Below are 133,626 nucleotides of genomic sequence, written 5' to 3'. Positions count from 1 at the left end.
TCACAGAAATGCACAAATACTTGCAGGGGGAAAAAAAAAGTGCGTTTTAAGAGGGTTTTTTGAGAAATGACCTGACCTTGATAGCACCGTCATGACAAAATAAGCTGCACTAGATTCTTCCCAGAAGTAAAAGCAGCACTGAAACAGACCTGATAATGAAAGGGAAGGTTTAAGGGTAGTATTCCCTCCTGGCAGTCATAAAATATATGTGCCTCAAAACTTAATCTCCAAGCTGCTGGTCTGACTTACAAGAAAAAAATCAGTATCCAAAGTAAATTACTCACAAGAACTAAACCAGAGTTGTTTACAAAGCATTCTAAATTTTTCACCATCTCTTACATCTAGAACCTTTGTTAACAGTACTTAGAAAAACACTGCAAAAAATATTTTATGCATTCTAAAGTCGTTGGTCTTTCAAGTAAAATACCCTTACCCAGTACAATTATGAGACACTTTTGCTTTGCAATTTACCTTAGTTCTGGAGAGAAGAATGAAAATTTGTCTTATCCAAAGTGTCAACTGACAATTTAAAATAACAAAGTTTTAAAGGAATTGTCCTTGATAAAAACATTTGCATAAAAACAAGGAGTAACTATTCCAAACAGATTCTCCCAATGACAAGCTCTGCAGGCAAACATGAAGATTCTTCTCAGTGTGTGATGCCATGTGTGAAGGGCTAAAGCAAGTGCACACCATTTGAAACCCTCTGCTCGTACACCAGGTAACACCACCACTGTTAGACAGTGGGAACCTCCTGCTGTCAGTTGTACTCACTGAACTGGCTGCCACTGATCTCAGGAAAATAAATCAATAAACAAACCAAGCTGAGCAAGTCAAACTTTGACTCCACTCACACAATCAAATTTTCAGACTAATAAGGCACTCTGCTTCCAAACGTAAGAATATGGAAGAGTGCCGGAGAGGAGAGATTCCAAGCATTAAATTAATTAGCAAAAGTGCAATTACCAAAAACAAAGCATAGAGGATTTCAATTTTCACAGGCTACATGTTTCAGAAACAAATAATCTTTTATATTAAGAATATTTTACTGTATTTTTGGCAGTCTAAATGAGTGTTCTACTGAGAAACCATTCCCACTACAAGAATCAGCCACTCAGCAAGGACATGTCACAAGTCCCTGACATGGAGGGAGGCTGGGGGAGGGGAGGTCCATTTAGAAATTATTTTTGTAAGTCATTAAGGATGAGCCATTCTAAAAGTTTCAGTTAAGAACACATGCAACTACTTTAAAAATCCCATAGCAGCTTTTGTAATTTCAGGTTCATGGTACAAGCACAAATTACTTTTGACATTATCTGTTCAGATTATTGCACACATTTTATTGTTGCCATTTGAAGGATTCTAATAGCATAACACCATCTTTATTAAACTGTTGATACAAGATGACTCTTTTAGCATAAAGTCAGATGAAGACATTACAAAAATTACATCGCTAGTAATAGATCGCAATAAACTATTAAAAGAACAACTTCCTTACAATATTGATATTTTGTTTACAATTAGAGACCAAAAAAATGAGGGGTTTCTGTCATAATATTTTACTAAATTAGTATTTAAATAATACTTGAGGCATTTTTCAGAAATTATTGAAAGCTATGAACAATTAGCACACTGAGTTAAATCTGAAGAATATGTCTACAATATTAACTGGTACATATGACAGCACTAGTTGCTTTTAAAATCCAGTTTTCTAGAAGGTTAAAAAGTTTGTAAGTCAGTTCCAAGCTTTCTGGCTGTCTATAGTAGCAAATATGCTGCTCTCATAATTTTAACATACAAATGATTGTTTATGTATGAATTAAGCCTCACAACATTAACTGTAAGGTAGGAAGTGCCAGTACCCTTTATACAGAATAGACAGATTGTGACTTGCTGAAACGAAGAGGAAGCATGAAGCAGACAACTCCATGGGCTCATCCCACTTCACAATACAGACCTCTGATACTTCTCCAGAAGACTCTATATGCTGATAGTTCTACCATTGAGAACAATGTGTGTTCCCAAGCACAAGACTAAACACTGAGCAGATGATTTTTAGAAAGGAGATCTGTTCTACTTCAGTTGTTGTTGATCACTCAGAACAAAACTTTCTGTGACTTTGCAGAAAAATCACATCATATTTCTGTCCCTGGACTTGCCAAAACACACTAAAATCACAGAAGTCAAACTGTGTTCTATGCATATCCACAGCCATGGGACAGAAATTCTTGCCCCCGATTTCAAAATCTTCCACAGAACAGGAAAGCTTTGAGGTTTCCCCATCTCACCCTACACCTAGCTTCTCTGCTAGTGTCTTTGTGCACAAAATAAAAATAAATAAAAGTATGCTGCTGTGACTGAGAAACAAACATTCATGGTCCCAAGCCAAGGGCACCGGGCATATCTGATTTGAAATACTAAGTTCCTTTAATTTAAGACAATCAGACAAGTTATTGGGGTGGATGGAAGAAAGCTGTTTCCAGTGGGAAGAATTTTCTTGATCCTTCCGGCAAATGGACCATCAAAAAAAAGAAGTTCACCCACAAATATCACAGTTGTTCAGAGTCATATCCCAAAATGGGTTCTAGCCACTTCTCCACCTCTGCCACAGACAAATTTTTTCTCAGTGCATAATCTTCAACCTGCAAAGGGACCACAAAATGTGATGAAGATTTTGAAATTCCAGCTTTAAGTGTTTACAAAATCTTTGAGACATCTGCTCATAAGATGATTTTGAATGTGCTAACACTATTAAAATGGATAGTATAAGTTACCTGATCTTTACATATCTTGCCAACAGCAAAATATTTGGAATTGGGACTGGAAAAGTAGAGGCCAGAAACTGCAGAAGCAGGAATCATTGCTAGTGATTCTGTTAGACCAATTCCTGGAAAAAAGAATGAGAATTTTCTTATTCTCTGAACTGAAAATAAGGACAAATTCAGAACCTTTTTTTTTGTTAGGCAGCTTCAAGCAAACCCAAAAAAATCTTGATGCTTTCAGATGAACTAAAAACAAACCCTTTTTTCACTTGTTAACCATTAAGAAAACCCACAGAGCTTTAAACACACTGCAGACTTTCATTACAATTACTGTAGAGTAACTGTGCAGTTTGAAGGAAAAAGCTTGGACATTTTGGCAAATGAGGTTTTGAAGCACGGGAAGGTGTTTTTGGAATTGTGGAAGTAGCAGTGAAACATCTGACATGTAAAATATCAGAGGAAAACAAATGGAATTAATCCCTTTTTAAGAATTACCATCTTAAGGTTCCTGTGGACCGGGAAATACACTGCTGAATAGTTTTTTATTCTGTTTCTATCTGGAATGTCTTCTTACAACCATGAGGATGCCAGACATTTTCTCTGTGCAGCAAAACCCTGTTGGCATGGAATCTGCTAATTAGGGACACAACTCCTCCACCATAAGCCCTGGCAGTGTTTTGCAAATTCTTCCTTGAATGAGGCAAAATAAAAATGGCAATAAAAAGGGGAAGATAGCAATTCCCAGAAGTACTTCAGTTCAGTATTTTATGTAGTTCTGCACCACCCGATTTGTTCTTTTGTTGGAGTTTTGACTTCACATAAAAACAGTTCAAGAAACTTAGTAAAGCAGAGTTACCTGTTGTCTCCTCAATGTTTGCAAGTTTCCACATGGTGAGTTTTTCTGTATGGTCAGGCTGGCTGGGATATCCAGGGGCAGGGCGAATTCCCTCATATTTAATTTTGCGTAGGCCAGAGAGATCCAGCTGCTCACTACTACTGTAAGCCCAGAATTCCCTTCGAACCCTTTCATGGAGCTCCTCAGCAAATGCCTTGGAATAGAGTGAAAAGATTTTTTTCTGTTTTACTGATGCAATAGCTCTTTGATTAAAACAAACAATGATAAACACCTTCTTGCATTCCCGTTTTCAAGAGAGCTCTTAACATAGGTGAGACACTTGAAAGAATTAAAATTCATATGCAACACTTATTTTGCTAATTCAAGTACCTTAGTTACTTCTCTTATTAGCAGAGAGTGGTTTTTTGATTGTCCTGCTTTAAAGAGGTAAAGGTGTGGACAAGTAGCCCAAAAAGACAAAGCTCATTAACCTATGGTAGTGACCCATCATTAATAGCACCGAGGTCATGAGGTCTTGACTATCTGGGTGTCTCACCCTGGTCTAGCTATGGAAGGCCACATCATTCTTGCCTCCATGCTAGGCTCAGATACTAGGAGCATGTGCTGCTGCTCCTTTTAGCAGAGGGCCTTTCCTCTAGCTCAAAGTGAGCAACAGCTTTTCTGAACTGCTCCTGCAGCTTACATGATTTTGCCAGCACTAGTTGTCCTTCAGAAAAAATTCCCACTTCAGTAAATATCTTCAGATAATAATAATCATCATCATAATATAATAATAATAATAATAATTTCTGAAACCCTGCTATAGCTTGAAATCCACAGCTAGAGCTACCCCCACTTGCATTGCCTCAAAGTGGCTCTAAGTTTGCTGAAAGTTGCCAGGAAACACATGATAAAACCTCATACCTCTGCTAACCGATCACCGAGAGCCTTCACCATTATGATGTTGTATTCATCATCCTGTTTCCTAAATTCATTGCATAAATCATCTACACCAAAGCAGGCCACAGCAAACAGGCCTAAGTAGTCATGAATGCCAGAATCCAGTGGTGCTATGAAGTCAGAGAGGCAGTAATATGGATCTGTGCAGGCAGAGTCCTTTTCAGCCTAAAGTAATGAAATCAATGCAATAAATCAGAACATTTTAAAATACATTAGTATTAAGTGCACTATTAAGCTAAAGACCAGTATTTTTAAGAGTAAAGGGCTTAGGGCACTTCTGACAAACACCTCAGTAGTCTTTGAGCCATGGTAGCTTTCCTATAGTTAAATTAGAAGAAAACCACCTCTCTTACTCTGAGGGTATTTGGACAACAAAACCCCAAAGAGGAGAGATGCAGCACTGAACATACATTTTGCTTCTATTTACAGTTACTGAGTTTTAACGACTTATATTGCAAACAAATTGCTACAAAGTAAGGAATACCCTTGTGCCAACCACTGGGTAAGAGGAGGAATATTTCATCTCTACCCCTAATAGATTCCACATTTGTAAACAAAACTGATGGCTGATGTGCAAACTGAACAATTCTTCAGCAACTCCCACGGTAGAATGGTTTGAGTTTATAAACACTCCGATGTTCTTATGCTACAAACTATGTGCTCAGTGAACCAGACAAAACAGTGCCCAGGATGCAGTTTTTACTAATCACACACCAACAAAACGTTATCTATCACAACCGAAAAGTTGAATCCTAAACAAAGTTCAAGCAGGTTTATGCAAAGGGAAGTGGCCCAAAGGAAAAGGTCCTGGAGGCGCTGGTCAATACCCAGCTGAACACGAACCAGCAGGGTGCCCAGGTGGCCAAGCAGGCCAATGGCACCTTGGCCTGTATCAGAAACAGTGTGGCCAACAGGACCAGGGAAGTGCTTCTTCCCCTGCACGCAGTACTGGTGAGGCTGCACTTCAAATACTGTGTTTAGTTTCAGGACCCCCAACTGAGGAAGAACACTGAGGTGCTGGAGCAAGTCCAGAGAAGGGCAGTGAAGCTGGTGATGGGTCTGGAGCACTCATCCTATGAGAAGTGGCTGAGGGAGCTGGGGAAAATGAGGCTGGCGCGAGACCTTATTGCTCTCTACAGCTACCTGAACAGAGGCTGCAGCCAGGTGGGGGCTGGTCATTTCTCCCAGATAAAAACTGACAGAACAAGAGGACACAGTCTTAATCTGTGCTAGGGGAGGTTTAGGTTGGATATTTGGAGGAATTTCTTCACAGAAAGTGTAATTACGTACTGGAATAGACTGCCCAAGGAGGTGCTGCAGTCACTATCCCTGGAGGTATTTGAGGAAAGACTGGACATGGCACTCAGTGCCACGGTCTAGTTGACATGGGGTTATTCAATCACAGGTTGGACTCAATAATCTTAGAGGTCTTTTCCAAACTGATTCCGTGATATAGGGAATTAAACTGCTCATTGGCTCCTTTTCCAAAATTGGAAAAAGGTAACAGAAAGAGGTGACTGAGCACCCAAAAAGAAATCTTGAATCATATCAGTATATTACTTGTGGAAGCATGATTGCTATTTAAGAGGTGGCACAGCTCTTGCAGATCAACTTACAGAGAGACGAAAGTTATTTAATGGCTATCACTTAGCTGAAGATTCATTTTTTTAATCCTATGACAATATTTTAGCAATGCTTTTCACCGATCCCCAAATGCATCTTAAAAGCAAATAAAACACTCCCACCCCTGAAAAACAAAGAAAAATTGTCTATTAACCTGCAAGGTTACAGAAAGTACCATAAAACTAAAGAAACATCCGTTATCCCCTCAGGTGAAATTTCTGTTAATTTTAAGGTTCTTTTGTAATTATTAGAGTTAAGGAAAATATTCCATGCATTTCTAACTTTTAGATTTATTTCACCTCCTTAATTAGTGTCAATGTCACGGAGAGAACTCTGTGTACTGAAAGGAGTATTTTATATAAGAAAGAGAAGACAATTATTCTCTTCTACTTTGCTCTGCTGAAGAAGACTCTGCCGAGTTACTATATACACCAGTATGCAAGAGATGCAGCTAAAATACACAGAGTCTAGAAGAGCAGTATGCACAGATTTTCATGACCTTAACCTATGAGAGAAGCCTGAATAATTGGGATTTACAAGGTAAAAAAGACTAAGGAAAATAACAGTATTCCAATAATAAAAAGCATTACAAGAACAACATCAAATGAGGTATTTTCCTTGGGAGAATCCTGGCAAAAAGCCAGGAAAAGAAAGTCGTAGAGTTGATTTACATGGGGTATCAAAATGCTTAACTAAGCCATAAGTCTCTGAAACATCCGTGCCTGTGCGCTTGTTGAGAGCATCTTACATAAACATCTGCCATGGGTTGTCAAGATACACTAGATCCACCTCAGGAACTGCAACAGATATACTTAAGAGCCACATATTTCTTAGTGCAGTTCTGCAATGCTGGCACATGACTGTTCTCACAGAGTACTGTACTCCAGAAATTTAGGTAGTTATATTTTTTTTTTCTGCCCACATTTGACGACTCTGAATATGTGAGCTATGGAGAAGCCAAATCAGGATAGGGAAAAAAGAGAGGCAGAATATATTGAAAGTTCAATCTACCAAATTAAATGCAAATCTAGGTAAGTACAATTCTCTCCATCAAAGTTAGCTGCCAACTAATTCTAAATGGCCTCTTCATATAGTGAATTTTACAAAAAAATTAAGACTATCAAAAACAATTATCTCCATTGAGCTTTATTTTCCAGGTTTTTTAAATTCTAACTGGGTTTAAGCATTAACATATTCAAGCAGAATTTTTCATCTACAGTAGAATCCAGAGATATTAAGAGAACAAAGGTTCATTGGGTTCTAATTTAGCAACACAAGATTCATGTGATTAATTTATACAGTGAATTGCTTTAGGACATCTTAAAATTGAGACAGAAAATGCACGTAATATCTCAAGTTGTCAAACCTACAAAGCATTTTGTACAATTATTATAATGCAAAATACTACAAATACTGCAATACAAAGACCTGGCTCATCACTAACAGGATCTTGTTATTACTGAAAGAAATGACAAGACAACGACTGCAGAACGATTACAACAACCATTTTCTACAGTTTTAATAGGGCACTTCTATTACATTCCTGCTATTCAGGGGGAAAAACAGTCACTTAGGAAGTGTGCTGTCACTGTACCTGTTGCCTCAATCCATAAAATTTTGCTATTGGTTCTGAAGATCCCACTGCCTCTTCTACAGCATACAAGTGGATATCATCTTGAACACTTCGAGCTGGCCAGAACCCAACCACGCCTCTGGCTTGTAATTTCTTTTCATTAATCAATGTTTTCAGTAGATCTTGAGCATCATTATAAACCCTCTTAGCTTCTTCACCTATTAAAAACAAAAGAAAAAAGAAATTGCCTTAGAAAAGGCATGTTTTCATAATTGGCTGAACAGGTTTAAGAATTGTTTGAAGATTGATTCATTTTTCACATAATTGTCCAATGACTGCAATGATCTGTTAGCTACAGCAAAGATAGCAGTGTGATCATAGGGCTGTAACAACATATACCTTAGAGAAAAAAACCCCAAACAAAGTACAAAATGTTTCAGACAGCACCATTCTAGTAGAGGCAGAGAACACAAGACAAAATAAGCAAGAGACCCGGTGTGTGCACCTACATTACCACAGTGCAGCAGACCCAGAGCACTGCTTTCAATGTCACCCTTGCATTTTCATCATGTATTTCAAAGCCTACTGAATAGCTTCAAAAGGGGACAGAACTCTCCTGCCACCTTCACCAACAACAGGAACACAGATATATTAAGCGCTCTGCTGCCATTTTCTGTCAATAAAATACCTCCCTGTGCTTTGGCAGGTGAATGCTAAATAAGATGACTGAGCATTTTTCTGCACTTATTTTTCAGCCTCACATGGCAACAGTTGGTTCACTAAGCATTGCTTTGAACAAATTATTTCAGTGACGTTCTTTGAATGTATTTGTATTAATCCTATGTATTTCAAAACATTTGAAATCTTACTGCAGCACACTGGGCCTGTTAGGGTTAGTTATATGAAGTAAATGCAATTTCAATACCCACCTACAGTTTTATCACTAAAGATCTTAGGGAAACTCCGGTTGGGATACTTTCCCCTAAGTTGCCAGACATCAAAGAAGGGCTTCCAGTCAATGTACTCTACCAGCCGCTTCAGGTCATAATCTTCAAAGACTTTTGTGCCGATGAATTTTGGTTTAACTGCAGGAATCAGAAGTACAGTCCGACATGACAAAAATAATTTAAAATCGCTTTAACATTTGCAACATAACTGACATTCAGCTGCCTCCACCCCTGCAAATGACCTCTTCCAAACTAATTTTCCTAGAATTCTCATTGTCACAGTGTTCCCAAGTCATACCATACTCCCCAGTTACAATGTAACAACAACAAAAAAGCATAAAAGGCATATAAAGTTTAAATAGAAAATTTAAGGCCTTTTGTTCTTCCTCGTAAATCGATAGTTTTTAGCTGTTGGAACTTACTTCATTGGCCAGAATATTGGCCAAGACACAAGACCAAAAGAACGTACACAACTTACCAATACCTCACACACTTCATGGGCATATTCATTTCATACTTACAAATTCCTTTCTATACACAGACATGTTATGTCCTATGACAGTGCAGAATGTTTCTGTAAATTTACATGCAATTTCCAAGAACATTTCAGCCACCCCACACGTTTAAATGCTCACACACAAGTGAGAAAGCAAGATGGATCTATCTGTGTAAAGCCACAAGCTTTGCGCTTGTTTTGGCTGGTCAATACTTTGTAACACATTAAGATAAGCTATTGAAAATTAGCATCTTATTGAGTCTTGTAAATGAAACAACAGAAAGCAGCGCTAGCATCACTGCAGGATGCAACTTCTTCTCAAATGCTGTTTATATTCTAGTCCAATTTAAAAGAAAAAAAAAACAAAACCAGTACAAAAACTGATGGCAGAAGGGTAGGAAAAAGTATAAGGAGGAATTTGCTAAAAATGCCATGTCACAGCATGTGTTCCCCAAATATGGTACAGTAAGGTGTGCAATGTAATGAGCCAGGCAGACACTATTTTGCAAAAGCCACCATTAGAGTTTTCTTTGATTATATGTTGTTATGGGTAACACATTGTTTTGGGATTTTTTTTTCAGTTGTTTTTATTAAATATTAATTTATTTTTTAAATGAGCTGTAAAAAAGCAGAAAGAGAACGTTAAAATTAATGCAAAAAAAATCTCTGTTGAGACAGATACCAATTTACTTAAGCTGTTACACTGCTATATTCTGAAGTTTAAAGCATAATTTAATTAAAAATGTATCTACAATAAATACACAAAATAAAATACAGGCACAGCAACCACAAACATATAGCTGACCTGGTATATGGCCTGATAACCAGTTATTATGGAAACCTTTTCTTCTAGCTTGCTGAAGAGACAAGTATCTTCTTTCCTACATAGACATAAAGGTTAATTTCAGAATGCCATCTTTCAGATACGTAAACTGTAACTGTTGACTTCATGGTAAAGTTTTACTCAAAATACCCTTCAGGACAAATCTGACAACAGATAATTTCAGTCTCAACAACTCCCAGTTCCCAAGTGTAAAGTAAGATTACATCACAAGCAGATCATTATTTTTGCCTGTATAATTCTAATAAAACTGGCCTACAAGATTTCTGGTTCCTCTGAACTACACTGGAACTTCCTTTATTACTTCAAAATATAGGTACAGAAAGATATTCTCCTACTGCTCTGATGCCTCACCTAAACAAGACTAAGACATTGGGAAAGCATGGTGGTTTAAAATTCTCAATAGAGCATGGCTCAGTAGCAGCAAAAGCAACCAGCACCCTTTTCATTGCCCCAGCGGAAGCAAATCCAGCTACTGCTCCAGGAGAGCACAGGTTGATTTAAGATGACATGACTGCCAGCTCCATGGAGGTCCTAGATACCACTGATTAGCCACTGCGGAGAATCAAGAATTTGCCAAGCGTGTGTTAAGATTCATGAAGAAGGTCTAACAGGCTAGAAAATTTGATTTCATAAGCACTTCTGAAAGTTTTCAATCCATTTTACTGCAAGTTTAAAATCAAAAATACACCTGAAGGTCTTCATAAGGAGCTGAACAGCAAGAGTAACAAGGCAACTGCCAACCACTTCAAACAAGAAGATAACCAATTACATTTGTACCTTGAGAGACTCATAGTGTTCTTGTCTAATTTCTTCATATTCCTCTAATATTTCTTCAAAGAAATCATCCTTTATACTATCGTCTAAGAGCTGGGAGCACTGAAAAACACAGGAAGGAGAAAGCACTAAATACATACTGTAACACACTACAGTAAGGACAAAGCGAATTTCAGACTAGGCAACCTGTCTTTTGGCCTCTCTTGGAAACACTAAACTAAGCCTTACCAATAATCTTCAACTTACATTCAAACTATTCAAACTATCAGTGTTTAGATTACAATTATTACTGATATCTCAGCCCTACTACACAGGTAAGTAACATTGGCAGAGCCAAGTCTGGCTCTGGAAAGACCTGAGCGAAGAAGACTCCAAAACTTCAGAGATTAAATAGTCACAGAAGCAACACACAGCTTGGCCTACTCTTTACCACCAGGTATTTGCCAGCTAAGACCACCCATTTCTCTGAAAGAGAATCCATCCCAAAAAACTCCAGCCACATGTTTCTGAGTACTAATGTTGCTATCCATAACTTCAAAAATATATCCAACTTAGCCAGAATAGCAGTTCACATATAACTCCATCAGTCTTCACTACAAAACTACAGTCAAGGACTCAGTGAATGTCACCCTCACTACAGTAATGGGCATTTAAATGAAAGTACCCAGCGACCATAACTGTGACAAGCCAGATGAGAACCACGTGGCAGCACAAAACAGCTGAAGCAAGTGTAATTTACATACTTGTCTCTGATGCTCCCCTTTAATTTTCTGCCACAACATTAAGCCTTAGAGGAAAGGATGAAAGGCACAACAGAAAAACAGGGCATATATCTTTGCATGGACAAGAAACTATAATTTAGAACTTACAACCACAACACTCTTCGATGCGTCCAGGACATGAACTACAGGTGCACTATATCGTGGGGCAATTTTAACAGCTGTGTGTGTTCTTCAATGAAAAAGAAAAAGAGTGAGCATTTCACAACTAAAACAAAAAACCAACAAAACCAAGAAAACCCAAACAACCCACCAACAAAAAAAAGCAGACAGTGAAATAAATCCTGACTTAATGCATAGACCAGAACTTCAAAAGAAGAAGTTCATTCATCCATCTGCTATGCATGAATCATTAAACACAGATTTTAATAACAGGTATATAAGCACTTCCCTTCAAAGAGTATCAGAACACTTCATAAATAATGTGCCAATACACATTCCCTCAATGTCTTACCAACTGAATGAAAATCAGCAACTCATTAGTTTCAAGTCTTAGAAAACTTCAGTAAGACTATTCCAAACTAAGCCTACCAAGAACTAACAATTTCTTTAATCCTTTTTCCTCATCTTACATTTTTCCCTCCCACATGCTAATTTTTAGGTCTGTGGATTAGTATTAACCTAATTCAGTGATGATTATTCCATTTCTCAAAATCAGAGGTATGAGTCCTCTCTACAGCTGAAGAAGGAATTCTGCCAGTGGTCAATAAATATTGCAAACTTGCACCTTGAAAATGCAGTAAACTTTGCATTGTAACTACAGGTGCAATCAGGACAGATCCTTCTCTTCACAGTCTGTCAAATTATGAGAAGCCACAAAATATGGACTCTAATAGGTCTGCTATAATATGTGCTACTCTGACAAAGAAAGCAACACTGCTAACCATTTCCAGTGATGCAAGAATGAGCTCTGCTCAGAGTCCCACCAAAACTCTGCAAGCAAGTGTAGGAACAAAGACCTTATAGGCCTTATAGTTTGCTTTCTTCTATGCTAAGGTCAAACAACATTTCTAAAATTGAACTTAAATCAGAGCCTAGGAAGCAATCTTCCATAACAAAGGTAAGATCACCTTTTTCTTCAGGTTCTGTCAAATATTTAAAGCACTTGGACACGGAGGTTTACTTATGACTGTAAAACACAGCTGTGTAAACAACTGTCCAGCATCTCCTGAATTTGCTTCTAGGAGTTGCATTTTTGATCTTGGCAGCTCTATTTTTTACAAAAAGGTGTATTTTCTATTTTGATAGGAACAGACAAAGGAAACAAAAGAAGGCATGGTCCTAAAATGGCACTGTATCAACCACTACATGCTAATTTTTGTATTTCTTTAAGTAAATTTTAGGACAGTGAGAATCTTACTATTATTTCTCAGCACCTGAATTTACCAAAGTAACATAGTAAGAATGCAAAAATCATCATTACTGTAAATTATGAAAAAACTCTATTATGTGGATTCTGGAGACTAAATCCAGCCTCTCTCTCTTTCAAACTAACCTCACTATACACTCTTCCAAATACTCAGGGTCTCCTTATTCCAAATAACAATGGCAATTTATTACAGTGCAAAAAATGCAGATGGTTCTTCACTAGCAACCTCTGACATATACACAACCTTTAAGAATACACACAGGAGGTTAAATTTAAGACTGGGAAAGTAATATTAAATATACATTAAGAATCCAATCTTCCATAAAGAGTACCTTGTGGACATATATTTTATAGACACTGTATTGTATCTGGGCATATGTAAAGTATATATTTATATACAGTTCACATGAATAAAATCATAATTTTTATACTCAAAATTATACATATAGTCTTCAGTAATTTCCATATTCACGGATAAAACCAGTGCTGCTTCCCTATTAGCTACATTCCTCTCTGTGAATAAATTCTGCAAAATTATTTTATGCTGGTTATTTGACATCAATTACTAGGCCACAACGCCCTGGGTGAAAACACTGAGATGTGAAGAAATGCTTTCCTAAGACTCCCACTTAGAATAAAGCCTTCCCTCCACTCCCCAATTTTTTTTTTTTAAATAAGAAAAATCCCTCTATGTTTGTTCTCTGTACCAAAGCAATAGGAAGAGGCTCATATGGAAAAGGAGAAAAGGGATACAGTGAACCCTGTATTATACTTGCAGGAATAATAATGACAGGTAGTGATCCTACTTTCCGCTGTCTGTCAAATTATGAGATGATTTGTTAAAGCCCAAATACAGAATACAATATATGTTGCTCTGATAAAGAAAGCAACACTGCTCACAGCTTCTAGTTACACAGAAAATGACCTCTGCAGTCTTCTGAGCTGTCACCTTCTCAAGTATATTGTACACAGACCAGTCAGCAAAGCTTTATCCACGACTCTTATACATGCCCAGAACACATCTGTGGTAATGCTAATACTAGCTGTCAGTGAGCTGTCAACATGGTCTTCAGGAAATCACAGCAGCTGTATTATTTCATTTGAACAGATCTGAGAGGACAAGATCTCAACAGCTCAGTCTATCAAAATCAACATGATGAGTACTTCAAGGCAAGCAGCACGGCTTTATCCGCTACCAGCCTGCTTGAGCAGCACTGGAGGCTCAACACAGTGAACCATGATCCAGGAAAATACAGTAACTTCCTTAAAGATAACAGCTCCCTGATGTCAACATGGCCATTTCTAGTCTCAAAATCCTGCATTTTTAGAATGCTTTGGTGAATGAAAATAGATCATTCAACCCCTTAGAAGAACAGAACTATATTCATACACATATGTGCACAAACTTTTAGAAAAAACCGTATTTCCACATATAATATACACTTGTACAAATTAAATGTTTAAGATGTCCATTATTTGTTATGTACTAACTACATTTTACCTCTATAATCTAGGACTTCTGAAACAAGAAATAACACTAAATCTGAGGGTGAATATATATCAGTATGTGGGTAGAGGAAAAATGAGAGAAAGGGAGAAAGAAATAGCTATAAATTTTCTTTTTCACTAGTTAACACTGTTTGCGTATAAGCTGCCCATCTTCCCAACTGAGGTATCTTACTTAGAAGTAGTTGCTCCTCCAATGAGCAAAGGAATCTTTATTGCCAATCTCTCCATTTCCTTGGCGACAAAAATCATCTCATCCAAAGATGGGGTGATGAGACCAGACAGGCCAATTATATCTATTGCAAATTTACAAACACACATGCACAAAACTTTTAGCCAATCCACTAGAAAGACACAGAAATCAGTACAGAAAAGTTTATTTCAAACATCAGATAGCTTCATGCATCAGATAGAAAAGAATGAGATAAAAAGCAGGGTAGTCACTAGTCTAGAAGGGAGGTTTGACCCAATTAGAAAGTGAAAGCTTTCCAAGAATGACAGTAATTCCAAATCCCCAGTTTAAGATATTTCTCGGTCTTCACAGTTGCTGAACACCTACTGCTCTAGTTTCAGCAATAAATAAACAGTACTTTTGATTAGCAAGCTCCAAGTCTCAGAAGTTCAGTACTGAGGAGGGAAATAAGACAAAATAATTATAAGTTGTGCTCTTAGAAACAGCAAATGCTTTCATCACCTATGTTCCACACAATTCATCTTTTCCAAGATGCAGCAGACTGCTCCAAAGCAACTGTAATTTGTTTCAGAAAGTTCATTATTTATTAGAACAATTCATTCCTGATTTCACACTCACTGATCTGGCAGGCCGAATGCCAAGTTCTTTTACTGATTTAAGATCCAACAAGAAATTACTTAGACTTTTCAAGGCTCCATTTATCCATCTGTAAAACAAATACTACAACATCTCTCTTGGAGTTCTCCTTTTAATATAGGGTTTCAGTTCCTCAGGCTAAGTTTCACAGAAGTGTCAAATGCTAAAAAATTAATATGGTTAAAGTAGAAATTCTGACTTCTCTGAAGATAATCTGATCAAATCATAGACAGCATAGGAATGCAATAAGCAGCAATTAAAAAATGTGTGATTTAAAAATCAAACAATTCAGAAGTACTAATGAAATCTCTATACCTGCTCTGTTCTCAACAGCAGCTCTTAATATCTTATCACATGGAGTCATGACTCCTAAATCAATAACTCTGTGGAAAGAAAGGAGATGACATAAGATCCTTTAAATAACAAATCAAATTTCTGCTACATGGCAAATACATTCCTCTTGCTGTAAATAACTGACCTAAAAATTGAAGTTAAGATTGAGATTTTTGTTTGTTTCTCTTAAGACTGCTTTTGGGAATTTTTATACAGGAAATACCTCTGGGTCTGGTAAAATTTTCAGTAAGAGTTCCAGATGGCATAATAATTAAGAAAATTCAAGTGTAAGAGGGGCTTCTATTTTTAAATAAATTTTTGGATTGTACTAAGTCTGGCTGAGATGAGTTAATTTTCTTCATGGCAGCCAGTATGGTGCTGTGTTTTAGATCTGTGGCCAAAACAATGCTGCTAAACTAAAGTTTAACTATTGATGAGCAATGCTTTCACAGCATCAAGGCCTTTTTTGTTTCTCACTCTAGTCCCCCAAGGAATAGATTGTGAGTAGACACAACCAGGCAGATGATCCATACTAACCAAAGAAATATTCCATGGCACATGAAGTCAAGCTCAGCAATAAAAGGGAAGAGGAAGGAGCTTAGAGGGGTTAGCCATATTTTGCTCAGGAACTGGCTAGGCACCAGTCTCATGGGAGGTGGCAAGGGGATTGCCTTTGTACCACTTGTTTTTTCTTTCTTTCTTTCTTTCTTTCTTTCCCTCTTCTTCCACTTCTCCTTCAGTTATTAAACACTTTTCTCCACCCACAATTTTTCTTGCTTTCTTTCTTCCTTTCATCTTTCCCCACCCCACTGAGGCTGGCTGGGTGAAGTGAGTGGCTGTGTGGTGCTTAGCCGCCTACCAAGCTACCAACAGCAGTAGCATTTCTGAAGTTATCTGGATAACAAAAATATTTTGTGGACATCATACCTTATATCAGGAATATAAGATGATTCACATCAAGCTTGTTTCCTTATTAAAGCATACATTTTATGAAATGGGACACTGAACTTCCCTCATTATTCCTATTAACCCTAGCCATTGCCAGAGTTTTTATTTTTTCAAGTAAACCACCCCAGCCTGCTGATTTCACTCAGCCTCACTCATGGTGACAGAGAACATTATGGCTTCCTTTCAGTAAGTCTAAATAAAGCTCAAGAAAGCCTGAATCCAATCAACATAATTTCAAGAGGAAATTAAATGAAATATATTGCATATACACAGCACTGCTACTGACTTCAACATTTTGTGCTTTAAAATAAAGGGATAATTTTGGCTCTTTTTAGAGCAAATGACAACCCAAAGTCAAAACTGAACTAAAGGAATGAACAGTAAGACAGAGCTCCAAAACCAATTCAGCTTTGCACAACATGTGACAGACCCTTGAAAAGGGCACTGATGGAAACATGACCATTCATTCTAACACTGTTGCCAACCCTTCTGCATGTCCATGAAGGACCTGGCTTTTCTTGAAGTTCTAACTTTTTCAGTTCAGAAACAGAATGTCAATATCATCTCTTATGTAACAAAGCACACCTCAGCAAGTTTTTAAAACCTCATAGTCAACAAACAACGTGAAAAACACACAGGATTCATTTGAATCTTACGAGACTTCATTTTTTCCCAACAAAACCCACACATAGTACTGCCTACTGCAATTGTCATATCTGATTTCTTCAGACATTTTATGTTTAAAACATCATACTTAACATATTTAACTGATATAAAACAAATACAAAAATTTATATTCTCATCTATGTTCCAAGTGATGTTAAACTGCAGATTCACCTCAGACGCCAATTTATCAGGAAAAACAATATTAAAGGAGGAGGTAATACTCCCTCTTGCCTCCCCATCAAGTAATAGCTGCTATGATCTGTGTTCCCAATCACAGCTTGGGGAACAGAGGATAATTCCTAAGAAATGCCCACCTCTGTTATCACCACAGCTGCAGCTAAAGAGAGGTACTAATAATTACCAACCCTTCTACAGCTGTGTTCCCAGCTACCTAATGTCAGTCTCTTCACCTGAAATTGTTGCAGCCCAGAACAACTCCCACAATGTTCTTGCCGATATCATGTACATCTCCCTTCACAGTTGCCAGTACTATTGTACCCTGGTAAGGATCCTAGAAGTTGAAGAAATAACAAGAGTTAAATTACTCATAAGCCTTGGTATGTTTGAACACATCCTTCAACAGTGCAATACCAATCCATGACCCAGACTTCTACTATAGTACAAGTAACTGCAAAGAGTAGTACAGATAATACAGTAAATATTAAAAATTATCTCAAAAGATCCAGGTAATAGAAACTTGAATTATTCTTACAAAATGCATGGATGTTATTCAAAAATCTGTGTGTGAAAAAATAAAACAGCAGTTAAAACAATTTCAGATCTGGATAGCATTTTTTGCAGTGCAATAACTGAACTCCTAAGGTATTTCTGCTCCAAATATACACCTCGCCAATGAAGAGATTAAATATTTAGAACAAAAGGGTATGAATACTTATAATTACATGTCTGTTTGTGCATCATGATCAATCTTTTGATGCAATGCTGAGAAGAACGGGAAATTAGCAAACTTAGAAGGAAAATTAGAAGAATTAGCAAAAGCAGAAGAGGCTCATTTTTATACAACACAAATAACAAGGGAGTTTTCAGCGCAGTAATCAGGCAACTTCAGACCACCCTAGCTGAACAAACAGGCTGAAGAAGGATCCCCTTGAAGAAAGGAAGCTGTTCTGTCACAAGCAGGTCCTAGGCTAGACAGCAGTCAGCTTGACAAAGGTGCTGCCAGCAGCACAACAGTGGAACTTCCCACAGCAGCTCTCCACCAGGACACAGGACTTGGCAATACCTTTGTAGTTGTATAATCACTGCCGTCATTTGGAACAGCTCCAGGCTATAACAGTAGTATGTCTGAGTTGCTGCAGCATCAGATGCCAGTAAGCAACTACATGAACTGCACAGAATTTAAATAAAGTGGAAACCTGAGCATATTCTACACAAAACTATAAAATATTTTTCCAGACGGTATCTCATCTCCTTCACACATGGCAGAACTGGATGACTGAATCCTTCCTATGAAGCATGTAATATTTCTGGACATATAGAGTAGGTCTCTACTTCATGAACCGACACTGCTTTTGCAGTTGCAATATTATGGGTTAAAAAAACCTCTATATATTACCAAGAGTGATATTAGTATTTCCTGTGGTTCTAACACATTTGTTGAATAAAATCCCTGGATCCCCACCAATGCTGCTGTTTACTAAAATCTAATATCTCCCCAGTGCTTCTGTTTTACAGAAGGCCAGAAAACAGAGGAAGCAAAATGGAGGTCTGTAAGTCAGCCATCTCAGTACACCAACAGAAGAATTTGCAGCTGGAAATATACTGCTGGAATGCAAGAGAAAAGAGATTAATCAAGGACTGGGAGAAGAACAAAACATGCTGCCCCACATTAGGTATCATACCTACTCATACCTAATAATTACCGATGATTTAATGAGTGATTTATACCAAAAAAAATTTTGGATTTGCACATAAGAAGAAGAAAAATCTGTGCAGGGTAGCAAACAATATGGGCCATAGCACATACCACTTTAAACAAACTCTATTTAAGGCACACTTGTTTCAATTGTCTTAAGCAAGGAGGTCCTCAAGTTCTGGGCATACATCCAAAGGCCTTCTTTGTTTTTCATCTTGATACAGATCCACAGCCACAGCCATTTATCCTCAAATGTAACTATCAATGCTTTGCATTTCCTGGCAGTCTGTGACTAAAACTGTCCTGGAGGGTACAATGGCCTGGGTAACATCAGACAGATCAGTTACCAGAGTTTGCAAATCATTTTCCTTCAAGTCAATGTACTTAGGGAATAGATGCCACTGTTTTCTCTCTTTCATTGATTCTCTATACAGTGACACATCTTTGTAAGAGGAAGACACTACCTCCCTTGCCCAGCAGAAGGTAGAGAAAGCAGGATGACAGAAGCCCTGCCTTTTCCCTCCTGCTCTCCTCAGCCACACAGAACATCTCACTCACTCTCTCAGAATGTTTGTTATCATTTTTAGAACCTCTCAAATCCCACTTCACTTCTTTTTAGCCAGAGAATGTGCCAGAGCATTCACAGAAGATCCTAATTCACCACTCATGGAATCGATGGGGTATTGATTTTAAATGACTTCAAACAGTATCAGAACAAAACAGAGGGTGCAAAATACCAGCACTGTCATCTGAATTAAAAGAGTACAGCACAAACTGGAGAGAGACGACAAAGGGAAAGGTGATTTGTGACAGCCAGAAAACAGATTCGCTTGAGAAACGTGAGAGAAGACACCTTCACATCCAGAAAGAGCATGGGAGAAGAGACTAGGCATTCTCCTTCCTTCGTTAAGATCAGTCAGGTTTAATTATCAGGCCATTTTTCCAAATTTTTTGCTGTATTTGTTACGTTTATGCTGGACAATCACACAACAGATGCACAACAAATACAAAGATACAATGTAAGAAGATTTCAAGGAAAGTATTAGGAACCATTAGAAAACCCACAGAAGGGAAGCCAAAGGAAATACACAATTATCACAGTTCAGAGAAATTCTGCTATTCTTTCTTTTATGTGTGTGTTAAATAACAGATTCTGATCATAGCTATTGTCTCTGAAAACTCATGAAGACAAGGTAAGATTCCATAGGACTAAAACGTAAAGACACATCAAACCTAAATTTGATAGTCAAAGACAACAGAAGATGAAAAATATTTAACAACCAAAACTGCAAGCACCTATCACATTATAAACGTAGTAGGAAACTGCAGAAAAGAACATTTAAAATGGGATTCTATCCAATTCATCTGAACCATCTTTTCTACTGAATAGAATCTTGTCAGTTTGGAGAAACAAGGGACATATATCTTCATTTTCTAATGGTGCTATCACATAGACCATTTACCAAATTTGGAAGCAATTACTTCAAGTATATTCACAGGTAGTTGATAAAACTACCCCACCAGCTGTTGGCTGTGAATCAGAAAATGTTGTAAACAAGAGGCCCACAAGGATATGAATGTCATTGATTATCTTAAAATATATATATTTTATATATTAGATAAAAAGCAGTTTTCAGAAGCTGGAGGAAAAATACACATATGAGAGGACAACTATATTCAGACCCTATTGTCTTCTCCCCTGCATTTTGGTCATGGCTACACATGCAATGAACATACTATTCTATCATAACAAGAGGTCTTAAATCACAATCTATGGAGAAAAAGGAAGGAAGAAATTGGTTTGTTTAGCTGGAAGAATGACCAGGTCTATGGAGAAGGGAAGAGTTAAATGAAGAGGAAATGGTGACAGGCTTTGAACATGAGAAAGAAAATTACAGAGTTCACCAAGGGCAGAAGAATTAGAAGCAAGTGGCAAAATCTGCCATAAAGTTAGAAATACCAGGAATAAGTAACACTAGAATTAAATGCCTGTAAAAATACAAGAGATGAGTAACATCGGTATAAAGGGCCTCCATAGGCTTATTGGCATCATTCAGGAAACTGTGACAACAGCTTGGGCACACACCAAACAGTGTTCCACAAAATCTGCACTTTATGAATTTCAAACCTACTTCAAATTATCCTGAGATTGTCAGTTTCCATATGACTGCATCAAGTCTGCAGCATAAATGTAAATAGCAACAAATAATTCCTATATTTGTCATAGCATTCTACAAAAGAATTACAGCACAAAGGACTGTATCTTGCCTCTTCTTCTGTGCTGCCTTGCTTGGCTCTCCTTTCCTCTCTTTCTTTTTCCATATAGGGAATAAGGTGGCCAACTGCCTTCTTCATAACTCGAGCAGACTTTATCACCTGCACAGATAAAGGTGGCGGCAGAATAAACAAGACAAGGTATAGGAAAACCTCAGTTTCCTTTTAGCTTTCTCATTCAGGCAATAAATGAAACTTCATTTGCAGCCCCAGGTGGCAGCTTTCAGATCATTCTATGGCAGCAGGCTGCTGGCCTTACTGGGTCAAGGCTCTACACATGACACTTTCTTCCACAGTGCAGCCTCCCAGACCACTCACAATAGAACCGAAAGCTACAGATAAACTTGGAAGGTGCTAAACACAGCAAATTTTATTTGGGCCTTTTTTCTCTCTTGTGCTTTTTCATGGGCTAAGACTTAAAACTGCATTTCAAATAAAGCAAAAACACTCAGGAAGAACAGAAACAAATGTAATCATGCACAAAGGAAGTCAAGGTCCAAAGTAAAATAAGAAAATGGCTGCTTCTCAGCAGTACCTGAATTTTTACAATTCCTGTGCCATACCTGAAAACACAGCCAAGTATAGAATGTTTTGGCTACATTTTACAATGCTAGTTTTTGTGAAGTAGGAAAATACATGACATTATTTTCTCATTACCTGAGGCAGAAACATCTTTCCAGCACCAAAAAGATCACCAACAATTTTCATGCCATTCATCAAAGGCCCTTCAATTACATTTAGAGGTCTAGGATATTTTTCCTGATTTAATCTTGCTTCTTCTGTATCTGCAGTGACATACTTCTCAATGCCCTGAGAAAAAAAAATGAGAAGCTTTTATCTTGCTAGAAATACAACTTCCATTTAGTTGACTTCTCCCCAGAAAAAAATCCCACAATGAAAGTACAAATAGCTACTGTAGGTATTGAGAGTCTTTAAAAATACCTCAAATGTGTATTGAAAATAGGCATTCTTAGGAACCAAAACACCACAATTCTTAGGCAGATAAAGTTATTCACAGCACGTCCCCAGTATTAACAGATTTGTCAATTTTTTTTTAACGATGTCATAAGAAAACCCCAACACTCAGAGGTTGCTTCCACAGTGCAAGTGCCACTCAGTGCAGTACTACTGAAGGACCAAAAAAAGCCGTAGGAAGTAAAAGGAGTATGTTCCAAAGAAAAAACAGTGTGTTTCTACCAACACTAGTGGAATAAAGTATTAAGGGTCAAAGACTTCAACGTCTGAAGTTTAAAGACACACCTCTACAGTTTTCTCTGTTATTGAAGTTAACTAGATCAGCTGCATTTATTATTCATTATTAATTAATAGCTTGTGAAAAAACGTCAGCTGAAGAACTTTTAAAGCCAAATACGTCCCTTGAAGTCCGAGCTGAGATCATGTCTCTGAGCACTGATGGGTAGGACAGTTTTCTGCACACATTCACCTTTATGAGAGCATATTCCAGCCTTTCCTCCACAGAGCCTTTACGCCACTCATCAGTCTGTACAACTTTTTTTCCTCCTTGGGCATGATTCTGAAAAGAAAAGACATCCATAGAAGCTTGCAAGCATAAGGAGTGCAATTATGGACTTCACTTTCAGGAAAACAAGGATATTTCCAAGTACTGGCTCATAAAATAATTTTAGACTATTCAAAAGGTTTATATACATGCACATCATGTTGCAAACACCTATGATGTAATACAGGCAGGGAGTCTACATCCCAATAGGTACACGCCTCAGTGAAAATGTAAACAAAATAATTTAAAAAAAAAAAGAGCAGTTTGATAATTTTTATGCTCATAAAAATGATGACATGACTAATCCTAAGGGTTTTACTTTGGGGAACATATTTTAAATTGATTCCTGGCCCACACACTACATTTAATTTTAAAATTCTAATTAATTTGGCACTAATTCAGTTTCTGCTGGAATAGGTTATGTTATTCCATATCACAGACATGTTTTCCATCAGTCAGCCTACAAAACTACTGTTTGTCACACACATAGACTGTCCCAAACTACCGCATAGCCTCTCTGTCTCACACTCGTACTCCCCTTGGCTATGAACACAGAGGCCAAAAGGGCTTCACAGTGCAAAGAAGTTCATAAGCACCCACCCCAGGAATTGCTTGTGGAAGAGCACCTTATCCATTAGTTCAGCCATCACACTTCAGGCAAGTAACTTCTTCTCCTCAGTTATTAGACATAATCTGACATCTTTCAGGCCTTATGAAGTTGCTATACTTTTGAGTGTTCATCAGCAAGTTTTTAAAGATAAAGTCATGGAAACAAGACCTCACTCATGGGAACAGAAAACAGAACAAGCTTTCATTCAAGTTTATACAAATACTAGCTAAACTTCACAGCTTCTTGTTGCCTCATCTTATTCCCCTCATATGTGCAGTTTGTAAAAAGGAATGAAAGAAGAAATAAAATGTTGCCTAGAGACAATGTAGAGTCATATTAATTATTAGCTATATTAAAAAACCTGACTGGACATGTCCCTAAGCAACCCGATCTTGGCTGACCCCTGCTCTGAGCAGAGGGCTTGTAGTAGATGATCTCCAGAGGTCCCTTTCTACCTCAGGAGTCACTTTATGTGATTCATTGAAATGATACCAAGTGTTCCTCAACCTCTGGCCAGACAGTTTAACAAGGGAAACACTCCGGCCTAAAAATAACCCATGACACTGTAGGGTGGACATGCAGGAACAACAGTGTCAAACACTATATGAGATCTTTACAATCAGCATGGCTATACTGCATGTTGAGGATGAAAAAAACTGCCTCGGGAAGGACAACTCCCATTGCCCTAAATGCCACAGTTTCAGTTTAAGAATGTCTGCAGATATGTACTTCATGGAAAATGGTTTTTAATCTCAAACTTCAGATGAAGACTGATTTCCTAAATCTGCAAGGATTAAGTTCCCCCTTTTTGCCACTACACTATTTTACTCCCACAATAAAACTACCACCACAAATAAAAGCAGAAATTCCAACAATGGCTTCCCAAACTTAGAGACCTAGGACTCATAATCCACTTTCATTTCTAGTTTTAATGCTCCATTTGAATTCCTCCCTTTATTTTTCTTCCTCTTTATGCAGTCTTGAATATCCCAATGGTGCAACTCGGCTTAAACAGACAAGATCACTCCCAGCTAAATTGCTTGGACACCAAGAGGACCATCTAAAATAGCCTAAGCACAAGGGATAAAGAGAGTCTTCCTGTACTAGTTTTCAACATGCTGCCACTGTTACTATAAAGCATGCACCACCACAGGGCAAAATATGAACCAAATGAAGCTCTGCACAGAAATATTACCTCCAGGAGCTACAAAACAGGCATGCAAATCTTCTTGTGCACTTGAATCTAAGAGCCACCTAACCCAGAGAGACTTTTGCTGTATCTTCCATTCAGAACAGGATTTCACCAGCTGTCTTATGAACAACGTGTAACCTTTGTCCTTTATCACCACCATCATTACAACATCTCAAAAGCCCTAAATAGCTGATCCTCACCCTTGACATGCTACATGAAGCGGAAGTCTATGGCACAGCCACAAGTCACAAGCAACTTCTTCACCTTTTACATATTCTCCAAGCAAAGCATTGCCACCAGAGAGAGAGGTTTACTCTTTATCTCGCACCACGCACTTGTCAATTAAGTTCCAGCACCAAGATTGGCTTGGTTGTGGGTTGGCCTTTTCTGGTTTTCGGTTGGGGTTTTTGTTTTTTTTTTTTCTTTTTTGGTTTGTGAGGGTTTTCTTTGTCTTAGAAAAGTCTGTTTGGGATTTTTGCTTCTTGTATTTTGGGGGGGGGGTTGTTGTTTTCCTTTGGAGAATGCCTATGCAGCTTGGTCTCCTGAAGCATATGAAGAACTCCGGTGCAGGCCCTTCCATGACATAAAACTGGAGAGGTTTGATCTATCACAGATTACCCATTCTATTCTGTGTTAATAACTGAACTTGTAGTATCATTAGTAAATTCTCACACCCACAGTTATACTGACACATGCAGTTTAAAGGCTGTTTTACCTACCACCTGCAGGAAGCTGGTGAGGCCCAGGTGCTAACTTAACTATGATTCAAAGCTCAAAACTGGAAGTTACCTGAGCATAATGTAAAAGTTTCTCTGTCGCATCAGGATCTTTGTTCCAGATTAGATTCTCACAGAGCTGTAGCAATTCCTTGTGGATATCATCATACACAGGCAGATTCCCAGCATTCACAATTCCCATGTCCATGCCATACTGAAAAAAACCATACAGAATCCCCCAGACAATGCTGTCAGACATAGCACTGCACATCTGCCAAGTGCAAACATATGGAAGCCAAAAGCACATCATACCTTAATCGCGTGGTAAAGGAACACTCCATGCATTGCCTCTCGAATGGCATCCATTCCTCGAAAGGAGAAAGACAGATTGGAAAGACCTCCACTTATCCTGGCTCCTGGCAGTGTTTCCTATAGGAAGCGCACACAGATTTTTAGAAAAGTGCTTTCCAGAAGGGAAATCTAAGTAAAGCATTCATTTCATAAAACAGTTGGCCCCTGAGCTCAGTGCATTGGCTATGCACCCTTTCTCTTTTCCCTGTTCCAGATCCTTCTAGTTACTCAAATTTGTAACAAGCAATTCAAATCTGCACAAAAGGATACAAGCAAAGGAGAGATCCAGCAGCTACCATGGTTTCCATCGTCACAGGTGCTATTCTGAACACATCAGTCCTCCCACTGCAGCATTCCATATTTTCTCCATGCAAACCTACTTTTGGCTCTTCCTGTCCCCGCTCCTCTGGAAACAGGAGCAGCCAGTCTGCATGCTTCCACATCTCAGGAGCAGGCTACAGCTGAGCAGTTAAACTCAAGGGTACAGCCCCACTTCCAGGAGCCCTGTGGTGACAAAGCAGCCTGTGGGCTGTCCAGCCCCAGACTGCTACTGGCAGAGCATCTATCAAGGCGTCTTGTGAAACACAACAGTGCAGTTTCCTTAGCTGTATGCATGGGATGTTCTTCACTGCTGTACTTCTTTACACACATTTTAGCTACATAAAAAGCCACATTGCTGAACAAATCCCTTCCACAGAAATGGGTCTTCTGTTAAAAAAAGGCAGTTTTTTGCACACCTTCAAAGAGGTCCTTTTAGCTTGCATGTGAATGTGATCATTACCTCACTTAATTAAGGTAGTATATTTACAGTACAGAAAATGGATTGAAATGTATTTATAGAACTATTTGAAGTTGTTCTACTGGAAATACAGCAATATTGGGGAATGTTTGGACTTCACAGGAGTAGTCCTCCTCACTAGGCTAAAATGTGTAACATTTTTCAGCAGCATTTTGTTGTTGTTGTTGTTGAAAGGGGGAGTGCTTTTCTGTTTTATGGGGATTTAGGGTTTTAAATAATTTCAGCAATAAGTTTCAAGTTAAAATAAGTTTACAACTCACTTTTATGGTTTTAGTAGCATTGATAAAATTTATGGCATAAAGGTTATGTTCTTCCATTCCAGTTCCTATGGTTAAAATATTAGGGTCAAATATTATATCATTTGGATTGAAGTGCACTTTTTCCACAAGGAGATGATAAGCTCTGGAGCAAATTGCAATCTTGGTTTCTGTTTCTGTTGCCTAGTGAAGAAAAAGAATTCTGACATGAAACTTATAGACCACACAAAAAATAAACTTTCCAGAAATCATTTACAGCTCCAGTGACTCAAGACTGAGAATCTGAACATCACAAATATTAAAAGAGGATTATATATAAGAATATTGTATTAAAAATATCACCACCCCTAATCTGGACTTTCCACTCAGCTCATAAAAAGCAATCTCACTGCCCAGTGTTTCATCATCCTATGCAAAGTTTAATATGTGGATTCCAACATAACTGAACTAATTCACAAAGATTTCGCTCTCATGAAACAGTTTCTGAAGTAAAAATATCTTTTATGAAGGAAGGACAAGTTCAGCATGTCTGAATAGTAAGAGATGCTCTTGTACTAAGAGAGCTCCACTGAGATCAGTACAAGGATTCCTCAAACATTTGAGCAGCATAAGAAATGCTTACAAATCAGGGTTAAAACTACTGCTAAGATTATATAATCCTTCTCTGAATCAACTGCGTCAATGAAACAAAACAACTTTGTCTTGAAAAAGAGTAAGAAAGCCTTGCACTTCAGAAGAAAATCACCTCTCCTTTAAAGTGACACTCACCTGTCCCACTTCATCAAAAGCCATAACAACCACAGCTGCTCCATATAATTTAATTTTCCTTGCCTTCTCCAAAAAGTCTTCCTCACCTTCCTTTAGACTGATGCTGTTTACAATGCATTTCCCTTGGCAACATTTCAAACCTGCTTCTATCACTGAAAAATTTGAGGAGTCGATGCATAATGGCACCTGTAAATAATAGAGAAGCCAGGAGAACACACAAAAGTTATAAATTACAATTCTATGTGCTGCTTGCCTGTTTGGACATAAAAATGCACACAACACTAATCAGCATTTACGAATAAAAGCTTCCACATGATAGTCATAGATTCACTTTGCTTTAAATGCAAAACTCAGAGCAAATTTAACTCAAGAGCTTCCATGGCAGCTCCATTATATATCATGTAGAGATCTCTACCTCTCCCTGTAATTTCCTGTGTGTCTGATTTAGATACTCATTTTTAGAGAATGCACATTAAGGAACTATCTTTTAAAGCCATCCTATATCCATAGCAACTTTAAGTTTTGTGGAAAGCAATACCATTATGCACTGCCAACATAAACATTATGGCTCATTAACTGCTGCAAAATGAACCTGCATTCGGCTTTGCTAGCCAGTGAAAAGGAATGGCATATATTTATGTGAAAACAGACAGAAAATGTCAAAGCTTCTGTTTCATCCAAAGGCCTTTCCTATTACAGTATCACTTCCTCTGGGGGGACAACTACGCCTGCCTAAGCACATAAACTGGTTACTAAATGAAACAGTATCAACATCTTCTGAACGCAATTTACAAGTCAGTAACATGTTCTTTATTGTGACTCAATTACAACCTTTGCAATATCAGGTTCCGAAGAAATGAAGTTGCAAAATCTGCTCATTGCAGTGGGACCATCCAACATCCCATCATCCATATTTATGTCAAGAATCTGGGCCCCCATCTCAACTTGCAATTTGGCGACACTCAGGGCTTCCTAAAGAAGAAAGTCAAAAACCAAAACAACAGAGAAAAGAAAATAATCCTAGTTATTCTCAGGATAACATCTCACTTCTCCAAAATAAGCATGCAGTCAAAAATTTTAAAATTTGCAAGACATCCTATAAGAAAATAAGGAAATGATCTGTGATGTACAACAATACGAAACAACTGCTAATACAGAACAACCTATGATTAATTTGTTCACAAAACATGACATCAGATACCTGACGTGCTGGTAGCATCACCGACTGTAGAGAGTTGGCCATATGCTTAATTGAATAATTTAAGCTTTGCGTGGTAATGAGGACTTGTGACTGCACAAGATTACAGGAAAACACAGTCCCTGCAATGGTATGAAATAAGGGCCTTACATCAGAAGCTCTGGTGTTTTGTAACCCAGGATACTTAACTTTTAAAGGCTGTTCAACATTTTTGCCAGCTGCAAAATCACAAGTGCTAAGAAGGAAAACTACAGCTTTTCCCCCAGCCTACATATAAATATCTATCATATATAAATATATATATATAAGTATCTGTAAGTATCTATAGCCTATATAAATATCTGAACACCCATGTCTGTTCACTTTCTCTTTTCTGTCATTCTGCAGAGTCCCTAACAACCTGTGTTTAAAGTTCTCTTCATTTAATATACCTAACCTGCTTCACGACTTCTACAAGCCTAAGAGTCAGAATTCCAAAAATACAAACTAAGGCTTTAATTCTCATTTGGTTTAACATCAGAGCATACTCTGGGGCAGAGTCTCAGCTGTCAAGAAAAGTCACTCTACTATTTGTTTCAATGTTACATTATCAATTTACACCAGTAAAGAATGAGTCTTCCAGCATCTTCATGCAGTAGTCTGAAGAAAGCAATTACCTTCCAAGTATCTTTTCCTGTACCAACGCTCATGTAGCATGCTGGAGTTAGCAATCAAAGTAGGTAGCAACCAGATGTAACCATAACACTGACCAGAACTGGGGAAGTGAGGGAGGGCAGAGAGAGCGAGAGCTGCACAGTGCCACAGTCTATCCCAAGTCAGATATACCTGATACCTTGAAAGAGGGGATTACACCAGCCTTCTTTCCCCTCTTCTCTGTAAATCAACCCCTAGATGCAACACAGACCAGGACATTTTCTAAACCATCACCAACTGTATAACTAAATTAAAAATGAAAAGTTTCCTGTAACACTTGTCCAAAAAAAAAAAAAAATCATTTCTCCACCTTTTCTTACTCTTATAACTGGTGCAGAATAGTGCTTTGTGCCAGCAAAACAAACAATAACAGTGTAATGGAACAATGCAAAATCAGAGCATCAGTTATAAAGATTATTGTTAATATGTATACTTCATAGTTGCCTGCCATGATGAGTTTAGCAAACTTCCGTGATCCTGCAACATTGCAGCGTTCACCAATATTAACGAAGTTGGTGTACGGCCCAATCCTGAATGGCTCCAGACCTTAAAAAGATATTTTTGAACGTATTTGTTAAAACAAAAAAGAAAAAAATGCATAAGAAAGACAAAACCTCTTTTCTAGACTGTAAAATAAAAGCCTCTCTCTCCAAGAATAGTGATTTCTCAGCACATCAGTGGTCCAATAAGTAACTAGCAGAGCAATGCAATAAAAGAACTGCCAATACAAACACCAAATCTTTCTATTCTTCCTCAGTGACCATCAATAATTTACCTGACTCACAAAAAGTAACGGCCAACTTTTCCAATACAAAAATGAAGCTACGATTCTTTGGACATCTGTGTCTGTGTTCTCTCAACTTTCAACTATGTTACTTCATGCATGACACCACGAGAGAAGCAGCAGCCCACTGAACTGACTGACCAACAAGGGTAGCTCTTAACCACATACCCTAGTTCACAGAAACAAGGTCAGCTGGACCCTTGGGTAGCAGGCAGTGCAGAGGCAAAGAAACTCTACAGCAGAATCAAATAACCTACAGCATGACATCACAGGCCAACCATGCTAAACTGATTTGACCTGAGGTTAAAATTCCAGACCAAAAAGATGGTACTGTTTTACTCAGACACATGGCTCAAAGGCTTAAAAGAAGGCCCTGAGTGTGGAACATACAGACCTAGACTTGGTTAAAACAAAACATGTTCTAGAGCTGGATGTATTGCTGTATTGCATACAGTCCCAGTATGACTGAATCAGCATCTGAGGTGAGATAGGGCAGCCCTCTCACAGCAGGTGTACAAGGATTTCATCCCAGCTCTGCCAGTAACTGTAGTCAAATTACCTGGTCTCTCTCTGCTTGGCCCTCCCTGTTGTAAAGTGAAAATAAAGATACTCACTTCACCATAACAACATGTTTGAGACTTGCAAAGTAAATACACTGGCTTGATTATATTATACAAGATGGCAACAAAAATTTTCTACTACTTTTTTAGCCAAAACAGTAAGACTTAGACCTGGTTACACATCCATAAGCCTGCTGGATTCAGGTAGAACCAGACATTCACAGCGTTGTTCTGATCAGCAGAAAACAGCCAACAAATTTATAAAGGAAACTAGCATTAGTTATGAAACTCAAACTGTTACACACTTTACCTGACAGCAGCATGTATCCTTGCGAGAGAGACTGTGGAACACGGGGCTTACAGAATTTCACAGCTTCAGCAATTTTTCTGAGTTACAGAAATGAGAAAGTAAAGTTTTCAATTAAAATTGAATACTCCAGACAAGACTCAAACAGAATGTACTAGACATATGCCTACATTTCCAGTTTAACCCTGTAGAGATGAGACTAATTAGGTAGTTTCACTTTGTGAGGCCAAAGGCAAAAACATACTCCCAGAAGATCCTAACATAGCTACTTGCAGGAAATCTACCAGGCTGAAGGTTTTTCAAATACAGAATGAGATACAGTACCAATGGGACACTTGAAGAATTTCAGAATCAGTCCTTGACCACACTGACTCTTACCATATTCATGACTTGCTGAGCAACTGCTGATGATTGCAAAACCAAAACACAACAAAAAACCCCACAAAAAACCCAAACAAAACCAAAACAAAATCCCTCAAAACAAAAAGCAAACAAACAAACAAAAACCCAATCAAACAACCCCAAATGAACAAAAAAAAACCCCAAGGGACAAACATTGTTCTTTACTGAGACACATTTCTCAGATGCCAGAATGACTCATGCTGTTCACATCCACTTTCTCTTCATTCCAGTCAGGACTGACACACACTGTCCTCTACATGTTTACATGTCACCTCCTCCCAGTTTATATCAGGGTAAAAATCAATCACAACAGCCCTTTCTTTTTTGAGTTTAAGTGAAAAACAGAGGCTTTCTCACTGACCTACTTCCAGCAGGAAAGATTTCAAATGCTCCTTCTGACTAGCCAGGACCAGCACCAGCTGTACAGCATTCACAGAACTTATGTTTAGGCATTTCCCCAACATACATACACACACACGCACACACCCACCCCTTCCTTCCATCTACCATCAAAGGAAACCTTAAGTTTCACCTTATGGCTAAGATTGCCAAAAAGAGAAAGAACATACAGCACAATAAAGCAGAGACTGGGAAGTCTATTCTACCCACCAGTAAAGAGGGAGAAGTAATTCTGAAACAATTTTAGATGACAAAACCAAAGAGGTTTAATCCTTGTTTGAACCATGCCTCTACTCATTCTTCAATGTAAGCCAGGTTGTGCCCACTTCACATATTGCTGCTATTGGCATTCAAGTGATCCATCTTTTCAGGAAACTCTAAGACAAGCCATGGAATATTGCTCCACAGAAGCAGCACTTAAGTTTAGTTCACAGTCCACCAGAGCTGTAGCACATGAAGTACCTGATATGTGCTGGTGTGGTACCACAGCAACCACCAACTATGTTGACCAAACCATCCAAAGCAAAATTCTGTAAGAAGAAGGAATATTTTGTTCAAAGTTATTAAAGCTATGTTTTTAATATATACATATTTAATTCTTTTTCTCCATGTGTTAGGCAATTCAGGGAGATCACAAGAAAAACACTAAATTAAAAAAACCAATTAGCACTATATCTTTAGGATTCTCTTTAGGATTTGAGACATGGATTCCCAAGGCTAACCAGCAATTTCAACACCTAATTTCAAGAGACTACATTTGAAACTGGCCTATTTTATACTGAAGCCCTAGATGAAAACATAAACGAGTATCAAAGACTAGTCATACTGTATTATAAAAGGGCATTAACATGCAGCAAATATTGTGTTCTTGCTGATACACTGCAGCTTCAGACACACACCTTGGACAGACCCAGTGGCACGTGGAAAGACACACTGCACTGGAACACCCCCACCATCAGCAGTTCCCGTATACACAACTCTGTAAAATTGTGCCAAGTTCATAAACACCACTCAGCTTTTTGAACAACTCCCAAATACAACAGTAAGAACATAGGAGTGCAATGAGTAACACCCACAGATCAAGTGGCAGGAAACCTTAGCTTAGTACATAAAACTAATTAAGGTTTTCAGTTTCCTAAATAGTTCCTAGTGTGATACTTCAAATCACTATCATTCAGCAAATTGCCTATAAACAATCCAAATTACATATATAGCTACCCAAAGGAAAAAAAAGAAAGAATCCTACCCCAATATTGTAACAAATATACACAGGATACGAGCAGAGTTCTTGTCTACTAGTACATCAGATGTGACATAATCAAAATAAGTATTTTATACCTTTATATGCTTGGCAGTCACTTCTGGAGTTTCATCATAACCGCCAAAAGTATTGGGAAGACCTTAAAACACAGGATTTTTTAGTATTAGAATTTGTTTAAAGTCCAAAAGAACAAATTCCATAAAAGGCACATTTAAAGCAGCTACAATTGTATGAGGACTAAAATGCCTCATCACCCTTGCAATCACTACTCAGCAGATTATTAATTATGCAAGAAAGCATTCTAGACTCATTGTCACAGAACTAACAACAGTTACTTTCAGCAGTTAAAAATACTCTTACTCTCTTTTTAATTGTAAAAGCAATCATCTTCTCAAGCTACTTCAATTCTATTACTGCTAATGAGACGGACAGGTTAGCTACATTTCATGTGCCTGTAAGCATAGGAACATGTGCACCAACACACCTGCGTTGGGGTAACAGATGATGTAGGCTGTTGTACATTTTCCAATTGTTTCAATGAATGGACGCATTTCAACTGCCCCTAAAGCACAATTTAAGCCAATACTGGAAAATAAATTTTCAAAAATTATGTTGAAGCAAAAACACCTTTTACACACAAAACAGATGAATGCTAGCGCTGGCAACTGCTAACTCCCACAATCATCTAAAATAAAACCAACCTGATCTCCAATTTCTTTAACCATCATCATCATCAATACAGCAAGACTGTGCAAAAGGAGAACCCTCAGGTGGAAGAAAAGCACGAGAGGGAAGGGGGCTGGACTGAACTGAACTGGGAACAACAAATCAAGATTTCATTTCAAAATCCAGGAGGAAAGTGGCAGCATTTTGACAGCAACTGCAGCAACACGACGGCTCTGTATTTTCTAGGTAAGAGAGAGAACAAGTGGAATGAGAATGACAGACTGGAAAGGAGTCTTGTGCTGTAGGAAAAAGTATGAAAAAAGGTTTAAAAGGCAGGATCTGCTTCAAGCTGCTAAATCCTCATTCTCTTTACAAATTATACATAAATTATGTCAACTTTGGAAGAGAGCAAGTGCCTCCCCCAAGAAGCCTCATGGCAGCACTAAGCTTGGGCAACTGAATCTGCTACATCTTAATAACCAAGACAGCACTACAGCAGAAGAATTTTTACATGAATAAGTTTCTAAACAATTTTACCAGTATATGAGATACAACCATATTTCCTTTCATTCAACAACAGATACGTAAATGAGACTTGCACTCAAAATATCTCCATTTGTATTAAATACAGAAATTTCTCTTGCAGAAATATATCTTTTACAGGTTTCCTGATCTTTCTGCACCATTCTAGAAACCACCTTGTGAGCACTGCAAAACTTAGAAGGTGTTCATAGAGGTGCTGGAAGAAGAAAATGTAAAAAAGCTTTCTCCTTTCCTGGAATAACAGTCTCAGAGAGGATGCAAGTGAACCCACTGAAACAGGAATGTGTAACAGCCACATCTCCCAACTAACTGAGCTACACAGGCAGCCAAGCTAATTAAGTGCCTGGATGCCCACTTAGTTTCACAGAGGTCAAGAGCAAAAAAGCCCTGCACAGGACTGGGAGGATAAAGTGGTTTTTGACTTTTCTTTTGTTTCCAAGGAGTAGGCAGGGCCTTGGTAACTTCACAAGTAGCAGCAATAAATGCTCGCAGTCAGATTTACTTGTTGAACAGAATGAAAAAATGTTGAAATCTGAGAGGCTTACAGCAACATCCAAACCCAGGATCCTGAATATCACAGTCACAGACCAAGATCAAATAATACACAAACCCCTTCTTCCAATAACTTAGGCATGACACAGCTGGGGTTTTGGTTGGTTTTTTGGTTTGATTTTTTTTAGCGGGGGAGGGTATATATGTATGGTTTTTTTAAACAGCAAGCTCTACCTTCAAAGTGCTTTCTCTAATACATCTCATACTAGCCAGAAAAATTTGAAAATAACCTTTTTATTCTCATTTCAAGATTTGGTGTTTACATATCTTTAAATCCATCATACAGATCTCCTGGATACAAAGAGCAAGCCCAAGGAATACACAATTCATTTCAGCAATGAGGTTCTGGAATTTATTTCAAAGTGTGGGCCCATCCCTCAAGATTTTCAGAGCAAAGCAAGGTAAGAATGGTTAGCAAGACTGCCCTTATAAAATGCAGACAAATGCAATCTATTTCCTACTCTTAAGTCATTTGATTTACAAGCTTCCAGCTCATACATCCCACACTCTGAACTGCCTGAATTATTACCCATTACAGGGGTTGCTGACAAGTATACTCATGAGCATGACACAATCCAAGCACTACCTGTCTCAAAACTGTAGCACAGACATGCACAATCATTCAGAATAAAAAAGTAACTTCTGTGGCCAGCATCATCTCCTCACAGCACTCAACATCATGCAAGAAAACATCTGAGAAAAGCAAACTGTTAATCATGCCTTAAAAGCCAGCAGCCTTGGACCAGATTGCTGATATTCTGTCACTGCTACCCTAGTGTAATAAGCATCACACACTCATCGTAAACATCATCTCCCTCCCTTGCTCATTTCTTCACAGCAGTCATACATAAATTTCTATGAAAGGTAAGACTGCAGAATGCCCTTGGGACCAGAGCAAAATCCACATTATGGCCCAAAACTCAGTGTATGTCTTCTCAATGCTACCACAGTAAAAACAATCACAGGATCTGAAACAACACATCTGAGCATCTTTCATGGCAAGCAGCTTGACACACATCTTTCAGCACTTACTAAGCACAGCTCATGAGTTTCACAGCTACCACCTCCATCACCCAGACACAAAGCACACACTTTTAAGGGTGGGCTCCAAACCAAACTGAATTAAGGATGACACATCACCCTAATCAGGGCATACACAAACCAAACAGAAACACGTGAACACGTCTAACATGATTCCTAGGATACTACTATTAATCAGCTTTTTCACAACCCTAAAGCCACTCTGCACCAATTTGGCCACAGAAACAACATTAAATGCAATCTGTTCCAACCTCTAAAACCCTTCTGCTACAGTGCTGTATAGTAGCCTTTTCACAAATGAGAAACAGGCCCCAAACATTGAGACCCATTAGACAGCTTTTATGAAATATGCTTTAATAAATTCTTGATTTCAGCTCCAGTGCCCTTCTCTCTTCTTCAGAAGCAAGAGAGTTAGAGCAAAATTATCTGAGACAGACTCATGCCAAATATGGATCACGAGGCCGTGATGCTGAGAGAAGAAGTCAACTACCACCCTGTTCCAAGAGGCTCCATATGTTACTTCTGGAACACCGTCTGGTCTGGGAAAGTGGAGCCTCAAGGGCAGTCAGGAAAACTGTGAATGCAGTCTTCTGCTTCTGCATCACTGAGATGACAGATTGCGTAGTTTAGCTGAAATTTTGTTGTAAAAACAAATAATGGCTCATCATAATGTGCATGGTGTGCACTACTAACAGTGAATTAAATGCTTTCAGTTAGAATATTCTAGGAAAAACCAATCTATTTCTGGTGTAAGCTTTTGTGTGAAGAGAACCAACCTGAGAATAAAAAAAGGCAAAGAGGGAAGAGGAGACAAGGAGGAGGTAGAACACAGAAGAAACACAGAAGAACAGATAACCAGGGGAAGGTATTCAAATGAACATACAAAACCTTGCACAATGACCAAATCCACTGACATTAGCCATTTGCACAGATCTTAACCTCATACTTATTTCAACTTTTCTGCCTAAATAGAAAAGAATTAAAGTAAATGGAGGCATCAGGAGCTCTCAAAACAACCATGCACATCCTTAAGAAAAACACTCAGAGCACATTTTTCTAAGAGTTCAGTCAAAAGAACACTGCAATAGTTATCTTACGACTTTCTCTTTCAAGACACCCTGAAATACTCTCAGCTGGCACTGTTTCCCTCTAAGAAAGAGATCTAAGTTCTGCCTGTACCAGGGATTGGCTCCTTGCACGGCCCAACACAGTAGGAGATGGCAAACTACAGTATCAGATTTTGACCTAATTGTGATTTCAGTGTAAACACAAAGCCCCAGATCATTTAAAGCAATGAATTAAAAATTCAGCTTTCTTTGGAAAAATAATTTCTGTTGAGGGAACAATAAAAAACAGGTTAGAAATGCATGTAATTACATATGATCACAGTTTGTACAGCTTCCATTTAGCTGCAAGCAAGGGTTAAAATAGAAAAGAATCTCAATCTACAAATAATTAACTAAGAGAATGAATGATATATTTCCTTACCAAAGTGGCTTACTGTGGGAAACACTAATGACAAATGCCTCTCCTGTCTGGCCAGAGAGGGTACGCCCACTCTTATCCACAATGGTTCCAGAAACCTAAATATCAGTTGAACACAGAGAAAGGAGAAAAATTAAATGCACAACAAAATGAAAAATTAAAATGGATGAACTGCTATAATTCAAAGTAGAGAGACCTGTGCTCCACTCAAAGTGATGAGGCACAACTCAAACAGAAAAATTAAACCCTTTTCACCATATAAATGTTTAAATGTTTATCTAGAAGAAAGAAGACTGGTCAAAGGTTTTTGTCTTTCCCTCTCTCCCCCCTCCTCAGGGGGGAAAAAAGAAAACAAAAGAAAAAAAAAAGAGAGAAAACTACTCTGAACCACCCAGCAGCCAGGTAGCATGAGTACCATGGTATCATTCTGATGATAGCCTCTGAAAACAGTGGTTTTTTATTTAGGCAGCTATCAGCAGTCACCTTCTCTTCACCTCCCCGTTTAAGTTATTTCAGGTCTCAGGATTGTTATTAAGCAGTTTGGTGGTGGCGGTTGGTGGAAAGGTGGGAGAGGTGGGTCTGACCTTAAAAACAAGTTACTCCTTTTGCCACAAGGGAACATCAAATGTTGCAACTCGGTAGTGGAAGTATAAGTCTTAACCTGTATAATCACACTTCTTTAGCAGTACACAGAAAGAGATGTGCAAATAATAAATAACGTGTAGACCCCAACTAACAACTGCGAAGTCAAGAATTTGGGAGGCATCTGGATGAGCCAGGAAAGCCTCCTCACATGTCCTGTTTCTGGCCAGGACAAGGTTAATTCTTGCAATAGCCAGGAGGGGGCATGGCTACAACACAAAGGTTATACCACATCACTGCCAGGTGTGGGAGAAGGGAGTCTCTACCAGGGAGAACGGATTCCTTCCAGTGGGATGGAGCGGTGGGGTAACACCAGTTCTGAGCCGGAGGGAGCGGTTTGGGAGATGCCGTCCGAGCCACAGGGATTGGTCAGGGTGGCATGACTGCAGGGCCAAGCTCCATGGCGAGCATTTTTGCATGTGAATCACTCGCTCTTTTGTACACCTTTGTTAATAATATTATTGCTGTTACTGTTCCTTTTCTTATCTTACTGCTGTTTCCAGTCAGCTGTTCTTATCTCAACCCCTGATCTTTGCCTTTTGTGCTTCCAATTCTCCTCTCCTTCCTGCCGAAGGGAAGGAGAGAAGGGGAAAAAGTGGGGGAGAAAGCAGTGCATGTGATTTGGAGAACCTCAGTGAGGGCACTGATTTGGAGAGTACCATTCCTACACCACAACACCAGGTCTAAAAGCCTTTTTTTTCCAGAAGACGGAATGAGTTTAGAAGACTCCATGCAAAGTGAATCCACTATTTACTCCAAAGTATGCTTTAATATTGATGCCATTTCCCACCTTCAAAGTACTCAGTCAAGGGAGGTTATCAGTGGAATATTAGAGAGTTGTGCTAAGGGTTGTAACTTCTCGGCATAGCTGAACTGAAAAGGGAGCAAAGAACGAGGAACCAAGCTCAAGGACCACTGTTCAGGGCAATGAAGACAAAAAGTCAACTCAAAAACTCTCTGTGCTAATTGACCAAGTACAAAGTTGTGAACACAGGAGTTCTACACAATGACACCTCCAAACCCAGCTTTACTGTTCTAAAAGCTAAACTAAGTAACAAAAGAGACTTTTATGAATGCAATTTCCAAGCTCACTAGCAGTGAAGCAAAACATCAGAAACTACAAAGAAAGAAATGGAAAAGGCAGAGAACATCACTAGGCTATCACACAATCCCTGACGTCTGCACTTTGAGTGCTGTATTCTATTGTCATTCCACTCTGACTTGAGGAAGTGGAAAACAAAAACAGGACAATAATGAATGAACCAAATGGGACAGCTAAATAGAAAAGAACTCTTCAGGCTGAAAAAAGATGACTAAAGGAGGCTCTCACAAAGGACTACAAATGCCATGACTATGCAGCAAAGGGAAGAACAGCTGCTCATTATCACTTTTAAGAGGCGAATGGCAAGACACAATAGAAGTTATCAGGTGAACTGCCCAAAAGTAAGCAAACTTTCAAACCAGCACAATCATTAGATTCGAAAGTTACAGACAGGTTATTTTGTATATGCCCAGGTGCCTAGGTTTAAACAAAGATGCAAGGAAGGAGTAAACACACTCAAAAAAAGCCTACAAACAGATACAAACTGCAAATCAGAAAGCCTGGACTGCAAACTGCAGAAAACTGGAAAAATACAACAGAACTTTCAAAAAAAGCTTATTCTTTTTCTATATTTCTTCCAATGCAATCATGATCAGCAACTATCAGAAAAAGACACATCAGAGAAAGAATATGGAGTAAGACAGATTTTTATGACTTGAAATGGCCACTCATTCTATTTGAAAATATGTCAGAATTTGCTTAATTTCATCCTTGAAGCATTGGTTCCTATTACCCTCAAGACTGCAAGCCTGAAAAAAAAAAATCATCATTAGACCTTTTCTTGTGGAAATACACAGAATGAATACACACTGGAATAAAGTCACTCCTTAGTCTATGGCTTGATCAGCTGAACAGAGCTATGCGAGGCTGATTTCACAAAGCTGTAAGAGTTTTTACTTTCACAATCATGTGGAAAAAGTACATTTCCAATAAACTCATTTCCTTCATTTCAAAGCACTTTAATCAACTGCCATCTCAGCTAGTTCACAAATGAAGCTTAAGCACATGTAAAATATTGAAATATACTTACAAATATGGGTCGGGAAGCATACTCTTCCTCAAACAACATCTGGAGTGCAAAAAGAGCTGCCTACAGAAGAATATGTTGCAAAACATTAATCATGTTTTCAGAGTTCTTCAGATTGTTCATTTTTTTTTTTCTGTTTATATGGGTTTGATGCCCTTTTATATTTATTTATTTCATGGCTGTTTATGCAACTTGCTAGCTCATATGGCCTGGCAGAACTTACTACACTCAAGTAGTTTTATCCTTATCCTCAACATCTTCCAAATGCTCCAAAACACACTTTGGTACCAAGTAGAAAGGAAGTATCACAGGGAAACCAGATAAAACTAAGACTACTCTGAAACCCAAATCACATCAGCAAGTACTTCTCCCGCCTATCTGCAGCACAACCTCCATCCCAGATATGGTTGTATGTACTCTTCCCAGTACACATTCACTGCCCTTGAGTCTGTTTAGACATGTAGTGTCCAAAGGGTTCCAACCACCACAAATTTTTACAGTAAGAACTGCAAGTGACTCCTTTGAAGGTCCTGAAAATGTCCTCCCTCTTCAGGGTAAGAAAGTTGCCCGTGGACATGCCCTTAGCACTATATTAAGCCTACAGGCTCCTAGCCAAACCTCCACGATGACTGGTCAAATCTGCAAAGGGCATGTGATGTCACTGCGCATGTTATTCAGCCTGTGGCAAAAGCCTAAAGAAATGCTCTGTGCATAACCAGCCAGACTTTTCCACAAAAAATTGCAAGACAGTTTTAAGGACCCTAACAACTCCACCACCTGCACTTATTAGGGTGTTATTAGATAAAGAAGAAGGTGTTAAAATCCCATGAATTGTGGCATATTTCATCATTTTTTTCTTTCTAATCTTCAATTCCAAATTTTTCTTTCTTAAAACTGATGGCAGAGTTCCCCCGCAAAAAACACCTTTTAATAGAACTGTCTTACAAGCCTTCCCATGCCTGCAACCAGATTCACCGGACATTCCCTCTCCAGTGTGCATCACAAGCATCCTTTGGACAGACAAGCTTACAGTGAAAAATACAATCAGAAGCATTTGGAGATGTTGAACAATACAGTAAAGCTTCTGGGAATAAGATGACAGCTGGCACAGACAGCCAGAAAGATACAAATGGCACATATTAAGAGGCAAAAGAAACATTCTGGAAAAGGCTGATTAAAAACCATCTCACATTCTACCCATTTGCTGTCAACTGAAGAGTCTTTTCATGTATTTAGTAAGCAGTAGCTGATACCTCAAAGAATATTATCCTGAATTTCCTTAGGTAGCACACCAAATACTTACATTAGAGTGGTGGGTATTTTTCCCTAGAAGTCTCACCTTAGCATTGGCGGTATCAAATATGGTTTCCACCAGCAAGATGTCAACTCCCCCATCCAAAAGTCCTTTGGCTTGTTCTGTATAGGCTTCAACCAGTTCATCAAAAGCTGTAAAACAGGAATGATGTTAATTTCATCTGGAGATACGTCTTTCAAAACTACTGCCTATGTCAAATAACTTGATGGTTATAAATACTTACTTATGTTCCTGTAGTCTGGTCTCTCCACAGATGGTGACACAGAGAGTGTCCTGTTTGTTGGACCCATGGCTCCAGCAACATATCTCCTAATTCCTAGACCAAGACAGAGGAGGGGAAAAAAACCCTATACTATTTCCCTCTGGCTTTACAGTGACAGTCAATAACCTCGTTTGAATATTCTGGCATGTGCAATAAAACCCCCACTTTTTTAAAGCATATTTCAAATCTTACGTTTTTATTGCATACTATGAATTACATCAGTAATGTGCTATCTGAACAGCAGCAGCACTGTTAGCTTGAAATACAGTTTGTTTGCAGAATACAAGCAGAAATGAGTCTTTGAAAGGCAGCATTGTCTACAGCAGTGTAAAGGAGCTCTAAACCCTCTCACATAATGCCTGGAAGGCATCTGTAGAAATGAAATTAAAATTTACAGATGACAGTCACATACTAAGACCATTCCATTAGTTTCTGAATAAAGTTACACCATTAGACAAACACCAGGATTAACTGGTAATCCATGTTTACCTATAATCAGCTATCCTAGTTCTGCAGTACAAAGACTCGTGCCATACAAACCTAAGGAACTTTTAACAGTCCCTGCTGAATTTATTTTCTCTAAAATACATCTGAAGATGTGTATCACTTGCAGTCTAAACCAGGCAGGCACAGGACAGCTATGCTGAAGACCACCTTAAGGACCAGATCCTTCAAACATGATGAAATTAGTGTGATATGAATAGAGATGTGAAATTGCCGCTACTGTGCCTAACCTGCAAACATGCACGGTACCATTTTATGTCCCCAGAATGTAAAACATCAAGTTATCCTCTAGTTAGCAACATTTCAAAGATTGCAGCATTGTCAAAACCACAAACAAGTAAAAAGTTAAAATAATACTACTTACCTGTCTGAGCAGTTACAGTGTCTGCTGCTTTTCTGGCCACCTCTGCAGAGACTCTGTTTAATCGATATGCCTGGAACAATTACAAAAAATTACTGAGCAACCTTTAACTCAGTCCAGGGTAACTCATCCTCAAAGAAACACAACACTTCCATCCAGTAGCTTGCTGTACACTCTGAAGGCTCCCCAAGTCACACAAATATGTATCAGCACTATCACAATGCTCCAAAAGGAACAGCACAATACATCTCGGCAACAGAGGTACATGGCAGGTTCATCCTGTGCATGCCCCAGTCTGCAGCTGCGAATCAAAAAATTTCATTCTTTAAGGTAGTAAATAAATCCTGCTGAAATCAACAGAAGCTGAAGAACAGCACTTTGATGACAAAACTAACCTACTCTTAAGTTAACTTTTTATTCAAGTAGCATATTTCCAACTATTTACTTTTACATATTTCCTCAAATTCTCAAAATAATACATAACAAAGAATAGGCACAATAAATGCAAACAAGAAAGGACTTCTACATACACCAGCACAAACAACACATAAGCAATATCCTGGAAAAAAGCAGTTCCATTGTGGCATTTGCTAAGTTGGATGGACTGAAGCAAAACATCTCTGTTCACAGAACTGAGAGATTCTGTGACTGCTCAAGCAAAATCTAGGACTAATTATTATTGCCTGTACCTCTGTCAAGAAGAAGCACACTATGTCTTATGTCTGTGACACAGCAAGCACAACTGTCCACAGCAGCAGAAAGGAGCTACAATCTCATCACATGGCTCAAGAGGCAGCATGCAGCCGATAAGCACAACACCAATGAATCCTGGGACCAATCTTGGTTTCTAGGACATGATTAATATTTTAATGCATAAACAGTTTAGCATTCTTACCAAATGCTCAAGGCCGTAGTCAGCCTGTGCAATTCGGGTGCTGCTGAAAGTGTTGGTCTCAATGATGTCAGCGCCTGACAGCAAGTACTCCTGCAAGACATGAAAGAAAAAAAGCCTGAGGTATGGAATGCAAGTAACCCAACTGCTTTGTCTCATCCAGTTGACAAAATGTCACAAATCGTTTCCCAATTCAAAGCTGATCAAACTCTAAAGGCCTTATTTGAAAGCACAGGGCCAAAGCAATAGAAGTGTTCACGCAACCAATTTTCAGAATTTCAGCCACACTTTCTATTAACAAGTGACATTTATAGAGTCACCTCTGCCACTGGAGATTTCTCTGTCACATTCTAGATTTCTGCACAGGGATATGGTCAGATGCAGTCTGATGGCCACCAGCAAGCAAAGACTGCTGTGGGCAGTCTCAGAAAAGGCCCAAATTAAACAACAAAAGAAAAGATTAGAAAATTTGAATGTTCTGAAGGGAACAGCACAAGAGCACACTGGGATAGAATACAAGCTTAGGAGAATTATGTAGAAAAATGCAGATGTCATTTAAAGTTTAACTAATGACTGAGATTCATAAAACATTCAAGCTTTCCGCTCTATTTTGGTTGTCCAATTCCCACTGAAGTAAACTGAAATCAATGCAAACTGAAACATTTTTACAGATTCTAGCCTGCATTTGTATAACCTCTATCAGTTGCCCTTCTCCCTAGCTCATCTTTTTGATCCCTTTGAACTCTGACACGATCCCTGCATATTCAAGGAAACTAAAACACTTGAAGTGCTAGTAAATCAAAAATACTGATGCCACCATTGAACATAAACCACTCAGATTTTCCTACAAGAAGCAGATGAACTCATTGAGTTCAACAGTACGAATAAAGTCTTGATCCAAATGACAGCTAAAAATAAATGTTTTAAAACGTGTTTTGCTGCAAACAAATATGCTTTCTCTCAAGTCCTGTTGAAAACATATTAAAATACCTACAAAAAGATATACAAAAATACACAAGCTCTTACATGTCAACCAGTAACATATTAGTTTTCTGAAAATTACCTAACATGTTAAATGTGTATAAGCCCTCCAATTTACTGTCTACTATCACAGAAGGAAATAACATACTCAAAGCAGGAAGGTAATTTTTGCCTTTGAAAATACATCACATCTCTTACCTTTGAATCTGACTTTGCCAGGCAAGGTGCAGCTAACATTTACTTTTTAAGCTACTGATATATGTGAGATCTAACTGACTGGGTCATTAACAAAAAAAAAAAAAAAACAAACAAAACCAAAACAAAAAAACCCACCATACAGATAGTGGGATTATAGTTACTTTGTAGAAATATTTTTATCTATTATTGTAAATTCCTTCTGTCCAGTTATCAGAAGAAATAACAACCAGTAGCTGTAAAATATGAAGTCACCACCCATTGCTCAGAAAGCCTCTGACCCAATAGTTGTTGCAGGGATGGGGACCACAAAAGACCGTTCTTCCTAAAGCACCTCTAACTGGCCATTAGAGAGATAACAGCAGGTTGCTTGGTTTGAGTCAATGCATACATTCTCAAGTTACATCACTACTGCTCTGCTAAACTTGCCAAATTCAACGGTTCAAGCAGCTTACCCTATTAAAACCACAAACTATTATGAATTCCAAGGTTCAGGAGCACTATCGCTCAGTTGAACTCAATTTACAGATACTTCCTTTTGAAATTTTTATGGGTCAAAGACTGATTCCTTCCAGCTCATCATTCTTAAAATCCAAAGAATGGCAGATAGAATGTAAATTAAAAATTACAGATTACCTTCCAAGTTTAACAAACATAAACCAAATATGATTCTCATCAATGAAATATACATCTTGTCAATAAATAATTGGAAAAACCCAGAACACACATGAGGCTTCAAGTGAATAACAAACAGCTGCAATGCTATTCAAGCATTCTAATTATTACCGTAAGACCTATGAATACCTGCAGCTCTATAAATACAAGACTTAGGAAAGTGTTTTTAAAGTCTAATTGAAGACAGGAAAACAATGAAATCTGTTTTCAAATTCCTAATCATCAGCAGATTAGACTGTTTTATTCTCTGGGCCACACATTAATATTCTAGGGAAAAAACAAGACGGCAGAAGCACATATACTGATAAGGAAGCTCATACACTCATTAACTACAGAGGCCTGCTTCAGGCTGCCACATTTAACAGCCCTTTAATACACAATTATAGGAACACATCTAGAATTCAGATATGTCCTACTTAGATGCATTTCAAGTGCTAGCTGAGAATAAGAAGAGGAAATAAAAAAAAAATAAAACAGAATCTACAATTAATAGAAATACATCAGGGACTAAGTCAAAAAGGGATTTAAAAATAGCACTGCCTGGGTGACATCAGGAACCAAGACAAAAATGCTGTGCTCACACAACCAGAACAGTCAAATCTGCTCATTCTTTTTCACATGGTTACCTAGCATTCTCTTCCCTATCCCCAAAAGACACTGGAGTGCCAGGAGCCTGTGGTATGGAAAAGGGGAGTGCAGAGGCCAAGTTCTCCCTCCCACTCTTGTCGAAAGACAGAAACCAGAACCACCTACCTTGTGTATGTCACAGATTATGTCAGGCTGAGTTATACTGAGAAGGTCATTATTGCCTTTCAAAGGCCTGGAATGATCTTTAAATTCATGCCCTCGGAAATCCTCTTCCGTCAGCGCATGTTGCTGGATCATGGTCCCCATGCCCCCATCCAAAACCATTATCCGCTCCTGCAGAATAGATTCGATTTCATCTTCCACACTTTTCTGGGGAACTGCTGGAAAAAGATAAACCCAATATTTAAGTAGTTCTGAAGTTCCCTATCTATACACCTGGCCAACCTGAGCCCTTCCCATTCAAGAAACAGAAGAAAGTAACTAGTCCTCTACTGAAATCAGGCAGTAACTGGTTTACTTCACCTGCAATTCCAATCACCTGATGTCACGTAATAGCTGCATCTATCTGAATACAATTAGGCTCAATTGGTCCTTTACCTAAGGACAGTAAACGACACACAGTCAACTACAGAAAAAAATCAACAAAAGCTCACAAGGGCATACATGAAAATCTCTAAATAAACTAGCTTCCAAAACTGAAAAGTGTGATAATTTCCACACCAGCAACGTTTGAACAGCAATGCAGAGCTGCCTTTTGGTACCAGACACCACACTGTAAGTGGTACCCAAGTACAAAACAGAAATTAGTAAACTTCATTTAAAAAACAAACAAACAAATACCCAAACCGACTTTAATTGCCTATATTGTAATGATAAAGAGAAATAAACTGAGCAAACAAAAACAATTTTTCAACTGAGTCCTAAATTCCCTTAGGATTACAGCAGTAAATGACAACTTGGCAAACACCGAGATATGCCAACAGGTAATAGCCAGGCTTTACTTTCTTTTGCACAAACATAACAAGATACTCTTTTCCTCTACAATAATGCCAGAAGAAAATAAATCAGGCAAATCACACGCTAATTATAAGATATTGGGCAGGGTAAATCGAACCATGACAAACAAAATACCATAGAAATTTCAGCACTATCATTAGGAATGAAGAAGCAGTACTGCTTCAAGATCCCAAACAAAGCCCATCCCAAACATTAAGCAAAAAGCCAGAACTATAATCTGAGGCATTAAAAAACAAACAAAAACCCCAAACAAACAAACAAAAAAAACCCACAAAACACCCAAGACCACAGCAAAAGAAATTCTACTTTTCCCCTTTAGAACATGGAATCATTTCAAAATGCAAACACATATACAGAATCACAGAGTGGGTCAGGTTGGAAGGGACCACAGGTCATCTGGTCCAACCTCCCTGCTCAAGCAGGGTCATCCTAGAGCACATGGCACAGGATTTTGTCTAGACAGTTCTGGAATATGTCCAGTGAGGGAGACTCCACAACCTCTCTGGACAATCTGCTCCAGTGCTCGGTCACCCTCACAGTTAATAAATTCTTCCCCATATTCAGGTGGAACTTCCTGTGCATCAGTTTCTGCCCACTGCCTCTTCTCCTGTTGGTGGCACCACTGAGAAGTGCCTGGATCCATGCTCTTCGCACCCTCCCTTTAGATACGTATAGGCACTGATAAGATTGTACATACAGCAAAATAATCGAACAGCCTCTTTACCAAAAATCCAAACTACAAGAGTAGGACTCCACTGATGTTTCACAGGCATGCAGATGAATGATGTGCTATTCTTCATCTGTTTCCTTCATTCAGCTTCATCTTACTTGTAATTAAAGACCTGTTTTGTGTTTTGGTTATGAACTATCATCAAAGCCCTTGTAAAAAATGAATTATTTCTGAGGTACAAAAATATCCTTATGTCTCATTACAGCTTAACTTACTACTACACACAAGAGTACTTAAAAATCACTGGCAACTGCTAACTGAATTGACTTTTTTTCCTTCTGCATTCATGCAATGTATCTTCTGTTTTGACATCGGTACTGTTAAAAAGCAATGTGCTGGAGAGAAGCTGAGGCCATGAGGAAAGCATTGCAAGGTTACATTTATACCAACACTCTGGAAAAACAGCTCGACATCAGAAGTAGTCTCAGCACGAACAGAAGCCAAAGCAAATTTGCTCTCTAACAAGTACGAAGGATTTGAAGGCAGATTAAAATACCAAAAAAGTAAGCCACCCTTGCTTCAAGTTGAAAGTTTTAACACCACACAGGCAGGCTCAGCAGGTTCTTACATAAGAGTTTAAATCTACTCACGTTAAACCATCAAATTATTCATGAAAATAAAATCAATCCTTGAGCTAAAGGCTTTTAGAAGCAAGACACGAAAAACTGTATCTGAAAGTAGGTCAGCAGTGCAGACTCCCATGGAGCATAACTCATGTGCTTCACAAGAGCCACAGCCCAGTGAGACACACAGGCATTGGAGCTCACTGGTGCTTTAATGAGCCTCCTAAGCCAACTCCTTGGCCCTGAGAGCTGCAGCCCAGAGAGCTGAGATGGGCTATCAGAGTCCTCACAGAACTAGTCCTGCTTTCTATAGGCTTCTATCCCTTTACCCTACATGCTTCCCAACTATCTCCTCATACACACTGGGAAGTGAAGATTTACCCTTTGGTTGTAATCCTTAACCTCACGTGGTCCATTTTGCTTTCTCTACTGCTTCCCTCACCGAACAGAAGCAATGAGCAGTGTACAGTTTTCTTCTGATAGGAGGAGATCTCCGCCTCATCACTGCAAAAGCCTTATTCAGAAGTTTTCAAAACCTGTGCTTCCTCAGCAGCATCTCAAAAAGCTGCAGGAAATAGGGTGGGAATCATGAGGGTGTCCATCAGTGCCAGAGGTACGCAGACTCTGTTTTACATAGGGATGCAACAGCTCCAAGCCCACCAAAACCCAATTTACCTGTCCTTGCTATGGATAACACCTGACTCTTCTTCCAGTAGGAGCATGTACTACTTGAAGTCGTGTCCTGGCATACTGATGGTGTAATTTCAAGCTGGAAACAAAGTCTGCAGACAGGTCCAAAACCACTCCAGAAATAAAAGAAGATTGATGCAAAAAGCCATGCTAGGAAGTGCTGAACTCTGCCCTTGGAACAAAAGCAGGGAGGAAGCTGGGAGTCAGGTCTACTAACAAGTACCATCATCTTAATTCAGCATTCAACTCAGGTAATTCCCCTCTCCAGCACAAACAGGGTGCAAGAGCTAGTCAGAGAATAAAAGAAAAAAATGTTTGGAGAAATTCCTAAGCAGGGAAAAATCAGGTCAGTCTTTTCTTTTTTGTTGTTTTTGCTTACGAAGCCTGCTCCTACCGCTGCTCAGCCAGGAGCTGATTAAAATTTTGTTTAATAAAGGTCACTGGTGAGCTCTGGGAAATGGATATCCTTGTCCATTTAGAAGTGTCCAGGAAAATAAACTGCTTCTACAGCTATAACAGAATAGTAGCAAACCAGCAGTGGTAACAGGACCCAGGACCAATTACCTTGATTTTACACTCTGCTGAAACTTAAAACATAAAGCACGTTACCACATAGTGTTGTAGGGCTGGAACTAGTTTAGAAGACCATACCAAATTAACAAAAATAACAGCACTGGCCTAAAAGTCAATGGGATGGCAAAATAAAAAAATCCTAATACCCTGGTTCACTTCCCCAAGGTAAACACTCTGTCTTGAAATCATGTGAACAAGGGAATTACTTGTCTGCAACAGAGAAATTATCTGAGTTACAAGAACTTTTACTCCTTGCAGAGTAGCTGTTCACCCCTACAGTCATTCACTAACAATTATAAACTTCACCCAACTGTAACCTTCCATTTTTCTCAATGGAAGCAACTAAACAGCCAGGGAATAAGGCAAGACAATCTTCCTTCATCTCCTTATCCCAACCCAATCACATACAGGCCACATGTGCAGAATTGAAGGGATGTATGTTTTCCACAAGAAACAGGACTTCAAAGGTTGCAATTTTCTCTAAACCAAACTCTTCTGATGCCTGCAATGATTCTCAAAAGGTACTGTTTTTTTATTACTTATGCACTTCCACTAAAAATTTATTTTTAGTATAAAATAGCCTGGTATCCAAGTACTTGGAAGGGAATAAAGGATTACAAGTTGTTTCCAAAGCTTTTATAAAGGAGCCACCCAGCTGTGACAGCATTGAAGTATTTTCATCGCATTAATGTGCCAGAACACAAGCAGAACTACGTGGAAAGAGAGGCACTTACAGTACCTGCTGTTTCCTAGGCTGACCAGCTCCTCTCTTGACTGGAAACAGGACATCTCCATATTTGCACACCCGAATTAAACACACCAGCATTCCCCTGCACCAGCTCCAAGCACAAGTCTCCCCCATCATTCAAAAAATTATTGTACAGCATGAAGAATTTACATTATTTGTAGCTAGAAAGGATGCTCTTGCTATTAGCCTGCCACAGAGAGCTCATAACCTCAGCATTATTTGCTGTTCATTTAATTAAATCGTCTTTAACTGGATGCCCTCTGGCAATAGTAAGTTTCATGAACTGTAACAGCAGATGCTACACAGGTCCTCTGCAACAGCAGGCAGCAGCACTCCATTGCTATGTTACTTGCTGCCCAGCCTATCCAAAGAGAGAAGTACTGGATCTTACCACTTCACCTTGGGCACCTATGTGCACCTTGCTAATATTTCCATGTCGGCACCTCTCTTTTGAACCATTCAGTTCTTACACAACAGACAGACAAGATACTTATGTACCCAATGCATTAAAAAAGTTAGCTTGAGAGGCAAACAACCACTACAAAAAGTCACTGAATTTTCAGAATAAGTGTCCTGTTAGCTGTGCCCACTGTCTCTATCCCAGGTTTAGAAAGCTCCCTGTGTTGTAACTACAACTGTCCATCTTCTGACATTAAACTGTTCACAACAGATATTCATTACAGGCAGGATTCTCAGGGAAACAGACCTGCATGGCCTTGCTTTATGGGATGTCCTGCCCCTCAAAGGCTAGGGAGAAACACTGCGCTCAGCTTCTGCATAACCCTCTCCCGAACCCAGGTCCTTTCCCTTACTGCCAGATGGACACACCACCACCTACTGCCTCGTGCTTGCTCACTGGGGCTCCACAAATACCTCCGGCACGCAATTTTTGTTCCCATCTATGGAGAATTTCTCTCCCACTGCCACCACCTTCTCAAGCTGCTGCTGCAACACCTTCACACTTCCCATTTCAGCCAAACCCATTTGGTTTTGCAGCAGGGCAGTCGCTAGCCCATGGCTTAACCCCAAATAGCACGGGAGAAGGGGCACGGCAGGTCAGGTCAACATCATCTTTGCCAGAGGAACCTGGAGAAACCGCAGGCCACAGCAGCTGACTATGGTGCCCAGCAGAACTGCAGGCCTGTTTGCCATGCCGAGGGATGCAAGCCCGAGCTGAAGCACAGGCTCAGCAGCAAGCACTCCTTCACAAGTACTGAAAAAGGAGGTGCTTGGGATCTCTGCTGGCTGCAGCACCACTGAAAGCAGACACTGACAGACCAGTCCATTTTAAAACACCAACGCCAAATAGGAGCTGTAATTTTACGTATCCTCCCCATCCAACAACTTCTGTTTAACCCGTGAAATGGCACTTTTGGCTGAGCCCCAAGCAGCTGGAGCACACCCAAGTCCCTACCACCGAGCTCCGGTTTTTACTTTCCCGGCATAACTGTGTCGACGGACGGGTCGGTGCGGGTACCCTGGCGGTCCCTCCCGACCCCTCCCTAGCAGGGTGCAGCTGCTCCAAGGGGCCAGCGCCAAAAAGCGCCCTCACTCACTCCCTAACTCGCTCACTCCTGACACCGACACGCCACACGCGGCTTCTGCAAAAGTTACACGCGGTGCGTAAGTGACGCCCCCGCCTGCAGCGAGCCGCGGGCACCACCAGAATCTGACGGGAGGGCGCGCCCGCCGCCCCTCAGCCCCCGCCGCCCCTCAGCCCCCGCCCGGCCACCCCGGGCCCCGTCCCCCGCGGCCCCGCGCTCGCGGCCGTTACCCGGCGGCCCCGTGGGCGCCATCGCTGCCGAGACGTCACCGCCCGCGGCCGGGGGCCCGCGCGCAGCCCGTGACGCGCGAGCTCCGCGCCGAGCGAGGGCAGGAGCGCGTGCTGCTCTTGGGCTGAGGGGAGCGGGAGTCGCCTGTCCCTGACACACGGACACACGGACACACGGACACACGGACACACGGACACACGGACACACAAAGACACAGACCCAGGCCACAGCTTGGTCTTCGAACTAACTCGCCTAACGTTGAATGCCTCGGAGAGATGACTTTGGAGCCCGGCAGAGCTCCGCAAAATTGAGTTGCCCCTCATCGCGGGGAGAAGCGGGGCGCGGATGTAGTGTAGGGGCATAATTCTTTCAAACTCAAACGATGCGTGCTGCAATTAGAGGAAAAAATGTAGTGTTGGGTGGAGGCATTTAAATATGCCTTAGAGAAGCTGGAAGTCGGACTTGCCAGTGATGTATGGATGTGTATTGCTTGTCATGTAAACCTGGAAGCAAATTATATTAAAGGAATCAAGTTACAGTTTGCTTGACAGTCGAACAAAACAAATAAAACGTGACACGAGTTTCACTTCCGGTGGTACATCCTTTCAACTGCTTATATGAGTACTCACCTTTTAAAAGAAAAATACCTGCAGAGCAGCCCTGCAGTCACCACACTGTATATAGAATGTGCTGCCAAGAGTTGGAGTACCTCAAAGGAATTAACTGCTCCTCTCATTTCGTGTTAGTAATTCAAGTGCCAATAATAAGCATGAAGAGCATTGTCATTTAAACTGGTTCAATGGTCAAAATATGAGAAGAAGGAAGTCTGTAAAATGGATTATTGACCAGGCTTTCCTGTTTTGCCTGTCTGTTGCAGTACATTAAGCAAGCAAAACAAATGCTGCAGGTGAAGATGCAGGGACTGCTGGTTCTGTATTAACAGGAATTAACCTCCTTCAGATGCCTGGACCTCAGCTCTGTGCGGCAACATAAAGCCAGATTATGGGATGCTGCTTAATAATGGCTTCTCCATTTCCCTGGAAAGTCTTTAAGGGACTCAAAATGAGTTAAAAGCCGCTACTGTAGCCTGTTCCTGGAAGCTAAATATTCACTCTTGAATTTTCTTTGGAGACACAGAAACAAAGGTCACACAGTCTTTTGAGTCCAGTGTGATCTAGGAACTTCTATAATCTACTGTCACTTTGGTCAATGGTGATTCAACTATATATATAAAGAAAATTAGCCTTATGTTTAATAACATATGTCTAATTCATTTTCAGAAGAAGTACAGGCAGCCCACAAATCAACTAGGCAGTAGTACAACTTCAGTTGTAGAGGCCATGCTCCAGTTTGGAATGACAGGAGACCTTGCTGGAGAGCAGATCTTGCCTGTCAGCAAACCATTGCAGTGGTCAGCCTGAACTCCCACTGCGAAAATGTGTCCCAAAATTCCAGTGTAAGATGTGATTGTTGGGAAACCTATACTCGTTAAAAACCTAACTGATGTGGAATACACTGAACAGAAGCAGGTTAGGTACTCCTAGAGAGTGCTTAGTTCGATCCCTATGACACACAATTTGCATCTATTACAGAGATGGGCAATACTTTGAGAACCGTTCATTAGGAGATTTTAGGGGGTGTATTTCCTTGCTGGACTTCTGGACAGCTTCCAACCTTTTTGTCATGTCACATAACACTGTGAAAATTTCCTCTGGCAGCAGTGCAGGTTAAAAAGCTCACTGTCTACACATTAGCTTTGTGGCGACAGATCTTTGTACCACAGCTCAGCACGTCTTTGCGTGTGCTGATGCAGTTGTTTGTGTAACTGCTGCAAAGTAGGTCAGTGGGGCAAAAAAAAAAAGCTTCAGATTTGAAGGTGCTTTTGAAAAGGATCATTTCACATACCCCCTTTCCTTTGCAGTTTCACAACCAGATTAAGCCAGTTCAACTGTGTGATGCTGTGAAAGGTCCGTCCCAAATTCCACCCTGTGCCATCCTCCTATTTCCATCCTTTCCTGGGTGCAGGTGCTAGCCCTCGAACACAGTTCTTCTGTAAAAGTCAGTTATCAGTGGTAACAGGTCTCTGATCCAATTCATCTGCAGCAGAATGGTCTCCAGAGCTGATGTAGGAGCTGCAGCAGGAAGAGAGGGCAGCAACCCCCCAGCCTCAGACTGTGTTTAATCCGCTTGAGAAACTGGAGTTGTACAAACAACTGAATAAGCACAACTGAAGCACAACGATACACTTCAGAGGACAAAGGGAAGAGGAATGAGTGGTAAAGGTACCATTCATCCAACAAAGATGTAACAACACAAAACTTCAGCCTTAATGTGTTTTGCAATGTTAGAGAATCTCAGGTCCCTTTTCTTGGTTTAATTTCAATGCTGACAGTACTGCACAGTGCTGGGAGTCCCGGTGCTTATCCCTATCCCACAGCTGACACACACCTGCAATTACCAAGATTTCTGAGCTGTTTCTTTGAGACTCTCTAACACATGGTGTGTTTGGAGGGAACATTCAAGGATTTGCAGTGAACATGCTCTTAAGCTTGAAAAGTGCTTTTTCTTTGTTTTACGGAGCATTGTTCTTATTTTGCTAAATTAGGTTGTCAAAATACTGTTCCCTTTAATACATTTAGAGCAATACCAGGAGCAGCTTAGAGTTGCAGAGCAGTGAGTAAAGCAGGGGAGAACACAAAGGTGGCAGCATTCCCACCTTGGTTTTATGAGAAACCTGACACTGTTGGGAATTTGTCCTATTTAAGCATCAGGTTCAGACATGGTGTCACTCAAGCAAATATCATCATGGTGAGAATCCTGGTTTCTGAAGGTGGTTATAAGTGGTGGTTTAGTGAAGCTAGCATATTCCTAATTGCAACAAGACTAAATCCAAATTAATATCCTTAGCAAAAGAAATCAAAAATCTCTAAATCAGACTGAGTTCTGGTATTCCAAGTATATTTGAAGGTATTTTCAAATCACTGTTTTCCCAGCTCCTCACACACACTCCTCATATTTTGATTATTTTTCCAGTGCTGAGGATCTGGTCTCCAGTTTGTTGCTCTACTTGCACACCCATGCGTTTAAGTAACATACCTTACACATATGTAAGATCAAACACAGGGCTTTAGCCCACTCTTAGCTTTTGGGGTTGTGTTTTAAATACCTCCATAATATTAATTACAAAGTACACCTCTCATTCCCATATTATCTGCCTTTATTTCTGGGGATGCAGTTCCCAATGGGTTATTCACATAAGTAATCCTTATTTAATCAAGAATATTAGGATTGTTCATGTTCTTATAGAACAGTTGCATTTCAGAGAATTATATCCAAGCAAAGCATTCACAACTCCATGCAGAAGTCTGAAGGAGAAAACAGGTTAATCTGATTTCAGAGCACAGCCCTTGGCACTCTATTCTGTGAAGTTACCACTTGTACTGTTTTGCTGCAGCTGGATTCTTGCCCTATTTTGGATGACTAAGTTGCAGTACTTGTTTTTTATTTTCAGAATTTCCTCTGAGCTGAAGAATTACTACTTCTTTTTAATAATTTTTTAGACCCACAGCTTAGAGGGTGCTTCTTTTTGTGATCCAAATACAAATTATCTGTTCTGTATAAGTCAAATTATGATCTTAACATTTTTCTTCCAGGATCAAAATACTACCTGAAAGCAAAAGAAAGCTGAGTGCTTCAAGATCAATTCTAAGCACACTCCAAATGTCAGAGTGGCCTGTTAAAGATGTGCAGTTCAGGGAAATACCAACAAATTTATTCTACTTATTTACCATAGATTTTGGACTTCACCAATTTAAAAAAAGCCCAAAGTCTTCATGACAGTAAAATCAAACACTCTAGAGTGAACTGAATATGACCTTTTGCATCATTTTAGAGAATCTTTGTTGATGAAGAAGTGTATAAATGCCTGGAAGGACTGAGATGCAGGCATGAGAGGACTGGGAATTCAATAGGTGGTGTAGTCTTACAGCTTATTCATACTGCTGGCAAACTGTGTTAACTGATTTCAACTAGTTACAGGTTTGTGGCTGTAAATATTTTATATTTATTTCATTATGAAATTTTGCAGCATTTTTAAAACTTTCAGTATGCACTTTTCAGGCATCCACATTAAAATCATAGAAGAGACACTGATGGTGTTCTCAGGGCCATACCAGTGGATAGATGAGCTTGGAGATACAGTCTCCACAGCTGAAGGGGACTGTCAGAGCACAAGCCCTAGGCACACTTTTGCTGCCTGCGTGCTATAAATGGGATTACACTTTTCCTGGCAAGCATATCGGTTTGTGTTCAACACAGCTTGAGACCTATGAAAATGTGTCGAATGAGGAGGATCACAGAAAGGTTAGACCAGCTTGGAATGGTGGACAGTGAGAAGACAAAGCCAAGTAGCCCAACCATCTGCATCCTGGTAGTGCAAACACGTCACAACGAGGCAGAGAAAAGGGACCTGCACAGGTCATGTGATGTGTGAGTGGCACTGGAGAGCTTCCAGCCATGCATCCGGCTGTCAGGCATGGCTCCATCCCAGGAGAGAGCAGCCTCAATTCTATCGCTTTCTTTCATTAAACAGCAAACCTTTTAAGGTTTTTTTTTGCAAGGGCAGAGGGAATTTTTCTGTGTAAAATACCTTTAAAGACCAGTGCCCTACTTGGCTTTCTATAACTTACACATAGAAACAGTCCAGTATGTTATCAACAATCTCTTAAAAAAAACGTGGTTTATAGGCAGTTCTCTTCTCTTTAAAGGACTTTGAAACTGCATGGCTAATTCAGCTTGTTTTAAAGTATAACATGCTAGGTTTCAAAACTTTGTGGAAGCTGCTTATGATCACAGACATGGCAGTGACATTTTCCCTACCCTTTCTATAGGCAGGCATCATCTCCCTTGTCTTGAGAGGGATCTGAACAATGCTATTCCCTCCCATGCATTCAATTCATTCTAGAAGAGCAGAAACAGAGAGGGGAGAAGGAAGTTGAGGAAGTCAGGAACAAGGAGACAGCAGCATGAATTTAAGTCCCAGACATGAGCTGGAAAACAAGTTTAAGGAACCTCTCCCAGAAATATAAAGCCTTCTAGAGAACTTCTTTTTCTGGAGATATTAACTATGAATAAAGAAAATTGTTTTGAAAACAACATATTAAATGAAAGAAAAATGCAAGTGGTATAATTTAACATTATCGGACAAAAAATAACCTTAATACTGAAAGTCTTGTGTATGAATGTGACTGAAGAAATGACGAAACATGAAGAAATACTCAGAGGTGGTGTTGGTTCTAAATCTTGCCTAAGCTTTGGAAAAAAATTGTGAGGAAGAAGCAGCCTCTTGCATCTGCAAGCAGTAGCAACAGCATGAGCAAGAGGCACTGACAGGGAACACTGCTCTAGGGCAGAGTCTTTCTTTAGTTATCAGTAATACACATTTTCATTAAAAAGAAAATGCCCAGAATGTACTTTGTCATCCTAAAGGCCCAATATTTCTACCCTGTTGGTTACTGATACCAGTCAGGTCTTACTCTTTGGCAAGTTTTCAACATAGTAGTGAAAAGTTTCTTTTGTTTACCTATGGTCTACAATAATTCCCTTTGAGGTTTTTTTTCTTCTTGACATCTCTTTTTTTATCTGGTTAAACTAAAGGACTTAACTGTGGGCCTTAACACTTGTTAGACCTAAAATGTATTAAGCAATCTAAGATCTGCTGACAAGTCCTCAGAAGTCTCTATTAGCATTGCTACATCCTGTTAGCATTTTCAATGTGTATTTTCTAGCTTAGATCCGGAGCAGTCTTTATACAATGTACAACCTGTCATGTAATAGCGTCGCTGTCAATGACTTGAGCTTGGAGGTAACATTAGAGAGCTGCAAGAGAAGGTAGATCCGGGTCTCACTGTATATTCTGGCACATGAAAATACTGTGTATCATCCTTCTCTTCTCTCCTATTTGCACTCAGACATGCAGATAGGGCAGGTACATTGGGAGCTGGCAAAGCCTCCAGAAGGGTATGAAGAGGGTATAAGCTGGGGTGTAGGTTAATCACACTTAATCCTGTCCCCTCTTTATTGTGTAGAGGAGAACTCACTGCAAGCATGTGGCTTTTGATACCAGCAGGTGCTGGTGGAATAATCTGTGGTTTATATCCTAAATTTTCATGTGGTACACAAACATCTTTCCATACAGAGCTGGTGACTAGAGAGCATACTATCATTCCCGCCTGTTGAAGGGTCTAATAAGTACTTCAGGAGTAGCAGGTAAAGATAAAGATATTAAATGAAAACAAAGGAAAACACTTTATTTATTGCCTTAGTAGAAATGAAGAACAACTGCATTCTGATCAAGCAGAAATAAAGTGTCTCCCTTTAAAATGCAGTTCAAGGGAGCCTTGAGATCATTAAACTAGATTTGAGTCAACATCTCCAGTCGGAAACATTTAAGCTCTAAGGGACAGTTGTTAAAAGCGGGAAAAGGGCAGTGGCAGACAGAGGCTGGTGTCTGAGTTAGAAGGGAAAGTGATCTTCCAGGAGACAGTAATGCTGGCAGGAAGGGAGGTGCTTCCCCAGAAAAGGCAAATGAATGGGCACTGTGTTCCGGTTTGGTCAAATTTAGAAATACATCCTCTGAGAGAAGGCACAACCACCCCTCCCCCCACCAGGTTTGGGAAAAATAAATTTTCCCCAAAGGAAAGTGAAAGAGATAAAAACTATTTCTTTAACAAACACACAGGAAAAGGAAAATAATGCTAAATAATAAAATTTCACTATGGAGAAAAAACCTGGGAAAGTGTTAAGAGTCCTCCCTTTGCTCTCCTCAGAGCTGGGGCTTGGCCCAGGGCCAGGCCCTCTGTGCTCAGTGGAAAGTCCTCCCGATGTGCTCTGATATTGAAGCAGTCCAGCAGAAAAGGGAGAAAATCCGAAATTCCAGGGAAGGGGAAAAAACGTTCAACTCTCAGTCTCTCTCCGGAGAAAAAGAAACTGAAAACTGGCCAAAACCAGACTGGAAAAAAAACCTGCAAGCCGGGTGCTTCCTCACTCCCCCGCCGCAGCTGGAAAAAAAAGCCGCTATCTCTGTGTGACCTTGAACAAGCTGCAAACTGCTTTGAAGAAGTTTTGCTCAGTTTTTCCTTCCTCCTCTCAGGCTCAGTTTACAGGCATAGAAAGGCACAAGAATTAATTTCTGGGCATAGGGCAGCGATATGGGATACACATCATAAAGTCACCCCAAGACACACTGCTAAAGGCAATCCTGCCTGCAGAGCAGCACTTCAGTTGAAGGCCACCACTACAAGAAGGGGTAGTGACCCTGACAAGGATGTTGCCATATGGAGCTATTCCAAAAGGCAGAATGTTCATTTCACTATAGCTATTCTGCTTGTCCCTTGCAAATAAGGCCAGCCAGGCCATCTGGGTTTAGGATCTGGCTTGAAGAAACAGTGAGTCTTACAGAAAATCTGCTCAAGCTCCCAGGAGAGGGAAGAGTGTCAGGGCAGTCAGGTGGGGTCATAATTGAATGTTTTCAGTTTTTCATGCTGAAAGAAAATGAAAAAGCTAGTTATTCATTTTTGATGGATGAAAGGTGTTTGCACAACCAAATCAAAATATTTCGTTTGGAGTTCTTTTGGGGCCAGTCTTCTTAAGTTTAGGCAGCTGATAGAAATGTATTGTTTATTAAGGAGAAGAATGAAAAATGTTTAAAAATGTATGGTCTTTTTTTTCATATAAAGTTTAAATTTGTGTTTTTACCACAAGTGTGATTTCCGCTTCTTTAAAGTGCATATGCAACTATATTAAAATGAAAAATGGGAAAAAAGTTAAATATAATTCAATGGCTAAAGAATGTAATGATACTTGTACATTTTTATTTACATATTAAAATACTGACATTTCAGCCCCTCAAGCCCACAAGTTGCTTCAGATAATGAGACAGTTATTATTTCCAAGTGGCAAAAGTGTTTGCTGGACAATAAGGGTGTTTGCCAGCGTGCTGTGGCAAATCAGGACTTGTCACCTTCCATTAGCAAATAACGAAGGTAAAAGTTAGAGCTGCCATGGAGTGTTGTCTCTAGACACTGCACAAATAACAGCAAGATGACCCAATGTTAATTTCAGCTGTTATTCAGCACACCACCCAATGTTAAAGTCTGTGCCTTTGGTTTAAGGACAGCAGCAGTAGACAGGACCTTAGGGATGTGGTGCCCGACATGTCTGCCATACATGTTCACCACCTGGGCACCCACCAAACACTACCGGGTGTCTGATTTTCATTTCAATAGGTTTGCTGAAGAGTTTGTCAAAATTGTGACTGGGTTTTTTTTTCCTGGGAGGTAGCATTTCCTTCCTCTCTCTTGGGTTACCTGCATTTTGCAAACATCCTTCAGAAAGTTGGCATCATGTCCATATTAATTCTGGTAGGTTACCAGAAGATAAAGAGATAACCAGGGCAACCAAAAAGACTCCAGGGAACAGTTTGGAAAAGACAAAGGAATGAAAAGTAAATCTTTTTTTCCAGCATGTCCAATAAGCTAATGGAGAGTTTATAGATGCAGTAGGTCCTACTGAAAGGAACACAGAAAGAGCTCTCAAAGCAGATATATTACTTTGGCAGAAAAACAGACTAAATTTTTGGCATCAGTGTGCAGTGTTCCACAAGTTCATGATCCACAAATTACTGTCAGCTTGGAGACTCTTTTGGGCACACGTGGCCATATGCTGTCTCTTTTTTAGACTTTTCCATTATTCCTCCTCTTTGTAATGGTCGCAGCCAGGATACAAGTCTGAACAAGATGTTTGAAACAGCCATTCTTTGCTTTTCAGTGGTGCTTTTTTTTCTTTTTTAATTATATTAATTTGCTGTGCCTCTATTGACAGTTCCATTCAAATCAAGGCCAGACTTGCTGGCAACTTGTGCAAACATTTCTTCTCTTTCAGTCTTATCAGCAGACCAGCTAAAACCTGAAACAGGACCTTCAGTGTCCAAGCCAAAAGAGCTGTTCTATACCTGGATTTCTGCCACAAGTATCCCTTATGAAGCTGGAAGGCTCCAGCTCAGGAGAGCACATAGGATAACTACTCCTCCCAAGGATAGTGCTCAAGGTCATTTTTCACTCAAACCATTAACAGGAATCCTGAAAGGAAGAACGTTTCCATGAGCTGGGGCCAAATAAAAGAGCCAGGTTTTGAAACAAAACAGCCAGGTGCAGGTAGACGAGGGATGGATGAGTGTTAAAATAGCCTCGGGACATTTATTGTCTCAGGATATTCATCCAATATATTTGATTTCCAACTAATTAAAGCAATATGCTGATTAACAAATTTTTGAAAAGCAGTTTTACAAATGCTAATGAAATTTCCCAAAACCTAGCAAATCAGCAGAGGAATTTTGTTTGAAGATTAGCATATGAAATCCTAGTCAAGCTCATATATGGAAAAGATTTGGCTTATTGTTTAATATAGCTGCCTTAATTAATGAGGGAAATGAGTGGCACCCCTAGTACTGGCTCAAGGTTTGTTGTCTGCACATAAATGTTCTTTTGTTAGGAATAATAAAGGACTTTCAGTGAAAGTGGGTGGCTGGGTCCCTAATTCCACAGTTACACAATCACTTTAAGGTAATGTAAATACAGGCTTCTGCTCCAGGGGATAATCTACAGTTCTAAGCACTCTAGATATGTATTCCCAGCCAGCATGGTAACCAGACCAGGGAATGGTTCTATTTATAAATAAATGGGATCATGGAAAAAGCAGAGATAGACTTGTCCTTTGTGGTGGCAGCCCACACCTTGGGTTAAAATTAGAAAGGAATTACACATTTTAAAAAGAGACTAATGTGAAATAAAATCCAGCTTAGAACAGTCATTTTTCCTATATAAAAATATTTGATCTAAAACAAGTAGAATCTCACCAGAACATGCTAACAACTGTCTATAGTCCAGGCTTAACACTGCTGAAGTGTCTCCCCAAATAAAATACCCTCTGAACACGAGCAGAAGGTAGACTGATGCACAAGCAAATAAGTGCACAGGTTGTTAACCATGAAACTTGGGGAAGAGTGGTACAGATAAGGAATAGGTATTATTTTCTCATTAAATATTACTGGAATATTGGTAGAAGCCCACCAGAAATATCGATACCATTACAGTGACGAAAGCATGCTCCAAAGACCTGTTCATTTACTAGCGATGATCAGACAATTACTTCCATACAGAGTTAGTCTCAACCACAAGCTATTTCAGTCAAGAAAGGAGACTGCTTACCATCCAAATCCAGCTGCTAATAGGAACTATTTTCCTCCTTCAGCGAGACCACTTGTGTCTGGGATAACCTTTACAGACACCATGAACAACCTGAATAAAAGAACATGATCTCCTCCAGGAATTCAGAAACTGAACAACAGGATGTTCTGATGAAAATACAAGCCTCTAGGAGTGGCTCTGGCCCAAGACTTTTGTGGTCAGTGGATAAAGAAAACAGTGCTGGCAAGTGTGTACAAAGAAGGGAGGTGTGAAGGTAGCATAGAGCTGACAGCAGATTTCTATCTGTATCAGCACCTTTTAAAAAATCACTGTCTGAAAATGATTACTATAAAATCAAAATTATCTTGGCAGGAAGTTTTTCAAAGAACTGTTGTATTCATGTAAAGTCACAGAAGACATCTGTATTGCAGTCATTAAAGCAACTTAAACCTTACTGACTTTTATGAATTGTAATTTATTCTACAACTTTCATTCACATGATCATCACAATAATGCTGTACCTCCAGCTACTGAACCTTGATTTGGCCCCTGTGATTGGCACATTCATTACCCTTGACTCAGTTACTGTACTTTTTTTATAGTAAAACTAGTTTGCTGCCAGAATTGCATGGACAGAAAATGTTGCTGCATTGATTCCCAGCGTGAAAAGTGATCCTGCAGAAATATATAAATGCCACCTACTAAAAACAGAGCCTTAGAGGAAAAGAAAATCTCTCTGTAAAACCCATAGCCCCTGAATGTGATCACAGAATATTTTAAAGGACCTTGAGGATTACCCTCTTTAGAGTAAAATAACACAGTTTACTTACATTGATGCTGGGAGAAATCATTTTATGATACCTCTTCATTTTACATGAAAGACATATTAAAGTAATAATTGTGGTATAACATTTTTAGGCAAGTGTGAATGGATAATTAATTCCTGCAGCTCTCAGCTACTGGTTCTGTTCAATCTACTTTAGAAATTAGAAACCTGATATAAGATTGGAAAAATTACTTTGCAAAAGTTTTTTTCTCTTGCTGCTGATAACATTATCTCTCACATCCTTTGATCAACAGAGCACAGCTAAAGGAGGAGTTTAGAAGTCCCTTTCATACTATCAAAAACAGGAATAATATCACAAAATAAAAATCAGTGGATAGAGAACATGAACAACACCTGACAGAGGTGTCAGATATAAACTGTCTTTGTGCCATTTTTTTTGCATAGTCCTGCCTATAGCACTGACATTTTGCTTTTGTGCCACATTCAGAAGTTCAATGTTTTATTCTTCCAGTTGCATTAAACTGTGACAATGAGAGATCTACAGATTTATTTTTTAATAGAATTCAGCCTGACCAGCAGTCATTTAGCTGGAAATGGTATTGCTTTAAGGCAGAGCTTCCTGACTTAGCTTGTACAGGCACTGTCATCACAGAAGGAGATGGCACTGCTCCATGTCATTATCAGCAGTGGCAGTAGCAGCTTCTGGCTGAGTGAAAGGCTGCACATGCACTGTAGGAGATGTGATCCTAGCCCTAGCTGGCCTTTGTACACAAGGTGGAGAAGGAAGAGGTATTTCGTCATTGCCGGTCTCCTCTGGGATTGTTTTTAAATTGCTCCCACTCCACGCACCTTTACCTGCAGGGTGCCTGCTTTAGGATTGAAATCACATACAGATTTTTAATGCTTGCCATCCATAAATTTCCAGACAAAGGCCAGCAAAAGCATCACTGCATACTTAACATCTGCTTTTTTACACATAAGGAAAAAGAAAGATACAGAAAAGTTAAGGCCAATGTCCTCAAAAGCAGTAGTGCCTAAGTCTCACTGAAATAAATCTAAGCTTGGAGTCTAACAAGCTATGGACATCTGTGCTCAGGTGACCTAAATGGAAACTCTTCAATTCATTCTGAGCTCCATCTCTCTTCATGAAACCAGACCTGTCCCTCCAGCACACAGAGACTGTTGTTCATGCAAACACAATGTATTGAAATGTGTGACGTAGTTTGAACTTTTGGCACCTGAAAACTCCTTTGATGTTCAGAAATGTTTCCAGTTCTTAGAGGGAGCCACTGGATTGCCAATGACACAGTCTCATAAGGTTTTGAAAAGCAGACTTTATTTAATAGGCACATCATTGCTTTAATAGCACTGGGCTGCACAGCTCGCTTCACCATTTGTAAATAGTTTTGTTTGATTACATTGCATTTCCTCAGTGTCGGTAGGATTCAAGTAAAAAAGGTACTGCTTGTATTCTCTTATCATTTCTCAAGATGGAAAAAAACAGTAAACGTCTAGTGCACAGGAGCAGGGTACAGACAGAACCGCCTGCGACGCAGTAGAAGTCAAGACAAACTGAATTTTGAGCACTGAACAGTTAAAGCTGCAAGACAACCATACTACATTTGCTCAGATGGGAGTTTGCTTTATGCAGGATAGAGGTGAATGTTGCCCACTAATACATACAATAATGCGTTATTATACTGAGAAACAAAGACTGGCCAACATAGACAAGAATGAGGCTTTCATAACAAAACAGTTCACATGAAATTAACTTCCTTATTATTTCTGATTATAAAAGTTGTATTCCCTCAGCTGTAAAAGTTAAAGGCCTAAAAGAAAAGAACTGCTTACAGAACTCTAAACCTGCACTTTAGTCAGCTTTCCCCCTTATATTACAACTCTTTGTGACAATAAGCATAGCATTCTGGATTATTTTTGTAATTAAGTCATTTATGTGGTTGTTAATTTCTTCCCTGAAAATCTGAGTTTTAGTATTTTATTAAATTCCACCAATAGAAGCATACAAAATCAGAAATCATGAGAGGAAATATTGCTCTATGAAAGAATAAAGCATGACTTCTAACATAGTTTTATGAACATTGTAAAAGAAGCGCATATGGCATTGAAACATTTCAAAAATGGAGAAGTATTTCATGAGTTTCAATGTTTTTAGGCTTTACATTCTATTTTCTGAATGTGTATTTTCAAAGTTAGTATCTTGCAATTTTTTTAATAGATTTTCTAGCATTGCATAGGACAGACAACCTAAAACCAACAAGGCAGGTATCTAGCGTGCCGCACACTTTAATATACACCAGTTACTTCAGTTACTAGCACTTTACACTGACGGTACCTACTGTATTTGTAAAACTTGTTTTTAAATCAGCTTGTCAAAGCTTTTGAGAAGCAATCTGGGCAATAAGGTGGGTATTTTTAGTGTCTACCATGAATACGGCCAATTACAGAATCAGAGGTCACTCTCTCCATACAGTGCTGATGAAAAAGAGGTGTAATCCAGAGCCCCGGGAACAGACCCCGGGCCGGTGTACGGAGGCATCCTCTTGATGCAGTACTGAGCCTGCTCAGGAGGCAGCTCTCGACGCAACTCATCTGCCAGGATATAAGGCTGGGAGGGGGAAAAGGATTGACAAATTCAGTATGTGTTCTTCAAAAACACAAAATATTTTCTGTAGCTGTGACTAATAAATCCAGACATCCTGCCTATTTTTCTGAGACCAAATATTTTCCTCAGTAAAATCTGTCACAAATTATGAGTTGAAGGGGACAATTCCACCAACAAACTGATTAGGTCAAAATGCAGTCTCAGGATATGTAACTGTGTATGTTATCTACCAAGCACTGTGCAGCCATAGGCAGACTGCTACAGATACAGCTTATCTCTGGATAGTCAGTATCTCTGCAGTGCACTACTGCCCCTTCTGCAGTGACAGGACAGATGCAGGTAGTTCCTGTTAGTTTCAAGGTTCTAATATATGTGTAAAGAAAGATGCATTCTTGTTCTTAATGGTTTGCATTTATGACATGAGGGATACCCTCTGTTAACAGACTTGACATTGCTTAAAATAGCAATCTAATGAAAACCATTTTTTCCTAAGACCATATTCCACATGAATTGCTACTGAGAATACATCTGGAATTTAAAATGTGGACCACATTAACTGAGATCACAAAATCAATACAAGCAGCTGGAATGAGAAAATCCATAGAGCGATCTTGGGCAAATAGACCTGTACTGCTGTGATCTCTCTCCACAGCACAGGAGTGGTTTTGTGGCAGCACAGTTAATAGTCCTGACTCCTCCAGAAGCTCTTGTGTTGCCATTATACTACCTTTTATCTTCATACACCACTCACTCACAAGTGCATCTGGCAGTGGGGGCGAAATTATGCCAAATCCAGGAGCTTCCTCTACAATCCCAGTAACTAGAGGAGGCCTCCTCCTGCTGCTCCTGCTAGGATAGGGGTACACCACATTGCATCACCCTGTTGAGTGAGCTGTCCAGTCACAACATGGCTCACGACAAGGTGTAGTCTTGTGTACCTGACCTAGGCTATGTTCCAGAGGGCCAAACTTTGCATTGAAATATCCAGACAACAGCATGAAAGGTAGAATGAGTTCCCCACTAATCAAGGCTGTGGTGTGGAAATAACCTGATGTCCAATATAGCCATTAAACAGACCAGCCATCTAAGTATTGTCTAAGATGTCTAACTTTATGTTGGCTTTCTGTGATAGGAGGATACACAGACAAAGCCTTGTATTCTGAACCCATTTCAGGTAAGAGTCTTGGTTCCAAACAAGAAGAAAAGGCAAACGCTTTCTCTGAATCTGACAAACTGCAAAGCTTCACTGTTAATAAAAGGCTTGTAATAAGAAGGGCTAAACAGGAGAGCGATTGAATCCTTACAGCCAGCAGTGCGGCAACTGACCTTATCTGAAGCAAGGATTCTGAAGGAAGCTATCACTTGCTCAGCCGTGTCTGTGTCTGCCGTTTCTCTGGTCATGAAGTCAATGAAGGACTGGAAAGTGACGGTTCCTTGCCCATTGGGGTCAACCAGAGACATGATTCGGGCAAACTCAGCTTCACCCTTTCACAGAATCCAAAACAAAGAAAATGGTCACCGTAGTACCAATCTCCAACTGCCCAAGCCTCTCATGAACCAGTCGGAACCACTGGTTACAGAGCTTTTAAAGCATTCCTGACTCAGGAACATCAACATCAGAGCCAATGAAATCTGCATCTGAAATGTCCACCCCACTTCTGTAAAAAGGACTGTGCTTTTTAAAGTGTATCCTTTGTCCTAAATACATAATATGTACCTTTCAATTAACTGTCTCCATCTTCTCTCCCTCCCACCCTCCCACAACACCTGTTTAACTTGCTTTAATTTAACACTTCTTTTTCCATCTCATCCTAAAACCATTGTAATTTAGGCATTACGCAGGGAAGTGAAACAATAGCCCAACAAGCAGTGTAATTGCAGACTCACTGAACTAAGAAGGGAAACAATTTATGCCAAATACAGGACAGCTTAACTAAGGATAATCCCTTTCTTTTCCATTAAAAAGGTGAATTTTGGAAGAAATTTTTAGAATAAATAATTGAAGCAAGGAAAATGCAACCCCCAAAGCAAGTTTATGAAAATTAAACAGTATCAAACTAATTCTTCAATCATGCAGGTAGAAAAGGATAAATTAAAAAAAACATTCATTTAATAATTGTTAATTTCAACTTTAAAGTTTCCTTAATTCAAAGAGCAATGCAGTGGACCATAGAATATGGTTTTCAAGTGTCTAGCTTTACTTTTAACTTCCCTTTTAATAATTTGAAATTATAGAAAAAGCAAAGTACTATCTCTAGTGTAAATGACATTAGTATTCTCTCTATTTAGATAAACTTTAGCATTGCTGTGGTTAATGTTTTAGCTGTGAGCAGAATCAGTTGACATTGTTTCTTAAAGCTCATACCAAATCATAACCCATTGAAATTAAGCAAGCTCTGAAATCATCATGGTCCATCAATCCATTCTTCCTCTATTGAACAAAACAACGCAAGGAATACAGAAGGGAGGGTTTGAAGAATCCAAGGTAATTTCCAGAGAGATGACGAGTTTGGACCATTGGCATATTGGATTCAGTGCATGAACAGTATTCATTTGATGTTCCCCGATCAGGTCACCAGAATCATCATCAATTTTAAAAGAGGAAGAAGTAACTAACATATTACACACAGGAGAGAGACATTTTGACCACAAAAAGTAACATCAGGAAAGGTCAGGGGAGCGATAAGGGAGAAGAGGAGATGAATGGGACAAGAATACAGAGAACACGACCAGAGAAGACAAAGAGAAGAGCAAGGAGAAAAGTTTGTTACTAAACTAGTCAAATTCAGAGGATGCTCAAGCTGCCTCCCTGATATGAAATGTCTCTAAAACGTTCTGCATGGAATCTCTAGCAGCTAAAAGTACTGTGAAAAACAGCCAAATATTTCATTCCAAGGTCAAGGGAGATACATTATGAGAGCAGTCTGCTGAAATATGGGATATAAGTACAGGGATTTTCCTTTTGACTGCAGGCTGTCAAGACCCTGACTACAGTAGAGATGTGCATACTGACTTAAAGGATGAGACCTGCAAGACTTAGATCAGTTGAAGACCTTATATGAAATGAGGTTGGTCATTTTCCAGGCAATAATATATCCGCAATATTCTGGACTCAAAGCTGAGTAAACATTAAATTGCATGAAAGTAAGAAGGTGAATAAATGTTTCCTCTGTGCTGTGATACATTGCAGTGGCTTCGAGAGAATTGTGTCATCCTGTATTAGGAGAAAGCATAAGAGAACTTGTATTGAGTCTGAGGAAAGGAAAACTGACACAAGTCTAAGTGCAAGAAGCATAGGAGCTCTCCTAGGTATCTAGTAGTGTCCAAATAAAATATCTCAAACCAAGTAAAACAAACAAACTGAAACATCTTTGAAAAATGCAAAGAAAAATACAGCTCAAAGGGATGCTGACAGTCCATCTAATCCAGTTGTCTTCCCAGAGGCAGGATCTTTTCAAAGCATTTTGACCAACAGACTGGAGTTTAAACATGCAATCTTTTTGGCTATTGTTACATCTGAAAACAGAATTATTTCTGTTTCCTCTACCTGCAGGTCATTTCCAACCTGTCCTAGACTGATGAGGCAGGCTTTAAATTCATCAGACTGTAGATTGTCAGATTCGTCCTAACATCCCATCACAGGTCATGCATTTGGGAAGGGGAAAGGAAAGAAAGAAAAGTCACAGGTCAGGTTAGTTGGTTAGTAAAGAACATTCTACTCTCAAATTAATAATCATATTCTTACAGAATTTCATGGAAATGTAATGTCAACATATGCAATGAATTACCTAAAAAGTGTGCAGATTTTGCAGTTTCATGCTTTAGGCTTTTTCTTAGTCCTCCCTTCAACTACAGAGCTAAAACTCTGCTTCCTTCCATCCTTTTTTTTTTTTTTTAACCCCTTTGCTGACAAGGCAGATTTCATTCTATGAACTGCTACTTGCTTCCTTCTTTTTCCGTTGTCATGCAGTGTATGTGATGCAATAAAAATATCACTGAACCTGGGCAAAACATGTTTTCCCCACTCAATTACTGTTAACGCCATTCTTGATCTGGTAATATTACTTAACATAATAAGCATATCTCAAAAGAGATAAGTACAAAATAAATTTGTAATAGACAACATATTTTCAGTTATCTGTCTTCTTTAACAATATATACAGTCAGGTTTTGCTTTGAAAACTGACTTTAAAAAAGTGCCATTGAATTCCAGGTTAAATGGTTCCTAGTAACACCACATCACACTGGAACATTGGGGTTTTTTTTCTATTTTGCAGGTGAAGAAGTTCACGCTAACTCTTAAAAACAGACTGGATTGTCTTCTTCTTCCTGTTCATAGAAAATGTGTCCTATCAGAGGGGTACTGTAGAGTGAGTTAACATAAATACAATTAAGGTAATATTCCAAGATGAAAAATTATTACCTGTATTGATTTTACAGACAGTTTGGAGAAGATCCAAGGTTTTCTGTCTGCTACATATTTGCCTGCTAGATGAATAATTTATTTTTGAAATTTTTTATATAGCTATGCATAGGTAAAATTATAGGAGTTTTAACAAATGCACTGGGCTTATTTAATATACTAATAGGATAAAGTAGTGCTTTAGTAAGTTAATAACACCATGCATTTTTAAAATATCATGCTGTTATTGACTCCGTGTGCATCAACATCCACCAGCCCCATACAGGAAAGATGAAAAATAACAGTGGGAAGTCAATGAACAGTAAAAAAGCAAAGTTAAAAATCTGGAGCAGCATTTAGTTAAAAGCCATAATCACAGTAAAGTTTTTATCCTTTAATATTTCCATTTTATATGATAATTCCTGTTACGAAGCATTCAAAATGGCTTATTTTATCATTCTCAAAATGTTAATCTAGGCTGGTTTGAAACTTTCAAAAACTGTCCTGGAGACAGGCTATGGCAGGTCCCACCAGGGGTGAAGTCAGTTCATTTTACCTTATTTCTAAAGGCAAAGATACTTCTGTGTGACTGCAAACGAAATGATATAAAAATGGGAGCTAAGAGCCAAATCCTGCCCCTCCATCTCCTCTAGCAGGTGTTGGTAGGGGATCATCAGCTACCACCCCACTACATGTGGGGTGAGCGGGCAGTGCGTGCAGGAGCTCCCCAGCCAGGCACACACAGCAGCAGGAGCTGAAGCAGTGAAGGGCAGACAGGAGTGAGAGGCTGGCACATCTTCCAAGAAACCACTTTCTATAGGAGAGAAGTGCAGTGGTTGTGCTGGAGCTCAGAACAGTCATATGATTAAGTGGGACTCCCTAGTGAGGGTCCAAGTAGTAGTGCCAAGTGCTATAGCAGGTTTTCACATTCTTGTAGTGAAATTTTCAAATCTTCATCATATGCTGCCTAAAAAGGCATCTTTGCCTTGCAGTATATCAGTTTCATCGAATTCAGTGGCATTTTGCAATTAAGGCATAGATCAAGCCCATGTGAAGGCTTTTGTAATTGGAAATGGTTCTTGATATTTATTTTTGTTGTTTGCAGACCAACATTAGGAGCTGAAATTAATCTTTTAACACATATAAATAACTTTGCCTTGTTCATCTTTTTCTGCCAATACAAAGCAAAACACTAAAATCCCCTTAATGTTTCATTATTAGTCCCCAGAAATCTTTTTCCTCGTCCTTGTGATTTATATGTGACCTTAAAAAACAAGTGAACTTCTGAGTCAAACTAATCCATTCTTAAATATGTCCTTAATTTTCCTGAATGCTAATCGACCTGCATAAGCCTGAACACACGATTCCTTTAATAGGGAGCTGTTGTTTTTCTGTTAGCAAAATATAGGGTGGCATGATGCTATTTTTCTGCATGCAGAGCTCCTACTTGAAATCTGTAGTTTGCAGAAAAATCAATAGTAGAATGTGTTAACAGCCATTAAGATAGTACAGGCAGAGCAGCTGCAGATATTTTATCACATACTTTGCAATCTTATTTAGAATTTACTAAAGATACTGAATCTGAAAAAGGAATCCCTGCATAAAAAGATGTCAAAACCAGTGACTGACAACCTATCTGTATGGTATCCTAATTTGGCTGTATACCATTATTCAGCTATGCACCATTTTGAACACTTCTAAACTGCTTCTGTGATTCAGACATTGTGTCCCACTTTCTCTTTTTTTCTCCATACAGTCACATTAAGGAAGGAAATATAGCAGCATTGCTAAAGATTTATATTTATCCCTACAACTAGACTGTGCCTTCAGTCTCAGTCTCCAGCTAGAAGTAGGGCAGCAGTGGTAAGCAAGGGTAAGCAGCAGCACCCTCAGGAATAACCCCCGGGGGCACCAACACATGTACATGCCTGTTGGGAACACAGGAGCCAAGAAGGTTACCTCATGACCCAAGGAAGAGAGCATGTTTGCCACTTGCCTTTTCAAGGATGATTTGTAAAGCTTTCTGTGCCAGCACATCTCTGCTGGGGGATGCACTGAAAGAAACACAACTCTTCCTGCCCTTGTAATTCTCACATGCACTGCAAGAATTTTTTAATATATTTCTCCCAGGGAGGAAGATAGGGGTTCCTTTTTCAGATTCATAAGCAAAGGAAGTTGTTTCTAGAAGCACTCTAAAAAGAGTTGTTAGATTTATGTATACCAAAATACATAGTTTAAAATCAGGAAGGGAGCTACTCTGCATATTAGTACTTTGCTGACCTCCTCAACACCCACCGTCAGACATTAAGAAATGTCTTAAATGGGAGAAATGCCACACAAATCAGAGCTATACCATGCATAAATTATTCTGTTGTGTATTTAAAGCCTCCTTGTCAGTGACAGTATTAATCTTTGGGATCCTTTCTGGCTATTCATCATTGTGAACAGCAGTCCAATCCTTCCAGTGTATTTTTAAACTACATCAGGCATTTAGAAATGCTGCTAAGTGCCACAAAATTTTTACATATACTGTTAATTCCATCTGACATGAAGAAGACAGTATTTTTCATGGTAGTGCTTATGTTCAGATAATCCAGTTTTATCTTCATTTCTATTTAAGGAAATCAAAACCATAGAAGAATCCATTACTGCCTTCTCTATCTAAAGATGAATAAATATAAAGTCTCCATTATTTTAGGTACACTGAAATAACTCTAAAGCACCCTGGGTTTCCTTTACTCACCAACACTAAATATTTGAGAGTGCAAGGATATAGGAAAGATAGAAAAATGAAAAGCAAGCCTGTCTTTCTCCAACATGTTTGTTCAAAGTCTCCTTTTAGCCTGTGTAAATTGAGTTGCATCTATCTATTAAGTAACAGTGTAATTTAATCCTTATAAACTTCTCTTTTATCAGTGTTTCTACTATCTGTTCCCTGCATAAAACTTGGCTTGATGGTTGAGTGGGTTTAGATCTTACCACCTTCTTTTCTTTAACTTGCATTATGCTACAGAAAATATTTGTTACACTCTGTCAGTGCAAAACTCCTCCTAGATCAGTTTCCCATGTCTGATTCTGAGGCAAATATACTAAAGAGGGCATTTGCAAAATGGTCCTTCCCTTATGTGATCCTTCCAAACCTCTTTTTTTAAGCCATTGGATTGTATCTGTCATGGGGAAAGGCAAGGTCTACAACTAAACTTGCAGACCAGGCCCAGGTTGTTGAGGCCATAGAAGCAGATGAGGATGTATGATAGATGAAGCACCTGTCTCCTTCTGCTTCTGACCTGGCCACTCAGGCTTCCTGCAACAGGAGCCAGGGCAGAAGGGACACAGCCTGAAGCCATGAACCATTATAGCCTGAGGAAAGGAGACAGTCAGGGACAGGTAAGAATCTAGGAGCTGGGATGCAGTTTTTGTTACACATTATTGTTGTAGCCCATCTCCAGTGTGCTGGCAGCTGTGTGACACAACCACCTTCTTCCAGGTCATACAACCTTTCCTAAGGCCTTGTTCTGTTTTATGCCTTGGTATCTCAATGTTTTACTGCATCTGCAAAGCCTAAAATCCATAACAGTAGGGCTGGTTGGTGTAGGATTTAGCTTCTCCCCTCAGGCAGTCTGAGGCACCAGCGAGCATGCCAGAGAACTCACCTATGCACTACAAAGGTACAGGGATGCCAGAAATGGCCATCCTGTATAACATATACTTGGATTCAGTCACCTTGCTTCCTCATCTTTAGAGAGCTGTCAAATCTTTGGGCGAAGTCCCTGGTTTCCCTTAGAGAGATCTCTCAAATACAGGCATGTAATTTATCCAGGCCTGGTAGTCTGTCTGCTTTTAATAGCTTTAATTGCTCAATTATCTGCTCCAGTGCATTGGGAAAGCCATTTGGTGTGCTACTTCCTTCCATCCCAGGAAATATATCTCACTTTTGTGATGTTATCCTCTGCTTCCTTAGAAAATACAAAAAAGAATTATGCTATACTAGAATCACATTAGGATTTTTCCATAAAACACGTTCCTAGTTCCTGTGTAGCTAAACTTCCCTATGCTTGTGTGTTTCTTCAGAAAACGGAGGTCTGACAATTCTGGTCTTCCTCCTAAACAGTAAGGGGTATTCTAAAGAAGATTTAGTAAACTGTGACTGTCAGCATCCAATCCACATCGAGTGCAAGTGCAACCAATTTGAGTATAGCTGGACAAACAGTGAAAAGAAAGTGGCATTTTGCTGTAGCCTGAAATGATTTGAAGGAGCTGACCCAACAGACTGGTGCTGCATTATGTTAAACTTTTTCAGTATTTGAACTGTGGACTTGGTTTTAGAGGTGGGTCCGTGTGAGCACAGAGCCATCAGAACTAACTCATGTTCACATTGATCTCCAACTGCAAATGTCAGATCCCCATCTGCATATATTTTGCTATTGTGTCTATAAATAGTTATCTTTGTAACACTCTGGCCATGAATACTGCATAACTCACAGAAGTGAGTGAAGTTTCTTCACAGTAGTGTTTTCCTTCCTACTTTTTTATTCATCCATATTTAGATAACTAAAAAATGTAACAGCCTCTTATTTCCCACATACAGCCAGCAAAACAAAGGATATTCCTGGACAGTAAATTCCCAACTATATTCCCTACAAATATATTTCTAGGGAGACAAGTTGTGATTCAAAGGGGGAAAAAGCCTCTGTAATACAGATTACAGCTGAATGTAATGACTTGGAAGCAACAGCAAGTACTTAGAACATGCTGTACTGTCTTAAAATAAAGGGCCATGTTATTTTCCAAAACACACAGATTTATGCAGTTCTACTTATTATTTGAAAAAATACTAAACCATATTAGCAGAGCTATAATTCTGCATTACATTTAAAAAGCAAAAATTCATCTTTAATTTATGTGTACAATGCTACTAGACTAGGGCCCTGAGCAATGTGATCTAGTGGATCGCAACCCTGCCCAGGGTGGGGAGAGTGGAACTGGATGACCTTTAAAGTCCCTTACAACCCAAGCCATCCTATGACTTTATGAGGCTGTAAATTCTTCCTTAACTGATCTTTTTTTCTCTTTTAAAAAGAGTCCATTGCTACTGCATTTGCAGGTTTTTTAAAAGGCTTACGTTTGGAATGAGAAGAACCTTGCTTCTGGGAAGAATAAATATTGCTAGTTGAGAAAAAGCAGGAGTACTGTACCCTGTCAAAATGATTGAACGATGCTCTGAAGTCATTCATTTGTTCCTGGGTGATACCCTTGGCATCTCTTGTGAGGATCTGAGTCTCAACCTCATTGATAGTTCGAGCAATGGTGGTAAGTAGGAGCTCCCATCCAACACGGATGTGCTATGAGAGAGAAAATACCGAGTTATTACAGAATCAAATGTATTCTTTTTAGAGTACAAAAAGTACAGTAAGAAAAAAATCAGCTCGAAATATTTATGTGATACTTTTTGCCATACCACTAACTCTGTATCATGACCAAGGATCACTAAAAATACAAATGGCCTTCAGAAAAATACGAAGCTGGTTTCTAAATGGGTACTTCTTCACTAAAAGTGAAAATAAATGAAAATTAAACAAGTCTTATGAGATTATCAGAAAGCTCGCCGAATTCCATCTTCTGTGGCAGTCTCTTTAAATCCAGGAAGGTACTGACACAGCACAAGAGGACAGAATAAACTAATAAATACAAAAGGGAGTAAATGGCTACCTCCATGGTATAGTTGGTGTGCTTATTGTCAAACACCAGGGCTTCTTGTATAAGCTGATGATCTCCTTCCAGTTTGTCAATATTGTGTTTATAATTAATGATATTTTGCTCATATTGCTTCAGCTGATTCATCTGGTCCTCCAAAGGCCCTGTCATTTCAATAGAACTGCGGGCGATTTCCTGTCAAAAGAAACAAAGACACCCCCCAGTCCCACAGAATTTAAGCTTCAGATGTGCTAATTGGACCAATGTTCACATAAATATGTTGTATTTTTATACTAAGAAGCAGTAGTAATAAAACCTTCATACAGTGGAGATGAGAAATTTTACTTTAGAAAACACATTTCAAAAGAAACGTGTCACATTTATATCTGGAATTAGTATTGAAACCCCAGTGAACCTGGTATCTTTTCTACAAAAAGCAGAAGTTAAACAGTAATTGTTTAGTGATTGATTTTTCAAAGCTGAATCTCCTAGTCACCATCAAGGTACCACTTGTACAAGGTCCCACAGTTTCAAGAACAATCTTAACAGGTGCTAAATAGTTTAGGATCAAACAGCTGGTGAACTGTCATTGATTTTGCTGTTGCCCTGTATATAAAGTAGAGATAAAAAAATTATAAATCACTTTGTTCCTCAGCTTCTGCATGAGGAACATGCACACTCACCTCCATCTTGGTCTGGATCCATGGCCCAATGACATTGGCCTGAGCAGCAAACTGGCGGCGCAGGCGCTCGTTGGCGTGCTGGCGGGCTAATTCCTCCTGCAAGGATTGATCCCTCTGAGGCACCAGCTGCTTCACCTGTTACAGTGGGAAAGCACTAAAGGTGAGTAGGCGCAGCTGAATAGTTTAAAAACAAATGGAACAAATAAGTCTACAGCTGCTAATTTTCATTATTGGTCTGAAGGCCAATATCAGAAGGACAAGCCAGAATGATCACTATTTTAGTTACAACTTCCATGCTAACATAAGAAATTTGTAACATGGCCTTGGGCAGCCTGACCAGAGAGACTGACATGCAGAGAGAAGAAATTCTCACCTCTGTCTGGATTCGAGACGATTATTTCACTTTAACTGCTCTAAGAGCAGTTGCTTTGTTTTCCTTTTGAAAAACAAAGGTGATTTTTCAATCTCTAAGTAATTGTTCTAAGAACAGTCAGTGCAAAACATTTTATTTGAGCACATCCGTACAATAGGATAACATGAGATATGTTCTGCCCATCATGCACATCTGAAGGTCTCTAATTCATTGCAAATGCTTTTGTTTGGCTTACCCTTCTGAATTGGCCAGGGAGATTCTAACCTGAGTCATTACTGCTTGGTTATTATAACCCATTGAGGGTGTGTTCTCGTCCACGTAAGTTTTTCTAATTCTACATTTTACACAATCATTTACCTGTAGCTTTTTATCTGTCTTGGTTCCTAATGAAACGAAGTTGGTGTGATTGCTTTAGGAGCCTCTCTTTAATCCCTTCCCAGTACTTTTCAGCTGCTAATGCCAATTTTAATCTAACTGGAAAGAAATATTAATGGCCCCAAAGATGCTGATTTTATACATTTTTGAAAAGCAGCATCTGGGTAGAAGAAACACAAAAAATTACTCTTTATACTAAGAGAAAGAATACAATCATTTTCTGTTCTTTTAACAGCACCTCTGGCCAGGCACCAGCTCTGCACTAGCCTCAACACATGCTTCTCTTGCCCTGGCAGAAAGCCAAAGAGGACACAGGTAATATTGCATGACGGGAGCAAAGGATATTTTGAAGCAGGCCTGGCAAACATATGGGAGATCATAAGGTACTGTAGAAATTCATTCTGCCATCTGATGATCTAGAATAATTTAGAGATTTATTGTAAAGTTCTCTGAATATTCTCAGTATTTCTAAACTGGAATACTGTGTTACAGTGTCCTTTTCGTATTTAGCAATTTAGCAATACATTACCTTTTCCCACTTGCTACGAATCTCTTCGACTGTAACAGTGCTGTAAGGATTGGTTGCACTTATTCTCATGCTGTAACTCTGGATGACTTTTTCAACTTCATTCTGGATTGATAGGATGGCCTGTCGTTCACCATCTGCCTCTGGCAAAGTAGCTTTAAATTGATCATGTGCAGAGATTAAACTCTAAAATCAGAAACAGAGAGGGAAAGCATGAAAACTTTAACATTTCATCCAGCATCTGGAAGATCTGCTGTAAATAAGCACAGCTCCTCTCTCAGGCTCTCAAACATTCTGGCTACTGGGTATAGATACAGGAAATAGTACATTTAGATACATTCATGTAACAGCCCTCATTGGTTTTATCAGGACCATCACTTTTTCCATAATCTCTGGAATATGCTTTCATACCAACAAAGAAACCTAGTTGCAACAGAATAGACATGGCCTATCACAAAGCAAACATTAAGACAGATATTGGGGGGTTTCTTATATGTATTCTACTTTCCCAGGAGGAAAATCTTCCTTTCTTGTTTTCCCTATGACTTTAATCCAAAAAACCCCCGGATAACCATTTACCTGAATTTCCTCTATGCTATGAACAATAAACATGTCCTGTAGGTCTTCCATAGCACCTTCCATCCAGTTGTTGAAAGGAGCAGCTCTTTTGGCAAACTCCAGGTGAAGCTGATCAATTGTTTCGAGCAATTTCTCTGTCCTCTGTACAGGTTGGGAAAAGTGCATTCTTTTGTTATTAGGGCAAGATCTAGCTCCATGCACATACCCACCCATATACAAAGTCATGCCTCATCTTTTCAAAATCATTTGATTGCACTGATTGATTTCACCACCTGCTTTAAGGATTCTCACTCAAGGCATTTGGTCTAATTGCAGTAAAAGTACTCTCATATCCAACACATTAAAAGGGGTGGGTGTATGCCTTTGAAGTATAACTATTGATATTTTAAGTATTTTTGTTATTGGGACCTAACTGAAAGTGAATTAAAATCTGATAATTTTGATTTAGTAATTTCTTGTAAGTACAAAAAGGAAGAATTACACATATATTTCCCACCTTGGCATTTATGTGTGTGACTTCCTCTTTTCCTAAGGAACAAGGCTTTGCAAAGTATCTCAGTGCTTTGGAATACTCACTACCAAAAATTAACCTACTGCTGGACAGACAAGTATGCAAGACTGCAAATTCAGGCTAGTATGAAAAGGCAACTAACCAACAGCTTTTTTTAGCCTTGCTGGACATCGGATTCCCACAGAGAGGTGCTACAAACCACATGCCATTTGTTGCTGCTTTAGAACTATCCCTGGGAGCTCAGTACTGTCAAGTCTACTCTGAGCAATTCAGTCTGTTTGCAAAAGTAACCACACCAAAATGAAATGGAGGTCTGAGGAAAGGGTTTATTGCTATTTGGATTCCAAAGTGGATGCTCAGTGGCAACATTTCCAGATCTGAAATAAATGGTTCATTTCCCTCTCCCTGCCTCAGCTGAGCTGCTGATCCTTGTTACATGGTTTACCTCCAGTGCCTCTCTCCTTTTCTGAGTGAGTGTTCCCAGGCTGTCCCATTGGTCACATATCTTTTGACATCTATCATTGACACTTGCAGCATCATGGTAGTCCAGTTCACTAAGAAAGAGCAAAGACAAAAATCTGTGTGACTTTTTGAAAGACAGGAGCAGTTGCACTGTCCACACTTCCACTGGCCCTCAACAATTCTTCCCCTCTTTTTTGCAATATTTCTCCTAAGGTAAGCAAGTGTTGCAGTATGGACATTGTGTTTAGGCATTCAGCAGTTTGAGAAGCACAGCACGGGAACAGCATCAATCTCCTCTGCTCTGAGAAAAATCAACTGACATCCAGGTATTAAAGACAATTAAGGTGTCCAAGTATCTTTGTCTTAGCTATTCCTGTGACACAAGCAATTCGACCCCTGATGGCCAGAATGCTTCAGTCTTGGTCTTTATCAGGTTTGCCAAGATTGGTGTTAAATTAATTGGCCTGAAATATCCATTTTGTTTTGAATAATCCAATGATCCTTTCCTTATATGCTTTGAAATTATGTAACTGAGAAAGATACACCAGGTTGGATTCAAAGCATAACCTCTCACAAGCCTGGCAATACTAATAGGGGCTGCCCAGATCTGGGGCTCAGAGAACAATTTTTGTCTTCCTCTCCAGGAGCTCCTCACAGATCTACAACCCAGAACTGGCTGGTTCAGAGAACAGGGATCTCCAGACCCACATATGCCACCAGCATGAATCAGTGCATTCACAAAGGATAGCAGTTACCATTGCTTTTTCACCTGCTTCATAGGCTGATATTATCCTGACAGGAAGCAATTTACTATTCTGCCTGAGACTGGAATAAATTTTTAAGGCTCTGTCCTGAGATTCTGCACGGAGTCTGCTTCAAACTGAACTTTCGATCTCAGTGGCAGATGATAGCCATCCATAGTACCTGTGCTTGACACTTTGGAAACTCACTTTTATTGGTGTATTACCATCCACTGAGTTTAGCTCTTGGCTTCTCCTCGAGAACACTCTGCCCAGTACTAAACGTTGCAGAGACTGTAAATACATGACACGTGGCAATATGAATCTAAGATTTACTTTGAGGCTTGAACAAGACAGTAAATGCAGATAGAATTTATTCCCCCTTTTTTGAGCATTCTTCTCTAGGCAATTGGCAAGAGGAATGTACAGATCACACTGCCAGTAACACAGAGAATCAGAGAACAAAATGAGAAGAGGCAGCTTTCCTCTGTGAAGCCAGAGGCCGGAAGCCAGAAGCTCTGTAGGCCAGGGGCAGTATTCATGTTTCCTCTTCTAAGCCCAGTCAGAGCAATCTGGTTTGGGATAAACCTGAGAAGTATGAGAAGCATTCTGTTTAAAAGAAGCTTCAGATGTGCTGCAATCAATTGAAAGTGTTGAAAGTGAAGAACGGTAAAACAGGTGAAAAAAAAAATACCATAACAGAATCACAAAATCACAGAATCACAGAGTAGGTCAGGTTGGAAGGGACCACAGGTCATCTGGTCCAACCTCCCTGCTCAAGCAGGGTCATCCTAGAGCACATGGCACAGGATTGAGGCCAGGTAGTTCTTAAATATCTCCAGTGAGCAAGACTCCACAACCTCGCCAGACAATCTGCTCCACTGCTCAGTCACCCTCACAGTAAAGAAGTTCTTCCTCATATTCAGATGGAATTTCCTGTGCATCAGTTTCTGCCCATTGCCTCTTGTCCTATTGCTCGGCCCCACTGAGAAGAGCCTGGCTCCATCCTCTTGGCACCCTCTCTTTAGATACTGATAGACATTGATAAGGTCCCTTCTCAGTCATCTCTTCTTGAGGCTGAACAGGCCCGGCTCCCTCAGCCTTTCCTCATAAGAGAGATGTTCTAGTCCCCTCATCATCTCTGTATCCCTCTGCTGGACCTGCTGCAGGAGTTCCATGTCTCTCTTGTACTGAGGAGCCCAGGACTGCACACAGCACTCCAGATGTGACCTTACCAGGGCTGAGTAGAGGGGCAGGATCAGCTCCCTTGACCTGCTGGGAATGCTCTTCCTAACGCATCCCAGTCCTTCTTGGCCACGAGAGCACTGCTGGCTCTTGGACAGCTTGTTGTCCACCAGGATCCCCAGGTCCTTCTCCACAGAGCTGCTTTCCAGCAGCTCAGCCTGCAGCCTGGGGAGTGCTGGTGCAGGGGTTATTCCTCCCCAGGTGCAGGACCCTGCACATGCCTTTGTTGAATTTCAGCCAGTTCTTCTCTGCCCATCTCTCCAACCTGTCAAGGTCATTCTGAAGGGCTGCACAGCTCCTCTGGGGTATTGGCCCCTCCTCCCTGCTTCGTGTTGTCAGTGGACCTGCTGAGGAGGCATCTACCCCTCCATCTGCGTCATTGATGAACAAGGTGAGCAACACTGGGCCCAGCACTGAACCTTGGGGGACACCACAAGTGACAGGCCTCCAACTTGACCATGTGCACTGGGTACGATCCTCTGGGATCTGCCATTCAGCCAGTTCTGAATCCACCTCTCTGTCCACTCATCCAGCCCACGCTTCCTGACTTTGCCTGTGAAGATGCTGGGAGAGACAGTGTTGAAAGCCTAGCTGAAATCGAGGTAGACAATATCCTCTGCTCTTCCCTCATCTATACTGGTAGTTGTTTCACACTAGAAGGCAATTAGGTTGGTCAAGTGTGATTTACCTGACTACTCCTGATCACCTTCTCGTCTTCCCTGTGGCTTGAGATGGCCTCCAGAATCAGACACTCCATCACTTTTCCAGGGATTGAGATGATGCTGGAACTACTGGCTGGTAGTTCCCTGAGTTCTCCTTCTTACGCTTTGTGAAGACTGGGGTGACATTTGCTTTTTTCCAGTCCTCAGGCACCTCTCCTGACTGCCTTGGCCTTTCAAAGATGATTGTGAGCAGCATCACTATGGTATCCTACAGTTCTTTTAGCACTCATGGATGCAGCCCATCAGAGCCCATGGACTTGTAGATGTCAAGTTTGCCTAGGTATTCTCTAATCCAATTCTCCTAACCATTTTTAAAAATAACAAAAACAACCCAAAATTGTGAAAGTAAACTCTTGTATGTAAGGAGAAAGCTGCCAGCAAGTCATACTGTACAAGGGTTCCTTAACTCAAAAGGAACTTCTTGGAAGCCCTTTCATTAGCCTTCAAGGGACGCAACAAAAGCCACCTATCTGCTAAGAAATTTTAAGTCAGGAGCATAGAGTCTTGGATGAAACAGGCTGAGATTTATTTTGCTCTTATGAGTTTTTGGCTGAAAATTGGGGTTTTTTTCATTATAGCATATTAAGATTATTAGATTTTGTTCCTGAGTGAGCAAATTTTATTTTTGCTTCAATGGACCACTTATCTCCTTTTGTCAATTAGAGTAAGGGCAGGTGTCCTTCCATGAAAGTGAGGGACTGATTGTACCAGCTGTGGTCAAAGTGCTGGAAGGTGATATGCCACCCTCCTCCACAAGCTCTGCCAGGGAGATTCCATCATTCCCCGTAAGATCTCTACTATCCTGTTCCTTCCAGGTATATATGCTGTGGACAAATACGTAGAAGAATAATATCAAAACAACTTTTTAAAAGGGCACCCGTGGGTCAAAAATCCTAAGTTAGTTTACCAAGTGGCATTAAACAATGTAGCTCCACTACCTTTCTGGGCCTGCTGTTGTTTACTTCAAGTAAGTGTATTGTAGGTATCAAAGAACATTTTTCTGCTCAAAGCAGGAGCAGAAGAAGTAATAACTCATCAAATATTAACTACTTGGAAATAGAGCACAGGCTTACATTCCCTGTCCTATTAATTTTTGTATCTTCCCCAACATTGAAGAGACTACATTTACATTTTGTTAAAATTTGTGCTTTGCATTGCATGAAATACAGCTTCTCCTGTGTTACAGACCTTCTAAGATAACACTCTTTCTATTTGTTTGGCCATTTGAAACCTACAGCCTTTGGAATTTAAAATTATTAAGTTATCGCTATTGATCTTACAAGTAATTCAATCTTATCTGTCCAAAATTTAAAATTTACTGACATTTTGACCTGATCCAGAGAAGCACTTAAGTATGAGCTCACTTTAGGAACAGTGATAGTGCTACAAAAATAACCTGCTGAGCAACATGTTTTAGCAGTGCTTCAGAACAAGGTTCATGTTAACCATGCATGTAAGCACAGTTTGAACCCAGGTCTCCAGAATCAAGATGACTCTCAAATCAGTGTTACAGATAATGGTCTCCTTGGCTGGAAATCAGTACATTAGAAGTGATGGATATACAAGAAATTACATTACAAAAATTTTGCCTTGATGATTGGAAACATTGAAATGAGCTCATAAGATCATAAATTAATATGGGTTTTCATAGTACAGCTCACTCAAGTTAGCATTTGTTATGTCATAAATGGCAAATCTGAATTTAGAAATGCCTGTCCCCCTTCAGCTTTGTATAAAGCCCTATCCAAGCCCTGTCATGCCTCTTTGCCAAAGAATATCTAAGTCTATACAGGCTGGGAACACAACAATCTTATAGCAGCATCCTGGCTGGAATCACCTGCTTGCATACCAACATAAATCCTCTATCTAAATAGCAACAATCAACAAGCTTGTAGCAACTTTAACCTTAAGCACAAAGTGGACTGAGCTGCTGCAGCAGAAAATACCAGATCAGACAGGAAACTGTAACTAGTAGAGTTCAAGGTCATACAGCAACAGTTCTCTTTTGAAATTTGCAACATTAGGCATCCAAGAGATTGACTAAAACAAAACATGGAGGTGGACTGACTTGGAATGTAGACACAGATGATGATGGTTTCTGTAAGGGCCTGCTCCAGTGATGAGAAAAAAACCAACCAACCCACCAACCAAACAAATAAGCAAAAATCAAGAAAGAAATACCCACATGGACTTCAACAGGTTTTGTATCAGGTGCACATTTCTAAGCATTCAGACATTGATCCTTCTTTAAAAATATGGATTAAGAAAGAAATTAGCATTTTCCTCCATAGTTTTATTGTGCGAGGAATTACATATAATTAAAATCAGTATTTAGACAGAAGGTGTCCATTTGCTTGCAGCCAGTGATAAAACCTGACCTTTATGACCTTTCATTCAGTATTCTCCATGGGCATTAAGCCTAACTGAGCTACAAAGTCACAGTGAAAATCAGGCACTGATAGCCCCATTGTATGGAGAAGCAGAGAAGTCAAATTAGAGCATCTCTAAATGCAATCAGCTTTCAGCACCTTCGCAGCCCAGGCCACAAATAACTTGTTCAACTTCACACAGCAAATTACTGAAACAACTGAGAAGAGACAATCTCAAAATAGACAGGATACCGTGTTCATTGACGTCACCAGAGGTAAAGGACAGAGGGTTCAAAACACTGGTAAGCAGATGCTGTGCTGTGTATACTACATTCCCAAACTTTCACATAATTCATAAAGCTGAATCTGAATTAGCAATGATTAGGTGTTACAGAAACTTTCTTTAGTATAAAGAGAAGCAAATCTCAGGGGCAATCCCAAGCAGAAATACAGGCTGGGTAGAGAATGGATTGAGAGCAGTCCTGGGGGGAAGGACTTGGGGATGTTGGTTGACAAGAAGCTAAATATGACGCAGCAATGTGCACTTGCAGCCCAAAAAGCCAAACGTGTCCTGGGCTGCATCCAAAGCAGCGTGGCCAGCAGGGCCAGGGAGGGGATTCTGCCCCTCTGCTCTGCTCTGGTGATACCCCACCTGGAACCCTGCAGCCAGCTCTGGGGCCTCCACAAAAGACATGGACCTGTTGGAGTGGGTCCAGAGAAGGGACACAAAGATGATCAGAGGGGTGGAGCATCTGTCCCAGGAAGACAGGCTGAGAGACTTGGGGCTGCCCAGTCTATAGAAGAGGAGGTTTTGGGGAGACCTTATAGCAGCCTTCCAGTGCCTAAAGGGGACTTAAAAGAGAGCTGGAGAGGAACTTTAAATGAGGACAAGGGGGAATGGCTTTAAACAGCAAGAGGGCAGGTTTAGACTGGATATTAGGCAGAAATTCTTTACTGTGAGGGTGCTAAGGCGCTGGAACAAGTTGCCCAGAGAAGCTGTGGATGCCCCATCCCTGGAGGTGTTCAAGGCGAGGTTGTATGGGGCTTTGAACGTTATCTAGCGGAAGATGTCCTTGTCCATGGTAGGGGTCTTGGAACTAAATGGTCATTAAGGTCCCTTTCAACTCGAGCCATTCTATGAAATAATTCCACAGAGATCAAGGCATGCTAGGAGGTGTTTCATAGGCTCACATATTCAGGGCAGTCTCCATTCTCTGTATTTTTTTCAGATTTCTTTCACATTAACCAAAACACAGTACTTACTCTGCCCACTGTGATTTACTTTTCTTTCTTTAAATTATCTTGAAGATGGGCTTTTTCTTTTCAATCCATTTGAATTACACAATTCCTGTAAGTGATGCTACTATCAGGTATGAACTGCATTTTTAGACAAGTCTCTGATTTTTAAATCATTAATGAATATGGAGCTGTTCATGAGTCATGGTCCTTCACAAAGTGACAAAAGGGCATGTTTCTAAGACTTGATTTCTGAGCAGTAACTGTTCTGCCTGTTCAAGGTGAGAAACTGAAACTTGGAGAGCTGAAGCCAAGGGCAGGAATCTGAGAATTTTGATCTTGGCTGCTGTTTCAACCACTACTACACATTTGCTCCTGTTGGCTTTACAGATTTATACAGTGAGTGCCAAACTGCCAAGACCAGGAGTGGCACCACTGATTTACAGCACAAAGCCTCTGCAATTAACTGCATAAGGTGATAAAATAAAATGTGCTTACCTTGGTGTTAACACCAAGATGGCTTTACCCAAACAGGTACGTAATGCTACAGTCCTATCAGTGCAGGCAGAGCTCACAGAACTGTGCTTCACACAGGTGAATTAACAACCTTCCCACAAACAAAAGCAAGCTCCACCAACAGGGACAGAGTTTAGCCACACTAACTTGAACAACACTCAGGACTTTGCTGCCATAAGGGGTCAGTCCAGAGCCTTGACTCTTCACATTGCTGACCTATGCAGCTGATGTCAACAACACAGATGTAGCCTAAATGTGTTGCAGAGCAGTTCTCAGCTTTGGCTGTGTTTTCTCTGGGCATAGTACGCTGGCTGAGCAAGCATCAGTGGCTAAATTGATGGAACTGTGGATGAAAACTCTACCTCTCCTATAGGAGAGCCTTGTGTGTGCTTGATTCCTTGTGCAACCCTGAGCAAGTTACTTAGTTTCCATATGCCCCACTGTCCCTTCTGTAAAATGAAGACAAGGGCACTTCCAAATATAATATCAAGAAGTTGTGAAAATAAGCATATTAGAGACAATTAAATCTGCAGGAAAGTCAGTGCATTACCCACTATTATGGAGATAATATAGGGATGTGAAGCCTTTCGAAAGGACCAATATACTTGTGAAGATACTTGATCTGTAATTTGTGTAAATGAAAATATTTTCTAAGTTAAACAACTCATAGCCAGTACCTCTCAGCAGACCATGAACTGAGAAATAAACACCTCCAGGATTCCCATCAACCCACAATGGGTAGAGTTAATGCTAAAAGATTACTGTGAAGTCAAGTTGAAAATGTTTGTTTTCAAATAATTTTGGTCAGTTGAATATCTATATTTGGTTGGGGGTAAGGGGGGGAAGAGGGAAAGGTCTCAGTGACCAGCTCAGATAATATACTTATGAAGCTATGTCTGGAATTCCTACGTTGGTACCTATGACACTATCAAATTCATTGGAAAGAGTTTATCGCAAAGTTAAATGTCAGCAGCTGCAAGCCTTTAAATGGAACATACTTCAGCTCCTGGGCAATGGCAGCGATCTGTTCCACCCTGTCCTGGTGAGCAGCCAAATCGCTCTCAAAAGCTTCATGTTTCCTTAACATGGCACGGACTTCTGTCAGAGAGGCAGACTCATAATCCTTCTGAAGCAAGGTCTGCTCTTTGCCTGAAAGAGGAAATTAAAATATTACTCATTTTTTGCTAATTTATTTGTTAGGAAAATTGCAAATTTAATCAAATTTTTGGTTGAGGCATGGTGAAAATCATATGTCTGGAATTAAATCCCACCCCCACTGAAATCAGCAGCAAATTGTCAGCACATGTTAATTAGAAACATATATTTTTAAAGCTCTCACAGTGATGTCTTGATTTTTGCATAGTCTGCTGATACAGGTCTAAAACAGCGAGTATTACTTTGCTGGAGAAACTGGCATAAAAATGGTATATTAGCAAAAACTGTATTTCTAAACCACTGTGCTAAGTTTTTGTAGAATAGACTTACAAAACCAGAAATCACACTGCTATGCTCAGCTTCACTCTTACTAATGATCTGTTATTCTTTTTTGTTCTGCCTTCAATTCATTATTCATTTCAGCACTTAACAAAAAACAAACCCTGAGATGTGTGACTGCCTTTTGTATCAAACACTGAATTTTAAGTGGAAAATGCCAACTTATCTACAAAAGGCTAGGGAAGCAAAGATTAAGTAGAAACTGAAATACTACTGCTGAGTAACTCCTATGTTGGACAACTGAGTCCACACAGACAGGCCCTGCAGCTACACTCACCACATGGCATTTACAGCTCTGTGAATCCTAGAGCCAGAAGCAACTATTGTTTCACTTGCTGTGTACCAGCCCATGTGAAGTTTTCCCTACACAACAGCTATAACTTGTCACCATGAGTAGTTTATGCTTAGAAATAGGCTCTCAGGGCTGATAAATGCTGTAGTTTCCCTTCTAGTATCTGCTTGGCAGCCGTTTACAGCCTTGCATGCTTCCAGCAACTGTTAGAGGATGGACTCTGATTCACTTTCACAGTTTCAAAAGAATGTTGCTGGAAAAAGCCAGAAGCATGGCAGAAACAGCAAGACAGTCGTCAGGATGATAGAGCAGACCTATGTTTAATAGTCCCCAACAAAACTGAATGCCACTGTATGGTCCTACGGGTGTCACAACTACAGGTAAGGTTAGGTTACCATTAAAAGCCAGAACTATAAATGGCGTGTAATCGAGGGTTTGGAGCAAAGCAGACACGAGTCTATTGTCATGTAGCTTATCTGGACTATCCAGAACATCATGATGACCAAATAATAATAGAATACCTCCATTAATAATTTCACACTCAGCCAGTGGTATCACTGCATTCCTGGTTGGATTGCTGGTGTACAACTACATAGGAATACATCAGCAGTAATGGCCTCTATTCAAATGCAGAATATTCCCATTGAATCACTACCTCAACTATGATTTTTACAGTTACATCTCATTAGCAACATGCCAACAAGTTAGGATTGTGACTACAGTCAACAAAACCTGACATTTTATCTGTTATTATTTTACGTTGTCTGAAACTGTCCAAACTACTTATAAGTGAGTTCATGGCTGGCAAATACTCAGCACTGACAGTTCAACTTTGAACATTAAAATACTAAAAATGTTAAAAGGCATCTCTCCTCACCATATGCCCACTGTTCATGAGTGGAAGCCTTCTGCCTAAATTTCTCAGCCAAGTGTTCAAGTCTTTCCAGCCGTCGTATTTCATTCAGCAGCCACTCTTCATAGCCTTTCTCAGCTTGCTCAAGTCTCTGCCAAGCGCCGGCAATATCCTGTGAAGAGAATACATGGGAGAGATGGATGAAACTATAACCTCTTTTTATCTAAATTTACAGATTTTTGATTCCTTCACAATTTGGCTTCAAAAAGAGAAGTTTTTATGTTCAGATTTTGTAAAATCACAGAATCCGAGAAAATGTTGTGAGGCAGTTGTCTTTTAGTGCAGACACCTGCTTCTCATAGTGTGTTGCATTCAGATGGGGTCACAAAATGAGCCCCTATAGAAATGGTTTTTGAGCATGGTTATGTGTCCAATGTCTTCACAATATATTGCTTTTACCTCCATTTTACAATGTGTGTGTTCTTTTATGATATACCTATCTGTTATCAAAATGAAAGTGCTTTGCTTTCACAAGTTGACAATAGCAAAGTAATTAGTATCAAGAGGATTTGGTGCGTATTTTACCTGGAACACAAATTCATTTCACCTTCTGTAGTACACAAAGTTTTGTGAGCTTCCTTGCAATCTCAGAGACATGAGTGGGAAGCTGAAGTAACAGGGCCCTTATTTCCTGCATACGGGGAGTGGACAATGGCCCTTGTCAGACGGAGCAATTTTTTTTTGTTTATGAAATCTGAGAAACCAAAACACAATGATAGAGCAGAGTACAGAATCAGGTTTGCTATATTCAACGGGAAATGTTTTGACCCACAGTCAAGTCACAGTACTTATCAGCAGATGAGGATTCTTGGTACTGACTATTCTTATCTTCATAGACATAAGAAAAAAAGCAGAATTGAAAAATGCAGAAACATGTATTGAGCATTGTCTGTTTGTTTAAGTTTGATGACTAAAAGGTCAATGAAACCACTGAGTTTTGCTTAAATAAACAACCATTGGCCTCACTGATACAGGAGTATTGATAACACTGCCAAAGGAAGCTCTGTATCGTCTTGCATCTCCAGATAACTTGCTTTTGTGAAAGCCTTCAAAGAGGCAGGAGCATGCTTATTAGAAAGCAAGATTTAGAATGAAAGGGAATATGTAAAAAGCATTTGGTGTTGAAAAAGTGCAGCAAACTGATGTTTCTGAAGATGACTTAGAATTGCCCTTCAATCCTTCATGTTGACATTTTTGGAAGATCATTGATGAAGCAAACAGAATATTGATGCCTCCTTTACTTACTGAAACCATTTTCCCCTCTGATGGCATGAAAGCTGGCCGATTGCTGATTCTCAGTTTTGTCTGCAGGGTGTTGAAATTGATCTCCAACTGACATTTCTCTTGGACTTTGGGAGGCTTGTGTTTGCGGCGGTAGTCCCGGAAATCCTCTAATTTCTTCTGCATAGCCTGCATTGTTTTTTCTGGGGTCCTGTTTTCCAGCCAAGGAATTGTCCGGCGAATCCATTCTAAAAGCTTTCAAACCAACATAAACAAGTCAAATCAAGACAATGGAAAAACAATGAAGAACAGGCTATCTTGAACATACAAATCTTAATTTTGTTCCATTTTAATATTATTCACTTCAGTTGGTACTGATGCCTTAATGGCAAGTAAACACAAGATATTCAAAGTTGAACAATACTTTTATAGCAAATTTGCACAGATATTCTAGGTATTTCTAGAAATACCCTGGTTTTCAGAAAGATTAAGACACATGTAAGGTGTCTCTAATTACTCAAAATCTGAGTTACCCAATATCATCTACCCCTTTCAAAAGTATTGGTCTTGGTTTTTCAGGTAGTCATAGTTATGGGATCAGGACAGAAACAGCCTCAAGTAATATAAAAATCTTCACTTGGAAGGCCATTAGTGCAAATTTAGATACAGAAAGTAGTGCTGTGACCTCAGTATGTTTTTGCAGGTTATGCATAAAAGATAACAAAGCTCTCACTTGTGCACTGTATATCTGTAGTCCTGCTCAGCAGATTTGTCATTAAACAAGAAAGGACAGGAGGAATACCTTCATCTGTACATTCATCTGCTGTCCGTGCTCACAGATGAATTGTGAACAACCTGACAGACCCTCTCCAGGTGTGCTTTGCAGTACAAAAAGCCAATGGGCTTGCTTGGAGTGACAGGATCTGTATGTTCCGCATGTGGTCAAGGATGGCTGTCTTCCAAGATTAGAGAGACAGGAAGCTTGGTCTTGGGGCAGACAGATGACACTTTTGGGCACGTTAACAAGACTGACTGACTTGCTGAAGGTCACACAGGAAGTCTGTGGCAAAGGAATTACCTAAAACTTGATATCCTGGGCACCTGGGCTTTGTAACCTGCCACTGTGAGATTTACCCTTCCAGTGTCTCCACTTTCCTGTCTTGAAGAGAGTGCATGAATCTTTCATCTCTCAATATTTCACGGACATAATTGTCACCACATTACACATAGAGCATCCTTACCTCACTTGCTAGTCTCTCATACTCTTCCATCAACCTCTCATTTTCCTGATTCACAGCAAGCACCTTACAGATCCGGTTAGCTGCAGTCTCAGCCTGTAAGACACAGCAAATAAACAGGACATATTCATAAACACATTCTGAGAAAGGTATAGGCTTGGAGAAAGAGAGAGAATGTGGCTGCTGCAAATAAAAGATCACATTCTTTTATAGTTGTTGATTTATGCTCCTAGATTGCTTAGATACTCATTTTCCCTCCTTCTGCAGCCATAGATTCCAAAGGCCAGAATGAGGCATGAATCAGCACAGAGGTCCCTTTGTTGTACAATGAAGCCTTACTATATAGTTGTCTAATAAATCTTTTCTTTTTAAAGACAACTTAGGCAAGTCTTAAAGATATCCTATTAGGTTATTTTTTAAAATCACATCCAAAAAGTATTAGATTTGTTAGCCACACTGGAAAGACACCACATGTGATGCAGGAGTCTCAGACCACTCTATATCTGCATATCGTATGTACATACACCCTTGAGAACAAGTGCAGCTCAACCACTGACAGCAAATCTTCTCATGCCTCCTGACAAATTTATATGCGAAGGCACTGTGTAGCTCTGCCATATTTAAAATTTACTAGTTTGATATCACAGAGCAATACTTTCACACAAATATGACTCTGATGATCTAATCAAATAAATATTCATGTAGACTCCTGTGTTAAAGAGTATTTGGAATTCCCCTTTTGCACAAATAGCAAAACCTTCATACCCAGAAGTGAGAGAGTGCAACAGTGTAGTTGTGCTGTGGTAAGGTATAGGAGACCTAGCCAACAGGAAGGGAAATTCAGTCCTGAGGATGAAGGGAAAATATCAACTACTTTAAAGGTTCTTTATTTTTTTTAACATAAGTTTGGTTATGTCCATTTGTAGGCTAGAAATGTATGAAGCAGAAGAGTGGGAAATGCCACATTTATAAGTGACAATCTCACCGAAAACAGCTCTGCTGCTGTTATTCATGTCTTTTATACTAGCACTTTCATCCACAAATAATTCTGTTGGCTTCAGTGGGAACCAGGCACAAATACTGTGTTGGATGTCTTCTGTGCCCTTCTGTGTCTTTAGGCATCTTTGAAAATCTAGCCCTAAATTACTACTCAGCATAAGTAAGTCTCCATCTCCAAAAGTCAAACATTCTATTATGCAGTAAAACACATAAGATGTTGTAGCAACAAGCAACAACTCCACTTAACAATATCTTCAAACACATTTTTTCTGAAACAGTCATTAAAATTTCCAAATAAAGACCCAAAATTAGAAGCAAAATCTCTATTTGAATTAAAGAAGTTAATTTTTTACACATTTAACTAAAACAGGTTTGAGAGTTGGTTAAAAACGAATATTAGTGCTCAAGTAATACTTGCAAATGTTAATTAAAACCACATAGTACTAAATTAGTTGTTTGGGGTTTTTTTAAATAAGCTAGTGGAAATGTGAAACAACCAATCAAAAACACAGCAACCTGAAGGGACAGTTGATTAATACCTGCTCTGCTCCAGCAAAAGCATGGTAGAAGCAGGACACATATGTCATGATAGCTCTCTCATCAGGTTTGGGAGTGTTCACAATATCTACAAGAGGGGGGAGAAGTTAAAATAGAACAGGAAAAAAAGGAATCGAGGAGTAGAAAATAGGAGGAATAAATAAATGCATAACTTCATGTCCTTCTTACTGTTTTCTTATCCATAGCTCTGTATTCTAGAAGCTCTACAAAGCTGTAATAAATTTAATGTTAGATTGAGGGGTGCTGACGGAATATAAAATACATTAAAAATCCAGTATAAGCTCATACAAAGAGGAGGATTATTTTTAATAAGCTCGATCCTGCAGTATTGCCACAGGGGGAGTAACCTGAACAAGACTGACTGCTTAAGAACTGACACATGTATGTCTGGTGACTTGGATTGTGGGGGTTTTGACTAAGACACAGGAAAGGCACACTACATTTCGATCTGGGGAGATGTTCACTGGAAGTTGCACCTGGATTAGTTACAACCTTAGCATTATATATCAGTATTCCTTATATTACCAGTACCTGAAGTATGCCCAACTCCAAACCGCCTTGCTTTTTAGAATTTTCCTTCTTTTCTTTATGACATGATTCCAGAGCTTGTCTGAGATGTCTATATATGTTTCTGTGTCTGTTTTGCATAGTAGCATCATGTTGCTGTTTGTACTTACCATTAAGCATTTAACATTTTAAAAACAATCCTGAAAACATAAGAGAAGGGTTTATTTTCTGAGCATGTTATGATGATTTTGACATCTGTAGCAGAAATAATATCCAGCAGAGAGAAGAAAGATGGCATTCTACTATTGAAATTTTTTTTCACTCTGCGTATTTTCACCTTGCATTTTTAATGGTGCTTCAAATGAATTCACACAATATCATTTAAAGGGAATATCATCCTCTATCCCATTCAGTAACCAGCTATCAAAAACCTACTGGATATTATTAGTAAATATGCAGAAAGATGAGACAGGAAGATTTGTTTCTATGGAACAAATGGATGGACTACTACTGGCTCTACTAAAACAGCGGCTCACAGAGAAAAGAGGCGACAGGAAATGAGCTCAGCTCTAAGATGCTGTTCTAGTAACTAGTGAGGAAAAGATCAGAAAAGGAAAAATTGCTGAAAGAAACAAGACAGAAGGTGAAGGATGAGATCTGATCCATCTACAATCTCACCTTCTGAGCACCAGCAAATGCATGGTAGTAACAGGAAACATAAGTCATAATGGCTCTTTCATCAGGTCTGGCAGTGTTTACTACATCTGTGTGGAGAGAAGAGGGTTAACTGCTCAGAAATTCTCACAAGATACTTTCATCTGATTATGCTAATGGTGTCACCTCAGTGCTGTAAGGATTCCAAATAAATACACCATTACTCAGGTTGCATCTGTTTACTGATATGAGTGCAAAGCCACCTAAGCTTTAGGAATCAGCAAACAAAAAATATACAACTCTTCCTAAAATGGCAAAACATCTAAAGGCTGAGACTGTACAGAAGGGTATTGCTACCTTCTGGTTTGTGGAAACTTCCAAGCAGATGGCATGGCTGGCAGATCTACTGGGTTCAGCTTCGCTGCCACTCCAAAGCAACTTCATCTGAATCACTGCAATTATTGCAGAGCTAAACACAGCCACTGACAGTCACAGACTAGAACTGCACATAGTATCAGCACAGGGTCCCTGTGGCTGACAGGGTACTGGCATATATTGGAAACCTGTACAACTCCTGCAGTCCAGAAATACATTTTGTGCTAAGAAAAGCTTGGATAGTAGCAGTTCTGCAATCCCAGTGCCAGCCCATCTTTTTAGTTAACAGCATACATCACAGGAGGGTTTTGCTTGGCTGGCTAAAAATAGCTTTGTCCCTGCCATGGCAGGAAAGAATGAAAATACAAAGTGGGTGCAATCAAGGTATGCATCCATGGGTAAAAATGGACCTTTTCAATACTTAACAGAGAAAGACAGAAAAAGGTGTTTTTACAGCAGTTGTGGCTGAGTAATGAATGACTATAGTGCAAGCTGCAAGGATTCCTGTCAATGTAGGGAATGAGAAGATACTAACTTGAAAAGACCCAGGAACGAGGGGACAATTTCTAACGTTAACAGTGAGATTTCTAGGTTCAGGACCAATATATTTACTGATTTTGCATCTACTTTATGTAGCTGTGAACGAAGCTTTGCAAAGTTTCCATGGAGAGCACAGTGGAAGTAAAGAAAGTAAAAAGTGACCATGAACACTTAGAAGGTATTAGAAGAAATATAATTTCATTATCTCCTCCCCTGCCAAGAGGAGAATAGTAAGATAAGGAATAGAATGTGCAGAAAATCTGGCAAGGAAAATAAAAGGTTTCTTACACTGAGGATGAAGAGAAGAGAAAAAAAAATGTAGAAAGCAGAATGATAGTAAAAGCTGCTCAATGGCAAGGAGACAGCACTTCTCTGTTTATTCCTTGCACAGTATTTCAGAGCAAAGTAATTTAAGTGGTGCTTGAAAGGGGAATTGCAGTTCAAAAGATGAAAACAATTAGTTTTAAAGCATGAAAGTGAAACTACTCTTCAATGAAGAGGTTACAACCTGGATTTTCCAAATTATCCTGTCTAACTTTCCGAATGAAGGCTTCAAGAGCAGCAGGTGTAGTCAGTTTGAGCGCTCTGGATAATTCTCATGTTATCACTGCTCTACTGACAAGCCACCAGAGCTGAGTCTCCATTCTTGGAGAAGAATGCTTTAAACTGATGTAGGAAAATTCCAATAGTTTTAGTAGCATTTTTTGCCCAGAGTACAAAAATTTGGTTATCTTGAAGAAGTTCAGGAAATGCTCAAGACAACTTGAGACACAAAAATTATTTGTTGAAAGTATCACTACAAAGAGTTTAGAACTAAAATAAACAAAAAAAAAATGCTTCCCTCAACCAAGCTCTCTTTCAGAGGAGGCATGTGTTAGTATATTTTGAAAGTTTTGTACTTCTATTTCTATTTTTGACCCCTCACTTAAACATTTAAAAAACTGAATATGCTTTAAGCTGCTAACAGTTATATTTCCCGTATTAAATTTTACTTATTAAACGCAAGGACTAACTTCCAATTCTTCATTTTACCTCAATTAACACAGTGGGGCCATGTGCTGAGGTTAAGGTCCAAAGTACTATAATAAAGGCAAACATTAACGAACAATAAATAATGAAGCAAAAAGCAAGTGAAAATATCCAATGCATGGGGAAAAGAATGAAAATATTTTTTGAAAATGAAGCAGGTTGCTACATTATGATTTGTATGGAAGGAATACTGAAAATCTTCTAGGAAAAAAAAAGAAATTTTACTGTGTCCTGCTTATGACCAACACAAACTTCAATAAGGTGTAACTCTCACCTTCAGCATCCAGCATCTTTGGGATATCCAAATGCTTTTCAGCAATTTCCATGGCAAGGTTGATGTTCCCTATGGGGTCATCCTGCATTAAAGAAAAAGAATATCATGAGTCAAAGATAGAAGTTTTTCCTTGAAGCAAGACTAGAGGAGGTACACTAAAATTTAGCTTCTGTTTTTCCAGACTGTAAACTGGAGTCATAACTATTGTTCTTCAAAAAACAGAGTCTAGGTAGATTAACTTTTGGTCCATCTGCTGCTATGTTTTCAAAAGAAAACCTTAATAAGCTATTATCTACCACTAGAACTCTGCTGGAAATACATTCTGGAGGTGAACACAAATAACATATGCAGTGTACGCTCAATTCTGAGCTAACTCTGAATGAAGTACAGCAGCAATATAGACACTAAATGCCACTGGACCAGCAGGCTAAACAAGACTGCTTGTTTTATGCCCACTACACAGTATGTCACAGGGATATGACTTCTCCTGAGTTCCCTTCTGGTTAGGTGCATGCATGAGAAGAAGTAAGCACAGACAGAATTGTTCTCCAGAGGGAGCAAAGCTTGCCAGGTTGGGCTTGGAAATAAAAGTCCGTAATGCCTCTATAAGCTGAATTTTAGGGTTACGGAAATTCAAGCACTTCCTCTGGTTTTGAGATTTTGGTTTTTGAAGGAAAGAGAAAGGAAGCAGTGAGAACAGTTCAGACAGAGAGCACACATTTTGTGTCTTACATTACAGGCAGCTGTTTCTGACAATGAAAGAGTGTGTCAGATTAGGGCTGCCATTAAGGCAGCCTTCCCATATCAGCTTGGAGGGAAACCATGCTATGTGAAATGGCAGTTCATGCCATTAATGCTGTTATTATTTTGACATAGTCACAAACTGCTAACTGGTCATAGCCACTCTGAACAATGCCCATGTCTATAGAGAGAGACTGGGAAAATAAGATGCAGAAAAGCAAAGTAAAAAAGACAGTAAATCTAACTGAGACCTATTGACTAGGTTAAAGCACTTTGCTTATGAATGAGTGATGAGCACCTCCTATTTGTGTGCTTGCTACTAAGTGCAGGAGTAAATAGTGCTCCACTGGTAAAGGATTGCTTTAAAATCATAGCAGCCTCTGAATAATTGGAGATTTCCATCACCCATCCTTTTAAACAAAACTACAAGCCACAGTAACTAAAAATATCTGCTACAGCTAAAGAAATACCTCATCTAACTTGGCATAGTCAAGGAGATCAGGCCTGTGTCTATGGATAAGGGCGTTGAAAGCAAGGCCATCTTTCCAGCTACAAGTTCACACAAAACACATTAGTGAGAAAAGGAAAGGACAGCATGCAGGAGATAAGAAACAAGACACCAAGACAGCTGTTAATGTAACCAAAATGAAGAGTCAATCAAACACAGCCAGAAAAGCAAGATCTATTTTAGGATTTTTTTTCTGCATGTGCTTTACGTGCAACAGCTCAGCCTCAGTTTGAAACCTGACCTGTTGTTATTTTGGAAACCTCTAAGAGGGAAATAGTAACATTGAAGAGACCTGCTTATGTTCTGTTCCCTTTTCTCAGCACTCATCTATGGGATGGTTATACTGTGATGTTCTTTAGTACCACGTACCACTATTCAAAGCACAAATTCAATCAAACTCACTTCTGTTCCCGCCATGCATAATAAGCACATGTGCACAGAGACAGGTAGCTTAGTCATTCCATTACTCTGTTTATCTGTAGGAAAGGTTGTATATAGAATTGAAGAACAAGCTCGTATTGATGGCTAATATTTTGCCCATTGGTTCAGATCTGAAGTTTTCTTAACAGCTGCCTAAATTAAAATCTTACATGTTCAATACCAAGTTCACTTAATTTTCATCACTGCACACTTCAGGGACCCTGGCATAAATTGAACATATATATAAAATGCAGACTAAGTTTTAAAATAGTTTCAGTTCATTCATTTATCTTTTCCTTCACCAAGGACTTTCTAATAACAGTTGATTCCACTAGTAAACTAATTTGCAATGAAAGGGCATGGAATGGAAAAATACAGTTGATGTTTTACCAGTCTCTCTCATCAGTGCAAAGTTGCACACAACAGATGAAAACTACGATTAAGATTTCTGTTGCACTGGTGTTTACATGAGATCTCAAGAAGCATTCATTCCAAAGAGGAGAAAACAGCATGTGTGTATTGAGACCTAACGTGAAACAACAACATTCTACTTCTTTCTAGATTTTTTTTCTTCAGTAACGATACCAAGAAATTCTGACATTACTGCTCATTCCTCATTCCTCCCTCTCAAACCAAAGTATCATTTAGAAAACATGCATTTTGCCATAAGTAGCACATGGTAATAAAATAGTTTTGTAATCCCCATGAGGTACTACCTAAGGAAGTTAGATTATCGGTTTTGTTTCCACTTGTCTGAAGTATAGATAGAACTATAATCTGAAAATCACGGAATACTTTATGAATAGGTACGACTAGTAACTTACTGTGTATTCCTAATTAGCAAGGGTAGTGTTTGTTCTAAGGAATTTTAGGATTAATTGTCATGTCATTGTTTACTGGTCTGCAATCTGCAGTCATTTACACCAGATAAAAACAGGATGGACATTACCATCAGCAGAAAATGGCTAATTCCAATGTATTTAACATCCATATTGGGCAGTGTAAAGACTTCATCAACCGCCAGCATCTGAGGACTAGATTATTTGCAATTAAATGCTCAAGTCATTAATGGGAAGGAGAGGACACAGGACAGTCAGAAGGTCCTCTCCCTCGTGTCATTGAGATTTTTTTGGGAAGGACTTTAGAAAGTCAGTCAGAATTAGTATGCACTCCTCAGCCTGTCTTTTAGAAAACATGCTAAGCAAACCAGAAGCCAGCCAAATCACTGCAGGACAGCATGCTGTACCACCCAGACTGATGACCTTATTTAGCTTGGAGTAGTCAATAAGATCAGGTCGGTGTCTGTGGATAAGTGCACATAATCCAAGGCCATCTTTCCAGCTTTACAACAAAAAAATAAAATGGAAAAAAATTAGTTAACAAAGTCATGGCATTTTACAGTTTGATCCTTGCTCAAGGCTTAAAATAAAGCAGGAATTCTGTCAAATGCTGACATTTAGGTCCTGTCAATGCTCTCTGAGCTGTTGTTACTCTAGTCCTTTAACTACAGTACATATCTTACTCTACAGTCCATACACAATTAAGGACTCCATATACTTTCTAGGAAATGTACACTTCGTGCAACAGTCCCTGATTTCAACTGCTTAATTCATGCAGTGTTCTAGGACAGCTCAAGTACACATTCATCCATGAAAGTGCATCATCTCCCATTACACTCACAGCGTATTTCAAAAAATCAAAGGAGAGCAAACCTGCAATTACTTGAATTTGATGAAGCAATTGGCTTTTCCTCTGTTATTTCTGAGAATTTTACTGGCACAACCATGTGCTTAGAGAAGTAAGAAATCATAAATCAGCTCAGTTTATTTAAAACACTTCACATATATGACAGCTTTGATCTGAGCTCTTACTCTTCATCCTGACTTCAGTCCTCCTACCTTTTGTGGCCAGAACAGGAAATGAATGGAGCTACAAATAACATATTTTTGGAAAGATTATGAGAGGTTCCTTTCAGCCAGAAGCAGTTATTCTGAAAGATACTATATGTAAACCCTTTAAGCAATCACAGGGACTGAGGGTTTGAGGTCTTGTCCTGGGTAGTAATTGTGTGACCCTAACATGTTAAGACTGTCAAAATCCCTACTACTGAGATGTCTGGGTAGGTCCTTCAAATAACAGAACCATCTCCAAAAAAATGTAACACAACCAAGCGGAATATTCCCACACTGCATAATATAAAATCATCTAGAATGTAAAACCGAATCAAACTGAGCACCAAACAAACAATTTATTTTTTTCCCAAAAGGTGTAAACTGAAATGATCTGGACAGCCCCCAGCAAAGTAGTACTATAAGAGCCAATCCACCCAAACATAAATCAAGGTACTTCCATTCAAGATGTTTTCCCCATATCATGTATCAGACCAGTATATGTACATATATACACTAAGATTCTGACACTGTAACTTACAGTATACCATTGATCCATATAAAGTTCTACTAAATATACCTTTGCATATTCTAGGAAAGTAACACCAAATTTCAGATCTCTGAAAGACAATACAGAAGACTATAAATCAAACAAATTTTTCTTATCTTGGAAGGCATAAATGACCTGTATCTTCTCTGTCACTAAATGTGCTTTAGGTGCTACCTTAAGAATTAATTCAAAACACTAATATAGAGCTCTTGTTTTAAATACTAGAAGGGTCTCTGGGAAGGGAAGACCACATGGTTAAACAGTGCAAATGGCAAATCATGTAGTTTAATGAGGTAGGCCAGTGGCACAGCTTCAGGAACTAGCCCAGTGAAAGCCCCAAACCAGGCAGTCTGTATATGGCTTGGAATTCCCATTCTAGCTCTTAATGAAAACACAGAAACACAAGGCTGGAGCTTCACTAAATTTTCCAACTTAGGTTATGATCCTGATTCTGTAAACAAATGTGTTTACAGTGCTGCTGTTGTGTATGTACTAAGTGCATTTTATGCTCCTTATAGTAATGTACATTGCAAAATAATAAAGACTGATTCATCATAATGAGATATTCACACGCTCAACACACTGGCCTTTTTGCCAGAAGAGTTTCTCTGTGGCTGTCATTTGAAAGCAGTTGTCTGCCACTATGCTGCAGTACTCGGGAATTCCCATATAATACAAAGGACCTCTAAAAATGTAATCTGGTCATTCCATATATAGCAGGATCTTTTTCTTTTAAATAGTAACTCTGGAAGTCATAGCAAATAATGCTGAAGGCTAACCAAAATAACACTCTGAAGACAGAGCAGGAGAATTTGAAAAAAAAAAAAAGTCTAGTTAACAGTGAAGGGTAAAATTCTGTCAAATGTATACCTACACAACTGTGGGAAAAATTTGGCATAATATTTTTGAGAGTGCTTCTACCTCTTGAAATAATGGAAGTTTACCTAAGATGGAAGTTCTGAATGTTTACATTTCTGTAAGGAGCAGTTTTCCTTTGACACCACAGCAGCAGCCCTTCTTTGGCAGAGGTCTCTGTAAAAGACACAAGGGAGTAAAAAAAAATAAAAATTCAAAAAGTGCTCAAGTAATTAATTTCTTGTCATTTTAAATGTGGTTGGCCACCTGAAACTGAATGGTATAAACCAAGTAATTAATTTCTTGTCATTTTAAATGTGGTTGGCCACCTGGAACTGAATGGTATAAACCAACATTTAATCCTAAAAGATGGTCATATAAATGGACTACTGGGACTTTATTAAAATACAGAGGTCAGTTAAGATTTGAGTCTCAGCCTGCACAGAAGTTCTGGGATGTTAGAAGTTGAAGGAGTTATATTGGTTGGACAGCAGACTGTATATTGGAGAAAAATACCCAATAAAAATATAATCCAAGTAGACATAGAAGATTGTGTTGGTGCCTACATGAAATATGCTTGTAGTCTCAGTTCATTTGCTTATGGGGAAGTTTAAGTGACCAAAAAATACCTTTATTGTCTAAACCCTATGGGCATCTGACTGCATAAGTAAAGGTCAGAAATTATTAAATAAACCATTAGGTCCACATTTAATATCCCACAAATTATGTGGGCAGGACAACATGCAGAGCTTGAAATGATTCTACTTTTGTTGAAAATTGAGATTAGTTTCCAGAATTCGAGAATTTCAAAGTCTGGACTTGATTTAAAAAATATTGTAACAACAAGCTTTTTGGAGGCAGTTACCAAGGGAAAGTTAAGAAAAAAATTCTGAAACAGTGAGGGGAAAAAGTGATAGATAGAAAGAACTGGGATATAATCAGATAATATTTATTTGCAAAGAACATGACAAATGGACAGGACTACAAACATGTTGGAAATAGGACCAAACACAAAGGGTACAGCTCAGAAGCTCAGAAATATAGTCATGTTTCTGTCTCTGTAGCTGAGAGACATGACCAGAACTTCTACACTTAGAAAGCTGGCTCAAGGTCTCTGTCAAGATAAGGAGAGTAAATAATTTTCCCTCCAGAAATTCATTTTGTCACCAGGTGGAGAACTTACAGTATCATTTGCTGTGAAAAAAATTATTTTTAAAACACTCCTCTCACTTGTACACGATTCATATAAAACTGTCTTTAAAGAAATTTCTTAGTTATTTAACATAATTGTATTACTCTTACCTTCCACTGAAATGTCCTGAATAGCAAAACGAAGGATGATAGTCCAGATCATACCCAGCGTCATTTTCACATTGCCGTCCACGATTTCTAAGGTGAAAAATAGATGTAGTAGTAGTATTTAAAAGGTTTTTTCAATTTCATCTCATTTTTATCATGTATTTCTATAAATAATACAATGTAACTAGTAAATTAATTATACTTCTACTATAATTCTTTATTCACACAGAGTTCACCTGGGTTCATTTTTCAACAAACTCATGCTTGTGCTACTCTGTCAGAAGGACTGAAAGTTACTGAGGTAAAGGTCACTTCAGTCCTTCCATGCTAAAAGGCTTCTCTCCAAGTAGTTGTAACAGTTTCAAATCTTTACCTTTCGGGATGATGTTTTAGAGAGAGCAGGAAGGGTAATATTGAAAGTTTGAACAGTATCAATATTAACAGTTTTCAAACACAGAACTAAAAAACATACGGTCTTAACCCAACTTTTAAGAAACTACAGGACATTGACAGCTCAGTTTTTTAATAAAATGGTACTCAGAATTTCCTCTACACTATTTAGATATGTTTCAGAATTTACCTATAGTGCCAGCATAGACAAGTCATGAAGAACAGCTCAGGAGACACAGCACCTCCTGACACTGAGCTACGCAGCTTCCTGCCAAGCTGTTCAGAGCCACGGCCACGAGGTTGTAATGCCTCACAGCTCTGAAGCATGCACACATTTGTGTATCTTTAATATAAATGGGGTTTTTTTACCTCTGGGGTTTCAATTTGTTCCAAGACTGCTTGAGACTACCTGTAACATAGTGAACATGGGAATCCCTGCCACAAGCCGGGTCAGAATCCACTGCTCCCACATTGTAATTAAGTGATACCACTTAAATTTCTCAACACCAAAAAATATACAGCCAGATCACTTAAATGCGGTGGTAATGTTAAATCATTCTGAAAAGTAAGTGAACAGGCTCAGAAAAACATACTGAGACTATAAGGAGGGTACAGCATTGGGAAGGGAGGAGATGGGACAGTCAGAGATGGGAACTACAGACTGACTTTCCAGTCACCTCACACCAGAAGAGCAGTGGAGCAGGGAAGGCACCAGCTGCTCCCCTACTTAAAAGTCACCTCCAGCCTTTCTCAAAAAGTGGAGCAGCTGTGTCTGCCTGGGGGCCCACTGGTGTTCTGGGCAAACAGCAGGAAGAACTTGCAGCAGGAGGAATTTCCTCAATTTAACATCAAATGCCAACAGAAGTGCCAGCAGAAAATACAGTCACTCTGCTACTTAAAATTGCCTGAATCCAGGGGCAACTTTCACAGAACAAAGCAGCTGCTGTCTCTGAGACTTGAGACACATGTTAAATTGCAGTAGGACATGACACAAGCTGTCATTTGAACCTATGGAATTAACAAATGTGATAGGAAATATGTAACCCATCACGATCCTATACTTATTTTGTTAGTGTGATAATTCAAGTTTATATATATGGCTAATTTTCCACTTTCCCCTTTGGATCCTGCACTAATTTTCCAGATTTCTTACACCACTCTTCCTACCTTCCATGCATCCTACATTATTGGCCCTGAAAGACCTCAAATCTCAAAACGAAACCCTTACAGACAAAAAAAGACCAAATGGAAATGAGAGCATGTAGTTTTTCTCTTTCTTCCCTCCTCCTGGGTCAAGAACTTCACTATTTTGATCAGACGTCTGATATGTATATACAGTAAAGACAAATTTCTTCAAACATAAAATAAATGTATTTAAATACTCAGGAGGTATTCCTGATTGCCAGGCAATCAATTCATAGATTTGCATAATCACTACATCGTTGTTTTGATTTACATATCCATATGTACACACATACAGAATGAAAGAGCAAGAGAGGGAAATTTCTGTGTTGTGCCTCAGGAGGATTTTCAAGTGATTTGCCAGCTTTGGTTTCTCATTATCTACTGCTAGCATAAAACAACAACAACAAAAAAGACTCCTATAAAGGACAAGGAAGAAAAACAAAGTTGCTAAAATATTGAAAAGTATCAGTGACAAAAAGGTATTGATTCATTCCTATAATTTTCCTCTACAGGTCAATAGAAGACTTCATTAATTTTTTCACACTGCCTGTTTGCTCTGGCAGGAATATAGCTCCTACCCCTCACATACACAAAGCTACAGCTTTCTGGGGATGAGGGCAGAAAAGGAGAGAAGAGAAAATGAAGGGGAAACAATAAAAACTGTCTAGGGAAAAAGTTAAGCAAAGCAAGTCCTCAAAGGTTTTAGTCCCATTTTTTAAATTCTGCTTTGGTTTTTTTTTTTTTTGTTTTTTTTTAAATTCTAACCTTCTTGTAGCAGATTCACAGATCATTTGGTCTTTAACATTTTCCCCACTTCCCAGAAAAGCAATACAGAAGTGTTTCCAATTAACAGGATACTTGTCCTTTGTGGTTCTCGATATCTAGTTGATTTCATTCAAGATGCAAGTACCTTGCAAATGGAGTTACTGCACTTTTTTAAAACTTAAGGGAAAATGTCTAAGTCCTGGACTGTGAATGGCTCATAAGGACTACTTTCACGGTTTTTTTCTTTTAGCTTCTTGACTCTCTAGTCTCATTTCATGACCAGTGGAGAGATTCTTCAACAAGACAGATCAGAGTAGGTAAATTTGTCTCCTGCTCAGCATCACAATTAAAAGTGATCAGCTCTCTCCACTCCACAGACAGCCCAGAGAAGTCAGGCTCAGAACAATAATGATGACTTTAAAGAATATCCCTGGACCCTTAAAAATACTAATTTTATTTTTGTACTGATGTCCCACAGGAATCACCATTTTGAGCCCCCATTTTAAATGTCAGTTGTTCCCCTTGGGCCTACGTGCTGTTCACCATTCAGTATGTCAGATAATGGAACATGATCCTCTGCAGATTTAGATACAAAACTTATATGCTTTGGAAATTAAAAAGTATTCTAAGCATCCATGTAACTCAGAGAATGCCCAAACAGATGGGTGCAGGCAAGCCCACGTGCCCCATGCTCACACACAGGGGCAGAGTTAAGGGGCTGTGGGCTTTGATAACAAAACAAACTTAAGGAGACTGTGCTCTGCCTCCTTGCTGGCATTCACTCCAACCTACTATAATGACTGCCCAGTCAACAACACTGAAAAATGCAACAAAAGAAAACAAAAGTGGAGCGCGTTTTAAAAACAGATCAGATTGCTGATCCAGTCTCCAGCAGAGCTACAGCAACAGTTGTCAGCCCCAGTGAGAGGGCAGGGCTGTGAAGTGTGGGAGCAAGAATGCAGTTCCAGGGGGCACGGAGACTCTGTAAACACACACTGGTGCCAGAGGTCCCACACTGTGAAACCATACCCAGTCAGATGCGATACTGCACTGCTGCATCAGCACCACCCTGTGCCTTAGATAACAAATTTAGAAGAGGGGATGCAGTAAACTTAACAGGGCACTAAGCACATCTGTGCCAGAGCTGGCTTTGTGCTCAGCCTGTTTAGAGTGGGAGGGGAAGGCACATGAATCTATCTGCTCCTGCCCACATGGATGTAATCTAATGTGGGCATCAGGCCATACTCAACATAGTGTAATGGCTTACAATGACAGGTTCCTCTCTGCACCTAAGCTATGACAGGAGCTGTGAATTTTTCTCCCATGCTTCCATCCAAGAATTTAATTTTTTTTAAATGATAATTAATTCATTTTTGCTTTTAATACATCAATTTTACAGATTGAGAATTCCAGAAACAGGGAATAATAGCTAAAACTATCACCTTCATCTCTTGGCTTACTAGGTATGGCCTGCTGCTACATGCAAGAATAAATACTGGATGCATGGACAGTCAACTTGCAGCAAGTGTCTGAAAAGATGGAAGATATTACTGCCCTTTTTTCGTGACACCTTCCCAAAGGGAATTATCACTGAGCACCTAAATCACAGAGCATCTGAACCCATGCCAGCTGCTGCCACGGGGAACAGCAGGGTTAGTTTAAATGTTTTCAATTAATCAGGCTATCCCAGATGCTTTGCCTTCAGGTGCTACAGAAAGTGCTCGAGTGGTGTTCCCCAGCCTGAGTGCCCTGCCAGCAGTGACCAGCAATAAATGGGGTAAAATAAGGGAGGTGGGGGTGAGAGGGCTGGCTTGCTCCTTTCAGGAGCAGATATGAGCTGATGTATCTTGGTTTAAATACTCCAGCCTTGTGCAAACTGGGATCAGAGAGAATGACCACTCTGTCCCTCAAGATACTCCTTTTGCTACACTCTGTTTTTGGTTAGGAAGCCTCAGAATCTCCTGCACAACACGTCAGGAACTACCTTTCATGCACTCCATGCTTTGTAATTTCTTCAGCATTTCTTCACCAACAGGCATCTGTATTCTTAATTTTCATTCCCACATATAAGTTGTCTCTTCAGTACCCTCTGCTGTCCATTCAATGCCATGTCACTCTCAGAAGAACCTTAACTGCAGAGGTTTAAGGTAGCAGAATATTTTTCCATCGCACTTCATTTAATTGAGCAAAGGGCCCAGGTGCCCCAGCAGCCTGCACAACTGATGGAGGGAGCCAGGCACCTCTGAAATGCAGTAGAGCTCATACGAAATCTGAAGTGCCTGTGGGAATCACCCATTTCTCCCCACTGACGATATATTCCCCAAAAAAGTCTCTGTTATGTGCCTAAAGACACATAACATGCTATGTATTTGGACTCAGGTGATCCACCCAATTCAGTCTCAAATAAATAAAGAGTGAGTTCAAACAAACGCTTTGCCCATGGAGCACATGTCTTGGGAATTTTGAGTTCTAGATCTAGAAACTGAACACATTTGGTGAACAATATTTGAGGAACCAAGTGGACTAGGCCAAACCATAGTAAAACCAAATCTCCATTATCTCCACAGAATCTCCTGTTCCATCCACAATTACAGTAAGCTCCCTGGGATCAAGGCTTGGAAGCCAGAATAAGGATACATATAAGCCTGTAGAAATCTGGAAACAGGAAGAAGAGGATCATAAATCAATCTAAAAAGGCCTAAAAATGGCAGTGGAATGTAGGAGTGCTTATCATCATCATAGTAAGGTTACAGCCAAAATTTTGCTCTAAGGACACGTTAGAGTGGGGGAAAAGAAGCACATCATTGAGGCTGTGGAATCAAAAATAGTTGGATATCATGCTAGCCACATCATTGTTGGTATGATAATGGCTATGCAAACCATTATGCAAATATCTTTAAGGAGCAACAAGTTCTAAACATACCTTTGTCATTTTTAAACAATTAATTGAATCTCCTAGGGAGGCATAGGTTCACTTGCAGTGAGACCCTGCCTTCTTTAGCTCAGCTTACATCTATCAGAATGTAGCTAGACAACCACATGTTTGTACTTAGCTACTCTCCCCAGCTACCACAGTTTCTTTTGATCACTCCCTTAAATCTACATCTGAATTTTAGAAACACAGCTGCAGAAAATCTCATAATAAAATAGGAATAGGTTCCAGCCATTCCATAGTGATGTCAGCCTTTGTCTTGTCTGAATAATATCTCCTAAAGATGCCAGACTGTATGAAGCACACCTTAGAATCCAACTCGGTTTCTAAAGGAGCTCCTTATTTTTAATATTGTGTAGGAAAAACACAATGTTCTGTAAGAAAAAAAATCATTATCTGAACACCCACTGAAACAGGCAATTCAATTTAACCTTGGAGATAGACTAAGCTTAGTGCTTATTTATACCCCTATCCTTCTCCAGGTGTCCAGAAATTTCCACCTCTTGTCCTTTCACAGATACAGTCCAGCAATCAACATTAAGGGATTTTTGAGGCACCCATAAGGAGAGAACAATGCAAATAACGTGGCCAAGGGTCTCCATCAGACTGCTCTGTAATGTGACCTCAGTAAAGGGGACTGAAGCTCTGTCACATACCTTCTGCGCCAATTGACACAAGTTTCACTCCTTTGCTGGCGATATAATCCAGAGCTTTGTTGACATTAGCAATCTTATGGAAGCGCATCTTCCCTCTGTCTGGTTTTGGTAGCCTTTCCCCTGCAGAAGAACAAATTTAATGTGTTTATTGTTACATACACCTTGCTACAGACATACAAGTGATTAGAAATCAAGAGTGGATGTGGCCTAATGCTACCTAAATGTTAGCAATTATTTTAATTGGTATTTTTCTGAAAGAATGCCAAAGGGGTCTGAACAAAATCCTGTAAAGAAAATTCAAATGTTGAAGCATCTGACTTTGATCTTTCTGATATAGAAGTAAAACCAGAGTAACATTTTTGTTTGTCCTAAACATCTGGAAGATATGTGTACTTCCTGCTACTCCACTTGTGGTTCATTGCTACTGTCTGTTACAATAGCTGAATATTAAGAAGGCAGAATGTTCTCAGAGCTCATCATCCTTATCTGCCCGACTGTAAAGAGAGGCTGGATTCTATCCAGCTGATCAGCCACAGTATCCTTGTACACCTGACCAAGAAGAATGGCTTTTAACAGCCTCATCAGCACACCAGAGCAGCTCATTTCAGAGCATGGGGCTGATGTGTTTGAACAAACTTATCTTTTCAAATGATCACAAAGAACAGTCTTTTCTACAAAGATTCTCCATTTCATGAGGAATGATCATTTGAAGAATTTCTTACCACACTGAAATCTCCAGCAAAAATCTAAACTGTCTTGTATGTTTGTAGGAATGGCTTGAGCTATTCCCTTCCCATTAAGGGGCATTCTGATCTTACCTCGAGACTGCCCTCTGAATAATGCATAACAAAAGTGACACAGTGAGTTTACAACAGTTAGCAAAAGAAGTTTTTGGATGTTCCACTCTTTTGAAAAATGAGACCTTTTATTTGTGACTAAATATTGATGTAGATTCACTTTAGGCACTCACTTTTGAAAGTGTTGGTCCATCCAATAAGGTCATTAAAAGCAAAGCAAAACATTTATGCTAAAAGCAGAACAAAATGAATTTGTAACCTAAGTGTAAAGATGTTTTAATTGTTAGGGGCTAAGACAAGGTCCTTGATGTTTTTTGGTTTACCCAACAACACTGTGATGTCAATGATGCCCTGATACACTGTGATATCCTGGAACACAAGCACAAACCAGAAAATTTTGGAGACAAGGAAAAAGCAGAGCTTCTTTTCCCCTCCTTTTTGCTTTACAGTGTGTTTCATCTCTCAGTTTTCAGTCTACTTTGAATTTGTGTTCACTGTTTTGAATCATTAACAATTTTTTTTCCTTTAAGAATGTTTCAGTTACTGTGCTGTAAATACCTAGAAAATTTTATTTTAGCTAACCTGAGATAACTTCCAAGAGGAGCATCAGTTTGAGGCCATTTCTGAAGTCCTCCTCGATGTTCTCAATCTGTGTGCCTGCTTTCCTGAGGTGGGAATTGCACCAGGCTGTAAACGTCTGTAACAGCATTTAAAAAAAGAAATTATCAACAACATCAAGGGCGTTTTCCAAACAACTGCTCAGCCATCTGAGTAAACACTGCATCTGAGATTTGGATGTCCAGCTCCCATTTATTCTATACATGTTGACAAGTACAAAATTCTTATCCCAGATGCTCATGAAGATGAAAAGAATTTCTTGAAGTGAAGCAATTTTGTGCTAGATTCTGCTTGCAAATGCATCTCCAGACAAGAATTCTACACATAAAGGCAAAACTTGGACACAAATGCATATCCTTAGGTTTGCGGGGAAAAAATTATCACAAAAGCAACCATGAATATTTTCCTGTCCATAGAGAATAACCAAGTCTGCTTTTACTTGCAGAGGTGAAAAGCAGAACTAATTCCATTGCAGAGGTCATATACATGTTACCTTCCGTATGAATGAAGTCAAAACATGGGCTACTATAAAACATAGCAGTTAAATTGGTCTGGTTTTAAATATTCATTACTTCCCTCAGCCTTCTGACAAATTGTCCTTGCTTTTCAGCATCTGTTAAGATATATAAAGCAAGATTGTATTTACTAGGTATTTTAGCAGGTGTTTAGTTATAAAAAAAACCCATTGTTACTGAACAAAGTAAGTTAGACTTCAGCTACTTGAAATTGTCAGATATTTGGAATTCTCCTTCTTTTACTAGATCAAATTTCCAAATTTCCAAATTAAAAACATTTAATTCAAATAGTTTAAAAAAAACAATATATCCCATTTGTAAATAAGAAATTCCCTTTGGCCTTCTTTCTTCTTGCCTGTTTCTTTAGACTATTTCATTTCTGATCTCTCAGAAACAGAATAATGAAGGCCAGTAGATTAAGACAAAAATCTTCCCTGGAACTGAATTCTGTAAATTCTAGACAGATTTGATACCTTAAGAAAACATGGACTGAATTTTCCCAAATGGTCTAATCTTCAAAAAGCAACTTTTTGTTAAAGAATAACATTTTGACTACTGTTTAGTTTGACTCAGTTTATGTCAAGAATTGATGGGCACCTTACTGGGCTCTTTTCTCAGTGCTCCTACACTGACAAGGAGCAGCTTCCTAAATTTTAGTTTTATCATCTTCTCCTATGGAATTGAAAGGAAGCAAGAAGTGCTATGGATATGGCAGACCTGTGCAGTGAAATCCCTGATTCGAGGCAGCCAGAAAAAGGAGCAGAGAGAAGAAAATACTGGAAGTGTTTCCAGGCAGGAGTCCTGCTGACCTGCAGAGGATGAATTGCAGGTAGAGACCTAACTTCTGTGTGCAGATGGGGATATGCTGAAGCATATCTGCAAATGCATCTATTTTAGATGTATTTGAGGGATCTTAGCTTGAAAAGCAGTCATTCAGGAAGGTAAAATGTTTCTCCTTTTAAGGTAACTAGCTTTTCTGAGTTCATGAAACCAGACCATGCCTATCCTCACAGCACAGACTCTAGGCACCTCCACCCTCAGGGCATGACATGATGGAGTGTTAGGATGGCATTTGGTTTGGATCACCATACGGTTAGGATCTAGTTTATAAGAATAATTTGTCTGCCTCAAGCAGTGTCTTGTTCTGGTAGTATGTATCTAAAAAGGCTTAGCACCACATTAAGTCATTTGCAAACACTAAAAATTATTACAAGCATCTTGGAAGGAATAATACTATGCCAAAACAGGAAAAAAAGCTGAAAGCACTCAAGGGTAAATGCACAAGAACCTTGGATGGCAATTTGGCAATAAATATTAGAAATCTGAACCTGTAAATAAATGAGCCTTTCATTAATTAAGCTTAAGTGATGGACATGTGCTTATTTGCAGATGCTATTGCAGTTTATAGAACTGTTCCAAGCACACCATACTAAACTCAGAGATGAAGTTGGAAAAAAACCTCAGCCATTTCCATCTCTTCTTTTAAATAGTTATGGTAAATGGTCACCTTGTACCACTCAAGTAAATGAGTTTTCTCATTTTTCATTTAATTAAGTTTTCACCAGTTGAAAAGTCTTAAAATACAAATCTGATGCCTACTGTGAAGAAGGCTACTCCTCAGTTTCTTAAGAAGTTTTCTTAAGAAGAAATGGATCCTGGCACTTCTTAGCTCATATAAATATATATATATATATATATCTATATATATAAATTAACTTACTTGTTGCTGCACTTACAGACACAAAACGTAAGTTTTATCCAAAGATCACAAAGTTGTCAAATAATTTAAATAGTTTCTCTTGAAAATTTATGTTTTTATGGCACTGAATTTGCTTGAGACATTCAAGCAAATGGTTTTCTCATCTCATTCATTTTGCAGACACTAAGCAGCCAATGTCCCTGTGATATATACAAGGAAAAGATGCTGCTACTGCTGAGTCAAGCTGCTTTCAATATATAGTTTGATGACAGACAGTGTTTTTATTATCTGCTTTTTTGTATTTGTAGGTTATTTAAGATTCTTTCCAGTTGTATGACATTTGTAGCATTCTGAAGGATAAACTTGGACTACCACAGGGGCCTCCATTCATGAAATAACAAGTTCTGCTGAAGCACTCTAATGTGATTGGAGACTTTATTTAGATTATCTGTACCTAGATAGTTTCGATTATCCTCTATATCTAGAATAACAGAGTTACATCTTTTATTTAAACTCCAGTTGCTCAGAGTTTTCTGTTTTATCAGTGCCCCAGGCCATGCCATGGTGCTATCTGTCCCCTTCCGACAGCCTCATGCAAATGCCACTGCAGTACTTTGCAGCATGCAGCCCCATAGCCTGGTGCCTTCCAAACTAGCTTCCTTTTCCTAGGACTAAACACGGTTATACAAATGATACTTGGGGAAGTGTTAGCTATGTTTCAGTGATGCAATTCATTAGTGACTGCACGAAGGCTACTGCACAACTTAACTTGCAAATTTTAACAGTTTCCTCAATCCACATTTAATTTAGCCCTCATCCCTCTACTCTTATTGTGATACCACTTGTTCTCGCTGCTTTGGCTTTAACTAACAATTCTATTCATAGTTATTGAGAAACAATTCAAAGCATGTTCAAGTCCTGGAGATCAAGATACAGCCAGCATATAGCACCCTGGAAATTTGTAATCCATTGGGATTTAAAAGCTATTAAATGACTTAGACAAAGCAAATTCCTTTTTCTGCTGAGCTGTACAGAACATTTCAGAGTATCAGATTGCCCAGAGAAACAAGGCAGGACTGAAGGCATCAAGCTGAATACTAGGAAGGATACAAAAAAGTGTCTACAAAGCTAGACATTTCTTTTTAGAATTTATTTACCCTAAGTAACTCTACAAATTGAAAAGATAAATAAATAAAAATTCCTCCTTTCCAAGTTTGTTATTACAAAATAAAGTTTGCTAACATGCTTAGATGAGAGACCCCAGAAGAGGGGATGCAGGGCAGGAAGTCAAAGAATTTGCAGTGCCACAGGTGAATGTTCTCTTAATGCACCATTAATTGTCTATTGCTGTCACAGGTCTATTTTGGAAACACTAACTCCAGGAAAGAGAATGCAGTTTATGTGCTATGCCCACTTAGCCTCCTTGTGAAGACTGCCAAAAGCATCTTCTCCATAATTCCCAGATCTGTGATGGCAAAGTGTATATCTATGGGGAAAAAAATTCTTACCTGATAATTTACTCAGGCCACTTAATTTTACAAGCCTCTGACAAGTAGAATTGCAACCAAGGGGCAGAAAAAGGAGATACCCCTAATTAATTATCAATCAACTGCAGAAAATGCCAAAAAAAGAATAGGGTATGCCCACTTTGTACAAATATTTTTGACACAGGCACAATGAAGGACATGCTTTGTGGGAAAAATGGTGTCTTTGAGATCTGAGTTGTCCTACACTTCCAAGAAAGCCCACATGTCCTTTTTATGTGAGTGCAATGATAACTTACTTTTGATAGTGGTTCAAAGCCAGAAAACAAGATGCTATGATAACAAGTTTCACATGTGCATGTGATAATATGGATAAAGACAATTGAGGAAGTACCAGTCACCACAGTCTTGAATACTGGTGAGTTAAGGCAACTTGTTCCACCTCCAGAAAATGCAAAGTAAATTTCTAGTTTGGCACTGACAGTGAGTCCATAATGAACATCACTAAAGCAGTAGCATAACTTTTGCAGGGTGCAAAAGGGGATACACTCCACAAGTTCAGAAGGATTTATTTGCTTACACTCAGTATTGAAATTGAGAAGTGGATCCAGCCTAATGAAGCACTGGGGACCTGTATCCTATTTCGTACACATATCTCATATCAAGGTTAACTCTGCCTTTCACTCCCTCCAACTCAAATCAATTTCTGTCTGCTATAGTATCTCTATAGTATCTATAAGTGTTCAAAACTAATATTTATGTCAAAAGCCATGTCTGCTTGTCTGTGCCCCTAACAGTAGCCCAAGAAAGGCTACTTGCTCACAGGAGTAATTTGGTTTTACTTGAATTGGAAATTTAATCCATTCTGTGCCTGCTAAGGAAAACAGAAGCACAACTTGTTTTTCATGGACCTTAAATTCTAATAACTAGAGCAGGAGAACACACCTGACTAAAATTAGCTTCAAATACACACATTCAACACATTTGTTTACATACATATGTATTATCCTGAATTATTTCAGTCTGATAGAGTTGTTTCTTGGAACTGCTTTACAGCCCTTCTTCTAAAGGGCTTTTCCTCTCTGTGTTAGCTGAGGGTCTTCATTACTTCTAGGCTAAATGGGATGCAGTGATTCACTCTGTAATTATACAGAACATTACTGGGCTCTGAGTGCATGACAAGGGTGTTACAGAAGGAGCTCTGCCAGAACATTCCCAGTAGGCCAGACTGAGGTTTCCCCTTGAAGAATTTCCCATCTGACTGTTATCCATGTTTTAAAATATAAGTTGTGAACCTGCAACATGATCTCCTAGCTCCTGTGTCCACAGTGTGTTCTGATGGCTGTGGAATCAGGGGTTTTCTCTGGGCTTAGGATGCAGTCTGTGTTGGCCCTCGTTCTTTTAACTGTTTATTCTGTTCCCAAAAGAAGAGGCTGGAAGGTGAAACACAGCAGAAAATTGCATAGCATTTTTAAACCAGCTTGATATAAACCAATGACTACACATGGTATCTTTCAGCTGTTCCTAGAGCATCTAGAACAGCTATACTTGTATACATGCAGGAATATATTTTTATTAATTGAAAATAAATAAAATATTACATTTTAGTTGTTGGCTTGAATTATTATTAACTGTTCCCTTGCTCTTCTTTTCCCTTGCAGTGGAAACCTATATGCATTGGCACAAGTTAGTAAAATAACTAGAATAACTACAACAGGAGAGGTGCTTCACCAGTACAACTGGATCACACCAGAACACCAGGAAGCAAAGTGGGATTTTAACACCAAATGTGCCAGAGCATAGCAACAACTCAAGTGAAGCAGAGGGAAAGACAGTAAATGATGACATGAAGGTTAAGGTAGCGGAAAGGTTTAGCATATTCTAAAAGGTTATTAAAAGGAAACCCTCAAATCACAAGCACTATGTCAAAGCCAGATTCCTGGGAACAACAGAAAGGATAAGCACAGAACCATCTCACAATGGAAGTGAGTAGAAGCTCCATCACAAGAACCCCAAATCCAAAACTGGGGAAAGCCCTTCCTGCTCCAGCACATTTGTCTATATATCTTAACAGATGGTGTCAGAGATTATATACTGGCATATTCTGCACTGTCAGCAGATCTGCTCTACTAACTGAGGGAACTTCCTCCCATCCCTTAGTTTTATCACTCACAGGAGAAGACACTAAAGGGATGCATTCATCACACAGGACTTTGCACATGTCTTACTGGCACTCTGCATTTTGCTTGCATGGAAGAGCCTGGGGAGACCTCAGTCCTTGCAAAGCAGGTGGCCTAATCCCGTGTGAGTGTAGGGTTTCCTGTAAAACATGCAACTCCCTCCAGTACTGAATGACTGCACGTCTGTTTTACAGTGCTCACTATAACCAAAAAAACACCCAGAGCATGTAAATATCCCTTGAAGAATAATTTGGCAAGGCTGAACCCCAAGAAATTTTAGATTATTAAGCCTTCTGTTACAATGTGAGTGACCTTAGTTCATTCTTTCAGAGAAGACAACAGAGAAAGTTTATGTTGTCCCAGTGATCTAAACTGGAAAAAACCTCAGGAGGTAGCAAGTTGCATGGAAAATTTAGTATGGGTCACTGCCTGCACTATCCTCACCTCAGCCTTTTTTTCTTAAGGAAAGAACAGGAAGGAAAGGAAGGAAGCAGAGAGGTTTCACAAGGTCTTTGAAGAGGCTAAAACAGTTAAAGTATTGCAAAATTTATTAGGAGCAGGCAGATATCTTTATGGGATCACCTGAGATAGCTGAAAAAGACAGAGAAGTTTTAGGCACACAAGCCCATCTTTACATGCAAGAGAGAAGCCTCAAGCTTAGGTGTGAAAATTTAGGTAAGTGTTCAGACAACTCAGGGCTTTGATGGACCATCGATATAATGCCCCAACAGCTCTATTCCCTGAAGGAAGCCCCTTCCTTTTTCAGTACTGTTGATGACACCCATTTAAGAAAGCTTTACAAGTATCTGTACAACACAACTATGTGACTTCTCAAAGTACATGCAGTACCATAGGGTTGTCTGTTCCAGTATCTTTTCAATTTAAAAGAATTCTGCCTATTCAAAATGTACTTTCAAACAAAACATTGATATTTTAGAACTAGGAACACGTGCAATATTAAAAATCCCATTTCAAACTAAAAGGTACTCAGGATCTGTAGGAAAATACTGGTCTAAATCTACTTTTAACTTTTGGAATTTCAAGCATCATGCAAATAAGAGAAACCTGCTCAGAAAAATAACACAGAAATAAAAGAGGTAGGGAACCTATGAAAACCTGTAGTAAAAGCATGGGTATGGGTTTTATCTTGCATTATAAGAATAGTAAGATATCTCTACCCATTCTTATCTTCACAACAACTGCAACCTACCTAATTTGTTAAGGTGAAGGAATTAGAAAGACAAAGGAACTGCCAGGGAAAAAAACCCTCTCCTGCCTGCTTCTGATGTGTTCTCTGAATTCTGAATGTTTTTTAACACACTCCTATCACTAAGCAGACCAGAACGGTCTGTGCCAAATTTACATGTGGCAATTTTAATAAAAAAGGGAAAAACACAGTCTTAGAGGCAATAAAAGGTTTGGCATATTTTGTTTACATGAAAGTGGGAAATGAGGTAAGTAAGCATCAACTTTTGCTAAATCCAATCTTATATTAGAAGTTAAACTTCCAAGGACAAGCAGGCAAAACCTAAGTTGTACTACAGTTCTAAGCCTGCACTTAGATACACGCATGTCCTCTGCTCATGATTCTGCCTATCTAAACTCTAGCCATTCGTCCTAGTTCCGCTGGTTAAGCCAAAGTATTTTAAAGGTCCCCCATCCAGACTCTACAGAAGCAAGCTCTTTTATGTCATGTACCTAAGTTGATTGCAATAGCAGCCTATTTATCAGAGAAAAACTAAACACAAAACCATAGGGAAAAAAATGTGTATTTAGCAAGTCAGAGAGTTTATTCCTACTAATGGTGACTACTGGCCCACTCTAAGTGGAAGGGCTTATTAAGCAGACTTCTGTAGGAATCTGCCCTGAAGCATTTCCTATACTACCCTTTACTTACACACTTAGATGACAGAACAGGGTGCATGCTTATCACATTTGAGTAAGACAAAACGATGGGTCTGTAAGCATGTTTCATGACAGAACTACAGTTCAAACTAATCTTAACGAATCAGTGAAATAACTTGAAGAAAGCCAGATTCAGATTAGCAAGAAGTCTCGATTCTCCCAATCATACTTTCTGTGATCTTCATGGAAGATTCCTATCCTAACTGACATCTACACTGCAGCCTTGAAAAGGGAGAATAGCAAGAAGACTGTTTTTCCTGCCAGATTGTGTCTGAGAAGCCTTAAAATTTAGGTGTATAAGTGATTCAAAGACTACAAAATAAGAAGTCACTCAGCAGAAAACAACTCCCTGGTTGGAATCCAAGCACTTGGCAAGCAATGGATGGCTGTAAATTTTGTTTCTGTCAGGGTGCTCTTTCAGTGGTGATCCCCATTTCCCTCTTCTATTTTCATATGATCCTCTAATTTCCCTTAGCAAAAAGAAATCTAATATTGGAGATTTGTCAGCGATATTGGAGAAAAAGAAAGAAGATGGTGAAGACAGAATAATAATGAAACAAAGCTGAAGAAACAGAGGATAGAGGGAGAGTCAAAGTCAATAGGCAGAAGAGTGTTCATGGAAAGCTAAATAAACCAAAATAAAAAGAAGTGGATTCCATGATGTGTTCCATGGGTATGCACATTTCCTGAGGTCTGTATTATCATCCTTGAGAAGAGACCCCAACACTTGTGTTTTCTCCCCAGCTTTGCAACAGCCTTTAAGGCACTTAAGACAGGAATTTTAAAGATGTTTTTACTGTCCTAAATGCTGAGCAAATTATGACCCCTGATTCCTCACAAGGGACTATAATCCTTTTAACAATGATAGGAGCAAATGTTAGCCATAGCTGAGTGCTTTTCAGCATCCCACTTCTGTATTCAAGGATAATAATAAACCCTCCATATTCCACAGCACTATTTTGCGGGGAAATTAACCATTGTTTTTGAGATGCTCATACACTACCCTGAAAAAAAGCCCAATAAAGAAACAGTAGCAAGAGAGATTAGAAAGTTGACAAAACTATAAATGTCTTGTAAATATAGAACTGTGAAAAAATGAATCAAAACCAGAACCTACTGTGAACAGATGGAAAACAACACATAACAACTACCAACATCTTCAGAATCTGTTCACTGTCATCCAATGTTAATTCTGCATTTAAAAACCAAATCAAGCTTTTTAGTATAAACCAGTTACCTACCACTGTAAATCTAGTTACATGCTAGTTATCCTTCCCTCCTTAAACTCTTAGTGAATGTGCCAGCCCCTTCAGTATGGAGAAAGAAGTGGCTCATGGAACTGTTAAGAATAGCAATGACTGTGAGTAACCCCACAGATGCAATCTGAGAAAGCATTTTCACATACAGAAATCTTTTTAGCTTTCACCTCTAGGATGAAAAGTCACTGTCCCTACCTCTCACTAATAAGGTCAGTTTTGGGCACCTCCAATGAAGCTGCCATTTCTGGTAGTTTAAGTGATGGGGACACCTGTCCTGCCGAGAGCTAAACTGAGCATACAAGTCACCTCACAGATATTACCAAACAGTCTGCATGTGTTAGCAACCCTGTCACTTACTCACCTGGCCTGGGTTCAAAACACTGACCTAAAAGTGAAAGGTTCCCATCAGCCACACATTCCCAACCAATAAATTAAAAGTCCATCTTCAGCACAAGGTTATCTTTCATCATGAGCTGGGGTGTGGGAGCTATCAGAATATTCCACTCAGAAGGCTTTGCAATACTGAGACTTTTAATTAATAATGTCACTGCCTTGCTAAGCAGTGCAAGTCAGCTTCCTCTTGTATGTGAATGACTATTTTTGCAGTACAGTTTGTTCATGCACATCCTATGCATGAATCCTTGGAAAAAGATGGTTCCTAACAGCATCCAGGCAATATTGTATGAGAATCCTTTGTCCAGATGCACAAGTAAAGCTGTATTATGGCAGCCCTGGATAATTCATACTAGCTAGATGGAGTAATGGGGAGCAACCCCTTGTTGTTTGTAATGATCTTAACTCTTCATTTTCCCTTCTACTTCAGTAACACTATGCATGACATCATTTACAGTTACACAAGAGTCTGCTCTCTTTGCCTTTTATGTAAAACAACAGGTATGTTAATACCTTGTCATAACAGAACTAATACCTCTGGATTTTGGATTACATACCATTATTCAATGCACATTCTCAACGTAGACAATTAGCACTAGAGAATAGTAAACAATGGTATAGTCTCTGAAGTAAACAAAGTTCTCAAGTTACTAACAAATTTCTAAGTTATAATAGCCCCCATATTAAATTGCATTCTCCAATGAGAGTGAAAAGACAGACTGTGAGTAATGACTCAGTGTTTGAGTTCTTGCTCTTCCACAGCTTTCTGTATGACTTCTTCCACGTTATAAAACTTCTTTACATGTCCAAAACCTTTATCCCACAGTAGACGTGAAATATAAATACATTCCATGGACTGAGACCTTTAAATGCAGAATTAGACAGGCTCTACTAATCTTTACAATGGAATGTACTTCACAGTCTCATGTACATTTTGAAAATTTAAAATGCTGTAGCAAGTGAAAGAACTTGTATTTCATAATCCTCAAGAAACAAATATTGGTGAAAAAGTTATCTGTGAATCAAATATATTCAGAACACAGTTCTTAAATGGCAGTAAAGTTTTAAAAACAAACCAAACACAAACAAAGAACAACAAAAAAGGAATCACTGGAACAACACAAATGCAAAGTTTTGAATAACCTATTTTTGGTCAATGGCTTTTGTTCTCTTTTCTTTTCAGATGTTGATTTTGTATTTCCCTCAAAGGAAAATTTTATGAATATGCTGATCTCTTTAAATTGGTAATATTGTTTCTAGCATTTAATAATTCAACAATTAACAGATCATGGGAGACTTGTTCTTTGTTACATGCAGCACTGCTGAATTTTGCCCTTCAAAGTGCCTCTTACTGAAATCTGCAGAAATAGAGATCATCACCCACAAGGACCAGCACCTTTCTGACGGAACCAGGGTACTCTTACACGGCATGGCAGGGAGTTCACAGCATCCAGCCCAAACCTCTGAGGACTGCCAGCTATTTGCATGGCACAACAGTATTTTCCTCTAACAGGGTAAGCTAACTCTAGAGCATCCTAAGCAAATATTCTCTGCTCCGATACACTGCACTTTGCAGAGCTTGCATGTGCACTCTATAAACAAGTAAGCCTGACATTACAACCTGAGGTAGTATGGCTACACCTTACACAGCATTCCCGATCACTTTACGCCCCAGAACCTTACAGTGCATGCCTAGAAATAAATTAGTTCTTGCCCAGTTGTCAGGGCATTAAAATAGATTTGCCACTACACTGCACAAAGTTGAGTGCAGCAAAGAAATGTACACATTTTTACAACAGTTTTAATGGACTCTGTCACCCATGTAATAAAGACTGCATCTTTGCATTTATACAGAGGTACATATTCATATCTCATAAAGTGCTGTCCAAATACCCGTCCCCAGCCAGGCAGGCTGGGCACTATGGACCTAAGCTAAGAGCTTGCAGAGCATGAAGTGCATAGGTTCTGTTAGAAATTCCAAAGTACTGATGCACACTCCCAAATATCTCTTTTCCATGCACCGTCTCTCTTGCTCTCTACAAGACTTTTAGATACAGATCTTGGGTGAACAAAATTAAGACAACTCCCGATACTTTTGAAGGCATGCTCAATTAATGGAACAGAGACCTATTTGCATTCTGGTGCTTTCTGCACCATTTTTGAGCAAAGAGACATTTGGGAGGTCTCACTCTAAGTGCTAGTTAGGCAGAGGATCTAAGTATTGAAAAACCAAGGAAAAAAAGGATAGGGAAAGGTATTTCATATGTCATGGGACCAAAATATACAACAAAAAGTTAAAATGTGATAGGTCAAAAGAAATTCACCATTTCTAAGTGTCTTGGAATGAGTTAATTCTGGAGCACCACCTTTCCTGTGTTTCTGCTTCAGAAGAGTATCAACAACCTAGAAGGCCTCTTCAGAAAAAGACTTGCATTAAAAATGCCAACAGTTTTGGAGGGAACTGTTTCAGCAATGATAAAATATCTGAGACCAACCATTTTACTGTTTTCTCTCTCCCTCTATATGCTTTTCCAATTTTCTACTTCTTCACTGTTACAGAAGAAAAGACTAATCTCTGTTTCATTTGCCTCTCCCAGTGGGAAGTTGAAAATGAAGTATAGGTAATCCCAAAGGGGATACTATGGTGGATCTGCAAGGGAGAAATCTGCAGGTGTGTTTTAAACAGAAAGTCAGTGCACCTCATTCTGCCTGGGGCTTTCTCTCAAGTATATTAAACAAAGAACATGCATTACCACTACCCTGTCAGTGCCAAAAGAACCTTCTTAATAAAGAGATAGGATCTCCTATTATTTCCAGTCTCGGGTCCTTCTTCCATCAGCTGTACCCTACAGTGTTCTTCCTAGTTTCCCAAGAGCTCATGAACTAGCACAGATGCTGTTGGCTAACAGTTTTGTTTGAGCAGATATATATTTACATGGCCAAACACTATTTAGGATGAGATGAAAGAAGCATTCACACATTACAGTATGGAAGGAACTAAAGGTATGCCCTCTGGAAATAGAAGGATTAATTAAAGTAGGCTAATCCAGGATTTAGTTGACTGGCTTTCCAAATGTCTTTCCCTTGTTTTCTCTGTTGATTTTCTTCACCTTGCTATCTTTATCCAGTAATTATATACTACACTGCCAGGTGAGTAAGTAAATCCATTATAAAATGGTCAATACAGAGTGGGATAAAACTGTGTTTCTATCCAATTTAGCAACATTCTTTAAAGCACTTCCATAATCATAAAAGCAGGTCTTCTGACAGATATTGAAAGGTTTTTCAATTTTAGCCTCACCAAAACACACAGTCTTAAGTCACTGACACCAATAAATGATGGGAAAATATGTCAAGAGTCAGATCCCAAAAATCAAATTTACACAGTAAATGTTGTCTTTGCACTCTGTTATGTAGTACATTTGGAGATAACCAAACCAAGTTTCGCTTGTAATCTAAACTAAGGTTTTTCAGTTGAGACTCTTATAGAGAAAGGAAAACCTCATACACTAATTCCCAATGATGCAACAAAAGGGGTTTTGTGGCATATATGTGTGGCATATATGCCGTGTTACTCAGTGTAGTATATCTCAATACACAAAGCACACAATCTGTCCATGTGAACTACTTCACTATTGTAACTGATGACTAAAAAAAAAATCAATTTTTATTTCATGCTTGTTTTGAGAAACTGATTTTTAAAGAATTTAGTTATTTCTGTGATTAAAGATACCACTTAAACATACCTAGTTAATTTGTTTAAGCTTTAATTTTTTTTAATGAGGTATTATCTATAGAATAACATTTTCTAAAACATTTAAAATATCCTGTAAGCCAGCAGACTTTCAGAAAAATTTAGGAGTTTCTAACTAATATTTAGTGTGGCTCAGGTTCCTAAATTACTTATCTTTTCTTTGAACCAGAATAAATAGCAAAACATTACTCAGGATCTTTGGATGACTTGATTACATATGAATAAGAAATTTAACTAAGTAACCTGTTCTCAAGACTAAGAATAACTAAGAATAGATAGGTAAATAAACAACGATGACTGTAACTGTTGAAGGCATAAACAACAGTTTTAGACAGTAGAGAGTTTGTGATAAGCAAACTGCTTCATCAATTAAATAACCAGTTCTTTGTTTATAGCATATCTCTTCTCAACCGGAGCCATGCTGGGACCTGTGCTTGGTCATGGAAATGAAGGCCTTAGACAAAAGGGAAGAAAACCAACTTCAGCCTCATGTATGGTGTTTTGCTTGTCTTTTAATATTAATGCCAGATGGATGATAAGTGCATTATACATAATATGTGCATGCACAGATACAGCTGCTTGTGGGGCTGCACTGCAAACTCCATTACTGAAATTATTTAGGATTAAGAAGTATTAAGAAGAGGGACAGTTGCCTCAGATTTCTTCCATAATCTGGTATATAGCAGATGATCATTGTCCCAGGAAATAAAGGGGACTGGAAGACTACGGATAGTAGTAGAGTCAAAGATGGTCAGCTACTCTGCCAAAGAAAACGTGGTGGAACTGCTCTCCAGAACAGAGCTGGAGATGAGCTAGGGCTACAGAGGTTTTCATAGCCCAAAGGAACTCCTCTAGGTAAAATAATACCCCAGAGCTACACAATAATTTACAATTGGGTGTTTAGAGTTTTTTGCTTTTTTAAAATTTGAATTTAAGGCAGCTGGGTACCAGTTTTCTTCGCATTAAAGAGTGCAATGTCTTAAGTCTTGCAGCAGTGAAAAGCTACACTGATGCCAAGATTAAATATAAAATGGAGTTTAAAAAAAAAATCACTTAATGCTAGATAGGTAAGCCTTTCTATGACTGCCGAAATAGCAGGCTGATTTTCAAAGGTGCAAAATAGACAGAAGTTCCTCCTGACGTCAGTGGAAATGCCTGGGTGTTCAACACCTATAAAAAATATGAGTGTTTCCTTAGATGCTTAAGGAATAATCACAGATGCTAATTTTAGCCTGGGGTAGTCACTTTCCACAGACTCCTGCTATGGTAGTGGGGGTGAGCAAGGCTTTTCAGGGGGGCAGTTAAGATTAGAATCTGTCTGCTCTAAATTAGGTTCTGCAAGTTATCAAAGTAATGGATGGGTGGTCCTCTTTAATTTACAAGTTTTTTGAAGAGAAACAAAAACGAACATCAGATTTCAAGTTGAAGGAATTCTGGCAGTTAAGAGCAGTTGGGAGGAAGCATTTGAAGCAAATGGAAAATCTTAGTCATATCAAGTACAGTAAACACTTAGCACTGCCATCTGCAAAGCCAGTACATAGGTATTACAACCACTGTTTTGGAGATGTAGACATGGACAAAGCAATGTGTCCTTATAATTCAAAAGTGGGGAAAACCAGGACCAGACATAGGAGCAGCAGTGCCCCTTCTTGCACTTAGGACGTAAGTTTAGGATTTATTTTCTCTCCTCTGTGCACACTCAGAAATTTTAGGTCCAATTATAGAAACTAACTAAAAATCAGCCAGACAGCTGTCACCTTCTGTTTCCCTCTGGACAGGCTTTCAAAAGTATGAAGTGTATTTCTACAAGCTACCATTTCAAGTAGGAGACACTTTCATAAAAGGAGATCATTGCATTTCAAAGTCTTCTGCCTCTGTCTCTTCCTGCAAAGCAGTAACACGTGCCCTGTAAGCTTTCCACACCAGTAGTTTGAGGATTACTGAGACCACGTTGTCTTGATCTGTACTGAAGTGTTCCTTGTACTGCCAGCAGGAAGAGGTACTACAGGTTCTGTACAGAAACAGGCACAGAAGGTGATCATAACACTGTGTCTGCTGGTTAAACAGTGTGAAAAGAGGAACCTTCTATCTTTAAATACATGCCCAATTTTATCATGTAGAAATAGAGCATTGTATAGGACCTGCATAGTTATGATAACCTTTATGCATCAAGTCTCTCAACCTGAGGCACATTTCAAACCAACAAATCCAGTGATCTAAGAAAAAATGTCACACACTCTTATCACAGCAATTCATTAAATGGTGTTCCCAAACCACTGAAGATGTGAAAATCCCCCCAAACTACTAGGAATGAAATTTAATTTAGGAAGAAATGGAGTGCTCAGTGTGAATACACTCTTCTTCTGGAATCAGCTGACAGTAAAGAATGCATGGTCGTAAAAGAGATACTCACTCAGAGTCAGCAACTTCTCAGTGCTCACAGTGGAGAAATACCACATCAGATACACATTGTTTATCCCAACAATTATGGCTCAGAAGAAATTATGCTTGGCAGGAAAGACATTCAAATCAACTCAACTTTGCCAACTGTGTAAGCACTTTTATATTTGTTTATTTGTAAGGCTATAAAATAACACATAGGAGGGACATTTTTTGACTTGGGACAAAGCAAAGCAGCACAAATCCCCATCTAATTCTGTTTCATTGAAATGTTTCTTCCTAGATCATGTCTACCTGAATTCCAGCTACAAATCCAATGCATTATTCTGTAAGCAGGTTCTGCAGTACAATTTCTAAAATAATATTAATATCTACATATCAATCACCATTTGCAATTAAAGAAAATCTTAATGCTCAGTCTTTTTGAAATGAATCAGTAGAACTGTACAGTGCAATTCAGAAATTACTACCTAAACTGAAAATCATTAAAGAGATCAGAATTTATGCAACAGTGATCAATTCATGTGAGGCATTTGCTGGCATCTGATTTTTCCATCATAATGATGTATTTTGTCTTGTGAGAGGACAGAAGGGTTTTAATGAAAGATTTGACCTGGCCCCATTGGCCAAAAGCAGTCAAAATTCATTTTGCAAAGCTGTTTTAGCTTTATTTGGAAATAGTTGATGGAATCATGATATTTTCTTACTGATATTCATTAGCTTACAGAATTTACCCCAGCCCTGCTTTTGCTTGCACAGGGCGAGAAATTGTATAAGCATGGATTCCTTTTTACTGCAGTCTCAGGGCTGAAAACCCTAGGAGGTCTTCCAAGCAAACACCTTCCATGCCCCTCTCTTCAGCTCTCCAGTGACCCAAACAGAGATTCAGGCAAGATGCAGACATCCCAGCCCCAAGAGATTACTACAAAGTCCATTGCTTAGCACACAGCTTTTCTCCAGCTCTTAAGCACATAGGTTGCACCTTATGGAAACCCACTTAGATCTATACTTTCTTCCAATCCTTATTGTCTTATTAATTGGATCAGCGTATCTACAGACAGACATTTTACTATACGAATTTCAGGGAAGGCCATGGTGTGTATCTATGAGTAAAGGAAGCAGGTAGCCTTTGCTTCCCATTATAAAATGGTTCTTACAATTTATTTTCATAATCATACAGTTCTGTTGCTGGCAGATATTTGGGGGTGAATGGCATTTAACAGCTAAACTGAGACTGTGGGAATTATCAATTTGACAACACTCAAAAGCATACAGAGCCTGGAATGGGTCAACATTGAGAGGTTGATTTGAGTTTAAACAGAATACATAATATTGAGTAATGTATTGATTTCTCTCACTTAGTAGTGGTAAAGAAAACCTTCCCATTCAAACAAAGTACCTACATAATAATTTCTAGTAAAGTGAATATCATAATAGTTTTCTTTGATTTTTCCTTTATATACCAGTACCACAGTATTCCGGGCTGCACACCTTATTGACAGCTTCCAAGACAAAATATGATCGTTCCACTATCCTTTCAGCATGCTCCTCTCAAGCACCATTCCATGCAAGTAACATCAGCAAGAGGAATTTAACATGTTACTATTTTAACAAGCACTAATCTCTAAGAGGCCAATAGTACAGAACAAGCCATAAACATATCCCATATTTCTACAGAGACTCCTTCTGCCCTCAAGGAAACTCTTCACAGGATGAGAGAAATTGCCACTCCATGGCCTTCTGTTCCATCAGTGTCTAATACCTGGGACAGTTACAGTATATGCTGAAAAAATCAAGACATGCTGTTGTAGAAAAAAAAATATTACGTTTCTCCATTGACTACCAAGTTCTCAGGCAGACCTTCTATGGGGCCATCTCCCACTGAGATTTAACACACATAGGATTTAAAAGAAAACAAGAGATGTTCTTTGTGTGTCCTTAATACTAGAGCTTTTGGCATCCATTGTTTGAGAATAAAATTCTTGATGCACCTGGGGGAGGAACATTTGGCCTTGGAATGCTGAAACTTATGTTCCATAAGGTGCACTCTGCCTCTACAGTAACACATTATCATTTGGCAAGACAATGCTATTCTATACAAGGCAGCTAAATACTTGATGAATACTAGAAAAAAAGTCTAAAAAAGGTGAAATTTTTGGTACTTTTCAACTATTAATACTAACAGAAAATCCTGCATTTCAACCAACAGAATTCCCAAGACACCTACATCATCCTAATTATCTGCATAAAAGGTAAAGGAGGGAGAGAACTGCAGTGTAGGACTCAGCATATGAAATAGCATATGCTACCATGGCACATGGTTTTTCCATTATCATTCTGCTTTTGATTCTGGATGATTTTCCTCCTGGCATATTAAATCCCCTCCTGAAACTAGTTCTAAAGCTACTCAACTCAGGACTCTCCTCTTTATGAGAAATGTGCAACTGTTAACAGGTTTGTACTAGGACTAAGTAATGAGAAGGTTCATACTCTCTCCGAAAGGAGAGGACCTTTTGTTTCTCTCACACCTCCTACATTCATGTCCAGACCCTGCTCATGTTGCTCACTCGCAGAGGGGAATCCGTGCCTTCTCAACAATCCCACTGGTATTCCAAGTGGGTAAGAAGTGTTACTTCACTAAAAACCCTCTAGTGGTGGTTCTGTGTGTGCCATGGGAGCCTAACCCCAAGGCTCATTATTCAAGGAAAGAATTTTACATGATTTAAAACAAACAAACAAACAAACAAACAAACCAAAACCCAAACCAATTGTATTTCCAGCTAACCCCAGTGAAAGAGGAAGACCTAGGCTGGAATGCCCTCTACACATTGCAGATGCTGTTGTATTCTCCACAACAATTGTTTCAATCTGGAGCCTGTAAATCCATGAGAAGTGGTTCTGCAGTACTGAATTTTGCTGGTGGCATCCAGCCTCTCCTGCCAAAAGTTTTCTACCTTACATTTATTTTTCATTCATTCAGCCTTGCTTATTTTTCTCCTCCAGTGAAGAATGAAGCTGTTTCCTTCCACTACATCTGTCTTCTCACTCCCTAGTAGAATTCTTACAGGAAGAGGTTTCTGATAAGAAATCAACTTAGATTCCACCCATAGAAGACCAGGCAAACTTCAGAGTAAATCCGGGACACTGACTGTAACTCTATTTATAGACAGTGAAGTCAGACTGAACACAAGGTCAATTTCTCTTTCAGGCTGCAATGAACCTCTCAAATCTGCTGAACTTAATGAAGCTGCAGCAACGTAAGAAAAATAAGAATATTGTCCATAATCCATAGTTCATAATCATAGCTCCTTCCAAATAATTTGCCATACATGTGACTTCCAAATGCTTTTTTTTTTTTTTTTTGCTTGCAAGCACAACAGGAGTTATATTACCAGCCAAAGGAGGTAATGCAGATAAATCCTTATAGGTCACACTGGAAATGTAATCTGATATGCACTGCTGAAGACTGAAAAGACACAGCTTCTTTCCTTAAGAATCTTTTCCAAAGTCCTCACTCATGTACAACGTTCAGTGTCTTCAAGATTTGCATTCAGAAAGAGGGCAATATTAAGGTAAATAATATCTTAACTCTTCTTGTTTATTTTATACCTGTACAAAAAACCCAACCAAAAGGCCATAATTTACATTGACACCTACATTAAAACCCTGCTGCATTAACAAAGAGGTGCTACCAGGGTTATACAGCAAGCTAGAATATGATCATTCATCTCTAACAATATCAGTAAGGCAAGGAACATGTTCCCAGTTCTTTCCTTATGTGTGTTAGGGCGATAGTGTCAGACATGTCTGAATGACTGCAGAAGGCACATGTTAAATATGTGAGCTCCGTTGATGCCTTACAATACAACTGTCCACACTTGTAGAAGTGTGGAAGGGACAACAATTGCTTCACAACCTTCCTTGGAAATCTAACAAACCACATTTCATGTCAAAGTTTTTAAAAAGCACGCTCACTCTTATAATTATTCATAGCAAAGTTGCAAATAGGCAAGAGGGCTGTTTAACTCATGGCTCACCAAGCTGTGTTGGCAGATCAAAAACATTGCAAAAATACAGTGTGTGTGCATTTCAAGTAGCATTGCTGTGCTAGGTTTCCTAAGCTAAGGGACACTGCATTTCCTTGCATTCCTTTTAGTTATATTGAGACACAGGGTAGTGAAAACTAAAAGGTTTGTGGAGTCTGTTGAACTTTTCTTGAAAATTTAAGAAATAAATTTATTATGAAGAAAAGAGGAATTGTGTTTTAAGTCTTCCATTAGAAGCTAGTATGAGTTCCACTTCCACTCCAGTCCAGCAGGGTAGGGACTGAAAGACAGCTCATCTCTAGTCTGACAGACCATAGAACAAACCACTTATACCAGTTCTTACAAATATAACTGCTGTCCTCTTTCTACCGGTGGGAAAACCAAGGTCAGAGGTGAGCTGACCTTGTCTAGGATTACAGAGCAGAATGAAGAAAATAATCCCACCCTCTCTGGCCAGACTTTCTAACTTCCAATACTTTTTTATTTCTGTGTAGTACTGAAGGAACAAGGGGCCACTTCCATAGATCTTTCAGCTGCTGTTTTAATGCACGTGGGCAGTGGAAGTGTAGTGGGTCAAGGAGCAGACTTCAGAAGTCTCCCATCTCATGGTACACATCTATATATTCAAAAGACACTAAGGCCATAGTTCTCTAATTACTTTCTACTGTAGACAGCATGTCCATCCAAAATACAATTTTTTCTTTCACGTTGCTGTCTAAAATGCCCAACCATATGACCCTGTTTAAGTTTTTGCCAATAGTGTCTAACGCAGAAATGGTCAAATTGCTGCATTTTCTCGATATGCTGAGTTGACACAGGCTAAATGTTACCTCAATTAATTCATTTAAATTGTTGTTCACATTCAGAGAGACAGTGCTAAACTACAGCTCAGCTTTCTTTCCTACAGTGTTCTTCATATATTTTTGGACATCTGCAACCACCAAAGAGCCTGGATTACAGCAGACCATAATACTCTACGAACCACAGTTATAATTAGGCGTCACCTCCATTGTAATCCTACGGACGTCATCATGTGTTACCAGCATCTGTTGACAGATTTCATACCAGGCATATCACTGAAATGGCAAGTCTGGAGAGGGCAGCCCACAATAGAAACAATGGCGTTTATTTTTGGTTTGTTCCAAGACTGTCTAATAGAAAATATATGCTGCCAACTGCCAGGGCTCCAGCAAGATCACTTCTGAATATTGTATTACCAGTTAGAACAAAGATCTGCGCCCATGTACTTGCAATCTTCTCCTAATGAATAACAAACCTAAGAAAGCACTTTCTGCAACTGTCTTAGCACAAATTAGGAGAAGATAGAAGCCTTGACATTCTACAAAGTTTATCAGGCCCTTTATCATGCAAGTACTTACTTTTCATGTAATAATAAATTCAGACTTCTTTCCAAGATGAGGAATAAGGATCTCCTCTTATAACTTTTATTTGAATACAGTATCACATTAATACTAAAACTAAACCCTGGGAACTGGCAACATAAAGTAGCAAAACCACGCTCTCTACTCTCTGGAAGCAAAGCAGAGCCTGCTTTAATTTGTCAGTGTGGAAATCTGACTTTCTGCTGAAGTACTGCTTGTTCAGAGGAATGGAAACATAAAATTTTCAATGCAGTATAATTGCTCCCTGCTTTCCTGTAAAAGTCAAGAGACTTACTGTAAACATAAGAATGTCTACCTATTCCAAATTCTCCTTCCTTTTTAACATTTATCTGCATTGAAGGAAAACTGCATTAGAGTGCATAACTATCTAGTAACCTGTCCATTTTATTTTGAAAACAGCCTTCTCTGAAATACTGGACAATTGAATCCTAGTTAGATGTAACACAACCTCTTACAGATGAGCAGTTTCAAATCACTAAAGTACTTTAGCACTGTCATTCTTGTTATAAAACATAAAAGTATAGTTCACCATCTGAAGAGTGCCAAATGAAAACAAATGCCAGTGTTGATGAGTACAACTTAATTATTGGTCAGGAGCTGCAGCAGCTGCTAGATCAAGAAAAGTGAACTTCAGCTTAGAACAGAACTTCCCCTATCCTCACACAGGAGGATCTGAATAGGTATGAATGTAAGAAAATGAACAAAACCAGATAAAAGTCACAGAATGAGGGAGGCTGTAAGATCAATCTGAGAGGAAAATACTGGTTCTACAAATTTTAATGGAAAAGCAAGCCCACTGGCCCCAAAAATTCTAACAGCTCTTACTTTTATAATTATACTTTTATAGTACAGCTTTTATAGAAGCTGTAACAGTGGGACAGAGTGTCATAAGATCTAAATTTGCACCTTCTACTTAAGTTGCTCACCAATGCAAAATGCATATTCAAATTCATTGTCCAGACCACTGTCTCTCTCTCCCTCTCTTTTTTTCGTTCTTGTAACCAGCCGATAACCTTTTAATCCCAGATCTGTCAGCTGTGACTTAAACATCACCTTTTAAATTAGGAAGCAATAAATCCTTTGCATTATTTCATCTTTCCTTTCCGTATGCTACTTAAAATTTAATGTTATGAAATTAGATATTGCAAATATTACTAAAGTACCAAAGCATTGACATGACTGCTGTTGGGATCATAATTTCTGCCTATGTTCAGAAAAAGAACATGGACAGTACTTGGTAGCACAATAGTTTTCTTACACCTACAAGGCAAGAAGGATTTCTTCTAAAACTGTATCCTGAGGAGTTTACAGACCTCTTTTTTTTTTTTTCCCAGACAGTGAACTGGCATATAGGAACATAATAATGACATACAGTTTTCCAAATATAGCGTGGAAATATTTCTGGGCAATATTTTCCTTGTCAAGTTATTCAGTCAGAATGGAGATAAATTCTAGAAAGAGCTGACTTGCAAGATTACAATTTCAAAAGTGATTTTTCAGTCTGCTCTCAGAAATACTGCAACCTTTTTTGCACACTAATTTTGAACCATCTCGTTCATCTCTGTTTATAATTGCAATTTACTCTTTTTGAAAATCAATAAGGTGCGTACATAAATTCAGAGTCTGCTTTCTGAAAGGAAGACCCAGGAACTGAAGTTGAAAGTTACTGAAATACTTATACATAAATTTAGAAGTACTGACAGAATATTTGCTGTGCAATATAAAAATAAACTCCTGACTCATAAATCATTTTCATCTGACATAGGTTTCACTTAAGAATCAAAAAAGTGAATGCTTTATCCTCAAAATATGGCAAAGCTACTATACATTATATAAATGGTTTATACAATGTAAAATATATTTTATTAGAACCCCTTGCTGTACAACCCCAACAATTCCGGACACAGCACGGCAATAAGATAGGGCATCATTCCACACAGAAGCACACACACAGATACACATTATTTCCAGACCTTCCTTTGCTGTTTCTCCCATGCTGGGTCCAGGAGCAGGTCCCTGTCCCATTCTTCTTCTTGGGTCATGTACTCATCTTCTTCATAGTTGTAGGTGTACTGCATGTTTGTTTCTATCTGATTCATGCTATTCATGCTACCCAGGGATCAGCTTCAGCTGCTGCAGCTTCTACTACGATTTAAGTTTAGTTTACTTGCTGAGGGGTTGTAAGTAGCAGTGTCTTTTTTCTTTCTTTCTTTCTTTCTTTTTTCTTTTTCCAAGGTGACAGGGAATGAATAGTGACGAATCTCTTTGAGAGCAGAGGCTGAAACCGCCAGGTAGGTGCTGACCTGTGGTGACCTTCCTTCCCTGTATCCCCTGTGCCTCTGCCCCTCGCTGCTGCTGCTGCTGCTGCTGCTGCTGCTGCTGCTGCTGCTGCTGCTGCTGCTGCTGCTGCCGCTGCTGCTGCCGGTCCCTGTGGCTGACCCTGCGGAGGAGCCCGGGGCGGCTCTTTGCCGCGGGTTATTATCCCCGCCGGGCCGTCACGTGGCTCGGGCGGCGGCCCCGGCCCCGCCGCGGGCACCCGGGCGGGCAGGGCTGCCGAGGTCAGCGAGGAGCGGCGGCTGCTCCCCTCAGCGCTCCGGCCCAAAACGACTGACCGTCGTGCCTGCCGGTCTGCTCTTCCAATCTGACACATACCCGTCCTTTTGTTTTG

At 39.2% G+C, this 133,626-nt stretch overlaps 2 protein-coding genes across 15 annotated transcripts; both read right to left on the bottom strand.

Moving 5' to 3' along the window:
* Positions 1 to 1,315: 1,315 nt before the first annotated feature.
* MTR (5-methyltetrahydrofolate-homocysteine methyltransferase) lies at positions 1,316 to 52,191 on the bottom strand. Of its 6 annotated transcripts, none has more exons than XM_039568693.1 (33): positions 52,137 to 52,191; positions 46,207 to 46,418; positions 43,606 to 43,695; positions 42,714 to 42,783; positions 41,807 to 41,899; positions 41,608 to 41,714; positions 40,272 to 40,331; positions 37,501 to 37,595; positions 33,695 to 33,795; positions 33,288 to 33,349; positions 32,412 to 32,479; positions 31,152 to 31,228; positions 29,931 to 30,043; positions 28,438 to 28,578; positions 27,607 to 27,792; positions 26,842 to 27,021; positions 25,744 to 25,860; positions 25,505 to 25,645; positions 22,839 to 22,928; positions 22,052 to 22,204; positions 21,389 to 21,496; positions 17,655 to 17,755; positions 15,613 to 15,680; positions 14,644 to 14,764; positions 11,684 to 11,765; positions 10,818 to 10,916; positions 10,002 to 10,077; positions 8,683 to 8,838; positions 7,775 to 7,971; positions 4,522 to 4,722; positions 3,619 to 3,811; positions 2,775 to 2,887; positions 1,316 to 2,642 (listed from the first exon to the last, which is right to left on the bottom strand). In XM_039568693.1, the coding sequence occupies exons 1-33, from the start codon at positions 52,156 to 52,158 to the stop codon at positions 2,550 to 2,552; spliced, it is 3,786 nt and encodes a 1,261-aa protein (XP_039424627.1). In that variant the 5' UTR covers positions 52,159 to 52,191; the 3' UTR covers positions 1,316 to 2,549. The 6 variants fall into 6 exon arrangements, with proteins under 6 accessions (XP_039424627.1, XP_039424626.1, XP_039424628.1 ...); XM_039568692.1 differs by having other exon boundaries at positions 46,207 to 46,421; positions 52,137 to 52,190; XM_039568694.1 differs by having other exon boundaries at positions 46,207 to 46,374; positions 52,137 to 52,153.
* A 12,288-nt stretch (positions 52,192 to 64,479) lies between these two features.
* ACTN2 (actinin alpha 2) lies at positions 64,480 to 133,339 on the bottom strand. Of its 9 annotated transcripts, XM_010391509.3 has the most exons (22): positions 132,932 to 133,339; positions 109,885 to 109,999; positions 108,506 to 108,625; positions 102,581 to 102,667; positions 101,368 to 101,455; positions 99,247 to 99,325; positions 96,316 to 96,397; positions 94,122 to 94,207; positions 91,383 to 91,475; positions 90,166 to 90,396; positions 88,885 to 89,032; positions 87,220 to 87,370; positions 79,377 to 79,485; positions 78,421 to 78,561; positions 77,845 to 78,027; positions 76,568 to 76,702; positions 75,900 to 76,079; positions 75,386 to 75,532; positions 69,336 to 69,413; positions 68,154 to 68,219; positions 67,115 to 67,273; positions 64,480 to 65,791 (listed from the first exon to the last, which is right to left on the bottom strand). In XM_010391509.3, the coding sequence occupies exons 1-22, from the start codon at positions 133,064 to 133,066 to the stop codon at positions 65,633 to 65,635; spliced, it is 2,772 nt and encodes a 923-aa protein (XP_010389811.1). In that variant the 5' UTR covers positions 133,067 to 133,339; the 3' UTR covers positions 64,480 to 65,632. The 9 variants fall into 9 exon arrangements, with proteins under 9 accessions (XP_010389811.1, XP_010389810.1, XP_019136827.1 ...); XM_010391508.3 differs by lacking the exon at positions 69,336 to 69,413; XM_019281282.2 differs by lacking the exons at positions 69,336 to 69,413; positions 99,247 to 99,325 and adding an exon at positions 97,527 to 97,605.
* Positions 133,340 to 133,626: the final 287 nt, after the last annotated feature.

This window comes from Corvus cornix, chromosome 3 (assembly GCF_000738735.6).
Source record: "Corvus cornix cornix isolate S_Up_H32 chromosome 3, ASM73873v5, whole genome shotgun sequence".
Classification (NCBI taxonomy): Eukaryota; Metazoa; Chordata; class Aves; order Passeriformes; family Corvidae; genus Corvus; species Corvus cornix.
Note: the sequence above shows the minus strand (reverse complement) of the source record. Positions and strands in the feature narration are given on the sequence as shown.

Coding starts and splice junctions, on each gene's coding strand:
- ACTN2 (XM_010391509.3), bottom strand. CDS start 133,066: ATGAATAGCATGAATCAGATAGAAACAAACATGCAGTACACCTACAAC. Junction 108,626..109,884: donor CCTCTTGGAAGTTATCTCAG/GTTAGCTAAAAT, acceptor GTTCTTCTGCAG/GGGAAAGGCTACCAAAACCA. Junction 78,028..78,420: donor ATAGCATAGAGGAAATTCAG/GTAAATGGTTAT, acceptor TTCTGATTTTAG/AGTTTAATCTCTGCACATGA.
- MTR (XM_039568692.1), bottom strand. CDS start 52,158: ATGGCGCCCACGGGGCCGCCGG. Junction 43,696..46,206: donor TAATCTGTGACATACACAAG/GTAGGTGGTTCT, acceptor CATGTCTTGCAG/GAGTACTTGCTGTCAGGCGC. Junction 21,497..22,051: donor GAAAGATGTTTCTGCCTCAG/GTAATGAGAAAA, acceptor TTATCTGTGCAG/GTGATAAAGTCTGCTCGAGT.